Source organism: Thamnophis elegans, chromosome 13, assembly GCF_009769535.1.
Source record: "Thamnophis elegans isolate rThaEle1 chromosome 13, rThaEle1.pri, whole genome shotgun sequence".
Lineage (NCBI taxonomy): Eukaryota > Metazoa > Chordata > Lepidosauria > Squamata > Colubridae > Thamnophis > Thamnophis elegans.
In genome coordinates, this window is record NC_045553.1 from 29,952,385 (window position 1) to 30,096,563 (window position 144,179).

At 40.4% G+C, this 144,179-nt stretch overlaps 2 protein-coding genes across 3 annotated transcripts; both read left to right on the plus strand.

Annotated features, from left to right (window-relative positions):
- Nucleotides 1-8,251: 8,251 nt before the first annotated feature.
- On the plus strand, nt 8,252-86,709 carry PPP2R2A (protein phosphatase 2 regulatory subunit Balpha). 2 transcript variants are annotated; one of them, XM_032229969.1, is made up of 10 exons: nt 8,252-8,550; nt 11,269-11,346; nt 62,282-62,379; nt 73,165-73,330; nt 76,613-76,725; nt 77,154-77,331; nt 79,229-79,393; nt 81,261-81,430; nt 84,119-84,210; nt 85,602-86,709. In XM_032229969.1, the coding sequence occupies exons 1-10, from the start codon at nt 8,544-8,546 to the stop codon at nt 85,879-85,881; spliced, it is 1,347 nt and encodes a 448-aa protein (XP_032085860.1). In that variant the 5' UTR covers nt 8,252-8,543; the 3' UTR covers nt 85,882-86,709. The 2 variants fall into 2 exon arrangements, with proteins under 2 accessions (XP_032085860.1, XP_032085861.1); XM_032229970.1 differs by lacking the exons at nt 8,252-8,550; nt 11,269-11,346 and adding an exon at nt 28,656-28,680.
- Nucleotides 86,710-91,403: 4,694 nt separating this feature from the next.
- Nucleotides 91,404-114,333, plus strand: BNIP3L (BCL2 interacting protein 3 like). The gene is made up of 6 exons (XM_032229418.1): nt 91,404-91,691; nt 103,607-103,793; nt 106,462-106,534; nt 107,536-107,639; nt 109,350-109,499; nt 111,342-114,333. The coding sequence occupies exons 1-6, from the start codon at nt 91,607-91,609 to the stop codon at nt 111,388-111,390; spliced, it is 648 nt and encodes a 215-aa protein (XP_032085309.1). The 5' UTR covers nt 91,404-91,606; the 3' UTR covers nt 111,391-114,333.
- Nucleotides 114,334-144,179: the final 29,846 nt, after the last annotated feature.

A 144,179-nucleotide genomic window follows, 5' to 3' on the forward strand; every position in this document is an offset into this window, starting at 1 on the left:
TCATGGTTTGCTATTCATACAATAGCTGAGATCCCCCAATCTGAAAAGCAAAAATCCAAAGAGGCTATATTAGGATTTGGGAAGCCTAAATGAAGCCACCAGGAAAAAATATTGCACAAGAACATCATTAACTTGCTTATTTTATAAATGTGTGGTGCATGTATATTTGAGAACTCCCTTCTCTGCTGTGCATTGAAGTGCCCTCTCATTTGGCAGGTTCTGCTTTAAAAATCATATAATAATCAACTCTCTAAAGCAGTGATATCATATGTGGGCCTAAAGCCTTCCTCCAAATCTTGTTCAAAGCATGCACAAATATGTAGTTTACCTTGTTTTTCTACTTCTTAACCTTTGGTAATCCTTACACTAGAAAGCTGGTTTATAAGTTGTATCTGTATTTATATTGTTGCAACTATACCCGCAAATGCATTGGCCATCAGACATTCAGTCACAAAGGTTTTCCAATTTTCCATAGATGGCAGCAAAGTACAGTCTTGAAGATAGAACACGAATGGTCTCTGCTAACTGAAGCAGCAAACTCAATGTAATAGAACTGTCTTTAAACCTAGCTTCTTCCTGTAAAAATAAGCAGAATTTCCTATAATCAAGAAGCTTCGTTAGGCTATTTGTAGTCACCTGCGAATTAGTGTCCAGAAAAAATGTACTTTTTTAGATCCTTTAAAATCTCTTACGGTACTTGTCTCTTCTAAAGGTGTCCTTTTAGATCCAATAGCAGGAAAATATAATTTTGGTTCCTATCTGATCTAAAGATGAAGCTGCCATAAATCAGGATTGGTTTAACCATTGTTTAAACTACAATAGAATGCATTGAGCCAAGGTGGCGCAGTGGTTAAATGCAGCACTGCAGGCTACTGCTAGATCAGCAGTTCAGCGGTTCAAATCTCACCGGCTCAGGGTTGACTCAGCCTTCCATCCTTCCGAGTTGGGTAAAATGAGGACCCAGATTGTTGGGGGCAATATGCTGACTCTCTGTAAACCGCTTAGAGAGGGCTGAAAGCCCTATGAAGCGGTATATAAGTCTACTGCTATTGCTATTGCTATTGAGCTGTGATGGCACAGTGGTTAGAATGGAGTACTGCAGGCTACTTTTGCTGATCACCAGCTGCCAGTAGTTTGGCAGATCGAATCTCACCAGGCTCAAGGTTGACTCAGGCTTCCATCCTTCCGAGGTAAGTAAAATGAGGACCCAGATTGTTGGGGGCAAGAGGCTGACTCTGTAAACTGCTTAGAGAGGGCTGTAAAAGCATTGTGAAGTGGTATATAAGTCAAAGTGCTATTGCTATTCACACAATGTATCAAACTACATACCACAATTTGCACATCTTAATAGGTTGAACTAGCTTTTTTAAATGGGCCCCTTCTTTGTGATGGTGTACATCACTAAATGAATGACTGAAGAAAATGAATGAGGTGGTGGTGAATGAGATACAACCTTATACAGGGAATACAGCTGACTTTTTCATTCTATTTTCAGACATTTATCTGTGTTTTTCTTCAGTACAATATAATCCAAAGTTTGTCAATCTTAGCAATGTTAAGATCTGTGGACTTCAAGTCCCAGAATTCCCCAGGCAGGAAAGGAATTCTGGGAGTTACAGGCCACGCCCTTTAAAGATGACAAACTCAAGAAACATGAATCTTTACACTGAATGCTCTACCATCTGGTATCTTACAAGGAGAGAGTCAGTTTCTGTAAGCAGGGGAATAAAGATTAGGCTAGAAACAATTCCAGAAAGTTGTCTTCCTGCCTTCCTTACAGGATTAGCCCTGTAAAGTGGAAAAAACAAAATAAGATTTCTTATTTCTTATTTCTTCTCCGAACTGCTTAGAAAGTTAACAACCAATTTTTCCGAATAGGTGCGAACTGGCCGAATCCCACCACTGCCCTGGTGCTTTCACCACTGCACTAGTGGTGAGATTCAATTTTTTTTACTACCGGTTCTGTGGATGTGGCTTGGTGGGCATGGCTTGGTGGGTGTGGCAGGGGAAGGATACTGCAAAATCCCCATTTCCTCCCAATCAGCTGGGACTCGAGAGGTACAGAATAGATGGGGGCGGGGCCTGTCAGAGGTGGTACTTACCGGATTTCCGAACTACTCAAAATTTCCACTACAGGTTCACCAGAAGTGGTCAGAACCTGCTGAATACCACCTCTGCACTGCACCCAACTGACCCTCAGAAGAAGGCAGAGATGCTTTCAAATGCAATTTTGGATTAAGGATGATTTAACTGAACATTTGTATTACACAATAATCTGCTCATTTCACCTACCAGTGAGCAGATGCACCATTTTGAAGGAGGGGACATGGACTTTGGTTGTTGTTGTTTTTCTTACTTGACAAATAACTTGTAGTAGGTTATTTCCTGCCAATGCATAAACGAAGTGTTTCTTGGAGATTTCTTTTATCTTTTTGGCTCTTCTTGCTTTGAAATTTGCATCATTATTACTCTATGGTCTCAGATCATAATTAAGCTCAATGTCCCAGTCTGTTGTGCACACGGAGCTTGCATCTAATAGCAATAGCACTAAAACTTCTATACAGCTTCACAGTGCTTTGCAGCCCTCTCTAAGCAGTTTACAGAGTCATCATATTACCCCCAACAATCTGAGGGCAATTAACCGACCTTGGGAGAATGGAAGGCTGAATCGGGGAGATTCGAACTGCCAAACTGCAGGCAGCCAGCCGCCATCAGAAGTAGCCTTCAGTACTTGCATTCTAACCAATGTACCACCATGTCTCATGAGGCTGAATCACAACCATTACATCAGGTATATCCAGCAGAAATGTTGGACTAGGGCCTGGAAAGATCTTATTTTTTAAAAATTACAGATTAATCTACACATTTATTCAAAAATATGTGCCATGTGGATTTTAGAGAAACCAGTACAGGTTTAATATTTTTGCAGAGATGGGTTGTAGAATACTTCATCAAGAACCACTTTGGAAAAGCTACTGTCTTCATCATCCCCAACTATTTTTCCTCATATGTTTTATTCCAAATTTTAAAGAAAGCATAGTAACACAAACGAGTGTAGAAGAAAGAGAAGAAAGAAAAAGAAGAAAAAATGTTTGTGCTAAGAGAGAGAAACTTTCAAATATATATCTGTATTTGCACCAAATAAAGTTATGATTACAATTATTTATTTTGTATCCTGTCTTTATTTTCTGAACAAATAACTCTCTATGATTGCAAAAAAGCTCTTTTTTTTTCTAGCATCCTTTTTTTTCTAATTATTGAAACTGTAAGTCATAAGTTTATTTTTTTCTGTTTTGTGCAAAAAAATCTATAAGGGGTTTCCAGTCTGCCCCACCAATCATGGGTCATGCTAATAGAATAGAGGCAATGAACAGGAGGTTTGACGTGTGTTTCTATTTCTCATTATGTATTTACTAGTGCTGTTTGATTACACAATAAATTTCTGAACATTCACGCTGAAAACAATTGCTGTACATATTTTATCTTTAAAAACAAATTATACCTTTCTGGGATATAGGAAACTGTCTCTTTATGAATAAAATCAGGGTGGGACAGGAAAGAATATCACACATTTAATCATTAAGAATTAATCTATATAGTGTAAATCACTGGGAATCTACAGAATTGAGCAAGTGACATGAGAAGCCAATGCAGAGTTAGTATGGACGGTACTCCCATTCTGACTGCACATATGTGGTCAGATATTGAAAATGTTTGTGATCCTGTAGGGCAGAGGTGTCAAACTCAATTTCATTGAGGGCCACATCAGAGGTGTGTTTGATCTCAGAGAGCTGGTGGGTGCCACCAGCGTGAAGTCACTCAGGTCAGGGGCACCTGTGGTCACCAAATGCTAAGGTAGAACTTCCCTCAAATGCTCCCTCCCTTTCATGGTAATCTTCTTCCTTCCTTCCTGTTCTTTTTTCCCTCCCCTCTTCATTCTCCTTTCTTCTTCCTTCCTCTCTTTCCTTCCTTTTCCTTCCTTGCTCTCTTCCCATCTTCCCTTCTTCACAGTATCCCCACAGTCATATGATCAAAATTTGGGTGCTTGGCAACCAGCATGTACTTACGATGACTACGATGGCTGAGCACTGGTGGCGCAGTGGTTAGAGTGCAGTACTGCAGGCTACTTCTGCTGCCTGCAATTTGGCAGTTCAAATCTCACCAGCTCAAGGTTGACTCAGCCTTCCATCCTTCCAAGGTGGGTAAAATGAGGAGCTAGAATGTTAGGGACAATATGCTGACCGCTTAGAGAGTGATGTAAAGCACCGTAAAGTGGTATAAGTGCTATTGCTATTATCGCCATTTGGAACCAGTCAAACTAGCCTCCGATTAGGAAAGTCAATGGAGGAAGTATGATTCACTTAAAGAAAGCACAGTTCACTTAAGAACTGCAGTGGAATTTTAGATATAATGTGATGCTTGAACAATGGGAAAATATGTGGATGAAGGGTTTAAAATTTACATTAAATTGTAATTTAAAAGAGAATTTTTATAAGAGGATGTATAGCTGGTATTTAACATCAGATAAGCTATCTAAGATGTATAGAGGTATGTCAAATGAATGTTGGAAGTGGAAGAATAAAGAAGGGACTTTTTATCCTCTATGGTGGACATGTGATAAAGCAAAAATAAAAATTAAGAGTATGATTCACACTCTAACACAGAAAATCATGAAAATGGAGATAGAAATGAAACCAGAATTTTTCCTTTTGAGATTAATGGAAAAAGAACTGGAGAAAAAAAATGGAACTTTATCATTATCCATGTTGATAGCAGCAAGACTATATGTGCCAAAATGGAAAGACACCTTGATACCTTCCATGGAAGAATGGTTTCAGTTGATGAAGTTGGCTGAAATGGCAGAAGTGCCTCTGATTAAAGAAAAGATCACACCAGTAAGTACTTTTGTTTCCACATGGAAACCACTTCTGAATTTTGTGCTTGATTTGGGAAAAAATGTAACTTTGACTTTGGGTTTTATAGATTAGATTGGTAGATCTTTATAAAAATGATTTGTTCATATTATTATGGAAAAACAAAAAGCTGTGATTTGATGTTAATGTCTTATTCTACTGCAACAGAGAGAGTCAGAAATCAATGCTTCTTTTTCTTTTCTTTTCCCTACCTTTCCTCACCTTCTTCCCCCTTTCCATTCCCTCCTCATTACTTGAATTTTGTATTTTATAATATTGCTATCTATTTATTTGTATGTCTGTCTGTCTATCTATCTATCTAAATTGCTGTGTGTGTGGGGGCATAACTCTGGAACGCCTTGAGCAATTTCAACCATACTTGGTACACAGATGATTTACTCTCTGGAAACAAATATTGTAGGGATAATACATCCTTAACACCCCTTGGTGTGTGTGTTCTGTTAAGATACAGCCTATTGTGCCTTAAAACGGCTTCTACTGTACAGCACAGTGGAGTTGTCATGGTAATGGCTTCACAGTACTCCACAAGGAGGATCTCTCTGGTAAGTGGGAAAATCCAACATTAGAAATTAAAATGTTTGAATTCAAAGGAGATCAAGCAAAAAAAAAGAAAAAAAGAACTGCAGCGGTTCGTTAAGCAACCATGGCTGAAAACGTCATAAAATTGGGCACGACTGACTTAACAGCCCCCTTGTTCAGCAACAGAAACTTCAGTCCCAATTGTGGTTGTTTCCTGCCTGGACTGCCTCTAAGGGCTAACAACGAGACAACATTGTAGAAAACTCACTTTTATACTTCGGTTGTAATTAGCACCTCAACAGAGCAAAACTGGTAGGAAGTTTAATACCACAGAAGCTTATGGAGTATTTTATTCCATTGTTAACCACAGTCGTTCTCAATTAGTGGTACCCATGATCTGTAGGTGGATGTAACACTCATCCAAAATTGGAGAAGAGCCAGAGGGAAGTTCAGCTGGTTTCTAGTTGAGTGCACCAAGACTGTATTAAGATAAGCCACTCTGGCCTAGTGGTTAAGGCACCAGGCTGGAAGCCAGTAGAGTGTGAGTTCTAATCCTGCCTGAGGTATGAAAAGCAGCTGGGTGACTTTGGGCCAATCACTCTGTCTCAGCTCAACTCACCTCTCATCATTGTTGCTTTGGGGAAGAAAGGAGGCGGAAGGAATATTAGTTATTTTCACTGCTTGGAGTTACGTATAAAAATAATAAAGGGTGGGATAAAAATAGATAAATGAAGACAGTCAGCATCTCCTGGTCTGGACTTTAGAACCAAAGGTTGGTTCCCAACTCTAGGGGGTGGTGTTCATCTCCATTTCAAAGCCGAAGAGCCAGCACTGTCTGAAGACATCTCTGTGGTCATGTGGCTGGTATGACTCAACACCGAAAGTGCATCGAATGCTGTTACCTTCCCACCAAAGGTGGTTCCTATTTTTCTACTTGCATTTTTACCTGCTTTCGAACTGCTAGGTTGGCAGAAACTGGGACAAGTAATGGGAGCTCACTCTGTTACACAGTGCTAGGGATTTGAACCGCTGAACTGCCAACCTTTCTGATCGACAAGCTCAGCGTCTTAGCCACTGAGCCACTGCATCCCTAGATCCAAAGCAAAAGAATAAGCTACAGGTAGTTCTTGACTTCGAACCATTCGTTTAGTGACGAAAGTTACAATGGCACAGAAAAAAGTGACTGATGAGCATTTTTCACACTTACAACTGTTGCAGCATCCCCATGGTCATGTGATCAAAATTCAGGTGATTGGCCCCTGGTTCATATTTATGACGGTTGAAGTGTCCCGGGGTCTCGTCATCCCCTTTTGCAACCTTCTGGCAAGCAAAGTCAATGGGGAAGCCAGATTCACTTAACAACCGTGTTACTAATTTAACAACCATGGTGATTCACTTAACAACTGTGGCCAAAAAATGGGGCAAATCTCGCTTAACAACTGCCTTGGTTAGCCACACATTTTGGGCTCAATTGTGATCGTAAGTTGAGGATTACCTCTAATTCAAAATATTACATATCTGGGTTTTTTGGGATAAATTTTGAGTTTAGGGGAAGATTGTTCCTAACAGTGCCTCACCCCAGTCAGTTCCCACTCCTTATTTTACAGTTAGTGCAACAAAAAAATTCCAGTAGTGTGATTACAAAAAAAAAACAACCACCAATGTTCTTTCCACTTACTGTATCCAAGAAAGGTAATACTGTAAGAACAGAATGCCAGTAAGCAGTTAGTTCCTGAAAGAGTGGACGTTTTCTTTCCATCTTGGCTCAGATGCTTTGATCAATAGATGGGTGGGACTCAAAATACCGCATGGAAATTTGAGAAGCAGCGATACAAAGAGGAAGTTTTCAGGAATTTGGCATCTTGGCCAAACAAGGTGCAATAGCAGCTCTGCATTTTCTACTTTTTCCAAAGTCAGAACCATTTTTTTTAAAGGTGAGATGGAAACTACCAAACCTTCAAAGTCTGAAAGGGAAACTGAACTGGGCACTCTGTCTCTTCCTTTATGTTTGTCCATCTCCTTATCAATAAGCAAAGGTCTACGGAAATTCTCAACCATCCAGGTCCTGCTTTGACCCAGAGGTGCTTTTCCAAACATCAACTGGACTGTCTTTTTTCTTTTTGGGAAACATTTCACTTCGAAGAGTTTCTTCAGTTCTTCTTGGAGGAGAAGTGAAACCAAACCAAAGGGGGTGGGGTAGAATCAAGAAAGTCCAATTACCTTTTGGAGAAGCACCTCTGGGACAATAAGCAAAACGTAACTCTTGTGCTGGAGTAGATTCCCGCACGACTTTGCAACTAGCAACGAACTCCAGTGGGAGTCCAACCAAGAGATGGTCAACATCTCCGCCAGTTCATGATGGGGCTTTTTACCTTCCACCCCCAAAAACCCCAGCTAAAGCCTGACCCTGACCTCTCTCGCGGCCTGTTGATTCTCAACAGAAAATCACTAGCATCCCGCTCCGAGGCTCGCGGCGGCCCCGGCGCAGAAGGCAAGCAAGCGGAGCGCCCAAGCGAAAGAGCCGCCGCCTGGGCTGCACTTGCGCAAGTTCACTTGCGCTTTTTTTTTTTTAACCCGCCGCGCCATCCCCACCCGCTCGGGCTTCACCACACCGGAAAGCGGGTTGTGGGAACTCGAGCTCTTCCTCCTCAGGCGGGCGGAACGCTTGTGGTCAAGCGCGGCCGCACACTCCCATCCCCAGCCCAGCAAGCGCGACGCGCGCATTCCCATCTCCAGCCTTTTCCCTTTTGAGGGCCCCGCCCCCTTCCTCTTCCCCTTCGGGCGAGCTGCCTTCCCCCCCCCCGCTCCCCCCGCTGCTTTCCCACCTTCCCCCGCCTCGGCCGCTGACGTCATATTCGGTTCTGCCGGCGCCATTTTGAAAGGAGGAGGGGGGCTGGGTAAGGAGGAGGAGGAGGAAGCGGAGATCGGGGAAGCCCTGGAAGCGAAGCCGGCCTTGCCCTCCCCCCCGCTCCCCGGCGGGCGCGATCCGCTGCCATCCTCCTTCCACGTTCTCTCCCAGACCGGCCCGGCGAGAGGATTGAGAAGCTGAGAGGCCGCTTCCTCCCGACCGCCAACCATTGGGCGCCCAGCATGGCAGGTAAAGGGGCGAGGGAGCCGCGCTCTGCCCGGGGACTGGAGTCTGGCGCCGGCAGGGCGGGCGGGCGGGGAGGAGAAGCACTGCTTCGCTCTTGCAGAGCCCGACTGCCGGCCCTGCGGGGAGCGGCTTCGGCCACTTCCTTTCGCCTCTCTCTCACCCCCGTTGCTTTTCATGGAAAGCCCCGGTCGGCTTTTTTGCCCCCCTTCCCTCCCGCTGCCTCGGAGGGTCTCCTGAAATGCTGGCTCCCCTCCTTGGGCCGGCTCGTCCGCCTTTCCCCACCGCCTCGATCCCCTTGAGGGATGGCCGGGATCGTTCCGACGGAGGTTTTTTTTAAAAAATGCCCCTTTTTGCCTCTGCCCGTCAAGCGGCGCCGCTGCTCCTTGGCGAGGGAGAGGCAGAAGTTGGTGCGGTTTCCAACCGAGGTGTGCGGGGTGTGTGTGTGTCGGGGGGGTTGATCTTTCCCTTTTTCCTGCTGATAAGCCTCAAAAGGCTTTCCCCACCCCACCCCAGCCGGGGATTCGGGGCTGGACCGGCAGGATTGCTTTGCACGCCCCGTGTTTGGGAAGCCGAGGGCAGAGGGCGCGTCGGGAAGGGAAGAGAAGGGGAGGGGGTCCCTTTGCAAAGCCAGCATGCCTCCGATGCAGCCGCTTTCGTGGGAAGGGACGTGCAATCTTGGTGCCAACCCGAGGGGGGGGGATGTGCTGACAGCTTGAGCAGCCTCCATGTGATATTTAAGCCCACATCTCTTCCTGCTCATTGGAGGGCGGGGGGGGGGGGGTTCCCCACCTTGGGGGTGGCTTGAAAATGCAATGGGAGGCCTTCAACATCAGCTCCCTTCTGTTGCTGTTCCCCTGCCTTTTTCTCTTCCTTTTTCCTGGAATTTGTTTCACCCACACCCAGTCTATTTAATTGCTCTAGGTTTGGAAATAGAGCACAAGAGGCCCTATTGAGAACTGCTTTGCAGCCCTGATGTGCCCACAACACCTCTGGCGTCCACCCGCCCCTGGTTCTCCCCCCCCTTTTTCCTTTTCATCAATGGATGCAGAGCTTGGAATGTAGGGAGATACAGCTGGATGGGGGTGGCCTACTTTAGTGTGTATGTTTGTGTGTGTGTGTGTATCAAAGTAGATCTCATTCTACATACATACATACATACATACATACATAGTGTCACAACCCCTGGTATGCCCCAATTATGGGAGAATATATATATTCTCTTTCTCAATAGATAGATAGATAGATAGATAGATAGATAGATAGATAGATAGATAGATGATAGATAGATGATAGATAGATAGATAGATAGATAGATAGATAGATAGATAGATAGATAGAGATAGATAGATAGATAGATAGATAGATAGATAGATAGAATGAGATCTACTTTTACATTTATTTTTTATAGAAGATCTTTAGGATTTCAGGGCAAAGCTCAACTACGGGCCTTGGCTTTTGCTCCTTCAGGATGCATGCGGAATACTGTACATGAATATGGATTTATTCCTATCTCTAAACATCCTTTCCCATTTCCAGATATGGTCAAATGATTCAGGACATTGTAACAGGAGGGAGATTAAAATAGAATACTTTTGTTTCCACTTTTCCTGTGTTCCTCCTGCTGTTCTTGAGCCAGGAAGGAATACATAGTTGCTTCAAACTTTGTTCTCCCTTGTAGAGCTCAGCCTCAAGAAGAAAAGGGAGCGAGAAAGGGGGTGGTGGGAAACTTCGCACTGTGTTTTTTTCCCCCATTTGGTTTGGAGTGGGGGGAGGCATAAAAAGAAAGGGCTCCATTTTGGCAGCCCTTTTTTCAGGAACTAGAAGCTACCAGCTTGTAATTCTTCGCAGTCTCTTTCCTGTATGAACCCAACCCAAATGACTGACTTCAAATGACATGAAGAAGAAATGGGTGGTGTCTGCACTGTGTTTTGTACATGTCTTGGCGGCAAGGTTCAAGTGATTCATTGTCTTCCGCCTAGGCAGAAATGTTCCTGAAATTTTCTCTCCGATCCGTCTTTTACGGTAGTTTGAAACTTACTTGTAACTTTAAAGCAGCCTGACAACCTCCTCAAGCTCTTGAGGTTATACTTCTGCTTTGTATTTTTTTAATCATGCTTTATTTCTTTATTATGCACATAGGAAAGGTTCTTGGCTTAGGTTTCTGTTGTTTTTTTCTTTAGGTGGTGAAGTTTGCTGCTAGAGCTCCTGCTCCTGCTAATGAGGATGTTGATTTATTGTTCTTAAATACAGTGTGGGGAAAAAAATGTAGCCAGGTTAGGGGCGGGAGAGGATTTAATGTAGAAAATGAATTTTGTTTGTTAAGGCAAGGAAGCACTGCATTTTTTCAGAGAATTCTAGAAGACATCCCGAGGTAATTTCTTCCGATTGTGGTGTGATTTTGGGAATGTATTCAGGAATGTAGCTTTGGAAACAGCTAAGAATTAGCTGAGAAATTGCAGTGATTCTGGGCCGGATGGATATATTTGCTCTGGGATAATTCGAACCCAGTGCTTTGGTGGCAGGTGGCGGAGAAGAATGGTTTGCGAGGAGGTTATCTGTGGGCTTCAATCTGTGCTGAGAATATCCTTGTGGGTGTGTAGAGTTTGCCTTTGCAGCGTCATTCGCTGCACTGTTTATCAGAGTGGAATGATAAAACCGTGCAGCCAAATTTCATACGATGGGTGTGGAATTACGTTGATTTAACTTCTGTTCTGTTTCTAGGAGCTGGCGGTGGCGGGAATGACATTCAGTGGTGTTTTTCTCAGGTGAAAGGCGCTGTGGACGATGATGTAGCGGAAGGTAAGAACAAGTTCTGAGCCCCCATTACCATTGCTAATGACAGCACAGTGGAAATGCTGCATTCCTGGGATAGTTAAACCTTTTCCTGCTATTGGGCCTAGAGAGAATATCCTGGAAGTTTACTGAAGTGTCTTGAATCTCGCTTAATGGTTGTTGGGGCACCCATCTTCTTTTGGCTAGGTATTATATGGTTAGAATCAGGGTAGTTTTTGAAGAGATGCTAAACATTGTTCACATGTCTCTTTCCTCTAGTATTGGAATTGCATGCTTTGAAAATACTTTGGAAGATAGGCTTTGGTTTGCACACGGCATAGTACCTCTTCTCCATTCATTAAAGTAGCTCAACTTTTTAAGTTATTTACTGGAGTCTGGAAAAGAGGTGGCTGCTTTAAGAATTGTATTAATTTTCACAAATTAGGAGCAATGCTTTTTAGTATGTTTATAAACATGAAAAAAAGACGTAAATATTTTGATGAATGGCAGATGAGTTTTCTGGTCAACCCAGCACATTGCATGTGTATGTGAATGCATACCTACATGCTTTATAATACACGTTGCATGCAGTGTGTAACATGACCTTTCACTCCTTGAGTTATTGCATTTTAAAGAAATCACCTGTGGCTGTTAAACCTGGACAATTAACTATGCATTGTGCTTTTCTGAATAGATGCCACTATTAGTGTGAGCACGTTGTGTTACTAAACCCTGCATTCTTGCTGTAGAAAAATCTATAGCATGAAAATGGAGAATGATTTCTAGTTTCTTTTTAATGATATATTTCTGGAAGCATAGAACCAACGCAAAAATAGTGACAGTTTCTGTGGGAGGGAAAGCTGTGTTATCTAATCCAGTGGTCCCCAACCCCCGGTCCGCGGACCGGTGCCGGGCCGTGGAGTACCTGGCACCGGGCCGCGCAGCGGCCGGGGGCATCCTCGTTCCTCTACTTCGTCTATGTGGCGCCCGGCATTGGTAAGGGTCGCGCGGCGCGGTTGGAGAAAAAGCGGCTCAGTCGTCTCCGAGTTGCCCAGGGAGGGGCGGCGCGCCCGGGACGGAGACGGCGCTTCCCTGCCCGGCCTTGGCTTGTGAGAAGGAACGGCGGGAGAGGTAGAGAGAGAGAGAGAGAGAGAGAGAACGTCGGGCAGCCGAGGGCAGGGGGGGTCTTTTGAGGGGAGATGGGGGTGCGCGATTTTGGCGCGCGTGCGCCCTCCGCGGGCATGGGTGGGGGGCTGAGAGGAGTCTAACGGTAGCGCAGGAAAGGGGAGGGTATGAGCGCCGCCTGAGGTGGTGAGGGGCAGTCGCCAGATTCAGGCCGCCGCTGCCGCTATTGCAGCACACGGTGGAAAAGCGGCGGTCTTGCCCACCCCTTCCCTGCCTCCCGCCCGCTCCAGTTGCCGCAGCCAGGGGTGGGGGCTCGGTGCCTGAAGTCTCTTGCCTCTCTTCCAAAATTTCGCATTTGAAATGCATTTTGGGCCAAAGCATCCTGGGAAAGTTATGGAATTCATAATTGGATCTGCAAACCAGTGACATCTTCATTAGAACTTATCGTGCCTAATTTTGTTCCAGAGGAGAGAGAAAATGAACTATAAAGAAAGTCATTTAATTGATGATGGAATGAATTAAGGAGGGTAAATAATTTATATGCTGCTTTGATTCAAAGTAAAAATGAGTCTTTGGAGATCTAAATGTGTGGCACCATAACATGCTCACAATTCATATAAAAAGTTTTTGACTTTCCATAGTACTGTTTATTCCTTAAAATCTACATACAAAATGGAAGGTGGGATATGATTCAGGTGTGGAATTGGGAAGGTGGATTTAAAAAGTATGTTTGTATTCCCCCATTTTTTCTTTTACAAAAAAGCATCATGGAAATATTTGCTTGATATATTTTTAGCTCATATTATGGTAGTAATCAAAACAATCTGATATATAAACAATCAATGTGTCGTCGCGAACAACGCCCCCCCACCCCTGCGCGCGCTCAGCGGGCCACGGTAAAATTATCAAAGGCTGACTGGTCCGCGGCGATAAAAAGGTTGGGGACCACTGATCTAATCTTCTTGGGCTTTCTAAGAAGGGAAATTGGGCTTTTTCCTTGAAGGTAGCACACCTAAGTCCAAAGATTTGACTTTCTTTTTTCTTGAGGATGGATAATACTTAGGTGATAAAGGGCCTGCCTTGTATGCAGATGGATCTAGATTTTGTTTCTGGAAGCAAAACCTCTGGGAACGTCAGCCTGCAACTTTCAAAGAGAGACTGTGGTTTGAGTAATATCCCAGAGATAGATAGCGTGTTTTCCTAGCAATGCATGTGTCACCAAAACCTTGCTTGGAATCACACGTTCTACTTAGCTGTACAGCTAGTCCTCGACTTACGACCACAATTGAGCCCAACGTTTCTGTTGTAAAAGTGAGACCTTTGTTAAGTGAGGTTTGCCCCATTTTATGACCTTTCTTGCCACAGTTGGTGCACACATTGGCAGTTGATAATTTAGAAACGTGGTCGTTAAGTGAATCGGGCTTCCTTGTTGAGTCTGGACAAAAGGAGATCACGTGACCTTGGGACACAGCAACAGTCATACGTATGAACCAATTGCAAGCCCCTGAATTTTGATCACATGATCATGGGGATGCTACAGAGGTTGTAAGTGTGGAAAATGGTCACTATTCACTTTTCTTGGTGCCATTGTCACTTTGAAAGTCACTAAATGAACCGTTGTAAGTTGAGGACTACATGTAATACTGTTTTAGTGGAGAAATATGGACCAGTTATTGTGTATTAGTTGACAATGCTGGATCTGTAACTCTTTAGCGCAAGATGCACAAAATAGGGAAAACGTGGTTCAGAATAAACCTTCATATTCTTCTCGTGCTGCTAGACATTTTTTAGGTCAGCAAGAAAAAAAAATCTATGCTGCCAAATAGGAGAAGCTGGTTTCTATCTCCCCTTCTCTTCCCTCCCCTGCTGGCCCATCTGCTTCCTTTCTCTCTCCATCTTCAGTCCCTTCTGAGGTTCCCCTCAATGCCTGATATCTTTGGCCCCTTCCCCTATTCCCTTCCCACAATCCTCCTTGCCTGGTTCAGAACAGCCCGATTTTGCTCTGTTTACGAACCAGAGCAAGCTGTTTTGTGCACACAGTACCTCCCTGTTTCCCCCAGCAAGTCCATTCTATAGCAGATACTGTTGTTAACTAGAGCTGAAAGTATAGCTTGCTAAATATGCATCAGTAAAGCCTACTGACCATCGCTGTATGAATTACTGTGCTATTGATCTGTTGCAGCTGGTGCAAAAGGAACGCCCATTGCTGTGAATGCTGCCTGTATTGAGAACAAGAGCAGGTTGGAATGATCTGGCATCCTTTTTCCCTCTGTGTTACCAGAATCATGCTGGGGAAAAACAGTCAAAATCTGAAACTTAAAGAACGTATTCTAAAGAAAAGAAGAATTAGGGGGCACATGATAATAATATTTCAGTATTTGAGGGGCTGCCACAAAGAAAAGGGAGTCAAATTATTCTCCAAAGCACCAGAGGGCAGGATAAGAAATAATGGTTGGAAACTAATCAAAGAGAAGCAACTTGGAATTGGCAACAGCACTTAGACTTATATACTGCTTTACAGTGCTTTTACAGCCCTCTGTAAGTGATTTACAGAATCAGCGTATTGCCCCCAACAATCTGGGTCCTCATTTTACCCACCTTGGAAGGATGGAAGGCTGAATCAACCTTGAGCCTTTGTTTGATTTGAACTGCCAAACTGCAGCTGACAGTTGGCTGAAGTAGCCTGCAGTGCTGCACTCTAACCACTGCACCACCTTGGTTCTTGAGAAACTTTCTAACACTGAGGACAATTAATCAGTGGAACGACTTGCCTCAAGAAATCGTGAGTGTTCCATCACTGGAGGTTTTTAAAAAGAGCCTAGAAAGTCACTTGTCTGGAATGGTATAGGTTCTCCTGCTTGAATAGGGGGCTTGACTAGAAGACCTCCAAGGTCCCTTCCAGCTCTATTCTATTCATATCCTCAGAGTTAAAAGCATGTTCCTTTTAGGGTGAAGATCGGTGTAGATCAGTGATGGCGAACCTATGACACGCGTGTCAGTGCTGACACGCGTAGCCATTTGGGGTGACACGCACAGGATTTCATGCGATTCATCCTCGGCTCCTGCACGGCCGCCAAGGATGAAAGAATCTGTGCTGGAGGAACGGGGGGGGACGGGACGTGTGATCTCCCCCGCCCACACTCACTTACTGTATCGCCGCCGCCCCTTTCTGAGCGCAGGGGCTGCTGGTAAGGCGTGCGTGCCGTGCGCACACACGTCATCAGCGCGGCGAGGGAGGACCCGCAGGAGAGGAGCGCGGGAACAGTGCGCGCCTCTCTCCAGTCAGGCCGGCACAGAGAGTCTACTCCTGGGACTGTCGTTTACGACCGCACCACAGCAGGGAACAACGGAGTGCCAACGGGAACTGTGAGCGCCATTAGCAGCAACTATTGGGGTGCCATGGACTTGTAATTGCCCACAATAACTGAGATAAGTGAGGGGGAGGTTGTGTTAGCTTGTTAGGCTAGTTAACCCCTAATTGGCTATCTATAATTCTATCTGCTGTCACTGGCCCACTGATGGAGCACCCAAAAAATAAAAAACAAAGGTTAAGTAAAGGGAGTGGTAGTGGCAGTGGCCGATCCTTTCAAGAGACATGGAGCGAGGTGTATGGCATTATAGAAAAAAAATGGCAGATCATTTTGCGTTCTATGTACTGAAACGGTAGTAAGCAGAACGTGGAATATAAATAGACATTTTGAAACTAATCATTCCCAGCTCTTGGAAAAAAGTGAGGATGAAAGGAGGGAATACATTTCCAGGAAGCTACACCTTTATAAGAGCCAATCTAACTCCATCCTTAAATTTATGAAAGGCTCTACAAATTTAAACTCTGCAAGTTTGAGCATTGCTCACTCCATAGCTCAGCATGCAAAAGCGCTTAACGAAGTTACTAAGCAGGTATGTTAAATAATTAGTTTTTGGTTTATTAAATACAATTATATATTGCAATTATACATTTTTGTAGTTTAAACTATAAATTGCGCAAAATTATGTTTTTGTCGAAGTGACACACAACGCGAGTTATGCTCGATTTTTTGCCGATTTTTGACACACCACGCCAAAAAGGTTGCCCATCACTGGTGTAGATGGTTCTCTGCATAGCCTCCTAGAAATTTATTATGGATGAATGAAGAGAAGCAGGCATATAACGGGTTATAAATGTACCAAAGTTGATGAAAATAAGTACACAAAGATAGTCCTTCATTTGCAATCACAATTGGTACAAGAACTTACATGCTAAGCGAGACAGTTGTTCAGTGAGTCAGGCCTGATTTTACGACCAATTTTGGTTGTTAAGCAAATCACCGCAGTTGTTAAATGAATTGTGTGGTTGTTAAGCAAATCTGGCTTCTCCCATTGACTTCGCTTGTTGGAAGTGGCTGGGAAGGTCATTGATGGTGATCACATGGCCTGAAACGGTGCAATCATTGTAAACACATGCCACTCATGTGACCAAGGGGATGCTGTGATAGTTGTAAATGCAAGGACCAATTCTAAGTCACCTTTTTTCAGTACTGATGTAACATTGGACAATTGCTTAACAGATGGCTGTAAGTGGGGAATTACCTGTATTGAGAATATTCATAACAGGATCTAAACCAAGCACATACCTACATGGATGATAGAAAAAGAGAAGGACCAGGGGAGACATGATAGCAGTCTTCCAATATTTGAGGGGCTGCCACAGAGAGGAGGGAGGTCAAGCTATTTTCCAAAGCACTTGAAGGCCAGACAAGGAATAATGGATGTAAACTAAACAGGATGTTGGTACTTACCTGATACGCCTCTTCTCATAGTGGGGGAGGAGTATCCAGGATGGGTTGACCTTATCCTCTTTGATTGGACTGAGTCAGATAAGCTCTTGGTATATGGCCCTGGTCCACCAGGCACCGCCCAGTTATTGGCGAAGAACTCTATCCGACCCATTGTGCCATCCACTCCAGACCTTCGTTAAGGTTTCAAACTTTTAATTGAATTATAACTTGAACATATTAGTGCAACATCCATCATAGCACATGTTACATTACCATGACAGGGAGTGTCTGGATACTCCTCCTCCACTATGAGAAGAGGTGTATCAGGTAAGTACCAACGCCCTTTCTCCGTAGTGAGGGGAGGAGTATCCAGGATGGGATGTACCAAAGCTAACACGTCCCTAGGGAGGGTAACATACTGAGGGCCCATGGCCAAACTATGCCTGGTGGGGTGTGTCCCCCGCCCTATGAACTGGCTGTAATACCCTGCGACCAAACGAAGCCTCCGCAGAGGCAAAGGTATCCAATTTGTAGTTCCTCACGAAAGGTGAGGGGAAAAACCACATGGCTGCCCTACATATCTCTGTCAATGAGGCCTGCGTTGCCCAGGCCGCAGTGGTGGCCGCACTTCATGTGGAGTGTGCTGTGATGGGGCTCGGTGTCTGTAAGCTTTGGGACTGGTAGGCCGTAGCAATGCAGGTTCTCAACCACCTGCCTATGGTGGTGGAGGTCACCTTCTTGCCCAGAGACTCCGGTTGGAATGAGACAAACAGGGCCTCCGCCGGGTTCTTCTGAGGTAAATCCTCAGAGCCCTCCTTACGTCTAGAGTGTGCCACTTCCTCTCTATTGGGCGAGAAGAGTCTAGACAAAAATTGGGCAAAATCAGCTCTTGCGACCTGTGGAAGCATGAGCACACCTTAGGTATGAAGGAAGGATCCAACTGCAACACCACTCTGTCCTGATGAAATATGCAGAGGTCTTCCTTAGCGGACAGGGCCTGCAGCTCCGATATCCATCTGGCGGATGTGATGGCCACTAGAAACACCACCTTAAGGGTTAAAAACTTTAGTGAAACTGTTCGCAATGGCTCAAACGGCCCCCCCCTCAGAGCATCCAACACCCTGTGCAAGTCCCCGGAAGGGCACCTGTGTACCGTGGTTTGAGGTTGGACACCCCCTTCAGGAACTGCTTGACCAAGGGTTGGTGAGTGAGTATCTGGGCTCTACCGCACAGAAGCATGGATGAGATGGCCGAGACTTGTCTCCTAATCGTGTTGGGAGCTAGCCCCCTGTCCAGGCCTGCCTGGAGAAATTCCGGCACTAAAGGAAAGGTGGCTCTCACTGGGTCCTGTCCCCGGGAGTTACACCATGTGGAACAGGCCTGCCAAGTTGTGCCGTAAATGCGCTCCGTGGAGGGTCTTTGGGCGGCCTGGATAGTTTCTATTACCCTGAGGGAGAATTGATGCTCTGCTCAACTGCCAACTGGTCAACTGGAGCCATTGGGGTTCCGGGTGCTCCAGTGACCCCTGCCTGAGGGACATCCTTTCCTCCAAGCTCTGCCCACCGAGAGCGATTGGAGGTCTGCAAACCATGGCCTCCTGGGCCAAAAGGGGGCAATCAGCACCACCTCTGCCCCCTCCCGACTTGCCTTTTGTAGAGCTGCTCCAGCTTCTTGGGCCTTCCCCTTTCATACTTAGATGGCTTGGAAGGCTTGTGATCATCCTCTGCCTCCAGCTCTGCCCTGGGGAAAAGGTGCTTCTTCTTACCTCTAGCCTTTGCTCCCCCCCTCTTCTGGGAAGCCTTTGGGGTGTTCACTAACCTTGGTTGATCCTCTGCCCCTCTGGTGGGGCTGCTGGCTGTTGCTGCAGGTACTTGAGTCCTGCCGGTCTCCTTGTTGCTGCTGGGTGCTGCCATCTTGGAACACGTGGCTCCTCCCAGCTTCAAGATGGCACCCGTGCCAGGAGACAAAGGGCGCCTCTTTTAAATTTCCTGTTCTGGCGGCTTGTGCTGCCGCGCGCCTCTGCCGCTGGTTTTTACTTCTTCTGCCTCCTTCGGGTGCCGCTAGAGGCTTTGCTTTGCCTGTGGACCTCCTCCAGCAAGATGGGCCACGTGGATAATGCCGCGGGTGATCAGTGGCATTTGGGAAGCCACGGTTCGCCGCTCAACCCAGCAGGGAGCAGCGGAGCACTCCGGCACCCGGCAGAGCTCCCGCGGCGAGGCTCACCTTTTGGGCGGGGATCCAGCACCGCACTCGCTTGTCGGTGGCCCAATTTGTGCCCCACAGCCCTTGAGGAAGCCGTGGCTTGCCGCTCGAACCTGTGGGGAGCGGCAGAGTGCTCCGGCGCTGCTGTAGCCTCCGCAGCTGGGCTTGCCTTTGGAAGGCTTGTGCCCTTTGTTTCCTGCTTGCCCAGCAGATTTCCTTTCCTGAGTGATACTTGTCTCACTCAGATGCCTGGGCAGCATGCCGTACCCCAAGGGGGCTTTTGGCAGACTTCCTTGCAGCTCAGGGAGCTGTCCAGCTTGCTTGCGGCTGCTGCTATAGGGAGTTGAATTAATCCTATTTCTTTCTTTAAATTTCTTTCCAAATTATCGGAGATCCAGGATGGCAAACCATCCAGTTGAGGGACTAGGTTGATAACTGGGCGGTGCCTGGTGGACCAGGGGCGTATACCAAGAGCTTATCTGACTCAGTCCAATAAACGAGAGGATAAGGTCAACCCATCCTGGATACTCCTCCCCTTACCGATTGATTAACTCGCTGCGACCGGATGGGTGGAAAATCGCACGAAATGCCCCAAAGAAAACGTGGATATCCCAAGTGGCTCACGATCTTCAACCACTCCATTTTTCGATAACCGATGCCCAACAAGCCGCCCTAAATCGGAATCAATGGCGTGCTGTAATCCGTGACGTCCTGCCCCTGGCCTTCACAATGCAACGGTCACTGCCTTATGGACGTTGACATTTACGAAGATTAAGTCTAAGTAAGTAAGTCTCCTCCCCTCACTATGGAGAAAAGCAGAGATTCAACCTGGAAATAAGAAATTTTCTGAAAGTGAAAACAATCAATGGAACAGAAATTGCCTTCGGAAGGTGTGGTAGCTTCAAGAAGAGATTGGACTGCCATTTGTCAGAAATGGTTTAGGGCCTCCTGCCTCTAATCCTGCGAGTGAGATACATTTGCCAAGAGGTTTGAGAGAGTTATCTGAGGACCTTTGGTTTATCTAAGCTGGGAAGACAACTTAATAGACACCTAGGATGATAGAGACTGAAATACAGTTTGCATATCTGTGGTTGAATAATCAATAGCAGGCTACTCTTGACACATGAACGCATACATGAAGGCTTATGAATGTTAGTGAGTAACTTCATATAGCATTCTGAGTTGAAGCCTATGGCTTTCAACTCAACCACTCAATGGCTTATTGAGATGTGTGATATTTGTTGCAATGTGAAAATAAATATTGTAAGAATAAGGATCCTGAGACCATCTGTTATTGCTAAATTGTAACTTTTAGCCTCTCACAATTTCCTTATATTGTCTGAGATTGCTCGGAATTATAACACTAATATTATAACACTAATGTTCATAAGCCTTCATTTAGGGGTTCATGGGTTCAGACTAGTATATACTGGTATATCTCTTCTAGGACTGCTGATATTACCTAGTTTGGTAATGAAAACAACCAAGCTTAAAGCATCAAGGACTCCACAATTCAGGCATTTTCTGTAGACTACACTTATTTTCCTGAAATTTAGCATCTTTTTTTCCCAGGAAAACTTTCTCCATTCATAGAATAACAGAGTTGGAAGGAACCTTGGAAGTCTTATAGTCCAACCCACTGCTTAGGCAGGAAACCCTATACCACTTCAGACAAGTGAACATCCAACATCTTCTTAAAAACTTCCAGTGTTGGAGCATTCACAACTTCTGGAGGCAAGTCATTTCATGGATTAATTGTTGTAACAATTAATGGTCAGAAAATGTCTTCTTAGTTCTAAGTTGCTTCTCTCCTTGATTAGTTTCCATCCATTGCTTCTTGTCCTGTCTTCAGGTGCTTTGGAGAATACTTTGACTGCCTCTTCTTTGTGGCAGCTGCTAAGATATTGGAACAATGCTATCATATCTCCCCTAGTCCTTCTTTTTGTTAAACTAGACATATCCAGTTCCCGCAACCGTTGTTTTAGCCTCCAGCCCACTAATCATCTTTGTTATTCTTCTCTGCACTCTTTCTAGAGTCTCCACATCTTTTTCTTTTCCTTGAACTGATTTTTCCCAGTCATTCATTTGTTCTACCTCAAAATCAGCATATTCAATCAGGGTATTCAATCCTGTTTAATTTTGGTGCTATTACATGAGAGCTATACAACTCTTTACCATGCCTGACTTTTCAGAGGTGGTTGGGTAGCTTCCAAGAATGAACCTTCAGGATGCATGGATGATTTAGTTACAGACTTCCTGATATTGTGGAATACTAAGAATAGACTAAATGCTTCTTCTTTTCCTTTGAATTTGCAAGCAGTCCTCCCTTAACAATGATAATTAGTCCTAGGATTTATGTCACTAAACGATGTAGTCATAAAGCATGACATCATGTGGCCACATCACTTAGCAGCGGCAGTTTCAGCAATCCCTGGTTATTGATGTTAAGCAAAGCACCGTCAGTTATTAAATGACCATCTCATAGAATCATTCCAATTTCCTGTCGGCTTTGCCATTGACTTTGCATTGTTGGAAGAAAGATCCATCTGGGTTTAGTTCCAAGTGGATTCATGGAAGTTGCTTGGAAAGAAGGTTTATTGATGGTGGACAGGACCACATGGTTTGAGGTCCTGGGGAAAAAAAGGGGTCACATGCCTTGAAGATCTTGAAGCAAAAAGGGCAAAGTGTCTCTGAATTTTATACCCACTCTTTGGCCCCACCTTGGAGCTTCCTGTTCCTGTGTAAGGAATGTATTTTGATTGGTGGCCAGACTGCCGGGGGGGGGGGGCGGGCTTAGCTAACTTTGTATGCTGCCTGTCTTTTGAGTCCCAAGCTCAAGGTCACAAATTGTATTGTGTGAATGCAACTCTAGTGGTCAAAACTCAAGCTGGTTGTTGAGCACTCAAATCGGAATCACGTGACAGCACGACTCTGAGATGGCTGGAAGTTTGAGAACTGCTCATGATTATCATTTGTTTGGTGTTGCAGCACGTTTGAATGGTCAGTGAACAAGTGGTCGTTAAATGAGGAGCTCCTGTCCTTTTAATGCTTTGAAAGTAGCTGTGTAATTAGTTGTTTCCTTGTGGTATTGTTCGAAATCATAGAGAAGTTCTTTGGGAACCATCTCATCTCCACATCTTCTGTTTACTACAGGCATTTTTCGACTTATGGCCATTATTGAGCCCAAAATGTCCATTGCTGAGTGAGACATTTGTTTGGATTTTTCCCTATTTTATGACCTTTCGTGCCACGGTTGTTAAGTGAATCATTGCAGTTGTTAAATTCGTAAGATGATTAAGTGAATCTGGCTTCTCCATTGACTTTGTTTGTCAGAAGGTCACAAAAGGGGAATCACATGACCCTGAGGCCCTGCCACCGTCATAAATATGAGTCAGTTACTAAGTGTCTGAGATACTGCAACAGTTGTAAGTGTGAAAAGAGGTCGTAAGTCACATTTTTCAGTGCTGTTGTAACTTGGAATGGTCACTAAGTGAACTGTTGTAAATCAAGGGCTACCTGTAATGAAGCTTTAGCACAGATCCATTATTTTATGGCATGTCTAGCGTATATTTCCTTCTTATTTGTATCTTAAGAAGCTACTCTATGGATAATCTTCAGTATTCAGGGAAAGTTGTGCATTAGTGAAGGAATGAACCACAATCTTAATTCTTATGCTAAGATACCCAGTTATGATGACAAGATAATCTGAGTTGCTGCTTTTAAAAAGGACTGGAACTATCTAATTTGTAGGCACTGCTTCTGTCTTGGCAGGGGATCTGTGACTCTACCTGGGTTTCAGATAGGTGCTTTTTTAATCTAAGATGATTGGAGTTGTCAGAGACCAAGACATTTGACTTACGGCCTCAAATTTCAATCAGAATTTAGATTGCTAAACAAGGCAGGTGGTAAGTGAATCACACTCAGTTTTGCAACCTTTTTGTTGCCACGGTTGTTAAGCAGATCATTGCAGTTGTTAAGCGGATCATGTGGTTGTTAAGCAAATAGTTGCATGACCCCAGGATGATGAAACAGTTGTTAATTACATTGCTGGTTGCCAAGTGCCTGGATTTCGATCCCTTGGTCATGGGGATGCTGCAGCTTTGTGACAACTGTTCATAAGTCACTTTTTTCACTGGTTCTGTGACTTCAAACAGGTGCTAAACAAATGGTTGCAAGTTGAGATCAACTTCTAAAACATATCATTATCCATGCTAGAGAGACATGCAAATAGTATGCGATCAGAGGTCGGTTGCTCCCATTTCAGGCGAACCGGTAGTGGCGGTGGCGGAAGTCTCTGCCCACCCGCCCAGAAGCTTCTGCGCATGCACAGAAGCTAATGTGCATGCGCAGAAGTGTCACACCCGCAAGAGAGCGAACACGCGTGGGGAACCGGTAGTGACGGGATTTGCAACCCACCTCTGTATGTGATGCATGTAGAAGCTACACTGTTTTCGAGCAAAAGTTGGCCAGAAGCTAAGAATGCAACTGTTAAAAAGTTTCTAGGTGAAGGTTCACTTGTGTAACAGACCACAGTTAAAAGTAGACAACATCTTCTAACCATGTTCCTGCACCAAGTACAAAATATTTCGTCATTGCCAATCAGGGATGCAAGATACCAATAAATATAATAGCAATAACAGTAGACTTATATACCGCTTCATAGGGCTTTCAGCCCTCTCTAAGCGGTTTACAGAGTCAGCATATTGCCCCCAACAACAATCTGGGTCCTCATTTTACCCACCTCGGAAGGATGGAAGGCTGAGTCAACCCTGAGCCGGTGAGATTTGAACCGCTGAACTGCTGATCTAGCAGTCAGCCTGCAGTGCTGCATTTAACCACTGCGCCAAATATATTGTTGATTGTGGCAACGAACGGGTGGAGAGTGATAAAGATAAACTGGCTTCCTCAGCTAAGTGCTTGTTGGCTCCATTGGGTTGCCTCTGGGGAGTTACAGTGTATCACATCTTAAAGTAGGAGGGCTGGGAAGTCCCTTTCTGCAGACTTTTGGATAAAAGAAACTCTCCAGAATGTATGTATATGTGTACAATTGTGGGTTGGGCCAAACTGGCTTTGGAAAGCTTTACAGGGCAGATGTGATTTGAATTCAGTTTCTTTTCCCCTTTCAGGTCACCGTCCTTGTCCAAAGATATTATTCTGTTGTAGCAGGAAGCTCTCTGCACCCAAAGCTCTCATCCACTCTGGTTTGGCAGATTTCTTGTTATGAGAACTGACAATAAATGAGGATGTGTGTAGCTAAGGGTTGAAATAAGGGGCTCCTTGGTGCTCTCTGAGCATGGTTGTTTTCTTGTAGATATTTTATTACCCAAACTAGGTCACATCACCAGTGCTAGTCTAGAATTGATGAAGCTACCTAGCACTGCTAATGTTATGTAGTTTGGGTAATGAAACATCTGCAAGAAAACAACCAAGCTCAGAGAGCACCAAGGACTGTGCAATGCTTGGAAAGAAGAAGTTGGGAAAGGCATGCAGTTCACCTGTTCTACAGTTCCCAAAGCCAAGCCCATTTTTTTCTGATTCATGCTAGAGCTATGCAGTTCTGGGAACAGACACAGTTGCTTCAAGGCGATAAGGAGAGGTCCTCAGGAATGTCTTCATGCTGTTTTCTTTGAATCCAAAGGGCTATATGGCACTACTGGTATTTGCTGTCCCCTATAGACTGTGCTATCTAGACAATTGTTAGGAATCCACCCTTATTTTCTCCAATCCAGAAGTGTTGTCCCCCAGCTAATTCAGATAGATATCATCACAATTATATTAGCTCCACTTTAATTATAAGGATACAGAATCTTGCAAGTCCATCCCTTTCTCTTCCAAAAAGTAAAGCCTCTCCCAAAAATTAAGGACGGTCCCTTCTGAGATGCTTTCACTCTCCCTTTTGGACTCAAATTTCATTTATCAGACTGTTGTCTATGCAGTGTGGGTCTTCTAAGGTCATTCTCCCATTCCATTTTAAGAGTTTGAAAACTTTGTAACACTGTGAAACTAGAAAATGTTTTGGGTGACCTGCCTCTCCCCACAATTGGATTGTCATAATGTGCTCTGACAGGGTCTCCACTCTTCCTTGGTGAGTTGTTGACAGAGTCCAGCAGGTAGAGGATAATCTCCCAATGTTGTCATGTTGTCCCTATGCTACAAGTAAAAGAGCCAAGATGATGGTGATGATGAAGATGGTGTTAATGATTTATCAAACTTGATCTCCTCTTCCTCCAAGAAGAACCACCCCCTGAGAAAGATGAGACAATACTAAAGTACTTTGATCTTTGGTGGGACATCATGGTTTTCAGATTGGGTCTGTTGTGGAAGCTGTTACTATAAGGGCAAAGGCTGTCAGAAGAAAAACAGACCTTGGATCCTGGGCTCAGCCTGTATCCAGGCAAAGGGTAAATGAGTGTAACCCCCCCCCCCAATTAGTTTCCTTTGGCTAGGGAAAGGAGAAATCCAAGAATTTCTCAAGGATGCAATTCCTCTCCTTGGTGACAGCCCTGTTACTAGGATCTCCCTATGAGAAGCATTTTCTCTCCCAGAACATTTCTATCTTGTCTCCTTGGGTGTTTCCATGCCTTTTAAAAGTTACAGTAAAAAAGGGGGGGTGTTTTTTTCCCCATGTTGCAAATATCTGTTTTGTTTCTTAAAGCACAATCAGATGTCCTGACACTATCAATACTGTGGGACTGCCTAGCATCCTTCTTTAGGATTCTCTGAATTTTATGCAGACATGAAAATCATTTGTCTGGATTGTGGGTCAAACCCTAATCAACTTTCACAGTATTGGTTTGTAGCAGAGGCTGCATCTTACTAGAGGTGGTTGTTATTTGTGAAATTTATTTGCCACCAGTCTCACTGCGGGGCTACTCTAGGCGGCTCACAAAAATAAAAAGGAAGAAATGAAAAGAGGGTGAACAGAAGTAAGATAATAGAACAAAATGAAAAATGAAAAAGAACACAAGTTAAAAAAGGTAAAGGTTTCCTCTGTCCAGTTGTGTCCAACTCTAGGGGGACAGTGTTGATCTCCGTTTCTTGGCTGAGGGAGCCAATGTTGTCGGAAGACATTTTCTGTGGTCATGTGGCCAGCATTGATTCTAAGGCAAAGGGACATGGAACACTGTTACCTTCCCGCCGAAGTGGTATCTATTTATTTACCGTAATTTTCTGAGTATAAGACGCACCTTTTTCCCCTCAAAAAAGAGGCTGAAAATCTGAGTGCATCTTATACACTGAATACAGCATTTTTTGCTTCCCGAAACTCTGCCCCTTCACCAAAATGGCCGTGCATAGCCTCTAGGAAGCTTTTAGAGAGCTCCTGCGGGCTGGGGAGGGCAGAAATGAGCAAAAAATGGCCTGTTTTTTTGCAAACCTTTACCCCCAAGAGCACTCTATAAGCATCCTAAAGCCTATGCCCCCCCTTTTTTTTTTACAAAAAACGGGCCCGTTTTTGCAAAAATCAGGCCATTTTTTGCTCATTTTTGGCCCCCCACATTCCCAGGAGCACTCTGCAAACTCCCTAAAGGCTATTAATGTTTTGTTGGGGGGGGGGGAACGGGCCAGTTTTCGCAAGAGTGCAAAAACTTTTTTTAAAATTTTCCTCTTCAAAACCTTGCTGCGTCTTATACTCCGAAAAATATGGTCCTTGCATTTGCATGCTTTCGAACTGCTAGATGGAGCAAGTAATGGGAGCTCACCCTGTCATGCAGTGCTCGGGTCTCCAACTCAGGCTGCCAACTTTCCAGCTGACTAGGTCACGGCTTTAACTATCGAGCCACCACACCCCCTCAACCCAAAATATAAGTATATGATGACCAAAAAATAAAGATGGACAGGTGAAGAGCAGAGAACACGTATGGCTCTGCCATCAATCCAACCACCACCCCATTTGGTCCCCAGGCCAATCAGCAGAGTCAGGTCTTAATCCACTTGCAGAAGGCTAGGAGGGTGGGGGAAGGTCTTACCATAGAGGGTAACCTGCTTTCACCAAAGAGAAAGCTTGGGCTCAATTCTTGGCCCCTGGGGGCAGCATTGTTAGGTTGGTTGTATTGACATGGGTGTTTTCTGGTTTCTCTGTCTCCTTGAATAGCCTTTTTAGCAACATCCAAAAAGGGAACTGAACTGAGAATAATGTTAATGTTTACTCGTGAGTGCAGAGTGCCAAATACTTTGGCAAATCCCCATTTGTTTTCCTCCCCTTCAGTTTCCACCAGCATCTCAATGTTTTATGCTTTGATTATTTCCATGCCTATTTTTTTTCAAACAGAAAAGCAGGGCTTCACTGTTCTTGGGTTTTATGGGCTGCTAATCAGAGGAGGGGTTTGGGGGCTAAAATAAACAGGCTAAAGTATGCCATTTCCTTCCCACGGATGACCACAGCATCATTTTCAGAGAGGAAAGGAACTCTGCTGGCTGTTTGCTCCCACAGCGAAGGTTCATGAGATGTCTTCCGATTGCCATTGATTTGCACAATGTGTCACTTTTCCTCTGATTGTGTTTTTCCTTTTTTTCAAGTGTCAAGGTCCCTTGATAGATTAACTTGGCCTTCCTCCTTATTTTGAAAAGGTCCTGGCATTTTGGCTTTAGTTCAGCCGAAAATGAAGGAATTGGGCAAGCCTTGATGAATTCTAAGAGGCCCAAAGACAAGAAAGTGGTTTCACATATTAATCCTTCAGCTGCAAATGTGAGTTTGCCTTGAGCTCTGCCCAAGGACATCTTGAAGAGGAGAAATTTTTGGTGGAACAGCACATTCTCTGATGTGTAACACAACATTAGATTTTTGCACTTTGATCTTATTGAGAAATGTACACTGAGATAGAAAGAAGGCATCTGTCCGAAACAGTATTAAGAGCCTGTTATATATAATATTTAGAATATTCAAAATTGTACGTTTTTTTTCATGGACTCTATTCTTCAGAATTGCTTCAGCATTTGGTTTACATAGAAGACGGTGATGGATTGTATTTGTTAGCCTCTCTTGCTTTTAGTGTGCAAAATAAGGAGCACTGAACAGGTGAGAATAGCTTTTTGGCAAGTAAGTTTGTTTGCTCTCTTTTGTTTTGGCTTGCTGGCAGGATTTAACCTTTGATGTTTGTGGCAGACTGTGTGTTGTTATGTCTTGTTGATTCTTTTGTGTAGAATAGAACCCTGGACAGTGACTTCATTGACAATTGGAATAATAGAAGTCTTTGAACTGTGGATTTACGAAAACATGACTTAACACGTCATGGGTTGAATATAAAATATAAGACAATCCTTCAAAGCATGGACAAAGGTAGGGAAATTGTGAAGAAGAGGAAATGGCACTCTCCATTGTTGCTATTATTATTATTGTTATTATTTATAGTATTAAAGTAGTATTTATTAAACTCATGTAATAAATGTGTGCAGGTTCATGAATAATCTGAAATTTCATCTTCTAGAGTTTATAAGATGCAAAGTTTGAGGACTCTACTGTATATTTTTGCACAAGATTTGGGAAAATGACAGATGTCATTATTTTTGAAAGTGATAAAAAAAAACAAGTAGCATCACTAGTCACCAAATTCCAGTAGCAGATGGCATTAGAAGAAGCAGCATCATGCTTACTGCTTATGAGTAGAAGCTTTTATGAGATAAGGGAATGTCCTTCTTGACTGGACAAAAGGCATGTGCATCTGTCTGTTGTCTGTCTGTGTGTACCTACCTACCTACCTACCTACCTACCTACCTACCTACCTACCTACCTACCTACCTACCTACCTATCTATCTATCTATCTATCTATCTATCTATCTATCTATCTCATCTTCCAGCAGTTCCATGTCATGAAGTGGCCGGTGAGATATTAGATGCACAAGAATTCTCAAGCACATTTCTGAGCTTGGAATGTTCCATTCCAATCTTAAAATGTTCATTCCAAGAACTTTCCCTTGTTCTCAGAATTAAGCTCAGCCACTTCAAGCGGCAGGCATCCTTTTCGATCTCGGCTGTTCCAATTCCTGCAATAGGAATGTTGTGGCAGCATATCAATGTGCAATCCCCCCCCCTCCAGCAACAGAAACAGCTGCATCCTTGCTTCAGTTGGCTTATCCTGGGTGAGATGGGGTAGCAGTGAAGGGCTGAGAGAAAAGAAGTGGTAAAAACACAGGGTCAAAGAGAAGTAAGGCAGGAGAAAGTGGTTTGCTATTTGCAGCCTGCTTGGTAAGTTATTATTTGTTTTGGTTTGTTTATTTTCATGCCTTGTTACAAGGTAATTCCTGGAGGGGTTTGTTGTGTTGTGTAAGAGGTAGCCTTACCTGTAGAATAAAACTGGTAAATGCAATTGAAATATATTAGTAGATGAATACAAAAATACATTTATGCGTATGCTGTAAGCTGTTGTATGTATCCCAAGCAGCCATCAATGGGTCAATCTTTCTGAATTCTGAAAGGCTGAGGTTATTTCCCTAGCTTAGAGACTGGATGAGTTTTGTCTAGAGCAACCTTTTCCAGTTTTTCTTCAGCAGAAGAGAGCAAACCACCTCTTTTCCACAAAAAAAAATCTGTATTGTTTTGGCTTGGCCCTACCCTTTGAGAAAAAGCTGACAGTTTCTCAAAGACTTTCTATCATGTACACTTTGCAACAAGTTGAGTGTTGACTCAAGTTCATTCTTACTAAAAAATTGGGAAACTTGGGGTCCAAATCTCCATGGTCAACTTCTGTAAACTCTGAGTCAAATTTGCAAGAAGAAAGAAGAGTTGGACTTTTCTTAATCCTGTGTCATTCTTCCTCAGTTTCATTCTTTCTCATCCTTTATTATCTTAAGTATTTACTATGGTTTTCTCTGTGTGTGTGTGTGTGTGTGTGTGTGTGTGTGAGAGAGAGAGAGAGAGAGAGAGAGAGAGAGATAGAGAGAGAGATAGATAGATAGATAGATAGATATGTCAAAACACCTGGTATGCCCAAATATGGGATGGAGCATACTGCTTTGCTTTTGCCTTTCAGCTCCACCCTAGGATCCTTCTAGGCAGGAAACCAATTTTTTGTGTTGCATTTTGTGCTGATAAATAAATAAAGGGAGACTAGTATAGATCTATTTCAAGCTATTTAGCTCTCATCAGCTAGCCCTTACTGGCATTTGAACCTGGGCTGTTTTTACATGTTAGGCAGTTATTGTGGCTTAGTAGATTAAATCCCAGTAAGGGTATGGCTAGCTGATGAGAGCTAAATAGCTTGAAATAGATCTATACTAGTCTCCCTTTATTTATCAGCACAAAATGCAACACAAATATGTGTGTGTGTGTGTGTGTGTGTGTGTGCGCATGTATAAAACAATTATGTTATAAATCTATCAAACACTGAATTTATTATTGGGGATAGAATTAGCTATTGTGGTGGCGCAGTGGTTAGAATACAGGATTGCAGACAAACTCTGCCCACAGCCAGGAATTCAATCCTGACCAGTTCAAGGTTGACTCAGCTTTCCATCCTTCCAAGGTTGGTAAAATGAGGACCCAGATTGTTTGGGGCAATAGGCTGACTCTAAACCACTTAGAGAGGGCTGTAAAGCACTATGGAGCAGTGTGTAAGTCCATATGCTATTGCTGTTATTTTTCTATTTATGTGATGTACAAGCAATATTCTTTCTCTCCCTTGCCTTGCCATCAATCTCCATGAAGCACAAAAGCAGACAAAATGCTTAGTTCTACACAGGCAAGGCTCAAGTCAAAGTATAGCTCCAGGCTGAAAAACATTGCCTGCGTTTGCCTTACAAGAATGGGAAAAAAATGCCTTTCAAAAAAAAAGAGGGAGAAAAGAGAGAGAATGAAGAGCAAAGATACAAAACACAATAAGATTGTAAAAGATGTCAACCCTTCAGTGCTTATGCATGATTCTACTTTCTGCTACCAATAAAATTGGAAGGGAGGGGAATTGCATTCCTAAGTGGAATCTCTTTCTTTGTTTGGGAGTTCACGGCAGCCTAGATAGTGTTCTTTTCCTCCCTTTTCACCACAACAACCTTGCAGGTTGGATTGGAAAGGAAGACTATCCACAAATCACGTGAAGTATTGATACCGCTTTATAAATCTTTAGTAAGACCACACCTGGGATACTGTGTCCAGTTTTGGTCATCACGTTATAAAAAAAACCATGTTGAGATTTTGGTAAAAAGTGCAAAGGAGACGATTCCTAATCCAGAGAAAAATAGGACTGGTGGTTACATGTTTCAACATTTAAGGGGCTGCACAAAGAAGAGGGATTTGACTTGTTTTCCAAAGCATCAGAAGGCAGGGCAAGAAGCAATGGATGGAAAGTAATCAAGGAGAGAAGCAACCTGGAATTAAGGAGAAACTTCCCAAAAGTGGAGACAATTAACCATTGGCAAAACTTGCCTTCAGAGGTTGTGGGTGGTTCATCACTGGAGTTTCTAAGACTGGACAGCCACCTGTCTGAAATGGTATAGGGTTGTGATGGCGAACCTATGGCACACAGAGCCATATTTGGTGGCATGCCAGCCATCAGCTCCAGCGCGAGAGCGAAAAACTGCCCCAACGGTCCAACTGGAAGTTCAGAACTAACTTCCAGTTGGCCCTTTGGGGCCGTTTTTCACCTTCCCCAGGCTCTGGAGACTTTCCTGAAGCCTGGGGAGGGCCAACCAGAAGTTTGGAAATTATCCATTTCCGGGGGGGTCATGGGAGGCCATTTTCACTCTCCCCATACTTCAGGAAAGCCTCTGGAGCCTGGGAAAGGAGCACACACGCATGCATGGTAGAGTTGCGTGCGCATATGCAGGTGGGTGGGGAGATTGGGTGTGTACGCATGCCTGTGCAATGTGCAATTTTGCCACGCTATAAGAAAAAGGTTCGCCATCACTGATATAGGGTCTCCTTGAGCAGGGGTTGGCTAGAAGACCTCCAAGGTCCTTTCCAGCTCTTATTTTGATTGAAATCATTTTATACTATGTGAAATTTGAAGAGTGAGGTCCAAGAAGTGGACCTGTTGGGAAGCCCCAAGACCAAGGGGTTTTAGTGCCAGCAACTGAAGGACAAGCCTTCTTAGTAATGGCCCCTCTTCTCTGGAGCAACCTATCCTGGCAAGAAGGATGGGCTCACACTGATTGGTATTTCAGAAGGTTATAAAGACTTGGCTCTTCATTATTCTCTTGTCAGAATACTACCTGGAGATGAGTGGGTGAGATTATTATCTTGTTTGTTTGTCTAAGGTTTATTGTTGGTCAACCTCTCAGTTAACCAACCTGAATGGCAGAGAAGTGGGAAGGAAGGGAGGGTCACTTGCTTGGTGGGTTTATGTACTGTATGCTCTTAATTGGATTAATAGTTGGACATTATTTCTTTAGAAAATAAACAAAAGGAGATATAAATAAAATTGAAGAACAAAGAAACAAAGAACAAACTATAAAAGTGCAAATAGATAGACAAAGAATCTAAACTTTTATAAAGGCTATCATCTTCCAATTACTTATGGTGTTATACTGTAATATATATCATTAAAAAAAATAAACCAAAAAGCTCCATTGAGTTTTAATCTAAAGATTCCTGTGAATGCAGTACAAATCACTTTCTAAATCAACAAACCACAATAGCCACTATTTAATTTAAAAGTATGTAAAAGGAAGCAATGGTTTTTATGCATTGCATGCAAAACTGAATGGATCCTGTGTATGCATGCGCACATAGGTGTCAACTCTGCCTAAAATTATTGTCAACTTTATGAAGTTCTCTGTTATACACGTACAAATCTTTGAAGTGATGCTTTCCATTGAGGAAGGTTTGTGTGATGTTTCTCTTTCCAGCAGCATGTGTATATATATATTTGTGTGCAAAAATATACATTGGGGATATAGATTGTCTAGGCCTAGAATAGACACATGGCCTATTTCCTTTGAAGGCATGAGATGTAATTTAAGATTTTTGTAAACAACTAATGGTGTGCAAATAAAATGCAGACAGCTTTGAACTTAAAGAGGAAAGCAAACAAATGAATTTTCTTGAAATTAGACCATATGACTAATAGATATGGGTAGTCCTTAACTTGCGGCAATTTGTTTAGTGACAACTTGAAATGGCAAAGAAAAAAGTGACTTATGACTGATCTTCTTTCTTATGACTGTTGCAGCGTCATGACAATCACCTGGTCAAAATTTGGCAGCTTGGCAATTGGCATCTTTGAGCCGTGGTGGCACAGTGGTTAGAGTGCAGTACTGCAGGGTATTTCTGCAGACTGCCAGCTGCCTGCAATTTGGCAGTTCAAATCTCACCAGGCTCAAGGTTGACTTCCATCCTTCTGAGATGGGTAAAATGAGGACCCAGATTGTTGGGGGCAAGAGGCTGACTCTGTAAACCACTTAAAGAGGGTTGTAAAGCACTGTGAAGTGCTATTAGTGCTATTGCCATTGCTATCTATTGACAACAATATATGATTGCCATTTGCAGCCTTTCCAGATGGCTTCCAATGAACAAAGTCAATGGGGAAGCCAAATTTGTTTAACAATGACATGATTCACTGAACAACTTTGGTAATTCAGAATAACAGATTTGGAAGGGACCTTGGAGGTCTTCTAGTCCAACCTGTTCATTTCAGAAAGTAGCTGTCCAGTCTCTTCTTAAAACCTTCCAGTGTTGGAGCACCCACAATTTCTAGAGACAAGTCATTCCACTGATTAATTGTTCTCACTGTTATCAATACTGCTATCATGTTACCCCTAGTCCTTCTTTTTGTTAAACTAAACATACCGTATTTTTTGGAGTATAAGGCGCACTCTTTTTCCTCAAAAAAGAGGCTGAAAATCTCGGTGCGTCTTATACATCGAATACAGCATTTTTTTGCCTCCTGAAGCCCGCCCCCCCTTCACCAAAATGGCCGTGCATAGCCTTATGAAGGCTTTCAGAGAGCACCTGGGGGGTAGGGAGGGCAGAAATAAGCAAAAAATGAGCCGTTTTTTGCCCCCCCCAGTCCCCAGCAGCACTCGATAAGCCTCCATAAGGCTATGCATGTAGGTTTTTTTGACAGAAAGCGGGCGCGTTCTCCAGCAATCTGAAATGCCAGCTTATGAAAGCTTTAAACTCTGCCAAGACACTGTTTAATGATATATAAGCTAAGGTCACTGTACAGAGTCTTTGTTTGTTTGTGTTTGCAACTGGTTGCACCAAGTCTTTACAGATCATTAAAGGGAACTGACATAATATGATTGTCCTCTGGACCTTAAAGGCCGAGAATCCCTTTGACTAGAATTATGCAACAGCAGGGTGACTGTTTTCCAATTCCAACAGCAAATTAGCATCCTTTAAGCTCCCCACCCCATCTGCATTTTGCATCTTTTGATGGGGAAACACATTGTGTGGTCTCTTAGACTCCCTCTTCTTATTTCTTTAAGAAACCATATTTCCGTATTGACATATTTCCATATTGTGTACTGTGGCATAGTCTAGTCTAGTGAGATGCGAACAGAATTACATAAGTTCAGTTACTAATAAAGGAGAATATTTGCAGCTCAGGGTTGAGCTGAGGGGGTCCTCGGTGCTCTCTGTGCTTGGTTGCTTTCTTAACCAAGCTAGGTAACTTCATTAGTGCTAGACAGTCTAGTACTGATGATGTTACCTAGTTTGAGTAATGAAATATCTGCAAGAAAACAACTCAGAAGCTCAGAATGAACCAAGAATTCCTTAGTTCAGTTATTTTTTTGACATGCTGTAGTGTTTCAAAGACAAGTTCAAAATTAGGATCGATTCTCCCCACATATCTGGAGCTCACTGAATGATTCTGAGCCAGTGATACTCAGCTGAAATTATTATAAGGCAGGGAGGAAGGGAGCTCTATATATACCACCATGAATTCCAGGTTGCAGTAAATAAATAAAGCCATTCTCTCGGTCTAATCATTTATTTATTTACTTATTTATTTAATACATTTACATAGCCATCAATCTTCTAACTAACTTGGAAGCTCCCCCTGAACATTTATGCTCTGGCTGATTTCATATGTCACCCTAAACCAAACAGATCTGTGATTTAGTGTGGTGGTGCCTCCTGACCTTCCTGTCATCTTGTACAGGTAGTCCTCTACTTACAACCACAGTTGAGCTCAACATTTCTGTTGATAAGCGAGACAGGTGGATTTTATCCCATTTAATTACCTTTCTTGCCACAGTTGTTAAGCGAATCTGGCTTCCCTGTAGACTTTGCTTGGCAGAAGGTCGCAAAAGAGGGAAATTACATGACCCCAGCACACTGCCACTATCATAACTATGAGTCAATTGCCAGGTCACTTTTTTCAGTGCCCTTATAACTTCAGACTGTGGCTAAAGTAACTGATGTAAGTCAAGGAAACGTCCTTGTAGGATGGATGGATTTTTTCCCTTCCTTTCAATCATTTCTGATTCTCAGAGACTGCCTACACAAGTCCCTGCAGTTTTCTTGGCAAGGTTTCCCCCCACCCCCCAACAATTGGGTTTTCTATTGCCTCCTTCCTGGAGCTGAGAGAAAGTGATTGGCTCAAGGTCACCTAACTGGCTTTGTTTCTAAAGTAAAACTCTGGATTCAAACTTGCGGTGCCCCAATTTCTAGCCTGATGCTTACACCAAAGTGGCTCTCTGGATGGCTTGATACTTGTTGACATTTCAAAACACTGACCTTATTGAAGGTTGTTTCAGGGAAGAGGAAGTAACTGACGGCTTTATTTTTGTATCTGGAATACTTCTAGGAACAGGAGGAGCCCTATGATCTTCAGCGCCCGGCATGCAGCTTTCGGCTGCAGTACTGGAAAGCAATGAGTGTACTGGGCCTGCTTAGCAATTAAGATGTGCTTGTATGCGGGAACTGCTGGTGCTGCTTGATTATGAATACAGGCTGCTGTCAACTCTGACCTTTATGGGCTTGGAGAAATTGCTTTTGCCTCTGTTACTGTTGGAAAGATTTGGAGGAGGGTTTTCGGGCCCTAGAGTTTAAAAGATACAGGGAGGGTCAAAGCTGTCACTTGTCTTGCTTGCTATTTGATGCCCTTTGCAAATTGCAGCATCTGTAGCCAGATTTACCATATTTTTCAGAGTATAAGACGCACCTTAGTTTTTGAGGAGGAAAATAAGAAAAAACATTCTTCCTACCAGGTATTCATCTGGCTAGTGTCCTTAGCCTGGTCATCTTCAGAACATTAGTTCACTGGTTGTGAGCGGGTGCTCACACGCGCTTTGTTGGGGCTGATACGCCGCTTGAAAAGCACAGCTGATCATCACAGGGAGATCCAGTAAGTAAAGGAAGCGAAGCGCGAAAGTGGTAAGACAAGGCAGCAGTTGTTCCAGGTTGCCATTTGGGGCTCCGGGCCTCACGTTTTCAGCCCCCAAACATTTAAGGCTGTGGGGATTGCCAAAACACATCGCCACTGATCACCGCCCAAAAACATGAAATGCAGATGCAAAAAATGGGATGTGCGAAGGGCAAAAATGGGATGCATGGAGGTGGTGATTGGCGGCGATGTGCTCTGGTAATCCCCGCAGTCTGGAACGGGTCTCAAACGGAGCATTTAGAGGCTGAAAATGTGAGGCGCAGAGGCTAAAAATGCCAGCCACGGAGGGGGTGATGGTCTGTGGCAATCCCTGCAGCTTGGAACAGGTCTAAAATACAACAAGCAGAGACCGAAGGGTGGGGACCGGCAGGTGGGCGGGGCTACATTCAGAGTATAAGACGCAACCAAATTTTCACCCTCTTAGGGGGGGGGGAAGGTGCATCTTATACTCCAAAAAATACGGTAATCATTTTGTTTGGTGAGATTCTCTGCTTTAGAGTGGGCCAAGGATTCTTGGGAGATGGTGGGACCAAAGGAGTGTTTCCATATTTCACATCCTCATATCTAACTGGGTTGACATGACTCAAGTATTCAGTTACAGATATAAGACATACTCAAGCGACCTTAAAGGGTATTTTAGGATTTTATGGACTCCATCCAATGTTGAGGCCATGATTGTTGCAGTGTTGGAAGCTACATAGTATCTATAACTTTTCTAGGAATTGGAAAAGAGTTGGAGAAACCTTCACCATTAAACTCGGGAAATTTAAAGATATTTTTTTTCCAACTCTCCTAAAGGTTGGCATGGATACTATGTGGATTTGCCATCTGTAACAAACAGCTCTTTGTAATGTTTTTGAAACCTTTGAACTTTCCTTTCTTTCCTTTATGAAATCTGAATTAATGACCTGGTTTTCCACTTCAGTTGAGCCTTGATGGTGAATCTAGACCAGGGGTCGCCAACCTTTCGGACCTCAGAGACCACTAAATTCATAATTTTAAATCCTGCGGCCCACTAATATGATTTTTTTTAAAAAAAGATAAATAGTATTTAGTGCAATATAAAAATGCAAATTTTTTTTTTAAACAAAGATATGTTACGTATATTGAAATGGAATTATAAATACCATCAACACAAAATGGAGCTTGCTCAGAAGTTGAAACACACCAAGTGAATGAGAGGAAGAGTGGGAAGCAGAGGAGAGAAGAAAGGCAGGAAGAGAGGGATAGAAGAGAGGGCAGTGGGGGAAGATGAGGAGAATAAGGAGGAGTGGAAAGGGGAGAGAGGAGAAGGAGAAAGGAAGGGGAAATAGAGTAGAAAAGGATGATGGAGGGTAGAAAGGAGGTAGGGAGGGGGAGGAGAGAGGGAGAATAAAGTGTTGGATAAAGCACAAATATGGTGTATGGAGAGCAGAAGAGCCAATAATTGGTGTTTTTTTTTCCGGGAGCTGATGGTAAGATGAATTGATGTAAATATTTAATAACACAACATGATATTGGCTATGTAACAGTATGCATGTGATTATATGTTATGAAAATGGAAAATAAAAAGTTTTCATAAAAAAAAATTCAAATAATTGTTCTGCGGACCACTAAAATTTTCTCACGGACCACTGGTTGGTGACTGCTGATCTTGACCATGGTTTAACATGGTATTAAAGGATGCTTTAACATTAACCTGTATTGTAGTGTCTTCACTGATCTCAGATCATATTTCATCATCATCATGGACAACAGAGGACCAACCATGTATAGTGATCTATACATTGCAATCTATCTCTTTTGTTTCAAACATTTAAAGGACAGAGTAGTGCTTTTAGGATGGCTATGACATCGAAATCAGTTGGCAAGCAATGTCATCAGCCACTCTGCTGTTCCCCAGTTAGTGCCAAACATGGCTTAACATGTCTTGGGAATACATCCTCTGACTGGGCTCACAATACAACATAGAATCATAGGATAGGAACAGAGAGTCTATATCATTGAGGGTGAACCTTTTTGGCACCAAGTGCCCAAACTGGAGTGTGCATGCATTTTCACGCATGCCCGTTGGCCAGTTGGTCTTCGAGTTTCGGCATGCACATGGGCGCTGGCCAGCTGGTCTTTGTGCATGCCAAAGCACCAGAAACCTGAATACCAGCTGGCCGGCATGTGCATGCCTGTTTTTTGGCTGTTTTTCGGGCCATTTTCGGGCTGGTTTTGGTCCGAAAAATGGCTGGAAAGCATCCTGTGTTTTGGGCATTTTTCAGGCTGTTTTCTGGTGTTGGCCAGTGTGCAAGCTGGCAATGGCGCACCTACCCACAGAGAGGGCTCCCCTTGCCACCTCCTGGCTTGCGTGCCATAGGTTCACCATCACATGTCTATATCAATCCGAAAAATGACTGTCCAATCTCTTCTTGAAAACCTCCAGAGATGGAGCATCCACGACTTCTGATGGCAAGTGATTTCAGTGACTAATTGCCCTCACTTTCAGCATATTTCTTGATTCCAAATTGGATTGCTCATTAATGATCTTCCACCTGTTACTACTTGTCCTACCCTCAGGTGCTTTGGAGAATAACTTGACCCCTTTGTCTCTGTGACAGCCCCTCAAATACTAGAAGACTGCTGTCAGATCATCCCTAACCTTTATCTTAAAGAATCACAGAAGAAGTCAGCGGACAGCTACTACTGTATTAAAGCCAAGAAAACTGCCTGGCTCTGTCCATGTAGCCATGCACTGTTGAGCCTGAAAGACTTAATCTTACCAGAATTGCCTTGTACATTATGTCAGATTGTTTACTGGGCAAAAAGCGAAGCAACTAGTAGCATGTATTTGGTATGTGCTGAGTACTTTGCCTTCATCTTTCTGAAATACCGTATTTTTCAGAGTATAAGACACACCTTTTTTCCCTCAAAAAAGAGGCTGAAAATCTGGGTGTGTCTTATACACTAAATACAGCATTTTTGCCTCCCCTTCACCAAAATGGCCATGCATAGCTTGTAGGGGGCTTTCAGAGAGCTCCTGAAGGCTGGGGAGGGCAGAAATGCTCCTGGGGATATGGGGGGGGGGGGAAATTGAGCAAAAAATGCCCCATTTTTTGCTCAATTCCCCCCCCCCCATATCCCCAGGAGCACTCTACAAGCCTCCTAAGGGCTATCCATGCCCTTTTTTGGGAAAAAAATGAGCCCGTTGTCACAAAAAACCAACATTTTTGGGAGGTTTGCAGAGTGCAAAACTTCTTTAAAAATTTGCCGCTGTAAAGCCTTGGTGCGTCTTATATTCTGAAAAATACTGTAGGTTCTGACGACTGCTATTGAGTGAGAGAGATGGAGACATTGTGGAACATTAAAGGAGATAGCCGAAGACAGAGGCAGTTTCTGAGTTAATTAGGATCAAATGAGATTATCATAATGAAAAAATGCTTTTCCCTGTAAGTAAGGGAAAGCCCAACCAAACCAGTTCCTCATATTGTCCTAAGCTCAAATGTGACTTGTGTGGTTTTGGTTCAGCATGTTCATTAAGAAGATCCTGATGTTAAGGAAACAGTGGCTTAGTACAGTGTGGTTGACAAACCACAATGGCTGGGTTTATACATCCCACTAAGCCAGAACAAAAGAAACTTCATTATAATGACTGTTTCTGGGTTGCTATTCCATGTGTACAGTGAATGACTGGTGAAGTAAAGACTTGGATATTTCTTCAGAAAGAATTTATTTGGTCCTTGAAACCCTTTTCTGTTTGAAGCCCTTAAATGAAAGGCATACATTAAACCAGGAGTCTCCAACTGTGGCAACTTCTAAGACGTGTGGACTTCAACAAAGTTGGCTGAGGAATTCTGGGAGCTGAAGTCCACATGTCTTAAAATGGCCAAGATTGGAGACCCCTGCATTAAACAATTGAGATTTGCTTGCCTCCATCTCTTGAGAATCTTCCAAACAAAATGGTTTTCTGGTCTTGAAAGTGTGGCTAGCCTTTCACCACCCTATTTCTCTCTCCCTGTTTTATGTGGTTGGGATGGGTTTGGTCTAATGTTAATGTAAGGCCTGTTCATGAAGAAAACATTAGCTCCTCCTTTGCTGTCTTCCAGCTCAACAAGAGGTTCTTGTGAGGGCCAGAAACTGCCTTGCTGTGTGCGAACTCTTGCATGAGTGAGGCATCTCAGTGTTGGCCAAGAACAGGTCACAAGTTTGCCTGGAAACTCAGTCCTGAAGTGGCGAATATTTTTAATTATCCTTGCCTTTGCTCAGCAGTCTCTCCTCAAAAGCTCTTACTGTTCCTCTCTCCCTCTTACAGAAACAACCACCAACCACTCCGCTAAAGTTCGTTTGCAGAGTGCAGTCAAACAACAGACTTATTGTTGGCCTTCTTGGCCGTGTGAAGCTCTTTCATTGTTCCTAAACCTCTGGTATCCATGCACAGATTACCATTTATGGCGCTCATCCTTTCTTCCAGGCTGATCTTATTGTTTCTCTCCTATTAAGGGAAGATTGTCTAATTCTGACAGAAAAGTCCTTGCTGACTTATCTGTATTTTTATGCCATGCCAGCATTTTCTCTTGTGTCTTTTCTAACCATTCTCCTTCGATCTGATGGATTTCCAGGAGGGGAGAAAAATTTGGAGATGCTCATGGGTGGGATATGGTTTATATCAGCAGTCTTGCTTATAGCTAGCATAACAGTGTCCTGTTTTTCATTCTCCAGGGATGCTTTCTTGTATGCCCCCTACCCCAAACAATTTCTGTATTATCACCTATTGGATAAGTCAGCAGGCATCCAATAACTGCAACTTTTTAAAGAATGCTCTCTAGCCAAATTAAAACAATAAAAAGGAGTAATATGAGAATTGTTATATCTTCTGCTTACCTTGAAATCCCTTTCTCACAAATCACAATAACCACCGTGTACAATTTCAGTATGCTTGCTGCAGTTTAATTGTATTGGGAAACAATTCTATATTTTTTAAAAAAAACACTGTGTTTGGAATAATGCAAAAGCTTTTCCGTTATTGCAATTTGCCAAACTGTTAATAAATAAGCCATTTAGATCACAGCAGTGTTGGCAGTAACTGCAAGAGCTGGATATGAGCAGGTTCTATAACTTCTTATTTTTTTGTACAATAAAGCAGTTGTTGTGGGGCGAGCTGGAGGTTTACACTTACTAATTATAGCAAAACTTAAAATCTGAAAGATATACAGGTAGTCCTCAATTTATAACAATTTGTTTACTGACCGTTCAAAGTTACAACAGCACTGAAAAAAGTAACTTAATGGCTGTTTTTCACATGATCATTGCAGCATCCCCATAATCACATGATCAACATTCAGATGCTTGGCAACTGATTCATATTTATGACGGTTGCAGTGTCTTGGAGTCATGTGATCAGAGTTTTGTGACCTTCTGACAAGCAAACTCAATGGGGAAGCCAGATTCACTTAACAACCATGTTACTAACTGAACAATTTGCAATGATTGTTAACAGTGCAATGAATATAACAACAGTGCCAAGAAAAGCCATAAAACGGGACAAACTCACTTAACAAATGTTTCACTTGGCAACATAAAGTTTGGGCTCAATTGTGGTTGGAAGTTGAAAACTACCTGTACTTCATTGGACAGGAAGAATAATTCTTGGCCAATACTACACATTGTTGGCAATGGCTAGGGCTTTGGACTATTTACAAGAAGTTAGAAATCCTTGTTGCCCCATGGCAGCTGGTCAAGGATTGGACATTTAAGGGTCCGGTAGGAATTTTGCTCTCCTTATTGTGTTCTAAATTGTGGCTCTTCCACACAACATGAAAGGAAATGATTTCAGATTATTTGGTAGGTTAGATATTAGACTGCTGTTGGAAGAAATAGCCACAGTTATAGATTACAGAATAAGGATTGGAAGGGATCTTGGAGGTCCTTTAGTCCATCTCCTTGCTCAAGCAGTAAACGCTATATAATTCTGGACAAATAGCTACCCAGTTTCTTCTGGAAAACCTCCAGTAATGGAGCACCCACAACTACTAGAGCTAAGCCATTTTACAGATTAATTGTTCTCACTGTCAGGAAGTTGTTCCTTAGTTCTATGTTGGATTTCCCTCTAATGACCTTTGTCCGCTACTTCTCATTCTGCCTTCTTATATTTGGAGAATAGATTGATCCCCTATTCTCTGTGACAAACCCTCATGTACTGGAAGAGTACTATTACATCACCCCTTAGTCTTTCTCTTCATTAGTCTGGATCAGCAGCCCCTTTTTGGGCACCAGGGACTGGTTCCATGGATAAATTTTTTTCCAGGGACTGGAGGGGGCATGGTTTTGCATGCTGCCTGCATCCTACACGGACCAGTTGCTGGCATGCCAAAGACTTGTGCCCGTCCATGGACCAGGGGTTGGGGAGCCCTGGTCTAGACCTATCTACCAAGAGCAACCAAGATAATTAAGGTTCTGGAGGCTAAAACATAGAATGAACAGCTGCAAGTACTGAGCATGGCTAGTCTAGTGAAGAGAAGGACCAGGGGAGACATGATAGCAATAGCAGTGTTCCAATATTTGAGCGGCTGCCACAGGGAGGAGGGGGTCAACCTGTTTTCCAAGGCACTTGGAAGTCCAGACAAGGAATAAGGGATGGAAACTGATCATGGAGAGATTCAACCTAGAAATAAGGAAAAATTTTCAGACAGTGAGAGCAATCAACCCATGGAACAGAAGTTGCCTTCAGAAGTTGTGGGAGCTTCCAACTCTGTTTAATCTGTTGTTATTATTATTAGTTCCCTCAATTGTTCATTATATGGTTAGCGTCCAGATACTTATCCCAAGGTGCATGACTCAGTAGCAAAGTACCGTAGATTTAAAGGCTGAATGGAAGACAATCTGAATGCTGTGCTTTTTCAGTTGTATTAATCAAAAGACTAATGCAACTGGAATAAACCACAGTACAAATGTACTGTATTTTAATTTCATAAAAGCAGTGGGAACAAAATGGAATATAGGAGTGAGCTATGTTTGTCTTTAGTAATTTAGACCAATAGGCTGTAACCTTTCATGGGATCTGACACAAAACATTAGATGCCTGAGCACCATAAATCAGCAGTGAAGTTCACGCTCAGTACTAGTCTTAACTATTTTTTTTTCCTGAAGCTTGCATACTGTAAAGCACCAAGGGAATAGGATATGAAACACCAAGAGAATAGGATATGGAAAAAAGCAAATACTGCTTTTTATTGTAAACAACTTAGATATTTTGCTTTGTTTGTTTGTTTAGTTTAAATAGAAGGAAGGCAACCCACACTGGATTCACATGGAATAATTTCTTGGGAAATACCAGTATTTTTAAGACTTGGTTAACTGATTCTGCCTGCTGTAAAGTGAGCCTTGTAGAAGAACAAGCAGAGATGGGGTGGAGACAAGAGAGGAATCAGCCTGGAGTTGTTAAATTCCCACAAACAGTCTTAAGTCCAATCCCTCTTGATTCCCTTAACTCTTACCTAGTTAGTGCTGTTAATTGACTAGATTCTTGTGTGTAGAGGCATGAGCAATAAATCAGTTTAACTGGAACTTTTAGTGTGGTCCTGATTCTTTGCGCCCGAAAGCCTTGGTTTTATATGAGCATATCTCAACATGGTTTATCATTGCTTTCTTTCAGGACATTTTGGGCGGCAGGCTTGCTTCTCATTCTACAGACTTGGTCATCGCTTCTTGTGTTATCCAAATGCTAAAAAGTTGTAACCCTCATTTACTTTTCTGAAATCAGTTGAAGATCACTAAACTATTCCCACTAGTTATTATTTAAGTGTACTGACCAAGTAAATTAAGATTTTCAAGCAGGTATGAAATGTACTGTACATATTTCTGAGAAGGTATATGTGAGGTTTCCTTAATCCTCTTGATTGCAAATTAAACTTGATAGTGTCTTCTGGCGTCTTAAAGACTAACAGATACAGATACATTTTTGGAATAGAATTTCACTGGCACCAGTGGTGGGATACAACCGGTACACCCTGGTACGGGCATACCAGTGCCTTCTGGGAGCCCCAGGTACCTTTCCAGTACGGTGCTCCGGAGGGCCCACCCACCAGCTGTCTTTACCTATATTTGAGCCAATTGGGGCTTCCACACACGGAGCATACGGTGCCTGTACGATGCTCCGCCGAGCAGCTGGAGCGTTGCGGGCGGTAAGTATGCATGTATGTGCTGCGTGCGTGCATGTGGTGGATGCCCGGCCCCGTTGCACCGTACCAGTTGCAATGGGATCTGGAACCCACCACTGACTGGTACTTATTTCCTCTGATCTTTGAAGTTGCTGTCGGCAAAGGATCAGGCTTTTGTTGTGTTTTTTATGAAAGGTTAGGCTCCCTTAAATTTTATTATGCCACCCATCTTTCTATCCAAAATGATACTCCAAAGTGATTCTGGGTGGTTAAATTGGAATCTAACATCTCTGTTGTCCACTTTTCAAGGTGCCATAAGACTGCTTTCATACAAAATATGAGCATGAATGCTCCCCTGAAAGTTATAATTTTGAGCTATGGCTACATATTGTTCAATCAACCATGATTCTTTAAATTCTTCCTAAATTTTATATCTGTATTTGAAATGTCAAGATTAGACTGATTGCATCAGATGATGTAGCGTTCATCCCTGATGTGACGTACTCAATTTACTATTAATTTCATACTTTTACGTTGAAGTACGTAACAGCTTGCCAAGCGATACCAGAAATGGATTTATGAATGGATTGGTATTAGTCATTTTTGTATTGTCATCAGATACAGCTAATGTGAAAAATGATGGATTTTCCTGAAATCCAGCAAATGTTAAATTGGGAAAAAAAAAACCAGTCAGCTGAAGAGAGAAAGCATGCAAACATTGGCTTTTGAAATAATGGTTTATTGAATAAATTACTGTTGCTTTCGTTTGCCCATCATTGATAAATCATAAGCTATGGCCTACAAGGCACAGTACAGCAAGCTGCCTCAACCCCAAACAAATCACTTTATTATATATTGATTAACTCAGACCAAAGAGTTATTATTCTGAGCTGTTTGAAACTCAACAGTAATGATTATACAGGTGATGAAACCATGAGCAAAAAATTCCAAGGAGGCAAAAACCGTGAAGAAAAAGTCTTTTTCAGGAATTTTATTTAGTTTTTGATTAAGAATTTGGTCAAAATAATAGCATAGGTTAGGGTCTTTATTTTTCTTTTAGTAAAGAGTGAGGTAATCAATTAAAGGTACTTGTTAACTTTGCATAAGGTTACAAAAGGGGATCACATGACATCACATCACTGCACCTATCATAAATGTGAGTTGTCAAACTCACATTTGTCAAGCCGGATCTCATGCGACCATGGGGATGCTGCAAAGGTCATAGCTGTGATCATAAGCCACTTTTTTCAGTGCTGTTTTGACTTCAAAAGGTCACTAAGTGAACTGTTGTAAGTCAGGGACTACCTATATTTACATTTCTGGAAAATTCAACAACAACTTTAAGCTGACCAGCATGCTGTCAGAACTACTGATGCATGAAGCTAAGGAGTGGTGGGTTTCAACATTTTTTAGACCCTCTTCTGTAGGTGTGGCCTGTTTTGTGGGAGTGGCTTGCTGGCCATGTGACGGGGTGGGAGTGACTTGCTGGCTGTGTGGGAGCGTCTTGGCAGTCATGTGACTGGGTCGACATGGCCAACTTGTAAAATGTGGTGAAACTCACTTAACAACGCTCTTGCTTAGGAACCAAAATGTTGGCTCAGAAACTGTGGCATTTGAAGCACGCAAGTCTTAAAATTGTCAAGTTACAAGACCCTTGCACCCCTAACCCTTTAGAAAAAAAACCCCAGGGGTGCGAACGGGCAGGGGGAAGGAGCTGGAACCAGTTCTAAATGACATGGTAGATTTGTGGAACCTCTTCTATAGAAGAGGTTAGAACTGGCAGGAACCCACCCCTGACGCCAAGTCTGCAGTTCAGTTGTCATGTCCCAGGTACAGTTCTTGAAACAGTCACTGACTGGCTGCATGAATTCACCTAAGGGGTTCAAGCCTCAGCTAAATCCACTGATGCAATACAACAATAGATAGATGCAAGCCACAATAGCATCTTACACACCAGATCATGCAAATGACATTCATTCAGTCATGTTATGCTATTAATGATGCCATCCCTCTGCTACTGCCAATTATTATTAGCATTTCTTTGTTTAAAAAGACTCATGAATACATAGCAAAGCATTTATGTAAGCGGACTTGTAACAATGAGAGATATTTTTCAAGTTTACAATGTATTGATGTAGTTGAAGAAGACACATAGCTGTGGTAGTATGGCCTGCGGTTGCTCATTGTGGGAGAAGAGACATAGCTGGTATAGCCTGCGGTTCCTTCTGTTCACAGCTACATTACTAAACCTGTATCTGCATTTCCTTCAAATAGTTCCTGTGTCGCTACCCATTTTAGCCTTGCAGTCATCCTGTCAAATGTGGTTAAGGTCATTCACGCTTCCTAGCCATTCCGTTAATCATGTTGAACAGAGATTTGAACCCAGGCTTCCTGTGTCTACATATGTTAATCCCACTGGTTGCACTGGCAGAGTTGACATGCCTGTCCTGATATCTGAGAAATTTCCCATCAGTGAGATCAGTGGTATGGCTTCCCTCCAGAAGTTGTGGGTGCCCCATCACTAGAGATTTTGCAGAGGAGACTGGATAACCGTCTGTTCAGAATGTTATAGGATCTCCTGTTTGAGCAGGAGGTTGGTTTAAAAAAAAAACCAAGGTTCCTCCCAATCCTGCCATTCTTTGTTCTGTTATTGGCCAATGCTTGTATCAATCCAGTCTCTGAATCTAAGAGCTGAACTTATTTCTCCATCTTTTTTAAACCTTGATTTATCAAGAAGCTGCATATTGAGGTTGAGTTTATGTTATATACCTGTGCATTCCATAATGTTTTCAAAAATCATTCTGTAATAATCATTCTATTCTGTAAATAGAAAATACAATCTTGTATACCGTATTTTTCGGAGTATAAGACACACCTTTTTCCCTCAAAAAAGAGGCTGAAAATCTGGGTGCATCTTATACACCGAATACAGCATTTTTGGTCTCCCGAAACCCTGCCCCCTTTGCAAAAATGGCCATGCATAGCTTGTAGGAGGCTTTCAGAGAGCTCCTGGGAGCTGGGGAGGGCAGAAATGAGTGAAAAACTGCCAATTTTTTGCCCCATCCAGTCCCCAGCAGCACTCTACAAGCCTCCTAAGGGCTGTTCATGCCCTTTTTTGGACAAAAAAATGGGCCTGTTTTTGCAAAAAACGGGCCGTTTTGGGGAGGTTTGCAGAGTGCAAAAACTTTTTTTAAAAAATTTCCTCTTCAAAACCTTGGTGCATCTTATACTCTGGTGCATCTTATACTCCGAAAAATATGGTATTTATAATTTTAAAAATAATGTCCCCCAGACCCACCTATTTTGTTCTAAAGAATTGCAGAGTTTAGAAGTATAAATATATTTTCAGACATATTTATTTATAAGGAGGTTTTCAGAATCCACAATTTATTATTTAAATGCATTATTTAAATTCCTGACTAATTCATTATTGCATTTTATTATTTGAATTTATTATTTAAATGGATTATTTAAATTTATTATTTAAATGGATTATTTAAATTTATTATTTAAATGTATTATTTAAATTTATTATTTAAATGTATTATTTAAATTTATTGATTGTGCAGCTCCATCAATATTTTATGCCCTCAAACAAACATTTACTTATGCCTATAAATAGAGGCAATTGTTAGGATTGAATATGGTAATATACCTAAAAATGTGGAGTGGATATGAGTAAAACATTTCCTTCAGTTTTTTTCCTTCAACAGCAACTATGTGTTAATTTTGTTAATAGCAAGAAGTCCATTACCATTCCAACTAGTGCTGTTTCCCATACTTTTTAATTCCATTATTCCAAAGAAAAATGTAAGGCAGGTCGGTTTGAGGGGAGCGGGTTGCTGTATAAATTTGGCAGATAATAAAACCAAAAACAATGGTATATTGCTCATGGGGGAGGGGGAATTGACAATAAAGCCATACTAGAATTAATTAAAAGAAGTCTGTTCTCCCTCCCACCCCCCATTCATTTTCAGCCAAAGTACCTAAATATTGCCACCATAGAGGTCAGTGTTGTTTCAGTTAGAAGACAACTTCAAAAGCATTTAGATCAGGGGTATCCAAACTGGCTGGGGAATTCTGGGAGTTGAAGTCCACAAGTCTTAAAGTTCCCAAGTTTGGACACCCCTGATTTAGATAAACTCTGACTAACATTACAGGTTGAAGGAGAGTGTACTACTGACAATATTACTCTTACAATCAATCCCACGCTGACTTCTGAGAATTGATTTAAAGGGACTGTCACATTAGCTTGTGTTATCCGTTTGTGTTAATCTTGACACAAGAGAGGGAGAGACACCTACACGCCAAGCTTACGTTGAAACTGAGGGTCACATTTCTGTATTTGGTAGGAGGGTTGAGGTGGTCCTACGCAATTGCACTGATTCTTGACTTCATTGGCATTCTGGTTTGAACTTCAGAGCTGTTTGGCGAATGGATGACTTCAAAGCATGACTTCAGGTTGTCCTCATGCTACAACAGTAATGGAGGCTACCCATCATGGTTGTAACTCCTAACAGCTGTAAATCGGGTCACCCACATGACCGACCTCTTATCACCTTTTTTGTGGTGGTCATAAAACAAATGCAATGGTTGTTAAGTGAACCTATGGTTTGCTATGGACCGGTCTTGACAAAAACTGGAAGTAAAGAAAGAAAGCTAGAAGTACATCTGAAATCTCTCCCACTCTCTCTCTCTGTGTGTATATATGTGTGAATAATTAAAGAAATATCTCTGACAGGATAACCAGACTGTTTTGGGGTTGCCTACTAGAAATATACTGACAGGATGTTTCTATCGCTGCAGCTCCCTGTTAATACCCTGCTTATCTTGACTCTGAACGCCAGTGCAACCAGACAAGGACCTTCTCAAGATGAAGTCACCTGTCAGAGAGCCAAAAGACTGGAACCTTGAGTTCTAAAAGTCAAAACTAGCAGCTGTGAATCTTCTGATCAATACCATTTGACCATCCCTCTCAAGAGTTTCATTCTCTGCTGTTAGGTGTGTCTTTAGTGTAGAAAAGTGAGATTTTTATACCCCATGAGTTTAAAGTTTGAGTGAAATTGGATCTTTTCGTACTTAGATGAGAAGATGGGCACTATTTTTAACTGATCAGAAGAGCTGGAAGAGTGTGTTATGCAGACATGCAAAAGGGCTGTGATGGCTATCCTTACAACTAGAGTCTTCTACTCTTCCAAGAAGCTTTCTCTGCCATCCCTGGTTAGTGTTGCTCTTATTTATCCAGGCAAGACACATTCAAACAAACCTCTGAGTCATATTTTAATTTACTCTATTAAAGAGCCAGTGTAGGATCTAGCCACGTTCCTGAAATGAAATTGATGTTTTGGGGTGGAACTCTGAAGCATTCTAGTGTAACATTTTATTTTGATTTTTTTTTAAATTTAAGGGAAAAAAATTAGAGATAACAGTTGGGTAGGGCAGATTTTAGGAGAGTACCAATGGAAGGCCTAGGTAGGGAGATTAATATTTACAACTTTGTTGTTGTTGCCCACTGCTTTAGGACATGGCTTGAACCGATAAGCTTCATTTGAGTTCCTTCCCTTTATTAGTTTTCAGTGATGACTTTTTGGCAGTTCGGATTCTGCTGTTCTACTGTTTTAAAGGTTCCACACTACAGAAGCCCTGACTTTGATTTATAGCGGCTGCATGGAATAGCTGAATTCACTTCCTTCAAGCAGTGGTTTATTTTTGGAAAGGAGTTATCGAAGGATGACAGAGTAAATGGTAAAGCATACCTCTCTCCTTTCCCCCCTCTCTCACACATAATAAAAAGGGATAGCAGAATTAGGTTGCAAAAAGAAATAGACCTCCTCCAGATATGGTAATATTCTACAGCAGAGGTGCAAGATTTTTTTTAATCTCCTTAGATTCCCAAGCTTACATATGTTATATATGCTTTTAAGACACTATGTAAGAGGAAGGAAGGAAAGGAAAGGAAAGGAAGTCTTTTCTTAAAAATCAGAAGAATAACATGCTTCTTTGGTATGATTTCAGCAGGTTTTTTCCATTGAAATTACCTTATTTTCTCCAATCTGTATGTGGGAGTGGTTTCGATCTAAAGGAGAACACACTTAAGTATTGGACACTGCACAACAAACTCCAGGTGCATTGATCCTCTGTCCTCTCTCCTCCCTCTTCTTCCTTCCCTTGTAGTGAAGGACAACTGCTCAGACTAGCAAGCACAGATGTGAGTTATGTTAAGGGGCTGCAACCCCCATATAACAGACGGTAGCCCCCACCCCAATAGCATGGCTGAAGGAGAGGCAAGGCACGATGAATTGAAGGCAGCTTCTGGATTCTCCCTTGCCCGCTGCAGCACTTGAAGGACAAAAATAACCTCTGCTATCATTGACACTGAAATACCAGTTACCCCTTCCAAGGAGTGGCTTGCATTTGTTTGGCTTGGCAGCCAGGGTGTTAACACAGATGAAAATATCCAAGCAAATCAGTGCCCTGCGGAAGATGAAATGCTTCCGGTGTCAGTTCTCACACGCAATTAAATCTGCCCCGTTGAACATCAGTGCCTTGATGGCTGCTGGTTGCTTTGACCAAGGTATGAGAATGCACTATTTTTAACGGTGAGTTCTTTGCTTTCGCACGCTGGCCTTACCTACTGCTTCTGGCTGCTGATTTTATGCATTGGCTGCATTGAGTAAGTTGTCATACATTTATTAAATGACTAACTGATATTTTTCAAATGGAAGGACGCATGAGTTATTTTCTCTGTTGCGATAAATCACTTGAAGCTTTGTCTGTAGATGGGGTAAATCTGAATTTAAAATTGCTTGTATTTCGGGAACTAGGTTCTAATGGTTTGGTAACGTTTAGTTGTGACATTGCATACAAGTTTGTCTTTTATTTTTTGTACAATTCATTATTTGGTGGGTACTAGTCTGACCTGGAGAAATCAAATAGAAGGAAAAAGTTAAAGCAACCATTCAAGATGCCTGCTAGGTTTAGTTGGAGAACATAGTGAGAATGCATTTTTGAATGATTGCCAAATTTGTTGATGAAAAAGGTAATTGACCTCTTAAATGTCCTCCGAAATTCCTCAAGTTGCTAAATAGTAAATGGCTGCATGCTATTGCTAGACATCACATGGATCTATAGCAAGGGTCACCAACCTTTTGGATCTCAGGGACCACTAAAGTCATAATTTTAAACTCTGCGGACTACTAATATGAATTTTTAAAAAGATAAATAGTATTTAGTGCAATATAAAAATGCAAATAATTTTTCTGCAGGCCACCAAAATTTTCTCATGGACCACTGGTTGGTGACCACTGATAGATATATAGGACATATATTTGTTCCATGAGTGATGAAATGTGATATGAACAATAGACACTTTATCTAAACTGGGGAGAAATGAGCCTTTCTTAAAAACACAGGTAGTCCTTGACTTAAAACAGTTCATTTAGTGACCATTCAAAGTTACAACACCACTGAAAAAAGTCAACTTCTCACTGTTTTTCAGTTACGACCTTTCCAGCATCCCTTTGATTGAGTGATCACAACTTGGATGCTTGTCAATGGGTTCATATTTATGACGGTTGCTGTGTCTCAAAGGGGACATGGGATCCTATTTTGTGACCTTCTGACAAGCAAAGTCAATGGGGAAGCCAGATTCACTTAACAGCCGGGTTATGAACTTATCAACTACAGTGGCTCACTTGACAACTAAGGCAAGAAAGGTCATAAAATGGGACAAAATTCATTTAACAAACGTCTCATCTAACAACTGAAATTTTAAACTCGGTTGTGGTCGTAAGTTGAGGGATACCTGTATTCAAGACCAATTGTAATTCCAACAAATTTTAACCTAGCAAGCCCCCAGGAACAGAAACTTTCATATTCACTTGAGATTTCCAGGAACTGTTAAAAGCAACCACGGATGTTAAACCATGACTGGGGGGGGGGGGGGAATCGATAGCTATGCAATAATTTTATTAAGAATAGCTAAAGTAGCATAAACCAATAAAAGCTTTTGAGTATACAGCCGGCGTTTTAAATTATTTAAAAGTTTTCACTCACATACCATTTGGGCTGTTCCTAATGAAGCGGCCCTGCAATTATAGATGTGTGTGTCATTATGATTATCCAAGAATATTCTTTGTATTCTGTTTCTGGCTTTCTTTCAAAAGCATGTATTCTCCTGGCTCCCTGCTTGCTGCATTGCTCAGTTGATGTCTTCAAGGTCATCTTGAATTAATTAAACAATTTGGTAGTCTTCAATCATTCTTCAGCTGTCAATAAGTTGGCTTTAATAGCATTATGCATCTATATTAAGATTGAATGACAACTACGGGCATTGAAGTTTGCTTACGCGCATGCACACATTACACATATATACACATACTCTATTTTATCAATTGCTCAGGCTTCATTTTCCCCACTGGCTTAACTGAACTTATTTTACTGTTTCACCAAAAAATGCTTTTGCAAATCAGTTTATTAAGAGAAGTAAATAGAAGCCTAAAAAATTAAACCAGAGTTGCCAACATTCTTTGACCATTTAAAAAGGGAAGCATTATTTTTTTTGACACAGCAAAGGGTGAAACTCATGTTTGCATCCCCTTATACTGTTGCTTGTGAAAATATGCAGCCCTCACTCTTGGGGGTTGAGGGGGAGCAGTTGATGTGATAGAGGGGGAAAACTGACATATTTGGGTCAGTGAGAAAGAAGGAAGCAGAGCTTTCATTTGGTTGCCCAAGAAAACATTAAGATGGGGCTTAGAAAAGCCCCCTCCCTCCATATTTGATCAACCAGGCAAGTAGCAAAAAAGGTGATGGAGGTATTTGAGCCTCGCAGTCCTAACTCAAAGATATTCACTCGAAATAGGTGGAGTTGCTCACTGAAAAATGAAAATCGATGCCGCGTGGTTTACGTTCAAAGGTAATTGAAATGAAATGGGGTGAATGTGCTTGCTTTCTGATTGTGTCTTTAATCGGGTCTCCCCTTTGCCATTTGGAAGCAACTTGTGTTTTGACGTATGGTCCCAGAGCTACAAGCTATGAAGCTCATAAGTAGAGAGGGGGGGAAGAGATAAAGGGAGGGAGGGAGTGGGGGAGATAGCACTAGCAGACCAGGGAGCAGGGTGGAGAAAGTCTTGATAGTTTCTATCAGGTTGGAACTAGAAATATTAGCCTTTTTATGTAAATCATATATAGGTAGTCCCAGAAAATGGCCATAAAATGGGTCATCAAATAAACAGATCAAATTTTACCACTGCCAGATCCCGGTCGTGATACTGCCATTTATATGGAGGGAGTGGGGGAGCATGGGGGATAAGCTATATCTTATAACCTTTTTCCTGGTGCCTAAGCGCCCTGCAATAGTCTCACCTTTTGAGAATGGAATAAGGAGGGAGGGTCACGTGAATTTTGTCAGTTGGTTGAAAGCGGGAGAAGATCCATGGGAACCGATCCTTGTCTGGCTCTCAGGATGGCGGTTACAATAAACATCTTCACACCTGTGGATTGGCTGAAATCCACATTCGAACTGGAGGGATGGATTCTAGAACGCCATTTCTAACTGTGCAGTTTGGGAGAGGTTTTAGAGCAGACCCATGTTGGCTGGAGAATTCTGGGAGTTGGAGTCCACAAGTCTTGAAGTCGCCAAGTTTGGGGACTCCTGTTTTAGAGTCTGTTTCACCTGCTCTGCTATCACTTCTTCTCAATAAAAGGTTCCTTTTGAAATACCGCGTTCCAAAAGTCTAGACTTTGTTGGGAAAGGAGGAGAGGCAGATCCTTGCAACCACCTTTTTTTGTATCAGCCATTAAGCTATGGTGCAAGTGGCTGTAATTACTGATCCTTAACTAGGAACCCAGGACATGATCGTGTTACCCTAAGAGAGTGGGGGGGGGGGCTTTGGAATCTTGCGCTTAAGTAGCCCCGGGGAGGTCTGTTGCAACTCGTGGCACGACAAAACCGCGCTCGTCAAAATAGCGGTGATAAAATCACTAAAGCCGCGACATCATCACTGCGCGTCATCACCGCCGCGACAATAGCGCGGCAACAGAAGGGCGCTTTAAAACGGCGCCGCGGCAGAAAGCCGATTTCAATTAAGGTAAGGGTTAGGATTAGGTTTAGGGGTTTGTTTTAGGGTTAGGTTTAGGGTACTGAGTGCTTGGGAATGCACAGATTGACTACCTGTATTTTATTTCTAGATTCATTTCTCCCTTCTTTGTGGGTAATAAATAGGTCCTTTATGACTCTGGTCATGTTCTGAGACTTAGAAATCTTGTACCTTCTGGCAATTTGGCTTTGAAAGTTTACAAAATGTGTGTTGAGAAAGGAAAAAAGTAGTTGTTTTTGCTCTTTCCTCCTCCTCTTCCTGTGCACATTATTGTTCACCAGCAAATAAACTGCCTAGGACCTTCTATCTCTTTATTCTGGGGAATAAGCAACCGTTTTGAGTTTTATGCTTCTTTTCTACACTTCTTCCTCATTGGCTGCAGGATTGTGAAGAACAGAAATGTGACGGTGTGTGATAGAAAAGGACGGTGCCCATTTTGTACCTCTGGTTCCTGAAGTATGAATTGGAAGTCACCAAAGCGATGTTTGAGCAGTTGCTACATGTTGTTGAACTGTTTTACTTTGTGATTTTTCCCTTCTTTCCTTAAACCATTGTGTGATTGTAAAAACTCTTGAGTTTCTTCCAAAGAAAACATGCTTTGAAAAGGAAGTAGGATAAGGAAGTGAGCAATTCATAATTTGCACCTATCAAACTCTCCCACACAAGTGTTTTCAATATATTTACACCTCCGCTTTTCCACTAAAAATAATGCCAAACCATAAACTAGGTATGTACTGACATAGCTTGCACATATCAAAACTCGAGGATGCTTAAAAAAAATTACTACCCCAATAAAACCAGTTTGGATTATTAAAATTTATAGAGATGTCAGCGATTGTGGCCCCTTCCTTAGCTGCCAATGGTTTTTCCTGCCAGCTTTTTAGCTAAAGAAAGCAGGAGAAGAAACTTTTGAGATAGGCATAAATACCCACTTCCAAATTGAAGCTCAAGTTGGCCATGGAATAGGCTAGGGCAGTGATGGTGAACCTTTTTCACCTTGGGTACCAAAAGCATGCGTGCACACATGTTATCGTGTATCCACCCTCATAATTTAATGTCCCCATGCTGTGCCCCCTGCACATGCATGCATAAGACACACACTCGCTACCCTGCACATGCACGTATGGCTTTCATGGAGCCTAGGGAGGGTGAAAAGAGCTCCTCCAGGGGCCCTCCGGAGGACAGAAATGGCCCGCTTTCCGACTCCCGTTTTTTTGCCCTCCCCAGACTTCAGAGGCTTTCTGGGAGCCTGGGCAGGGCGACAAACGGCCCAACACGCAAACCGGAAGTTCGGGGACGGACTTTCAGGTTGCCCATTCGGCTGTTTTTCTCCTTCTGGAGGACAAAAAACAACCCAACGCGCAAACTGGAAGTCCGTTCCTGAAGTTTGCACCTTGAGCTGTTTTTCGCCCTTCAGAAGCTTCACAAGGCTTCCCTGAAGCCTCCAGAGGGCAAAAAAATGACCGAAAATCAAGGGCAAAAATCAACTGGCCAGCACGCACATGCACGCTGGAGCTGACAGGATGTCTCGTGTGCCCTCAGAAATGACTCCGCATGCCACTTGTGGCATGCATGCCATTGGTTCGCCATCCCGGAGCTAGGGGATTCTTTGCTGGGAATTCTGCAGGTACCACAGGACTTCTAGAGACAAGTTTGGGATGTGTCATTGGGAGTTGCAAGTAGCATTTAAGATCCTGTCGGTATTTTGATGACAACTGATGATGTTTCGTAGGAAGGGCAGCTTCCTCCCCCTTTTCCTAAATTTATTTCCCAGCCATGGCTCTGTTTGAGTTGTAAGCAGGGGTGTGGAAGGGTGCTATACTTGGAATCAAATCATGTTTGGGGACTTGGTTACTCTCACAATTTGTACATTGCTGGCTAGGTGTAAAACCCGGATCTGCCCACAGGATGGGAAGGAGAGCAAACTTTATATCATTACAACAGTTTGCAGAGATAGAATCTTAAAAATCAGCCGTTTGCAGCATGGAAGCAGCTGCCAGAATATCAATCAATCAATTCAGTTCATTGTGGTCAGGGACCATTACAAGCAGAGTGCTCTTATGAATGAACAAACAGATGAATGATTTATCTTAATAGATGTAGATGATGAAATCAAGTTTAAGCCAGAAGTTGGAATACATTTATAAAATAACTTTATTTTATTTATTAAATTTATTCACTGCCCATCTTGCTGTCCTGCAACTCTGGGTGGCTTACAATAAAACAATATTATAAAAGATTAAAACTCTAAGATAAATACCAGGAAGTAGTTAAGATAGTGTGGTGGAATACAATAGAGTAGATTATAGGTTCAACCATTATTATACTGTAAAAACTAAAATTATATTAAATGCGAATACATCTAAAATGGCAAAGTAATAATATTTAAACTTTAAATGAATTACAGTTACACGGAATACATAGTGGAAGACTGGCCCATCAGGATCAGTCTTCCACTAGGATTAGGCAAAAAATCAGAATAACTGTCAGGATAGCTAAATTTGACTAAGGCCATGCATCCCCCAGGGTGGCTCAGTGGCCAAGATGCTGAGCTTGTTGATTAGAAAGGTTGGCAGTTCAGCGGTTCGAATCCCTAGTACTGCATAATGGAGTGAGCTCCTGTTACTTGTCCCAGCTTCTGCCAACCTAGCAGTTCGAAAGCATGTCAAATGCAAGTAGAAAAATAGGGACCACCTTTGGTGGGTAGGTAACAGCACTCCAGGGCCTTCAGCGTTTAGTCATGTTTGCCACATGACCATGGAGACATCTTTGGACAACGATGGCTCAGTGCCTAAGACGTTGAGCTTGTCGATCAGAAAGTGAGTTCCGTTACCTGTCCCAGCTTCTACAGCTCGAAACCATGTAAAAAATGAAAGTAGAAAAATAGGAAATACCTTTGGTAGGAAAGTAACAATGTTCTGTGTGCCTTTGGCATTTAGTCATGCCGGCCACATGACCATGGAGACATCTTCAGATAGCACTGGCTCTTCGGTTTTGAAATGGAGATGAGCACCACCCTCTAGAGTTGGGAACAACTAGCACATATGTGCGAGGGGAACTTTTACTTTTTACCTTTACATGCATCCCCCACATGAGTTATTTGGAGCAGGGTGGATTTGATTTAGATCAAGTTGATTTAAATCACTAATAAAAAGGCTTGATACAAATCAGCTTGATTTAAATCATAATTTTTAAAGAGCAGCTGTCCTCTCTGTCCTGCAGAGGCTCCTTCTCTGACCTGCTGTTGACTCACTGACAGTCCCAATATTGCAGGATTAAATAGCCTCATGCTACATAGCTAAGCTCCATTTCAAGTTGAATAAACTAATTTATTAATGTATTTTAAATAGATAACCAACTTTAGATAGATTTTTACTCCAAAAGCATTTTATTAAAAGAAATTTGGTAAAAATAAAAAAAAATCTGATTTAAATTTTTTAAAAATCTGATTTTTTAAAAAAAAAACTCGTCCATTTTTAGCCACCCTGATTTAGAGGTTGTATTCAATGTTCCCTCTAAGCTGCGCAGTTGCGCAGCTGCGCACATGGCAACAAAACACCACACAGCAGTAATATTATTCATTGAATAGTATTCAACAGTGAATATCAGTTATCAAAAATGTAGGTAGAAAATTAAGCAGGTAATAGGCAATTACAAAAAGGGAAGCCAACTTTCTGAATTCTGTTTCTTTGCACTTAGTAACTTATAAATAGTAGTCTAATGTTCTGAAAACCTGACCTAAATTACTACATATTTTAAATAGCTGTAAAGCTATGCTGAAAAAGTTCTCAAGGTATTGTGATAAATTCAATGAAAAGGGAATTCTTCATGAACTTAAGGAGAAATGAGAGTATTGATAGTAAATGGACAAATAAAATTACCAATCAAAGAGAATATTTGCACCTCAGGGGTGAAATGAGATGTTCTATCTTTCCTCTTCCTCTCTTCTCTCTGTCTCTCTCATCCTCTTTCTCTTTGTCTCTCTTCTCTGTCTCCTTCTTTTCCATTCTTCTGTCACTTTCTCTCTCCTTCTCCCTTCTCTCTCTTTGTCTCTTTCTGTCTCTCTTACACTTTTTCTCTTTGTCTCTCTTTCTCTCTCCTTCTTTCCCACTCTTCTGTCAATTTGTCTCTTTCTGTCTCTCTTCCCTCTTTTTTCTTCCTCTCTTCTTCTCTCCCACTCTTTTATCACTTTCTCTCTCTCTCCCCCTTCCCCTCTACCGCCCAACCTGTCCCCATACTTATCTTCAACTGATCATGTTTGCAATAATTTACCTTCTTTTCTAAATAGGCGCAGTTCCCTTACCGGATCCCTCGCTCACTCAAACACACAGACGCACAAAACCATTTTTCTCCATTCCAATTTGGATCCTATAAATCAATTGCTCTGTGAAACATCTGTGAAAAAAATTCAGGTGCTCAGCGATGAAAATGTGCCGCTCAAAAACTATACTTTTCCGCACACACTGAAAAAATTAGAGGGAACATTGGCTGTATTGTGAATGGTCTTTGAAATGTCCACTGAGAAGACCTGCCTGTGTGTGAACGCAGCTGCCGTGCAATGCAGTGCTTACTAGACTATCATCCTGCCTAGCTCCCACTTGCTTTGTTCTTTTTCTGCTGACATCCTTCCAAATAAAGATTTTTGCAAAAATGTCAGTAGGATTCTTGGATATAAAGAGGAGGCTAGAGCTTTTTTCCTTGCCAGCTTCCCTTTTTAAAATAGTTACTTGGAAGAGATGGTTAGGCACCTTGACACTAAGCCATAAACCATTGATCGGTTTTGACTTAGCATGTTTTGGGAAAAGCAATTTATTTGCAAACCGCATTTAAATAAATGTGGTTTAAGAAAGGGGAAGAACGCAGCTACTGTGTTCAGTTGACTATGTTGGATTAATGTCAGGGCGCAAAGTGTTCCTCATACCCATGGATAGTAACAAGGATTTTAGTGAACTTAAATTATTATTATACAATTGTATAATAATATAATAAAAATATATATAATATAATAAAAAAACAAATTATTATTATACAATTGTATCACAGCGGCCAGTTGTTTTGCTGGATTTGGCATTGGTTACTAGTCGGGCCCCACCCAGGGGCCTAGGACGTCGTAACGTATTTTCGTAATATGCGTGCAGATCCAAGCAGTGCGGCTTTTTGCATTTGACTGATGTTGATTTTGTCAATTTTTAACTGTTTTAAATGTAATTCCAGTGCTTTTGGAATAGCACCCAGTGTGCCAATTACCACTGGAATTACCATTGCTGGTTTGTGCCATAGTCATTGAATTTCGATTTTTAAGTCCTGGTATTTTGCAATTTTTTTCATGTTCCTTCTCGGCGACCCTGCTATCACCTGGTATTGCGATGTCTATGATTGTGACCTTATTTTTCTCAACCAGTGTGATGTCTGGTGTATTATGCGCCAGTATTTTGTCTGTTTGTATACGGAAATCCCACAAGATCTTGACCATCTGATTTTCGGTGACTTTTTCAGGCTGATGTTCCACCAGTTTGTTGCTGTTTTAATATTATAATTTTTGCACAAATTCCAATGGATCATTTGTGCTACTGAATTGTGCTGCAATTTATAATCAATCTGCGTGATTTTTTTACAGCAGCTGAGTATGTGATCAACAGTTTCATTAGCTTCTTTGCAAAGTCTGCATTTGGCATCATCAGAGGATTTTTCGATTTTGGCCTTAATGGCATTTGTGCGGATAGCTTGTTCTTAAGCAGCCAGGATTAGTGACTGTTTCTTTCTTTAATGTACCTGTTGTTAACCATAACCAAGTTTGTTCACTGTCCACTTTATCTTTTATTTTTTCCAGAAATTGGCCATGCAGTGCTTTGTTCTGCCAACTCTCCAAAGCACTGCATGGTCAATTTGGAGTTGTTGTTGTTATTATTGTTGTTGTTATTATTGTTGTTGTTGTTGTTGTTGTTGTGCCGGTGCTAACTACAACCTAATCATTCCTCTTTGACTTACCCCTCAAAGCAGAAATCTTTATTTCCATATTCTGCCAGAATGAGGGCTTCTTCTTGTTGTGAACATTTATACATAAGGATACCTAAACCAAGATTTGCTTTAGATATAGGAATCTTGCCGCGGAAGGGATGTAAAAGAAATACTAGTTAGATGACATGTCTAATTGCATAGGTGACAGTAACCAAAAACAGGAACAACCAGGATACAGGCACATTCGTTCCTAGAACCTTACCATTCTCTGCTCAGCCATAGTGCTTATTTGGACTGATTATGTGCCATCAAGTCAACTCTCAACCATCATATAGATCTGTGATGGCGAACCTATTGCATGCATGCGGGAAGTGGCACGCAGAACCATTTCTCTGGGCATGCCAGCCATTGCTCTTCCAGGTTCCGGCACGCACATGGGCCGGCCAGCTGGTTTTCTTGTGCACAGGAGCACCAGAAACTGAAAGAGCAGTTCCCTGATGCTCATGCACATGCCGGGAAGCAGAGCTTCCATTTTCCGGTGCTTACACGGGCACCAGCCAGTTGGTCTTCACACACGCATGCGTGCCAGAAACGAGAAAATCAGGTGATCAGCATGCATGTGCATGTTGGAAACTGGACGCTCAGCTTCCCAGTGCACGCATGCATGCCAGGGAATTGCTCTTCTGGTTTCTGGTGCTCTTGCACGTGTGCGCTGGGGAGCTGCTCTTCGGTTTTCAGCGCTCCCCCTTGCACATGCTTGCACTTTGGCACTTGGTCCCAAAAAGGTTCGGCAACACTGATATAGATCAATAATGTGTGATGATCCTCTCCTAACTGTAGGTTAGGTACCTGTAGTCTGAGCTTGTGTGTGTGTCAAATTTGGAATGTCTATTCCCCTATAAGAGTCCTTAATTCCAGTCCTGGTTGAAGTCCATTGATCTATCTGGCATAAATTTGCCTTCACCATTAGTAGTTCAGATTCTTGTGTATAGGTAGCATGAAATAAACTTGTAGTACTTTTCCTAATTCCTGGTTTCTAATTTTTTGCGCCTAACAGTAATCCGGTCTTCCAGATCTTCCAATGGTGCATCCACCATGACTACTGTAACTGAGTCTATCTACCTTCCTGCTGGATGTCTTCTTCTCTTTCCTCCCACCTTTCACAACATCAGAGCCTTCTCGAGAGAGCCAGATCTTTGCATGATGTGTCCAAAGTAGAATATTCTACTTTGTTGATTTGTGTCTGGAGTGAGATCTCTGGGTTGATTTGTTCAGTGATTCCATTGGTTTGTCACAGTATTCTTAGAAATCCTAACACCATAGTTCAGAAGCATCAATATTCTTCCCATCCGACTTCTTCCAAGTCCACAATGTTAATACCAGAATTGAATGTTCACTAAAAATTGTAACCTGTGTCTTTTTGCTCTTTATTGTACAGCTGACATAATATCTACAGTAGAGTTTAATCATTCTGGAGAATTGCTAGCGACGGGAGACAAAGGCGGTAGAGTTGTCATATTTCAACAAGAGCAAGAGGTAAGGTTTTCATTTTCTCCTTTTTTTGTAGTTGCTCAAAAGTAGAATTGATTTAGTCATAAAAGTGCCACTTGCCCTATTTGATATGATTGAGTACAAAAAAAATGGTCAAAAGTTTCTCCTTACATTACAAATGCAGTTGTCCCTGTTTATATAGTAATTCCATTGCATTCACTTGGATTGTGGCTAGACCTGCATAGGTAGAATTACAGGAAATAGTGACAAACATGATTATAGAATCACATACTCTGCTTGCTTGCTTGTTTTAAGCCAAAAGAAAGACCAATGTGATCTGACAATTGGAAATGAATGAGTCTTGGGAACCTTTATGTTTAATATTAAAAAGTATGAGTTGTCTTTGACTATTATCTTAATGGAACCTGGAATTTCTGGCATATATGATGACAGTTGATAGTTGAGGCACCCATGCGACCAACCTGATTTTATGACTTTCTATGCAGCAGTTATTAAGCAAATCCATTGTTAGTGGGTTAGTGTGTCTCTGAAGTGGGCCGTGGGAGGAGTCACAGCTGGGTATTGTCATGGCCCATCTGCCCGGAGACTGAGGTAAATCTTGAGGCCATACCTACCCCTCCTCTGAATCTCCAGATTAACCTCAGTCTTCGGCCCAGAAGGAGCTAAATACCTGGCTCTCCTTGGAGTGAGATTTTTTCTCTTTTTTGTGTTTTTACCTTCAAAGATTTTTTTCCTTTGGATTGACATCCTCTGTTGCGCTCCGCAATCGGCCTGAGCCAATATTGAATCCTTCTTGAAATAATGATGACCCTTGTAGTATATTGAAGTACCTGCTGTCTGAAATACCATACTCTTCCTCCTCCCCCTCCCCCCATGCAGCTGGTTATGACTTCGTTGGTGTTCTGGGAAGCCTTTAAACATGGCTGTTCCCCAGGCATGATGGTTAGAAGATTAATGAAGCCCATGAAAAGATTGCTGTTATTTGATTGTTGTTGATGGCTGCTACTATAGGTATATTTACTGTTTTTGCTATTGATTGCTTTGTTGAGTTTAAGTTCGTTATGTCAGATGTGAAAGACCTGGTCCACACAAATAAAGGTCCAATTAAACTGATTTATTACCACTCATGCCTATGCACAAGAATCTTCTCAACTAAACAGTTAGCATTTGCTTGAAGTTAGATGAGGGTCAACATACCATATTTTTGGAGTATTAAGATGCACCTTGTTCCCACACAAAAAGAGGGTGAAAATCTGGGTGCATCTTATACACTGAATACAGTATTTTTGGCCCCCAAAACCCTGTCCCCTTCAGAAAAATGGCCGTGCATAGCAGTGGTGGGTTTCAAAAATTGTTGGAACCTACTCTGTGGGTGTGGTCTCCTTTGTGGGAGTGGCTTGCCACCCATGTGACCGGATATGAAATTATGAATTAGTACTTAGGTTGGTCCAAGTAGCTAATCAGAAACTCTGGCATTGAAGCATGGAAGTCTTAAAGCTGTCAAGTTACAAGATCCTTGCCAGTGGTGGGTTTCAAAATTTTTTGGAACCTCTTCTGTAGGTGTGGCCTGCTTTCCGGGTCCACTGATGGAACCTCTTCTAACCAGTTCGGTAGATTTGACAAACCGGTTCTACCGAATAGGTGCGAACTGGTAGGAACCCACCTCTGGTGCATAGCCTTTAGAAGGTCTACAAAGTGCTCCTGGAGGCTGGGGAGGGCAAAAAATGGGCTGTTTGTTGCTCGTTTTTGCCCCCCCCCTCCCAAGCTCTCAGAAGCACTCTACAAGCTTCCTGAAGGCTAAGCATGCCCTTTTTTGGCAAAAATGGACCTGTTTTGTGAGAAACAGGGCATTTTTTGCTCATTTTTGCCCCCTCCCTCAGCCCCCAGGAGCACTTTGTAGGCCCCTCAAACTCTCTGCATGCCCTATTTTTCACAAAAAATGAGGTGTGCAGAGGGTTTGGGAGATCTGCAGAGTGCAAAACCTTTTTTTTTAATTTACCTCTTCAAAATCTTGATGCGTCTTATACTCCGAAAAATACGGTAATTCAAAGGAGATTGGTCTGCTTGTAGCTACATAAGGATTCTCCCTCTTTTAAACTCCATCCTAGGTTCTGCCACCTAGGTTCTGCCACTCCTTCTTCTACAGCAGTGATGGCGAACCTTTTAGGCACTGAGTGCCCAAAGTGCGTACGTGTATGCACGTGCCCAAACTGTAAGGTGCACAGGTGCATGCACACAGGCACCCTGTGCATGCAAATGCGCCCCCTCCGTGCCTGCGCAGAAGGGACCCAAAAACCAGCTGGCTGGTGGGAGGTGCACGTGTACGATGGACAACTATGTCAATCGATTAAATAAATCCATAGCCAACCCTTCTCTCAAAAGCTGACACAGCCATTGTGTTTGGCAAGTCATGGTTTCTGCTGCTGCCGCCTGATCCAAATAATTGTGGCTTATACAGCAAACTTTAGTTAAAAGAAATTAGGATAACAGTGAGTCAAGCTGAGGCATCCAATGCCTTTTGGGATCAGGGCAGTGTAACTGCTGAAGGGATATAGCTGAGTGTGGAACCATGCCTCTCACAGGACCAGCTCTCTATTCAATTCTTTCGGAAGCTCTTGGGGAATGGACCAAATGAAACTTTGAAATGTACCTTCCGTTGCTCCCAAAGCAGAATTCTTGAGTGATGCTGTCCAACTTCCATAACCCTCAGCATGGTCGAGCATTCTGGATGATGGATAACTCCTGAAGACCCCTGGCTAGGAGAATCCCATGCTGCCTAAACCAATCCTCTGATTTTGTAGGAAGCATTTTCTGTGCTGTTGACTTTGCAATCTGTCACATATATGTCTTTTTCATCACATCACGGTCATCTAGATCCAGGCCATTACTCACAGCCTATTAAAACAAAGCCTTTTTTTTTTTTTTTGCTTGTGGATGATGCTCAAGTTGCAACATAATGTTCTTTTGTTCTGGTAACATCCTTCTCCAGACTCTTATTTGTGCCCATAATAGAATGCCCTACTTTGGCTTCCTCCCACAGTAAGGAGCACTCATATAGTACCCAGGAGATGAGGAGGCACTGAAGACATGTGGGCATGGAAGAGATTTCTCTCTTGGATAGCAAGTGTTCTCCCAGGTTTTTATTAAGCAGCTTTGAAAGAGTCTGACAAAAGGTGGCCTTCAGAAGTCGTGAGTCTTTAGCTACTCTTCCATTGTTGCATAGAAGGCTCCAACAATTATTAGTGTGTCTGTGTGCAACTCTGAAAGTGAAAGCTTTTTCAATAGGATGTTATAACTGTTCGCAGTGCAAAGAGACAATCCTAAAATATGCATAAAGGTAAAGGTTCCCCTTGTGCTAGTCATTTCCGACTTTAGGGGGCGGTCGTCATCTCCGTTTCAAAGCCGAAGAGCCAGTGCTCTGCGAAGACCAAAGGTCTTCGTGGTCATGTGGCCAGTATGACTAAATGCATGGAAGGTACACGGAATGCTGTTATCTTCCCACTAAAGGTAGTTCCTATTTTTTCTTCATGCATTTTTACGTGCTTTCGAACTGCTAGGTTGGTAGAAGCTGGGACAAGTAACGGGAGCTCACTCCGTTATGTGGCACTAGGGATTCGAACCGCTGAACTGCTGACCTTTCTGATCGACAAGCTCAACGTCTTAGCCACCTGAGCCACTGTGTCCCTCTAAGATATGCATGCAAACCTCTTAATAAATATTTTTATTTTCATTCTTCATAGTGCTCATCTGAAAATATTTGAATTAAAATGCATCTTTTTCATTAGAATCCCTCCGTTTTCAGATTTAGTCTAAAATCTCTAGCTTCCCGGATGCGTCAGGAACGAAAAGTCCTTGAATTAGTTGAATTTTAATCTGGGTTGCAGAGATAGGTGTCACTTTGCAACCATTCTTTTAGCAACTATTCAAATTAAAATGGCACTGAAAAAAGTGACTTATGACCAGTTCTCATACTTATAACCATCACAGCATCCCTACAGTCAGGTGATCAAAATTCCGGTGCTATTTATGATAGTTGCAGCATCCTGCGTTATATTCAACCTTCCCAGCTAGCTTCCAACAAGCAAAGGCAACGGAGGAAGCCAGCTTCATGAATCACTGATCATCGGCAGTGATTTGCTTAACGACCATTGCAAAAAAAGAACATAAAATTGAGAGCATCTCGCTTAACAATCGCCTTGCGTAGCAGTGGAAATTCTGCTCCCAATTGTGGATGTAAGTTGAGGACTGTCTGTACTACTTAAGGTTACAAAGTAAGTAGAACCAGGAAGAACTAGCTGCCTTCTCCTGGAAAACTTTCCCATCCAGAAGATAGATTGGCTAGATTATAGAAGCTCTTTGCCTATGCAGAGAGCTTCTTGTTGACATCCTTCCCCTGAGGTTCAAGTGGTAGAGCTTAGGGAAGGACTTGCTACTCAGTGATATCCAGAGAGGTCAGATGATTTGCATGTCCTCTTCTGGGGTAGAAGAAGAGCACAACTGGAGGGTGGAGTTAAAGATGTCATCAGCTTAGAGTCCTTACGTTACTACAAATGATCCAAGTCCACCCTTTCTTGAATCCGTTGACCCTTATCTAGTGCCAATTCAGTGCTGACCATTGTACCATTCTTGTGTATAGGTTTGAATAAATATTCCGTGCTGCAACTTAACCTAAGGTCCTGACCCTTTGCATTTGACATTAATCTTGTTTAACTTTGCCCCCAGCCTGCTCTTCTCTTACATCTGGTTCTTAAATTCTCTGGGTATCTCAGTGAAGTCTTACATTCCAGGTTGTACTTTGGGAAATGCTAAGCTTAATACTGTTACTATAGTGGACATTCTCCATGGAGACCCAGATAATGCAGTAGGATAGGAAACTGGTTCTGATCCAGGAGTTAGATCTATCTTTCATCTGCTTTAGGAGGCCACAGTGACGTTGGGCGTGGAACTTAATGAAGGCAGTCCCCTTCCTGCATACCACTCATGTCTCACCTATTAAGCCAAAAACTATTCAATGCATTTGCTCTCTTGTTAGAAGGAAGATATGAACCATTCATACTTTTGATTTTCCAGGTACAATACCTGGGGATAATTTGCTTGCGTTCTTTCAGGAAAACGTAAATAGCTGAACAATAGATCTTGTAACAGAGAGGATTTAATATTGTTAGATTGTTTGTGTGTGTGTATAAGGAAACAATACATAACAATTCTGTTGTTTATAGATTTAATTTAAAAATATTCAATTTGAAATTATATCAGGTCTCTCTGTTTATTAATTGATACATTCTTCTGAAAGAAATACTGGGAAGTATTTTATTTTATGTGCTGTATAGACTTCTTAGGAGTGGGGAAGAATTATTGGGTCTGTCATCTGTATCTCTATAACTGTCTGGTTTGCCTCTGCAACCAAACAAGACAGACACAGACTTCAACGTATAATTAGAACTGCCTTCCATTGAAGACATGTATACTGCACGAGTCAAAAAGAGGACTGTGAAAATATCTTCAGATCCCTCACATAACCCTGGGCATAAATTGTTTCAACTCCTACCCTCAAAACGATAGAGCACTGCACACCAGAACAAATAGACACAAGGACAGCCCCCCCCCCAATGCCATCACTCTGCTTAACAACTAATTCCCACAACACTGTCAATAATTTACTAAGAATGTATTACTATTATTATTATTCGCTTCCTTCCTAGTATCTATCTCTCCCCACTTATGACTATAACCATGTTGCTTGTATCTTTCAATTTATATTGTTTTTATTGTGTCCTAGTACGATTTGATAGCTTATTAGTAACCTTGACTAGCATTAAGTGTTGTATCTTTTTATTCTTGATGGATGTATTTTTATTTTCCTTATGTACACTGAGAGCATATGCACCAAAGACAAATTCCTTGTGTGTCAAATCACACTTGGTCAATAAAGAATTCTATTCTATTCTATTCTATTCTATTCTATTCTATTGAATGTATCTTGTCTTTTTATATGCATTGAGAGCATATGCACCAAAGACAAATTCCTTGTGTCCAATCACACTTGGCCAATAAAGAATTCTATTCTATTATGAGTTTGTCCTTCACATAGACTTAAAGTAATCTTCTAGTGCCACCTCGTGGTCACAGTGCTGGGGACAAGTCACTCAATATAATTAGCCTACCCCATATTTCTCTTTTAACCTGTAAAATGACAAAAAGAATATTAGTTATTATGCTGGTTCTGGCCTCGGGGCATCCAGGATATCTGGATATATCCCAAGACACCAAGGATCAATCCTTAACCGAGTTACTGGAAACACTTTTCAGGTTCAGATGCAACACGAGCTTCAGCTGTTTCTTGAATGCTAATTGAGATTTCATACATGAATTGTAATGTGGATACCAATAAAGGAGAATATTTGTAGCTCAGGGGTTGAAATGAAGAATCCTTGATGCTCTCTGAGCTTGGTTGTTTTCTTGAAGACATTTCATTATCCAAACTAGGTAACATCATCATCAATGTGAATTTTGTTGAATATGCTGAGGATTGCAGATAGGTAAGGCAGTGATAGTGGTCAGTTGGGAATAGAGGGGCACCCATCTTAAAACCTAATTTGAGTTTCTGTCTCCATATTAAAGCAAATACATTTAACAAAGGGGATAATCTTGGATGCTTGCAGCAGATGTACCCATATTGTAAGGATGTTCAAACAAGATTATCCATAAAAGCATCCGTACTTGGAATATATAGACTACAGATGTTTGTTAGTTTGGACAAGCCAAATTTTCCCATTTATGGAGTGCAGATAATACCCCTGAGGACTAAACTTTTGCCTTCACCCTTTCTCCTTGTGGTTATTTGAAGTGATGATAAGTTCACTTATTAATAAATACTGCAATAAAAATCTAAGTATCTTCTGGCATTGACCTTAGCCTATGGAGAGCATAGTCTTTCACCAATCTCTTCAGTCTTCCCAAATCTATGGAGGACTAGTTATCACCTTTGCTCTTCCTGACTTTCACAACTGAGATGCTACCTGGATTTGTCACTAATCTTGATTTAAATTTTATCTTCTGTTCCTTGAGCACAGAATGTGTGAAAATCCTTCAAAGCTATCATTGTCTTCAGATAAAGCAATGCCAACAATAGGATTCCTATTTCACAGGGGTGTGAGTGCCCAATTGAGACTTAGCTCAAGAATTTACACTTACTTTTAATTTTTATACATGTTGTCTGAAATGGTATAGGATTCCTGCTTGAGCAGGGGGTTGGACTAGAAGATTTCCAAGATAACTTCCAACTCTGTTATTCTGTTTCCTTATTTATTAAATAAATGTCAATTTGCCACCCAATTCTGGTGATGGCTTAAAAATTTAGAATTTCACAAGGGAAGAACCCATAAAGCCCCATCTCCCCCCCCCCCCCCACCAGCAACCACACAATATATCAAGCACTTGATTGGCACCAACCACTTGACTGGCTTTGTATCAACCAGGTGCCCCCAAGCTGGCCTGCTAACAGAATCATGTCTTCAGAGCTTTCCAGAAAAATATCAGGGCCACTTTTGCTGACTTTTTTCTTGTTTTAAGGATGATGTCAGAGGGGAGGTCTTTTGTTATACAAAGCCTATTCATGCCCTTCACTTTGTTGTAAATTTTTCACTGTCTCCCTTTGTACCATTCACGGTAATTTAAACCCTCTTAATAGGGTGAGGGAGGGGAAGGAATTTCTACCAGAACTTCCTTCCACGATTTAACATATTGCTTCCTTTGTTCTTGGCAATTCTTTATTTAAACCATCTACTTGTTGGTTAAATTATAATAAAATGCTTTATTAATAGAATTATTCAGCATTTTTATTTAGTGTTTCTTTCTTAGACATTTACATTGCTACTTGTGTTATATTAATTAACATTCCTGTTGCTGTAAGTTATGATCTATCATTAATACTGTAAATATTTTCTGATTTTGATTCTAAAATGGTACCTTGTGAGCTTTCCTTAGATTAGCTAGTCAGAACTGTTCAGTGAAATTCAGCAGTGGAATTTCTTGCTTTTTAAGAAAAATAAGAGCTATGACAATGGTACAGTGTCAAACTTAGCAACCATTTTTTGGTCTCTAAATAATATTTGAAATACACCCAAAGGCAGAAAAGTTGAAGCTTATGATCCCTAAATTCCTCAACTACTTTTTTCCCCCTTTCCTTCCTGTGCCTAAATAATCACTGAAAATCCACTGATTTCTGGGAAGGCATTTACCCTTGAAAAATAAACACCCTGTTTAGGTGTAAGTGAGTGATTTATACACCCTGAATCAGGATAATAGGGAAGAGGTAGATATTTAATTCTCCAGGGCTTATTTTGATCTATGATCGTAAATAAATAAAGAGCTATGCTAAATCTGACCATGATTTATGTTGCTTGCCAGAAGTGTTTCCTTCTAGTTTCTGGGACAAAAATTCCCATTGAGTACAATGGGTTTGCTTAATGTCTGCGGTGTTTGCTTAATGCCTATTACAAAAATGGTCATCAAATTGGACACAGTCGCATGGTGACTCACTTAATGACCACCACAATTTACCACTTGTAATTTTGGACTCAAGTCTGGTCATAGGTTGAGAATTACCTATGCCGCCTTTCAGCACATACGACATCCAAGACAGTTGAGGACCATTTGCAAAGCTGCTCCAGATGCCACCAGACCTGTAATGGCATTGGCCACTGAGCTTGCTTGGGTTAGAACGTGGCAAGGCTACGTGACCTACTAGGCAGGAAATGACTGATCACTGATCATGTCAGTGAGATTCATGCCAATAAAATGTTAACTAGTCTGGCTGGGAATTCAGCTTAGCATGCCAACACGGATGGTGTCCTCTAGCTTAGAAAAGAGGCTCAGAAGATGATCATCTTCATCTTGTCTTATAAGTTATGCCTGAATCTAGATCAGGGGTGTCAAACTCATTTTCATTGAAGGCCACATCAGGGTTGTGTTTGACCTGAGGGGGCCTGGGTAGGCATGGCGAGGGTGGGTAGGCGTGGCCAGAGTGGATGTGGCCAGCTCAATGTCACTTATCGGGGGTGCCTGTGGTGGCCCGAGTGCTCTGCCAGCAAAAACAGGCTCCCGAGCTCCACTTTCGACTGCCAGGGTCTCCTGCAACCCTCTGCTAGTGAAAACGGAGCTTGAGCTGGCAGAAGCACCATGGGCTGGTCCTTCACTGTTTCCAAGGCAGTTCTATGGGCCAGATCTAAGTAATCCATGGGCCGGATATGGCCCCTGGGCTTTGAGCTTGACACCCCTGATCTAGATGGCCACCACCATAGTAGACTTGGCAAGTAAGTGCCAAGATGTTTCATTGGGGGTGGGGGGGTGGAGAAACACTAATGAATAATGCAAGCCATTTGATACAATACAACAGGGATGCCACAACTCAGATTTTGCTAGCCTAACCTTTTTTAATTTGGCATCTTTCCGATGATTTGAGACTTAAATACTGATCATTTGAATCTGGTATGGCTTCTAAGAACATCTGGGCTGATATTAACATCTTCCAAGATATGAAGTGTTTCCTCTTTCAGCCTGTTATTAAACACTTGGAAGTAATTATGTTGTTGTTGTTCAAAAGCCCTTCTAATAAAAAGGGTGACTAATCTTTAATAATGATTGGTTGCTCATGCTTAATAAATCTCATTTAAGGGAAGTCCTGCTCAACGAGGCAAAGAGAGGAGTGGTGGTGTGGCACTTTGACCCCCTGTCTGGCACTTCTTGTAGCTTACAAAAAGAAGTGGAAGAGGCACACAAACAGAAGGCCATTCTAATTACTGGAACTTTGCTTTGAGAAGCAACCATGAAACCTGTGAAATGCAGCATCTCTTCAATCCTTGTGCACCCATGTTATAGATGCATCGGCAACTGGGACTTTTGCAGATTTTCAGTTTTAAATTCACACAGGGTTTTACAAGCAGTGGGTCACACTGAAGCCTGAGTGGGTTTGCCCACCTGTTTGCGCCTCTGTTATTTTCCCTCATGTCTGAGATATCGAACGTCCTGTATAGGGTGGTGTATTCAATCTATGCTTATTTTTGTATAGTTATATCTCTTTCTATGCCTGCTTATAACATTCGGATAAGGGTGCAATTAACCCAAAATCAATCCTTTCTTAGGCATATGATTTTGAGCTAGTCCACCCTCTGTCTAACGCATTTCACAAAAGGTGAGAGGAATGGGTGGACAGTAGGTCAAAATTTCTCAAAGGTAGCAATCAATATTTCTTCGAATTTGTAAAGTGGTAACTAAGGTTTTGACCCACCCCCGTCCTTCCTTCTTTTTAAAAATAACCTGGCATAACAAAGAAAAGATAATTATTTAAAGAACTTTGCCCTGAACATTTAGTCTTTGATGCTCCAGGAGAGCACCACACCCCCACCCCAGTTATGGGATATTCATCAGGCAGAGTTAAATTACAATGTTTATCCAGCTGATTAGACAAATTACAATCATTAGTTAAGTGCTTTAAAGTGTCTTTTCTCCCCAGAGACATTGGATTCATATGCTAATAACTTCAAATTTTATCAAAAGGCTTGTTCAGTTGATCAACTAAATGTTTGGCAGCCCCTTAAATGATTCATGTTTGAGTTGATTCTATTTCCCTTGAATTCTCATCATTCTCAACTCAATAATGGACACAGGCAGAACCTTAGTCCACATCCCATGTAGTACATGGTGCGTTTTAGTTATGCTGAGCTATGTAGCCCCTATTACACAATAGAAAGAGTGAACTACAGTAGTTGTTCATTGAATTTTTCTCATCTTTTTTTAATTGTCTTTCAGAACAAACTACAGTCTCACACCAGAGGTGAATACAATGTTTACAGTACCTTCCAAAGTCACGAGCCAGAGTTTGATTACTTGAAAAGCTTAGAAATTGAAGAAAAGATCAACAAAATTAGGTGGTTACCCCAGAAAAACGCTGCTCAATTTTTATTGTCTACGAATGGTAAGACTTTCTTTGATAACTCTTGATGATTGACTTTTATTAAACCAAGTTTCCCAAGGCTATCTTTGTCCTAGAACAGGAAATGGGCAATTATGGCCCCTTCAACTCCCAGAATTTCAGAGCCAACTTGCTCTGGGGTACCCAGCATTCTCTGGAATACTCAGCGTCCTGGCTCAGGAATTCTAGGGGTTGAAATCCACAGCTCATAAAGGGACCATAGTTGCCCACCCCATCCCTAAAAACCTATCTTGCAAATTATCATTCCTGACACTGATGTGACAAGATTTTTCAAGTGGCTTCCTGGAACCATGTGGTAGAACTGCCTCTATATAGAACAGGGGTCAGCAATCTTTCGGATCTCCGGGACCACTAAATTTGAAATTTTAAATCCTGCGGACCACTAATATGATCTGCCTAATGACTGACTGGGTGGGCGTGGCTAGGTAATTATGGGACTGGGTGGGTGTGGCCAACTCAATGTCACTCACATCAAGGGGCACCTTGCTGGCCTCTACTTGCCCTTCCCCAGCCGCCACTCCTCATCTGCCTGCCCAGGCTCCTTAGGGTCCCAACAGGAAGCAGTTGTTGGGGCTAAGCAGCCACCATGAGAAAGAGTTGACAAAATGGCTAGCTCAGTTCAAATTGGATCTGACTGAGAAGAAGGCTCAGCAGAAGCACCTCACTGAGGACTAGGAGCATAGGCTTTCCAAGCAGAAGGAAGACATGCGGGAGTCCAAGGCCAGGTACTGGCGCCTGGAGGCTCAGCAGGCTGATATGGTCAGCCAGTTCCAGCCCATGATGCGGTCCCACTGGAACAAGGCCTTCTGGCTCTTTCCCTCCAGCTTTTGCCCAAAGCCCCACACCAGCAGGCTGAAGCAGACCCCAAGTCGGAATTTATGCCCCCCTCCAACCCACACAAGAAGACCCTTTTGGGGGGGAGACTCTGCAGCAACACAAATGTTCATTAAATGTATCTGGCCCAGGGGCCGTAGTTTGAATATTGCACTAATTTAGTACAATATAAAAATGCAAATAATTTTTCTGCGGACCACCAAAATTTTCTCACAGACCACCAGTTGGTGACCGCTGATATAGAGTACTATTATTATTTTGAAAGTTATAGAGTTTGAATTCTGTGTTGTTGTTGTTTTGATGTTCTCAGAGCTTACAGGATAGGAATAATATAAAAATTATAACCAATCAATCAGATAAGGTTCTTGCTGTATTCTTACTACTGCTGTAACATTTTTTGTTCTTCTTTGCACTTTCTGACCTGTTCTCATTGCCTCTCTTTCATCCTTGATTCCTGAGAATTGGAGCAGCCTTTGAAAAGATGTGAATAGTATTAGTCCTTTTCCTTCCAAGCAATCCTGCCTCGAAGCAAATCTAAAAGTGTAACTGTATTGTGCATTTATATTTTGAATTAGAAAAACTAGAATACTTTTTGTTCATCTCTCTAACCCAAATTCATCTATTATTTTGCATTCCTTCACGACTGCTACTTTTTAAACCAGGATATCCCTGTGACTATTGTCCTTTGGTTCTTGGTTTATTCCTCACAACACATCCAAGTCACCCCTTCTTAAGTTCCTCTTCTATGAACTTTCTTTGAACATTCAAAAAGGGTTTTGCTATATGGACAGAAATCAGCTTTTCTTGTCGTGCTTCTGCAGGATGCTTTAAGTAATGTGTGCAAACAAGAGTACACTTGTTTAGGTATCAGCTCAAGCTCTTCTGTAAAGCTTTCAGCATAAACTTTATAATCCCCTTTAACTAACTATTAGATGCCTTTCACCTAGTACTTTCCTGATGGGATGGATTTTGATTTCCAGATTCCCTAGCTGGAGATCATGGGAGTTGAAGTCCATTTCATCTAGAAGGCTCCAAGATTAAGGGAAGGTGCCCCAATGAGCCTAGAGCATGGTTGAGTTGGCACAATTTATTCAGTTAAATTAAAATAGGATTAAGTACTTGGTGATTCCAAAAATGATCCGAAATCCAGTTTATTTGTTTGGGTATAGAATATTACAAAAACATAATAGCTACTGTATATTTTCTTAACATAGGGCAGTGTTGGCAAACCTTTTTGGCACTGAGTGCCGAAACAGGAGTGCGGGCGCATCGGAGACCTGAAAAGCAGCTCCCCGGCATGCACATGTGGGAGCACTGGAAACCAGAAGAGCAATTCCCTGATGCACACATGGGTGCCAGTCACCTGGTCTGGTGGTTTCTGGCTCGCATGTGTGGACGAAGACCAACTGGCCAGGGCATATGCGCATGCCAGAAACCAGCCCTCGAGCAACGGCTGACGTGCCCAGAGAGATGGCTCTGCTTGCCACTTCCGGCACAAGTGCCATCATGGGCATAGGATTAGAGTTTGGGTAGTTCTTGACTAACAACCAAAATTGGGGCCGGAATTACTGTTCTTAAGGTTGTTAAGGGAATCATACCTAATATTACAAACTTTTTTTCCCCATAGCTGTTGAGTGAATTACTGCAATTGTTAACCACATAGTTGTTAAGCAAATCCAGCTTCCCCATTGGCTTGCATTTGTCAGAAGACATCTCATATGACTTTGGGATGCTGCAACTCTTGCAAATACATGCCACTTACTAAGCATGCAAATTTTGATCACACCACCATAGGGATGTTGTGATACTCCCGGGACGACTAGTTCCTTTTTTTTTTCAGTGCAACTTTGAATAGTTGCTAAGCAAATGGTCACAATTTGAGAACTACCTGTAACATAAATAACCTCCTGGTTTGCTCTGCCTCCACAGAGTTGACATTTATGTTCCAAGCACCAAAAATCAGGGGTTTTGATCTCTTGCATTTTGCAAAGCTCTTGAATGGTTGATGCCTTTTGTCCTGGCAATCCTTTTCAAATCCCAGGGGCCATGTTGAAACTGAGAATTTTCTAATGTGCAGAAGCCATTTCTAATATTGCTGAAATCCCACCTGAGAACTTGGGGCTTTTGTTTCATTTCATTTGGAGACCTGGAGGCATCTCTTGAAATGGCACTGCCAAGGCAAGTTAGAAGTGCAAATTATCCAACATCTGCATGTATGTCTGGAATTAACAGTCACAGAAAAGGCTCTGAACTGCCACTGGGGTGATAAGTTCCAAAAAAGCAACCCTGTTATCGGTAGTTATTTCTAACCACACCAAATATCCACCATGGTTCTTATAAGGCATGAATCGTATTATATATTCTGTGATCAGTTCTGCTGGCAAAAAGCTGGAGCTTCTCAACAGCCCACGTTACCTTAATGTGTTTCAGACAAAACAATAAAACTATGGAAAATCAGTGAAAGAGATAAACGGCCGGAAGGCTACAACTTAAAAGAAGAAGATGGCCGGTATAGAGACCCCACAACAGTCACTACTTTACGGGTGAGTAACACAGGGCTGGGCATCATAGTATGGATGGGTTGTATTCCCTGCTTTTGCCTGGTTTTTATGCCCCAACCCATTCTGATGTTTCCATATAGGGAGATCCTGATTTCCCCCCTTTTAATTTGTTGATACTGAACTGATATCAGGTACAAAGGATAAGGAGTGTGCATTAAGTTGCAATTCAGAAGGATTTAATAGTCAAGCATATCCACAAGAATCTTGTCAACTAAAATTCAATCTGAATCGGCCCCAGCTAAGGGTTAACAGAATTCAAAGGGAGGGAGGGGGCTGGGCTTTGATTGCTTTTGTCAATATAATGATTCTAAACTGATGACATGTTTAACTTCGCCCCCAGTTTTGCCTGCTCTTCCCCGACAGATTTTTCTATAATTGCTCACATTTTTTCCCAATCCTTTGGTTTACAGGTGCCAGTATTTAGACCCATGGATCTCATGGTGGAAGCCAGCCCTCGAAGAATATTTGCCAATGCTCACACGTATCACATCAATTCTATCTCCATTAATAGTGATTATGAAACATACTTGTCTGCGGATGACTTGAGGATTAATTTGTGGCATCTAGAAATCACAGACAGAAGTTTTAGTATCTTTTTATTCTGTGTGTGTGTGTGTGTGTGTGTGTGTGTGTGTGTGTGTGTGTGTGTGTTCAACTCGGCTGAAGATCAGAATGTGCAGGACTTGAGTATACATTTTCCTACTCCTCAGTCTTTATCATCACAAGTGATAGGTTCCATGCATCTTGAAATTCATTCATTCATTCAATCTTGGAAAATCTGAGGAGACTACAAATATATTCTGGAAATTGGACACTTCAGTTTTATTGATTTCAACATAGATACAATGAATTTATTTTATTTATGCCACCCATCTCCCCTACAAGGTAACTCTGAAAGTCCAATGAATGAAAACAGTTTTAATTAAATGCAATTTATAAATTCACTTCTGATATCTTTAACAGCTTTTCCAAAATGTCAAGTTGAGAGCAATTTTTCAACAGTCATGGGGACCCTATAGGTCCATAACGGCGAATCTATTCCACGGGTGGCACGCAGAGCCATATCTGCTGGCATGTGAGCCATCAGCCCCAGCACGCATGCGTGTGCCAATCAGCTGATTTTCAGTGTTTAGGAGGGCCAAGGAGGCTGTTTTTGCCCTCCCCAGGCTTCAGGCAAGCCCCCGGAGCCTGGGGGAGGGTGAAAACAGCCTCCCCCGGCCCCCCCAGAGCCCCACAGAAGCTAGAAATGGATTATGTCTGAACTTCCGGTTCGCCTGTTGTGCCCGTTTTTTGCCCTCCCCAGCCTCCGGAGGCTTTCCGGAAGCCCGGGGAGAGTGAAAACGGCTTCCCCTGGCCCCCTGGAGGAAATACCAAGCTTAGCTTGGAGCCTAGTGCAGTGCGTGGAAGGGGAGCATGTGTGGGTATTGTGCGTGCATGCGCATGTAGAGACACACTTCACATTATGGATGCCAGCACGCATGTGTGCTATTGCGTGCATGCCCTTGCATTTTTGGCAGCCAGCAACAAAAGGTTAGCCATCACTGCCCTAGGTGATGGTAGAAGTTATCCCTTTAGCTATGCTTCAATTATTTTATAACATAACCCATGTTTCTTATATGTGTACTGCGTAAACAGAGTTTTAGAATCCAGATCCCCGCTAGGTGCAATAAAGTAGCATAAATCTATATTGTTTGCATGTAAAGAATAATTAATTACAATTCCGTAATTACTCTCTGGTTTACAGTGCATGGTAGCACCTAGTCAACTTTGGCTGATACTGTAAAAGCTGGGCAGGTCAGGCCTGAATAGTCCTTGGATGGGAAACCACTAGAAGATCCTTAGGCTGCAGACAAGATAGGGAAAGGTATCGGCATAAACTATAAGGATGATGAAGAGAACATTGGAAAATCGCTATAAAACTGCAGCCAAGAAAATATGGCTGTGTGAATATATGCACTGAAGTCTTACCTTTTACCTTTCTTCCTCTATGTAAAAATGGGTGAGATAGTCCTTTTCCCAAAAGGTAAAATTGATGGAATTGAGTTTTACACCCTCAAAGAACCCAGTTCCAACAGTCTATGTAGTCTAATAACTAGTTTTACCCAATCTCTTGCCCCAAAGAGTGATGCTTTCTAGCAATTTGTTTTGTCCCCAGTATGGGTTAGAATAGGGTGGCATGATGGCTCAGCAGTTAAGATGCTGGTCTTTTTGGCTGGAAAGCCAGCAGCCCGGGTTCAAGGCCCAAGTGCCACACAATGGGGTGAACTCCCGTCCTCTCCCCAGCTCCCACCAACCTAGCCGTTTGAAAGCATGCAAATGCAAGTAGATAAACACTACCAATTTAATGGGAAGGTAACAGAAGGAAGTGTCTTGAAACTGAGACGAGCACTTTGCCATAGAGTCAGCAACAACTAGCAGAGTAAAATTTGCAGGGACTCCTTTTATGTGTTAAAATGCAAGATTCCTTAATGCCAACAATTTCTAGATATCGTAGATATTAAGCCTGCCAACATGGAAGAGCTGACGGAGGTAATAACAGCAGCCGAATTCCACCCAAACAGCTGCAATACTTTTGTGTACAGCAGTAGCAAGGGAACTATTCGCCTGTGTGACATGCGTGCGTCGGCTCTCTGTGACAGGCATTCGAAATGTGAGTAGCTTTTTCTCTTCGAATTGAGTTTTACCGCCAGAGCAAATTGGTGTGAAGTAACACACTGGAAAGTCCATTTAACTTCGTATCCCCAATTGTAAAATGAAAACAAAGCAGTATAAAATATCTTTGACTCAAGTACTTCCACATCAGGATAGCAAACAAATGATGATAACTAAGAAGGATGGAAGTGAATTTTAAAATTACTCTAACTCTCCAGATACAGGAAGCACACAATCGGACAACAGAAGGAGGAAAATGGTTAATCCATAAGCTTTGGGGTGGATATGAAGATAAAAAATAGAAAATGTCAATGTGGATCTATTTGGGGGTGGGGGTGAGGTGCAGGTGCATATTCCAGGATTTAGCAACTGTTTTAGGCAGAAATACCAGCTGTGCAACGGGGCAAACTCTTGTCTTGAGGATCTCACAAAATCACTATAAAGATTTGCAGGGTTTTGGCACCTTCTTAAATGTTATGTAGGAGGTACTCATTTTTAAGTGTGTGCCTCTCTGTTTGCTACAAGCACAATTTTTGGATTCCATTAGTATCTTTTAGGAGATGATGCTACATTACTATCCACTCCCACAAGCCTGTATGCCCATCTTAAACCAAGCTTCTGCTCCTTCTTGTTGGCAGAACATACACAGGAAAACACATCACATCAGCAGTGTGCTTATATATTTCTATCAAAAATAGGGGTCACCAACCTTTCAGATCTCAGGGACCACTAAATTCATAATTTGAAACTCGCGGACCACTAATATGATCTGCCTAATGACCCGCTGGGTGGGTGTGGCCAACTCAATGTCACTCACATTAAGGGGCGCCTTGCCAGCCTGTACTCTCCCTTCCCAGCCACTCCTTGCCTACCCACCAGGGCTCCTTAGGGCCCCAACAGGAAGCAGTTGTTGGAACTAAGCAGCCACCATGAGAACGAGTTGGCAAAATAGCTCAGTTCTTATTGGATCTGACCTAGAAGGAGGCTCAGCAGAAGCACCTCACTGAGGACTAGGAGCATAGGCTTTCCAAGCAGAGGGAAGACCTGTAGGAGTGCAAGGCCAGGTACTGGCGCCTGGAGGCTCAGCAGGCTGAGATGGTCAGCCAGTTCCAGACTATGATGCTGTCATACTGGAACAAGGTCCTTGGGCTCTTCACCACCAGCGGCACTTCCCTCCACCCTTCGCCCAAAGCTCCATACCAGGAGGCTGAAGCAGACCCCAAGACAGAATTTCTGGACCCCTCCAACCCATACAAAAAGACCCCAAAGGGGGAAACTCTGTGCAGCAACACAAGCATTCATATCCCACCCAGGAGCCATAGTTTGAGGACCCCTGATTTAGTGCAATATAAAAATTTAGTGCAAATAATTTTTCTGCGGACCGCCAAAATTTTCTCACGGGCCACCAGTGGTCCACAGATCACCATTTGGTGACCGCTGATCTAAAAGATGATTTATCCATTGGTTGGGCTTCAGTCTCTTTTGGAATGTCTTTTGGAATACTTTTGCTGCTGATAATTAGAAAACCTAATTGCTTCACTGGATTTCTGGACTGCAGAAAGTCAAAAATTATGAGTTACCTGGCTATGGATAATAATTTATAAATCTATAATATATCAAGGTCTGCTTCTATCAGTCTTTGGGAATGGAAATGGGAATGGGAATAAGGAAAATTGAGCTCAAATTACTTCTGACCCCAGAATCGTTGTTTATTTGGACCTCTGGTGGGTAATTTTTCATCTCAGAAGGATTTGGCTTCCAAGGATTAATGTTTTAGGTTTTCTGTGTTAATGTGCATAAAAAGGGAAATATTCATGTCATTAAGCTGAGTTTGGGAGATGAATGTTCTTATATTTCACTTGCAGTGTTTGAGGAGCCAGAAGATCCAAGCAGCCGGTCCTTTTTTTCAGAAATCATCTCCTCCATCTCCGATGTCAAATTTAGCCATAGTGGTCGATATATGATGACTAGAGATTATCTGTCTGTGAAAATTTGGGATTTAAATATGGAGAACCGACCTGTGGAAACGTACCAGGTATGGTACGACAGAACCGACAGTTTGGGGGAATCAACTTGCAATTAATAAAAAATTAAGTCAAGATTTGGTAGAATAGTGAATATAGATGCTATAGAGCACACCCTTATCTCCACAAAGTATTTTTTTGTTTATTGATTTAAACAAGAAATAAATAATTCAGAATCTCCTGTGGAACTTCTCTCAAAGGTTCTGATGAAGTTGTAGGTTTTTAAGGTATGTGTGTGTGTGAAACAGGTGAAACTCGAAAAATTAGAATATCGTGTAAAATTCATTTATTTCAGTAATGCAACTTTAAAGGTGAAACTAATATATGAGATAGACTCATTACATACAAAGCAAGATAGGTCAAGCCGTGATTTGTCATAATTGTGATGATTATGGCTTACAGCTCATGAAAACCCCAAATCCACAATCTCAGAAACTTAGAATATTACATGCAATAATGAAAACAAGGATTGTATATAGAACAATATCGGACCTCTGAAAAGTCTAAGCATGCATATGTACTCAGTACTTGGTTTGGGCCCCTTTTGCAGCAATTACTGTCTCAATGTGGCGTGGCATGGAAGCTATCAGCCTGTGGCACTGCTGAGGTGTTATGGAAGACCAGGATGCTTCAATAGCAGCCTTCAGCTCTTCTGCATTGTTCGGTCTCATTCTCTCATCTTTCTCTTGGCAATGCCCCATAGATTCTCTATGGGGTTCAGGTTAGGCGAGTTTGCTGGCCAATCAAGCACAGTAATCCCACGGTCATTGAACCAGGTTTTGGTGCTTTTGGCAGTGTGGGCAGGTGCTAAGTCCTGCTGGAAAATGAAGTCAGCATCCCCATAAAGCTCGTCTGCAGAAGGAAGCATGAAGTGCTCCAAAATATCCTGGTAGACGGCTGTGTTGACCCTGGACTTAATGAAGCACAGTGGACCAACACCAGCAGATGACATGGCTCCCCAAATCAACACAGACTGTGGAAACTTCACACTGGACTTCAAGCATCTTGCAGTGTGTGCCTCTCCATTCTTCCTCCATACTCTGGGTCCTTGGTTTCCAAATGAGATGCAAAAGTTGCTCTCATCAGAAAAGATGACTTTGGACCACTGAGCAACAGACCAGGTCTATTTTTCTTTAGCCCAGGTAAGACGCTTCTGATGTTGTTTGTTCTTCAGGAGCGGCTTGACAAAAGGAATATGACATTTGATGCCCATGTCCAGGATCCGTCTGGTGGCTCTTGATGCACTGACTCCAACCTCAGTCCTTGTGAAAGTCCCCAACACTTTTGAATGGCCTTTTCCTGATAATCTCTCAAGGCTGCGGTCATCCTTGCTGCTTGTGCACCTTTTTCTTCCACACTTTTCCCTTCCACATAACTTTCTATTAATGTGCTTTGATACAGCACTTTGGGAACATCCAACTTCTTTTGCAATTACCTTTTGAGGCTTTCCCTCCTTATGGAGGGTGTCAGTGATGGTTTTCTGCACAACTGTCAGGTCAGCAGCCTTTCCTATGATTGTGATTCCTACTGAACCAGACAGAGACCATTTAAAGGCTCAGAAACCTTTTGCAAGTGTTATGGCTTAATTAGCTGATTAGAGTGGGACACTTTGAGCCTAGAATATTGCACCTTTTCACAATATTCTAATTTTCTGAGATTGTGGATTTGGGGTTTTCATGACCTGTAAGCCACAATCATCACAATTATGACAAATCACAACTTGAACTACCTTGCTTTGCATGTAATGAGTCTATCTCATATATTAGTTTCACCTTTTAAGTTGCATTACTGAAATAAATGAACTTCTGCATGATATTCTAATTTTTCGAGTTTCACCTGTGTGTGTGTGTGTGTTTATACATACATACACGCACATACACACACATACATACATATGTTTTCATAGATTTTCACGGGTGTAAGTATGCTGGTCTTGTTGGTATTTGGGTCTTTTCCCGTGTAAGATTGTTTTTAACAATCTTACACGGGAAAAGACCTAAATACAAGACCAGCATATAATACTGTAATGGGCCCTATTCTTGCAAAGGTGGGTGATCCTAGCTTCAGATATGATTTATGGATGATTTTTTTACGTGAACTGATAAAACTATTTGAGAATGCATTTGTTCAACTAGCAATGTTAATTCTTACATTTATGTTTCTTTTAAACAATTTTAATTTTTGCATTGTTTATCATCCTGAATCCTGAAATTTGTAGAAAAACACATCCTGAAGTATCTATGCTGGAAGAATGAAATGTAATTTCATACACTGTATGTCTGTATGAATTTATACTTTTGGTCATGATTTTAGATCTAGGGTATGCAGTTGAGATTATCAGATTTTTTTTCTTTCTTTGAACTCCTTAAAAAGTTCCTTAAAAATGGTCAGACAGGTTCAGAGATCTCCTAAAATGATCTAATAGAGTCTGAATAACTGAAGGTGTGGTATGAAGTTATGAGGCTGCTATCCAATTTAATGAAAAACTTTTATGAAGCATGATACATTTTGCTTGAATAAGAATAGCAATTTAGAAATTAAAGCTATTTTATTATTAGATGATGTAAACTTTCATATTCACACAATTATTTGCAATCTTAAGTGATAGCCTCTTCCTGAGAAAGGCAACTCAAAACAGTTAATAACTGTTAATCTGTTATATTATTTCTTCTTAAAACTAGTCTGTTTTTTATTTCCAGGTACATGAATACCTCAGAAGTAAACTTTGTTCGCTCTATGAAAATGACTGCATTTTTGACAAATTTGAGTGCTGCTGGAATGGGTCGGATAGGCAAGTTTCAACTTTTTCTTCTTCTTTTAACATTTTTGTACTAATTGACAGTTAAAACTTTTTTTCAACTGAATGTCTCGGAAGTTTGGTTGCATGCTTGCACTGTGTTTGGAAATGATTTCTAGAAAAGAAAAGAGGATAGCCAAATAAAAGAATTAGCTGAATTATTTTTGTTATTATTTTGGTAGCCAGTGAAGCATCTAATGGGTTGGTTTATGTTTTATGTTTAAAGCTATGCAATAATCTATTGTTTGTTGGTGACGGACTGGGTTTTTTTCTTTCTTTTTGCTATGTTTATTTAATCTTTATTTACCTACTAACATATGGAAAGAGCAGGGAGAGCTGCTCGAAGTTTGGCTTGGAGCCTCTGATGCTTTGTGAATTCCAGATGAAATTGTATTAACCAATCCCAATCTTAGGTTATCCAGGCAGAATGGAATGCAATTATATAACCTTAACCCAAGGTCAGATCATTGGTTCATTTAGTCTAGTATTACATGCTGTATGAAGCAATTGATGCTGCCTGGTCTTATGAACTGGGGATCTTCCTGCAAATACAGTTTACACTCTCCTAATATACATCAATTTTCTTCCTACAATAAAGAATTACTGCATTGGTTGTAATTGATGTTCTTTATACTGCTTAGACTAACCTTGATAAAGCAGTGTATAACTTTAAAAACAAACCGTAACAGAACTTAATATACAAATTGCTAATATTTCTGCCTTAGTTAGATCAGCAGTGTCTAAATTTATTTATTTATTAATTACACATACACACCCAGTATATATATATAAAATATATATTTAAGCATTGCCGATCTCACTATCGAAATTTGCAGCTTACAGAAAAAAAGTCAAAATTATATAAAAGATACAGTTAACACAGAATAAAAATCAGTTGGCAGATTTTTAAAATTATATTTTACTATCCATTTGCTTTTTAGTTAGCTGCCTGCAAGAACCTCAGTCTAAAGAAATTGGGAACTGAAGGGGAAAAATGTAATCATTATGCCCCCATTTTCCTGATTAAAAACTGCTTGATGAAATTGTCAGTAGTCAAAATCTCTTAAATCTCGGATTCCAGTTCTGAAGAATTTCAATATATAAAGTGACAACTCTGGGCCTGTTTTTTTTCCCCCAAAAGAGATTTTATATTTGCAACAAAAATATCTAAAATACTCCATGTACGTCATAATTAATAATGTATTACAAATGTTTTAAATCAAACAGACTGGATAAATTAAAGAAGTCCCATTAGTGTAACATTTCTAGTAGCTTCCTCACATCCACCATCTGTCAAATCAAGTACCACCAGGTTAAAAGCCAAATGATCGGAAGGTTTCGAGGATCAGAAACACAACATCTCTTTTTCTCCTCTTTGTCTACAGCGTCGTCATGACTGGCTCCTACAACAACTTCTTCCGAATGTTCGATAGAAACACCAAGCGGGATGTTACATTAGAAGCCTCTCGGGAAAACAATAAGCCTCGTACGGTTTTGAAACCCCGTAAAGTCTGTGCGAGCGGCAAACGGAAGAAGGACGAGATAAGCGTTGATAGTTTAGACTTCAACAAGAAGATCCTCCACACAGCCTGGCACCCCAAGGAAAACATAATTGCTGTAGCCACTACAAACAACTTGTATATATTTCAAGATAAAGGGATTTAGGGTAGTGGTCTGATCAGAAGAGTTCACTTCCTGTCTAGCTCAGATAGGTGAACTTAGCATTTGTAAACAATATAGGGGAAGAAATGGAGCCAGAGAGAGAGAAGTTCGTTGCGGTGCACCTTCCCCAGTGTTTAAACAATGTGCCATAGTGACAACCCATTTTTTCTAGATAGCTACATGGATGGTCTCTCTCTCTCTCCCTCCCTCCCTCTCTTTGTCTCTCTCTGTCTTTCTCTGTCTCTCCCTCCCTCTCTCTCTTTTTCTGTCTTTGCTGGGCAGTTCTCCACTAGCCATTTAGGTGGGGGGTAGGGCACTTTTTAACATAAAATGACTACTTGCACCATCTCACCAAATGGACTAGAGATTGGATCGTTGTCAACATTGGGTTCCTCCAATTTTTTATGCCTTTCATTGTGATGACGTCAGCCACAGAGCAAAGCCTTCAAGTAATGCTGTGGGATTTCATTGTGTAACCTCATTACTGTATTATTTGTGCCCCCTCCCCCCTTTTTTAATTAAATACCAGCTTGTTCTTGCTGTGGCTTGTAGCATTCCTCTTATGTCTCCTGGACTCCTTCTCCCTTTTACAATCCCTTTCTCCAGCCCTATGGTGGCGGCAGTGGTATCTAGAGAAGAAGAAGAAGAAAAATGAAAAGCACATTAAACGGATCAGTGGTCAAAGTGGGGGGGGAAGAATCTCTTGCAAAGAGTAAAATGTTTTAATGAAATGTTGACTGCAATCACTCCTTGACATGTCTGGCGCTAAAAATGAAAAAGGAAAAAAACCTAAGGGGGGGGAAATATACTGAATAAAAATGTCGAATAATGGTGAATTGTTTTTTTCTTTTCAATCTACCTCTTTATATTAAAATTGTTTTTTTTAAGTTAGATACATGATAAAAATGGTTTGATAATGATTTTAACCAGTATTAATTTTCATGAGGAAAGGGAGAAGGTTTTTTTTTAATGACATATATGAAATTGTTAAAGACACCTTAATATTTATCTGCAGTTTCCATTAAAAAAACTTTTTGGAACACTCTTGGATTCTGCCATAAGCTTGAATAGTAATTGTCTTATTTGTCTTATGTCACCTCCAGTTTGAGCCTTCTCCCTTTCTTCTTTATTAACAGAATTTTGTCAGAATTGGGGAGGGTCTGAATTTTGTAGAATAGCGTTAAAGTTTTATGGGGCTAAACTTTTTCATGTGTTAATCCCTTTGTCCTAATTTCAGTGAATGCCTTGTTTCAGATTCAGACTCGCACAATAGTGCTTTCCTTTCCTTTCTGGAAAAAAAAGAATTAAAGTTTCTTGTTTTTAAAAAGTATGTCGTACAAAATTTAATACGAAGTGATTTGATTAGATAAAAACCATTGCATGCCTGACAACCCCAATACTTATGTATTTTTATTGCTACTAGGAACTTGAATGGAATTGTAGTTTGACCTTACAAACATTCCTCTTGTAGTTTTTTTTTAAAAAACACTTGCTATTACAGGATTTAGAAAAAAAGTTACAGAGATAAAAAAAATGATTCAGGTCTCCAGTAGATCCAATAGTAGATGTTTCCATACCATTTAAAATATTTATGCACCATTTTTAGCTCTCATATATTCTCCATGTTTAGGTAAATTTCCCAAACTTTCCATAATCTCTATTGTATTCCCAATCTAAAGACAGCACCACTCAAAGCTACTAGCCTTCCTTTTAGCAATAGCAGTAAGACTTATATACCACTTCATAGTGCTTTACAGCCCTCTCTAAGCAATTTACACAGCCAGCATATGGCTCCCAATAATCTGGGTCCTCATTTTACCGAACTTGGAAGGATGAAAGGCTGGGCCAACCTTGAGCCATTCAGGATTGAACTGCTGGTTGTGGGCAGAGCCTGCCTGCAATACTCCATTCTAACCACTGCGCCACCACAGCTCTTCTATATATTTTTAACAATATAATCCTGGCCATTAGTTTTCAAATGAGGACTGTATATTTATTAGTTTCAGGAGCTATAGGCTTGAGTGCAAGGCTGGTGGTGATATTATGAAGTCCCTTTAATGGGCTGGAACAATTTCACGTTTTTATTTTGAGGAATAACTTCGATTGTTTTACTACTTGGTACAACATGCCTGGTTGAAGGCTTAGCTGGATGCTTTTTATATTCCTTGATTTATTTCTGGAAACTAATAGAAAATCACACTAGCTAATATTGTGTGGTCATTCTTATCATTTTCTCTTTTGAATTAAAGATACCAGGAATTCGTTCTAGGACCTTTTGTATGTCAGATAGGTCCTCTGCCATTAAGATTGCCCCACCACTGAGGAAAAGAGTGCTAGCCTACAATGTGTGGTTTCTAATCTCATACACAAAACAGGTATGTGAGCACAGCAAAATCTGAATGATTATCCCCACTCCAGAATGAATCATTTTGGATGGTTCCCAGACCCTTTTGGCTCCATCTGAAATGACCATTGGAACACATTCCCAAAATCTATTTGCAATGCAAAGTGGGTGAGAAGGGACCACTTTGTCCAAAAGATTTTCAGAAATTTAACAAAGTACTTGTGCAAGCCTTTCAGGGAAAAAAAGCCAGACACACAAATGTTGTAGAGAACTATACAACTGACTCATTCCACGTTCTGCCTACTATACAGCTCGAAACCACTCCTGGGGAAAACACTTATTAGCCTGAGGGATCTGTAGGCATGACCCGTGGGGAGGAATCATTCTGATCACCTGAGATGAGATCATCATCATTCCTCAAACATGTATGAAAGTAGCAAAACAACACCTGGTTTACAATCTTAAAAAATAAAAAGAGGGCATGTGGAATTTTGTATATGCTTGGAGTTGAAATAAAATGAAAGAAACAGCCTTATGTACTGTTTTATATGTTCAACAGGTACAGTTCTATTTTCAGTAGTGCTGAATACCAGTTCCAGTAAGTTGCTGCATACATACTCATGAGCTGGCTAAGCAAGGTTTAATTATCTATGCAAGGAACAAATTTTGTGCCCACATGTGCTGTCCATTTGTTCTTGGTTCAATCAAGAATCATGACTGTCTTATTTGGAACAACTCAGGATGTTCAATTTTAAACTATTTTAATAGTCAAACCTTTTTTCCGAAATTGGTAGATATAGGAATTACGGTTATTTGGAAATTATTGACTGGGCTCATGCCAACATGAAGAAAAAAGAATAAGTGTGGGGGGAAAGACTTGTTAATATTTTGGACTGTTGAGATAAAATACCAGTGTGATCAATAACCCATTCTAAAATAATTGCCTAACCAAATTTGCATCCTTTATTTTAAGTAGAAAGTGCTTTCAAAAAAGGGTTGGTAATGTAAAAGTGGAAAAACCAGAACAGTGTGTACATATGAACAAATTAAGGAAAATGATATAGAGGTGGGGGGAACTGCAAAACTGATGGGTCAATTATTTAAAATAACAACACAGTAATGATTTCCAGGGTAATAGAAATGTGCAGCTTTATGCACTTTGTTCCTTTTCTATGTTCAGATGTTGTTTTGTATGGAGGGACATTTAGTGGGTAGAAGACATCAGATTTCTCTCCAGAACATACATACACTGTCTAAATATTTGTATGTTATTTAATTTATTAAACAAATTCATATGGACACCCAACTTTCACAGTTATAGAAGTACTTTGAGGTGAAGATGCTGATATATGTAGCAGATAAGCTAGTCTGATCAAGATGTTTAATAGTTTGATTTATACTGCACATCTGAATTGTTTCAGGAGTGCTTTGCATTCAGCGCTCAGAAATCTAGAAAGCAACTGGATTTCCAGGAACATCCACAGACTAGGAATGTGTGTGCCCATGTCCGCTTCCTGCTTTCAGCTTTATTTTCTGGTGACGGCCTGAATGGGAAGGCTCTGTTTCCCACTTTTTCATATAGGGTAGTGGAAGGATTCATTCAGATGGACAGCTCTTGTTGGTTAAAGGATATTGTATATTCCTCTCTTTCCTCCCAGAGATCTCTAAATGAAATCTTTGGGGGGCATTGAGCTATATTGTGCAATGAGACAAATTGCATAATAAAAGCCTTGGATGCAAGCATCTGTCTACTGAGAAACATACCCACACAAATAACCAATGAAAGAAAGTACAGTAGCCATGTTGTGGTTAGCCTGTTATGTGTCCTCTGAAGCAGAAAGGCTTGAATTTTGGAAAAATGCAGAAGATGGCAACCAAACTGATCAAGGATAAAGAACTGAGTAACTATCAGGAAAAGTTAATAGCTTTGGGATTAGTTCAAAACAAAAGAAACTGAAGGAAGATATGTTCAAGGTGTATAAAATCAGGTAAAGAGGCTACCCCTCAATATAATAGGAACAGGTTCTTCCAATTAGCTGGAAAAGTTACAAGGGAGACAAAAAATACTTCAGGCAGCTTGGAATTGCTTATGGAGTTCTTTATCGTGAGGCATAATGCTGTTTCAAGGGAGAATCGAGGAAAGCTGTGCTATCAAGTACTCTTACTATTGAAAGAAGTTTTACCCCCAGATGCCAATTGTAGAGGGGACTATGGAAGGGAAAAAGGAATGCATCATGTCAATCTGATTGTGAAAAACAATTGGCAAGGAGAAACAAGATGTCTCAACCTTGGCAGCTTTAAGATGTGTAGAGTTCTATTTCCAGAATTGTACTTGATTAAGATCGATCTTGGTTTGATCCTGAATGGCTATTCTTTCCAGTTTTGATTTTTACTTTGCATTTTAAGCATGCACAATACTTAATTATCCATTTCTTGATAAAGATTTTTAGGCTGGATCTGGATGGGGAGGAACTCTTAACACTAAATTGATGGACGTATGCCGAAACAGTCTGTCCCTAAGCTTCAAGAAAAGTTTAAAGTATGTACACTTCTTCCTCTCCCTCTGTTCTAAGTAATGTTGAAGTGTGCAGTTCCTGATATTTATGAAATTTCAAGAAATACTATCAAAGTCGAGAAAGCCGAAAATATATTTTGTGCATCAGTTTTTATCTTTAGAGGATCAGTTCCCTCTTTGTTTTAAACAAAGAAAGGAGGGGAGGACAACCTTCCTGGATATCTTGTTATTTTCTAGGTAATTATTTGTAGCACTTGTAAAACAGTTCGTATCCGTTACCACTTCTGCACATTTTCCAGATCCCCGTTTGGTTACAATCATGGATTTCCTAGTGGTCCCCTATCCAAGTTGGAGCCAGGCACCACCCTACTTAGCTTTTTAAACCATCCCAAGTTGCTGTACCCCGATTTCAATACGAATCCCAAGCTATACTTTCCCCAGTTCGGCGCATGCGCAGCAAAAGAAAAAAAATAGACCACCAGGCGGAGGGGGTGTTGAGGAAAGCTGCGTGCGAGGATCGAGGATAAGCATGCGCATTCCCGCCTGGGAAAGACTACACCGCCCTCTCTGGCTCCGAATGGCCTACGTGAGGAGCGTCAGGGAGGAAAGGCTCCATCTGCGTGGGTGGGCGGGGCCTCTGCCCCGGCTAGGCGCCAGGCTTCCACGGCGCGTGCGCAAAAGCTCGGCGGAGGCGGGGTCGCTGGGGCTGGCGTCGGGGAGCGTACAGATAGCCACTCGCGATCCCAGCTGTGCTGCTGTTATCGCCGCCGCCACCGCTGCCGGTCTTGTCCTCGGGAGCTGCCTCCGCTCCTCCACAAGCTGCCTCGGACGGACCAGCTCCGCGCTCGCCGTCACCCCGGTTCGCCGCCATGTCGTCCCCTCAGGACTTGTCTCACCACAACAATAACAACAACCTGCCGCCCGAGGGGACGCCCACCGAGCCAGGCCTCAACAGTGAGTGGGCTGTGGGCGGGGCGGGCGGCTGCGGCGGCTCTCCTCATCTCTCCTCATCTCTCCTCTCATCCTCCCCTCCTCAACCTTCCCCGCTCCCCCGCGAGAAGAAGTGGGTCCCCCCCCCTCAAGTGGCGACTAGCCCCCCATACACCAATGGGCCGTTGCTTGGCAGGGATTGGCTGGTCCCCAGGCCGCACGAGCGCCTGTGGACCAATGAGAGAAAGGGTGGGTGGCAGGCGGAGGGAGGGGGGGGGGGGGGGGCGAAGGGACACCTGAGCGGATGGTTCAACTTTCCCAACCTGGAGTCTTCTGGAGCTTTGGACTATAACCCCCATAATACCTTCGCGTCAGCCTGGGAGTTGGTGGGGGAAATGAGAGCGGTTGATATTATTAAACTGTTTTGAACATCATTCTTTGGGCAGCCTCAGATGGGGCACATTGCCTTCCTCTCCCTCCGTTTCATCCCTACACAACAGCCCTCGGAGGTCGGTTGAGCTAAGCGAGGGTGATCGGCTTAGAGCATCGGCCTGATTTTGAGTCAGCTGGGGATGGGAGTCTGGATCTTCTCTGCTTTTTCCTGAGCCTTTCAGGCCCCTGGTTCAAAAATGGGAGGGAGGGCAGAAGGAGATAAATAGGAAGGGGATGAGCTGCCCTTCGATGGGAAGTAGCCCCATTGAAATGAGAAGAGCAGCTGAGAAGGTATTTTCCTCAACCTGGAATCTCCAGTCTCTGGAAGTTAATAGGGATATTTTACCACCCATCAGAATAGAACAGAACAGAATAGTATTCCATTAGAACAGAATAGTATTCCATTAAAACAGAATAGTATTCTATTAGAATAGAATAGAATAGAAACATTTTCAAAGAAAACAAAGAAAAAGTTCAGTTGCCTTTTGGAAAAAAAGCACCTTCGGCATGTTCCGCCAACATTGTCTCCTGATGGCATCTCAGCATTCGCTTATACTTAAAAAAAAATTTCAAGATTTAAAGTTTATTACCCATTTTATTTTCTTAGCTTTAAAAAGTCAGTCCTTTTTTCCTCCCTGACAGCTATCAAGGATGATATACTGCCCATTTAAAAATAACTGAAAAATAACTCTGAAACTTTTAAAGGCATTAGGATAAAAGTGTGTACGGAACAGTCTTAAGTGTTTTGTTCTGTACTGTTTTTATTCTTCGTATTCAGAATAATGATGAGTCTACTTTTCTGATGTTTGTTATGTCATGGTATTTGTCTTTTAGTGCTGATGCTTGAAGAAACTTGTTTTTCCTCCTCACTCCTCCCCCCCCCCCCAATATGCCACAGGGAATGTAGTTATTGCACTGGATTAAGTTTACTACTCAGGTTGAAAAGTGGCTGTCCTTGTATGGTAGATTGCTGCCAGGTTAAAAAGGAGAGAAATATGTATGATTGCTGTGGAACAGTCATCCAAAAGGAGAGTCATTCCTGTTAACAGTGGGAGGTTTATGGACAGAGTTGATGAGGTGAAGTGATGGCATGTGACTGGCCTCCGGGTATTATAAGGCAGAATGGAATGGAGCTTTGTAAAAGAAGTACAAATTAGTGATACTTTTTTTCAGGATAGAAGGAACTGAGAGTTTGAATCCAGTTTTTAGAACCCTTTTCAACATTTTGTTGAAGGAAAACTTGCATAAATGGGCTTTGGTTGCTGGGTTGTAAAAAGGATTTCACAAACAATTGTGAGGGGTAAATACCTCTATAAGTTATGGAATAAGTGAATTGTGAAGGGATGCTTCAGTGGAGTAATTTGTTTGCTAGTGACCTTAGAAAAGGAGCTAGAGATGATGGCCAGGGTGGAAACTGGAGTGTTCAGAATGTATTTATTTAGCTGCCAAATCCTGTGTATATAGTATTATTTTCTTGTATCCAGGTCAGTCAGGTCCTCTATTGTAAATTTTAGTTCAACTTCTGGGAGATAGCTTTGAGTTTTACTACGTATCTTTTGGATAAGTACTGTATATAATGTTTTTGTTGTATGAGTTTTTGGTCTTTAACCAGGATTCTATGATTTGTGTTTAATGTTTTGTTATTGTTAATGTTTTGTTAATTTATTTTGAACTCTTGCACAAAAAAACCCTTTTGTTTGGATTTTTTGGTGGGAGGGGGTAAATTAGTATAATTAATACAATTGCATTAATTTATTGCATTGATATTATGCCACAATCAGATATTATTTTCAGTTGCATTTTTAGGAAATATTTGAACCTGGTGTAAATATTTCTTATTTATTTATTTATTAATTAGACTTATATACCGCTTCATAGGGCTTTCAGCCCTCTCTAAGCGGTTTACAGATTTTTAGCAAATTGAGTCAGCAAATTGCCCCCACAGTCTGAGTCCTCATTTCACCCACCTCGGAAGGATGGAAGGCTGAGTCAACCTTGAGCCGGTGAGATTTGAACCGCTGAACTGCAGATAACAGTCAGCTGAAGTGGCCTGCAGTACTGCACCCTAACCACTGCACCACCTCGGCTCTTGACCTGCATTGTGTTCTTAGCCTTCTTAAAGAAAATGTGGTTCCCTAATAGTTTCAAAGGAAATGCATAGAAATCATTCATATTCAGACAAGCCTTAGTGAAAATTTTATGGGTACCCATTGTTCTTTTATTGCTGATACTTTAATGTTGTGTTTCCGTTTTTTAATTGCTTTTACTTCGTTGTAAACTGTCCACAATCTGCTAGGAATAGGGCAAGTTACAAACGTTATTAAATAATTATAAAACAGGACAGGACTGCTAGGAGATACTTTAACTTCAGTCATATGATTAGACTATAGACACATAAAGAGAGGGAATGTGTATATTTACAGAGAGGTAAACCGTATTAAAATGCCTCTGTTATTTCATCAGGTTATTGCTACATTACCTCCTTGTTAGAATATTTTATGTATATAACCTCCAAGCATAGAAGCAAATAATATCCACATGACAATAAACCATGCGGCTAAATAGTTATATAAATATCAAACAGTTATGAATTTACTGTGGAATTGTAGATGTGATATAAAATAGCTGCACACAGAGGAACAGGAGTGGGTAGAAGACATAGTATGCTTGGATTTACATGTAGATTTTTTAAAAAGTAATTTGTAAAAGATGGGTGGGATTTTTTGACTGCCAATTGCTTAGTAGTAGTGACATAATTTCTTCACCTAAATTCTGTTGTTGAAATGAAGAAAACTAGAGGTAATAAATATAATAAAAAATAGATTTTTATTTCAAAGGAGTCTTAGTTTAATTTTCTTAATAATTAACATTCTTTTAATTTCAAATGTACTGTTTTAAGTTTTGGGATTTTGCTATAATTATTGGATTATTTTTAATGCATTTTAAAGCAAGTTAATGCCAAATGATTTGATTTTGCAGTTGATTTATGATTTTATTTTGTTACATTTATAATATGGATTCTGTTTATAGGTTTAAAACATCATACATAATACTGCTATACCCTTCTCCCTTTCCTCCACAATAATAACTATTTAGAGAGGTTAGGTTGAAAGAGGGTTGGCTCAAAGTCATTGAACTTCCAAGGTTGAGGATGGACTAGAACTTGACTCTTTTCCTTTAAAAACGTCGCATCGGCTTTTGACTTGTCTGCCTGTCTAATGATTATTAGTAACAGTTAAATTCCATTTTCAGTTAATAAGATCATATATACAATAAAAGAATTCTATCCAAGCATGGACACAGATTTGCCATGACAGATTTGTAGTCCTTGACTTACAGCAGTTCATTTAGTGATTGTTCAAAGTTAAGACACTAAAAAAGTGACTTATAACCATTTTTCACACTTATAACTCTTGTAACATCCGCATGGTCATGTGATTTACATTTGAATGCTTGACAACGGACATTTATGACGGTTACAGTGTCCCAGAGTCATGCGATCCCTTTTTGTGACCTCCTGACAAGCAAAGTCAGTGGGGAAACTAGATTCATTTAAGAACTGTGTTACTAATTCAAGAATTGCAATGATTCACTTAACAAATGTGGCAAGAAAAGGCAGAATATATACATCTGGCTAGGAAAGCTTGCTAGTAGTCTTAATACATTTACTGTGTAGACCAGGGCTGTCAAACCTGCAGCCCACAGGCCAGATCTGTCACATGCTGGCCATGCCCATGCCTGGTTTAGCAAAGGGGGGGAGTCGTGATATATCACATGATGCTGTCGTGATGATGCGAGTTCTATACCAGGGATGCGACATTCCTGGTATAGACCCTTAAAATGTTTGCAGTATAATATAAAATGCTTGAATTTACTACTCCTGAGCCAAAAGGGCAAGTATGTTCTCATAGGGAAGCTTTCCAACAGAGCAAATGGAAAAACATTCAATCAAGCCTGGTACAATATTGTGTAATATTTAAGCAATTTCAAAGTGAAATGATGTTTGGTTGGAAATGCTGTTTGAGTCCTAAATTCCGGAGCAAAACTATTAGGAGCTGAATTCAGTTGATTTTGCCATTCTTGGGCAGATTACATTTTTTTAAAAGAATCATGGCACACACTGCAATTTAACTAATGGGATCTGCTTCTAGCCTAAATGGAATTTGTCAGAGATTATTACAGTAATCAGGTCTATTAGATAAAAGTTCAGTTTTAACCAAAAATTAAAAATTGTCACCCTAGCATGAATCTCTCTACCTTTAGTAGAGAGCCAGTTTGGTGTACTGATGCTGTGCTAGAAACCAAGAGAGTATGAGTTCTAGTCCTGCTTTCTGCATGAAAAACTGGCTGGGTGACTTTGAGCTAGTCATATTTTCTCAGCCCAATCTACCTCACAGGGTTATTGTTGTGGGGGAAGTAGGAGGAAGGAGTGTTGTGCATGTTTGTTGCCTTGAGTTACTTATAAAAGAATAAAGGTAGAATTTCCTTTAAAAAATCTAATAAAGTAAATTAGCCTCCAGCTGAAGGATGGCATTTGGAGCCCATTGGGATCTGAAGTATATTTGCTCAGTGATATTCCCTTGGATGTTCCAATTTTTTGATCCAGAGTTTTGGAGGAAGAAAAATAGACCTTTGTGCTGTATAATCAGAAGATTACAGTGTTAAATTAGATTCTGTAATGTTTTTCTGAGAGCAACCGGTATCTTTGATAAGATCATCTCTATAAAGTCACTGAACCTTTGCTGGCCACTAGAGAGATGAGAGTCCAGTTCTTACAAGTCTGTAAACTAGAGGTAGAAAAGGAGAGCAGCTAATTAAAAAGCTCTGCCAAATCCGGGTCAAGTTACTTACTATCTGTAAGATGCCCCAAAGGGTCCATCTTACTTGCAGGCCTGTGTATATCTTCTGTGGCTTCTAAATTAGTAGTAGGCATAGTTGGAGACATAAAATTTACCTCACAAGATTTTCTCTTCAGATGGAATCAAAGGTACTCTCAAAATCCAAGTGCAACATAAAGTGGTAGGTTTACTTAAGTATCTTTCACCCATATGTTGTAAGACTTAAACGTTCCTGTTCTAAAGCCTATTGCTCCTTGGACAGAATATTCTGTACCAGCCAGCCCTGAAGTTGCATACATAATTTCTTGGCATATAGATTAATTATGCTCAAGAGGTTTATAGGGTAATTAGCCAGAGCAGCTTTACTGAGTTTCTTAAACCTAGGAATGATCACTTCCAGTATGCAGGTGCTAGATGTGAGGACAATGGTTAATAGTGTATTTTCAATGTGTGTGCTTTTTATTGCAAATTGTGAATTTTCTTTTTTTTAATTGAAATTTAAAAAAAAAAAACCTTTTACAAATGTTTACTTCCCTCCCCTCCCCTCCTCACCCAAACCCCACCCCTCCCAACCTTCCCTCCCCCGATTTCCCAGAACCAATACAGGGTATAAATCTTTAACAAAAATATTCTAAAGTAAACTTAAAAGTAAAAAAATTAATATCCTCTATCATTTGAGCTTTAACTCCTCTTTGTTAGGCTAACTCTAAACAGATTATGTCATTCCTTGTTGCCTCAGTCATAAGCTATCTGGAATTTCTTAGTCCCATATTTATTTTGAGTATAGTCAATCCATCTTCTCCACTCCAGTTTATATCTCTCATTTGAATGGTCCTTGAGATATGCTGATATTTTAGCCATCTCTGCTAGGTTTGTTACTTTTAATGTCCATTCTTGAATAGTAGGTAAATCTTCCTTCTTCCAGTATTGCACCACCAAAAGTCTTGCTGCAGTTATTAAATGCAAAATCAAGTTAGTCTCTATAACTGTACAATCAGTAATTATACCTAACAAAAATAACTGAGGGGTAAACTTTATCCTTTTTAAAGAACATTTTGCATAATCCACTATATTTTTATCCAAAATGCATTAACCTTTTTACAAGTCCACCATATATGATAGTATGTAGCATCAGCGCAATCACATCTCCAGCATTTAGGTTGTAAATTCGGATACATAGAGGCCAGTTTTTTAGGATCTAAATGCCATCTATAAAACATCTTATAAAAGTTTTTTCTCAAATTTTGGGCTTGTGTAAATTTTACATTTCTTACCCAAATCTTTTCCCATGTATCCAACATTATTGGTTCTTCAAAATTTTGTGCCCATTTTATCATACAGTCTTTAACTAATTCTGTTTCCGAATCCATTTCTATTAATACATTATATAGTCTCTTTATATGCATTGGACTTTGATCTCTAATATGTTTTAATAAATTATCCTCGTCTTGCATAAAACCAATTTTTTGAACTTTTTTCCATCTGGCCTGTAACTGCCCATACTGAAACCATGTTTGAATTGCCTTTTCCTCTTTTAGTACATTCAAGGGTTTTAATTGTAATACACCTCTTTCTAAGGTAAGAAGCTGTCTGTATGTAATTACATCTTGTTTTTGTACTATATTTATGTTTTCTATTGCTTGTCTAGGAATTGCCCACATAGGTATCTTATCCTTTAGTTTATATTGATATTTTTTCCAGACCCGCAGTAGAGCATTCCTTAAAATATGACTTTTAAAGTTCTTGTCTACCTTTTTGTCATATAGCAAATAAGCATGCCAACCATATACCAAATCATGCCCTTCAATATTAAGTATTCTATCATCTGTTAAATTAATCCAATCACTAATTAGTGATAAAACTACTGCCTCATAATATAGTTTTAAATTTGGTAATTTCAAACCTCCTCTCTCACCCACATCTTGCATTATTTTTAGTTTAATTCTTGACTTCTTCCCTGCCCATACAAATTTATTAATGCCCTTCTGCCATTCTGGCAAATTTGCATCTTTTTAAAGTATTGGTATCATTTGAAAAAGAAATAAAAATTTAGGTAAAACATTCATTTTCACTGCTGCTATTCTTCCCATCAAAGATAATTGTAATTTTTCCCAATTTTTCATCTCTGTCTGTATGCTGCGCCATAGTGGCTCATAATTATACTTATATAGTTTCCCATTTGAAGTTGAGATATAGACTCCTAAATATTTAACCCTTTTAACTATTTCACACCCTGTCATTCCTTCTAATTCTTCCCTTTGTTTAGTGTTCATATTTTTAACTAGCATCTTTGTTTTCCCTAAATTTATTTTAAATCCGGACACTTGGCCATATTGATTAATCATATTCATTAAAACCTTACTAGATTCCTGTGGTTGGGTTAATGTTATAATCAAATCATCCGTGAAAGCGCATACTCTATATTCTTGATGCCTAATCTTGATTCCCTGTAAATCATCTGATCCCCGTATTTTGTTCAACAATAATTCCAGAGTTATAATAAACAGTAATGGGGATAAGAGGACAACCCTGCCTTGTACCTTTAAGCTTCCATTGACTATGATTTGAGCTGTTTGTTCCTGATATATTGCTTTAATTGATTGTAAAAAATGCTCTCCTATTTGCATTTTTTGCGTTATTTTCAATAAAAATTGCCAATTCACTCGATCAAAGGCTTTCTCGGCATCTAGAAATATAAGTGTAGCAGGGATTTGGTTATTCTTTCCCAAATATTCCAGTATATTAATAATTTGTCTTACATTACTTCTCATTTGTCTCCCTTGTATAAAACCTGTTTGATCATTATGAATCAATTACTGAATAACCAACATTAACCTATTCGCTAGTATTTTAGTAAAAATTTTATAATCTACATTGAGTAATGATATAGGTCTGTAATTTTTTGGTTGAGTAAGATCTTGATCCTCTTTTGGTATCAGGGATATAAAGGCTGTTTTCCAAGGTGGGGGTACCTTCCCTTCCATTTGGATCTTATTAAATAGTTCCTTAAAAGGTTCTACCATTTCTAATTATAAATTTTTGTAATAAGCCGATGTCAGCCCGTTTGTACCCGGTGCTTTCCCTACCTTTAGCTGTTTAATTATCTGGAGAATTTCCCCCAAAGTTATTGGTTTATTCAGTCTCTCCCTCTGCTCGTCTTTAACTATGGGTATTTTTTCTTTATCCAGGTATCTATCTATATCTAAACCTTGTATTTTGTCATTCATGTACAGTCCTGTGAAAAATTCACGAAAAACCTTTTGAATCTCATCCTGTTGATACACTTCCTTCCCTTTATAATGTAATTTCGATATATTGCGAGATTTCTGCTTCTTCCTAATCAAATATGCTAGCCATCAACCAGATTTATTGGTGTACAAAAAGTGTTATGTTTTGCGTATAACAAATTAGTGGCCACCTGGTCTAACATCAGCATATTAAATTGCTCTCTTAATAAAGTAATTGCTTCTTTAAATTTCTTATCTCCTGGTTTTAATATTAACTCTTATTCTCTCTTCTTGATTTCTTCCTCTAGTTCGATTCTTTTCCCCTTGTTTATGTCTATGTAACTTATTTAAATTTATTAGAACTCCTCGCATATACATTTTACTTGCATCCCAAACCATTTCCATAGATGTACCCTTATTCATATTAAAAACAAAATATTCTCTTAACAATTTTTTATATTCATTAATATTTTTCTCATATCTAAATAAGTTTTCATTCAATCTCCAAGTCCTTCTTGCTTGCACCCCAAATTCCAACTCCATCCAAACCGGATTATGATCTGATAAAGCTCTGGAACATATCTTTGTCTTCTTTACCTAGAAAGCAAATCATTGGTTATTAGTATAAAGTCAATCCTAGAAAAGGATTGATGTCTATCGGAAAAAAATGTAAAGTCATGTTCTTCTAGGTTCCTTTCTCGCCAGATGTCTCTCAGCTCGAAATCATCCATCATATCAAAAAAGGGCTTGGGTAATTTCCCTCACATTTGGATATTTTGCCGAAGACCCTTCTTGTCTTTCTTGGTATCCATAACACCATTCCAGTCACCCAATAATATGCAAGATCTATAGTCCCAATGTACTAACTTTGTATGGAGCATTTTATAAAATTTATCTTGTTGTTGATTGGGAGCATATATTCCCATTAGAAGTATTTTTTCCCTTCTAATACCAGTTCTATTGCAATATATCTTCCTTGAGAGTCTGCTTCAATTAATTCGGCTTTCATGTCCTTTCTTAAGTAAATAACTATACCATTTTTCTTCTCAGGAGCAGAAGCTACAAAGTGTTGTCCAAGTCTTGTATTAATCAAATATTTCTGATCAGTTGATCTAATATGAGTCTCTTGCAAGCAAATTATATCATTCTTAAATTGTTTCAGATAATGATTTATTTTCTTCCTTTTCTGTGGGGAGTTTAAACCGTTGACGTTCCAGGTTAAGAACTTAGTTGTCATCTTTAGCTCCCTGAAGCTTTTTAAGACCCATCTGGAAATCCTGTAAGTTGGCTTTCGGCTTGGCTCCACGCACTGCTTCTGACCTACAACCTGTGAATTCTTGGACGGTAGCATGTGTTTGTTGTAAAGCTTGTTGCTTTTTTAACTCTTGTTCCATTCGCCTGGTAATCACGCGGGGTTTGTCTTTGCTCCTTCGCCCCTTCTAGTTCTAAGAGAGGAAGTTGGTCCAGCCTTGGTGGTCCTTGAGTAACTTGCTGTCTATTCTGTCCTTCTTGTTCTCTTTCTCTAGGTCCGGGGGGGGGGGATGTCCAGCCTTCAGTATATTATTGTAAAAATCTCGAGCCTTCCATACTGAGTTGAGACGATATCTTTGCCCCTGATAGGTAACTGCAAGTCCGGCTGGGGCCTCCCATCCGAACTGTAGCTGACGATTTTTGAGCTCATCAACTAAGAAGGCATAGTCTTTCCTCGATCTCAACATTTTAGGTGGTATTTCCTTCAAAACAGTCATCTCCTGACCCCCAATTTGAAGCTTGGTTTTGTAAGACTCTTGCAATATCAAATTCCTCATATCTCTCGTAGCAAAGTACACCACAATATCTCTTGGGAGTTGCTTTTGTCTGGTGAGCCAGGAATTAACACGATATATCTTGTCAATTTGTCAGTCAAAATTCCCTCCTGACCTTCCCATCAATTGATCAAAGGCTTTTGAGAAAATCTGCTTCAAATTTTCTTGATTTTTCTCATTGAGGCCTCTTATCCTTAAGGCAAATTCCATCTGTCTATACTGCAACATTATAATTTCATTTTCTGCATCACCAACCTTTTGTTGAATCACATCCATTTTCGTTACCAAATTAATATTAGAATCATTAAGATCTTCCAATCTGTCTTCAATTCCACAGACATAACCAGATAGGCACTTAAAAGCCTCAAGAATATCGTCTCTAATTTGCTGGTTCCAAGTCTGAACCGAGTCCATAAGCTCTTCTGACAATTCTTTATGAGCAGCAGATATCTCCTCCTTTATTTTAATTTCCATTGCAACTGCATGATTTTTTAAAGCCTCGGCTAAGGCCACTCTTTTTGCAGTATTTCTCTGGTCAAAGGGTCTCCTGCACAGGTAGGAAGAGTTGGGGGGGGGAGTAGTGACTGTAATTTAGACTCAGGAGCCAGAGAATTACCAGCGCTTTTTGACACATTGGGGGGGGGGCAAGTTTCTCCTGCTTAGAAGCCATTCCAGATTTAATCTTCTCCACCCAGTTACTAAATCCAGGCAAGCCGCTTGTCCAGAAATTACTATTTAGCTTGGTAATAAATCACTTCTATTTTATTGATCTTTAAATGTTCTGAGCTCCATAGAAATCTATGTCTTCAGAGCCTGACCCCCTCCTACAAAGCTGTTCGGCGCCATTTTCTCTGTATTTCTAGCAAGTAAATTGTCAAAAGGAATTCTTTAAAAAATGGAGTTAAAGACTTATACATACAATTAGAAGTTCACCAGTATCAGTTCTGCCTGTTTTGAAATCAGTAATAAATCAATCTTTGAGCTGAGGGTGGACATGTACCTTCATTCTGCAAAAAAGACAGAAGAGGTCCTTGACGCGGAGAATCTAGTATGTTACTGGGCGGCTCCATCTTCCCATCCCAGATTTATGTTCTAGGGGGTTAAATGGAGCACTGCCCACACATAGCTCTCACCTTCTCCTTTGCCCGGAGAAGAGGTAATCAAACTGTCAAACAGTTGATGGATACTGTTTAGATAGCTTAACGCAGCCAAGGATCCGGAGCTGTTAAAAGGATCCGGAGCTGTTAAAAACAACAACCCCCTCAGGCCCCCGCCCAAACCGGAAGTCCGCAAATTGTGAATTTTCTATAGAGAGATAATTTCAGTTATTTTTTTTTAATCCTTATCATGATTTCTTATCTAGAATTCCAGAAATAACAATTCTATTTACTTTACAAAATTAAAACACTTTCTTAATAATGCCTAATTTCTATAATTACTAATTAGAAACATAGAAAGTTGTTTGCATATACGCTTTACAAGAATAGATCAAAATAGTTGGGAATAAATAAAACATTATTTTCTTTTTTTCCCAGTTGTCAAAATTTGATATGACTGCACATTTCTGCATGTAAGTGTTAAATGCTGTATTTGGACTTGGCCTATAATTTCTGATGAGATATTTGTCTATTCAATAGGTTCCTGGGTAGAACTGCAGATGAATGGGAACGGGAATGACAATGACAACAGCAATGCAAAAAATGGGGGTCTAGAACATGTTCCTTCTTCATCTTCCATCCACAATGGAGATATGGAGAAGATACTTCTTGATGCTCAGCATGAGTCTGGACAAAACAGTTCAAGGGGTAGTTCTCATTGTGACAGGTAAGCATTTATTGTTTACATTTAAAAAATATTTTGGAATGAGTTATTTTTTGGAACTGTCACTAGTATTTCATTTTTTAGAATGCAGTTTTAGCTGGACTTATGCCTCGTATTAAGTCAGAGGTTTTTGTGTGTGTGTGTGTGTGTGTGTGTACATTTTATATATGTATGTATATAGATTAGATAGATAGATAGATAGATAGATAGATAGATAGATAGATAGACAGACAGACAGACAGACAGACAGACAGACAGACAGACAGAGAAAGAGACAGAGAAAGAGAGTTGCTATATAAATATGTAAATTGCTTTTTGTGGACTTTGAGCTTTTTCAATTTTATTAAAGTTTTTTGTATTATATATGGGAGGCTAGAAGGAAATTCTGAAGGAAAAATATTTTGCAGTTGGGTAACTGCCCCGGATAATCAATAGTTGTTTAAATCTACTGTTTATTTTTGAAGAACCTTTGCATTAGATACTTAGTATTTATGGAATAGGTTGGGGCAGAAACCTGTTTCTTTACTAAAAATAATTATGTGGACAAGAATCCATTATGTTTATATTGTATTCTGTTAAAGTGGTGATAAACGTAACAAGGCACTAATACCATGGAATTAAAAAGTCAGTCCTTCATTAGTACACTAGGTCTGTGATGTGTTATATTACATCTGTGCCCTCAAATTGACTGCTTCTGTTAAAGATGATATATTCACTGCTTAAAAGTTTGAAGCCTCTTTTAATGAAATGTTCTTTGTGGCCTTGTTTTTCAATGTGTTATGAAGCAGATTTTCATCAAATCACTGAAGTTGCATGTGTTAGGAATTCATGCTAGTTCTCTGTGCGGTTATTTTACATAAGAAATTATCTACTTATTATTGGAAGTCACAAAGATAATAAAACTAAAAGCACAACACTAGCTTTTAAAGTATTATAAAAATGTATTTTTTCCTATAGTCAAATTATAGAAATAGAAGCATGCCCTGCTAGTAATCGTTCATCTCTTATGCATCTGATGATTAATTCTCTTAATCAGATTAAAGATGTCTTAAACATCAATTTAAGTCTGATGCTGGTATGTTGCTTACCAAGGAAGAGAGCTCATTCAGGAATGAGATACTCAATGATTTAGTGGAGGTGGGTGTGACTGTATTTCCTCCCAGAAAACAACAGAGGAGGAGTTCAACTCCTATAAAGAGGAACTCCTTAATAAAGGAAGGAGCAAGTGAAAGGCACATAAGCAGAGACAAAGAAAGTTTTCCAGTAGATATATGTGAAAGTTAATTATCAAATAGATAGGGTAAACAACCTGATCCTAATCAACCATTATCAAAACAAACAAACAAAAAATGAATTTCCTGTCACAAAAAGAATAGCTTTATATAGAGTAGATGGAAGAAAAAGTCTCAAGCAAAGTGAATGTTGATTATTTTAAATATAACTCACATTTAATATCTAGCAGTTGCTAAAAAAATCCCTCTTCATAATTTTTCTGCAATAAATTACTGATCAGAAATTACTGTATTCCTATGTGCCTAGTTAAGTTATTTCAGATCCACTTGCCAAGGACAGTCTTAGCAGCTAATGCTGTTATCAATTTTGAACATAAATGTTTAACTGTCTTTGCAGTCCTCTGAGAAAGCACCAGATAAAAAACTGTTTGAATTGAATTTTCTAATTTAGAGAAGGCCAGCCATAGCCATAACCAACACATTAATGTACAATCATTTGTTTTATACTGCAGATATATCAATATTGGCTTTTTCCTCAATTAAAATTATAAAGTAGTTTCATGCGCATTTATTCAATTTTGGCCCTGCCTGTTTCCTCAGAAAAGAATTAAGAGAAACACCAGTATTCCTCCCGATAGACAAGAATTACCTGTGAGGAAATAAGTCTGATTTGGAGATCCTTCTGGACTCATGTTTCCTCCTCAAGCAGGTAGAAGCTGTGGCAAAGAGAACTTTTGCTCAACTTCAGATGGGGCACTAATTGCAGTCTTAATTCTGCAGAAGGACCTGATTGCAATAACTCTTGCCCTCATTATCACTTAGTTTGATAAGCACAATGAATTTTGCAAGGTAATTATCAGTACTTTAAAGGCTACTTGGAAACTATGAGCTGGTTTCCAGGTGCAATTTAAAGTTTTGAGTTTTAAATCTGTGAAATCTTTTTTGGCTTGATACCAGATAATTGCAGGACTGCCTACTCCCAACTTGAATAGATCCAATCTACTAGATCTCTTATTGAGAAATTCCTTGTAGTCCTTCACTTCTGACAGGAAAGGAAAGTCAAGGAAAGGAAAGGAATATCCTACGGGTGTAGAAATCAGGTTATCCCTTTCTTTGATAGCTTTCAGGAAGAAACTTTAGGAAGCTAGTCTTTAGAGAGTTCTAATGATACAACATACTGTATTGTCTTTTTATTTATATTGTATTGATCTTATTCCTGTTGTATCTAAAGGTTTTATGGTTTAGTGATTAAGTTGCAGTTTTAAAGTACCACAGATATTTCATTATCTGAGCCACTAAAAACTGTCAGATATTAATAGGATAGAAAAACATTAAATGCATATATATTTTGTAATAGATGTAAATGAAAACAAGCGTAACAATGCTTTGTAATCACATTCTATAGAAAAATAACAATGATATCTTTCTTTTCTTTTCAGTCCTTCTCCTCAAGAAGATGGACAGATAATGTTTGATGTGGAAATGCACACAAGTAAAGACAATAGTTCTCAGGTATTTTCGTTCTGTTTACCTACAATCCTGTTTGTGAAGGATTAAGGTAGCACAATTTAAAAACTCTATTCTAGCAGTGAGTTTTTATTCACTATCTAATCCTGATAAATGATCTGATTGCTGTATATTTTTTTCCAGTGGAGAGGTACTCTCTTTATTTAAAATGAAGTTTTTGTGCTCTTACAGGCATTTTAACTTGTATTGTTATGGCAAGAAATCTTTGATAACATACTTGTGTACCTTTGTGCCTCCCAGAAATTATCAGTCAGCAGCTGGTTATTTAAGACAGCTTAAGATAATATATTAATTTTTGTGGCAGGGTAACTAAAATTACCCTGAACAAACTTTTTGGATATTAATTAAGAATATTGCTCTCACTCATAAATACTGTAAGTCATATTTTTAGAAGTTGTTCTGTAGTAAATTGTCTGCAACTTTTAGATGTTTGTTTAATCTCATGGATACTTAAATCAATACAGTTACACTTAACTGCTATCTAGGACTTCAGGATCTGTAAAGTTTAGGTCCATTGTAAACTGAATCAAAAAAGTCAAAGCAATAAGAATATTATTAAATATAGAAAGAGAAGATGACCGGGCAAAGAGATACATTACTTTTAGATAACTATGTACCAAACAGATTATTTGTTCAGTTTTTGTCAAACTAAGTTATTTTCCCAGCTGTATTTTAAGTCTTTTCATTTCAGACCAACTTAATGGCTTATGTTTATTCTTTGTATTATGATAATTACTTTTTGAAATAAAAGAATGCATTTGATAAAGGCATGCTGTGGGTTATATAAGCAAAGCACAGTTTCTTATAAATGGCATAAAACTGGTTAAAATGAAATCTTTTAGTTGTTGTTCCTGAATGGAATTTTTATAAAATTCTCAGAATTGCCAGCATAGTCTGCCTATCTCCTGATTAATGCTCTGTAGGAAATACCAAGAGGAACAATTGAACTAAACGAGTTACAGAATTTATTCATTATGTATTTTCAGTCTGAAGAGGAAACAGTAGAAGGCGAAAAGGATGTGGACGTTTTGAAGAAAAGTGCTGACTGGGTATCAGATTGGTCAAGTAGACCAGAAAACATTCCTCCCAAGTGAGTTGAAATCCTTTGTAATAAATATACTTTTGTTGAGAAGAAATGTTGATTGCAACAGAATATTAAAATAATTATTTTAATTATAAGTTTCAGTAAGCTAAGAGTAAACAACAACCCAATCAAACAGCCACCAAGACCATTCCCACCAACACTAACTGGGCAAGCCATAAAATGAGAGCAAACCCCACTCCCTTGTTGCACGGATGAGGTTACCTAGTTTGGTAATGATATATCTGAAAGAAAACAACCAAGCTCAAAGAGCACCTAAGACCCTGTAAAATAATTTTAAAAAGTAAGCTCAGATTCTGAATTTCATGTTTGTAAGGATATAAAAATCCTATCACAATTTCCATCCATCCTTATTAGAGTGCTTCTGTTGAAGAGTAGCTACTCATAGGAGTCAAAGAAAACAACATCCTTTTATAGTATTTCTAGATAAGAAAGATAGAAATAAGGATGAAAACACTAATTACTCTTTCCCTGGCTTTGCATCAGCCTCAGAGTCCTAGTTACAATATGCTCAAAATTAAAAACGTGTTTTCCTATCACACCACTGTGGTTCCATAGGTTTCAGCTAAATCATTTCAGGTTGACCAAGGTTTGACAGAAACAAAACCCAGAATGTTTCTATTCCATATTTTGGGCAAACCCAAAGAGATTTTACAGTGATTTTATGGGTCATGTAGCCAATACATCTGTGTGTAGATCCCTCTTTCCTTCTCTCCCCTCAGGACCTACCAGAGCAGCATAGTCTACTATCCAATCCTACCCTTACTGATATTTTAGTATAGGATATCCCACCAACCTGTCCAAAAAATTACCTTTCAAATGAACCACCCAAAACCAGCTGTTTGGAAGTATTTTGCACATTCTGGGTCCCTTTCAACGGAGCTGCCAAATTTTAGCTTTGCAATTTTGGGGCAAGAAATCCACGAAAGCTGTTGATCATAATTTAGATGTAGCAGTTCTTTATCACCTCTACCTTAATAAAAGCAGAAAAAAGGAAAATGCCCCTCCATGACGTAATTTTTGAATGTCGTCTTACTACTTTTACAGCAGAGCCATTAAAATGTTACTCACTGCTGCGTTCCTGGGGATTAACCATCAATTTGCTTATTTTTGTTGCCTTGCTTGTTAACACAAATACCCTGGGTTTGTTTTCTAGAAAAGAATCAAACCTAACTGGAGTTCCTCTTGATATAAATTGCCTATTTTTATAAGAGTGAAAAGGGTGCTTTGTTCACCAGCAGCATGAGAACATAACAGTTTCTGCTCCTGTGGCCCTCTATAGTCTGATCTTATTACGTATTCACCATGGAAGCAAAATTGTTCCGTGCTTGAAAATATCGAAGAAGTAATTTAGCAAGACTTAATAGTTTAATCATGGCTCACTAATTTGAATTTGTTCATTTCCTTATTTCTGCTAAGACTGGTCTGATATTTCTTGGATACACAAGAATGCTGTTCTGGTTTAAGATTCTTAAATTTGAAGAAATATCTATAACAAAATGCAAATAAAGTTTGACATGCAGATTTCCTGTTATGTAAAATTGGGATGATTCTGTTAGAGATTTCTCAGCTATTAGTCCATGTTTTCATGTCTGAAAGAGGGCTTTCCATTACCGTTCTTAACTCTTGCTTTATTGTTGTTTTCAATATATTCTATACAATATATTCTATCCTTCTCCCCTCCCCCCGCTCTTTCAGGGAGTTTCACTTCAGACATCCTAAACGAGCAGTGTCTTTAAGTATGAGAAAAAGTGGAGCTATGAAAAAAGGTGGCATTTTCTCAGCTGAATTTCTTAAGGTTTTCATTCCGTCTCTGTTCATATCTCATGTTTTGGCTTTGGGACTAGGGTAAGTATGACTACATACATTGAGTGATCGGAATGACAGGATTATTTTCAATGGTTCTTAAGCTTTGAATTCCAGAATTGTTCCCAGCAACTTCCAAGAATAGTGCTGGTGAGAGTGCCAGTGTTTTTGAAAAGAGAAGAAAATAAGCATATCCATGGCTAGAGCAATATTGTATAGCAGAGTTAGTGTAGGATTGCCTGGAATGAGAGGGACATTATAAAATCAGCTGCAGAATGGTGGGAAGAAAAACCCTAAAATATTTTCCCATCATTCTACTATAGAGAGAAAATTAATTCCTGCTATTGCTTTTCCGAAAGCTCCTCCTGGGTTTCTTTGGATCTCTGTGAGTAGGTTCTTCCTTAGTCAGAATGGACGTTAAATAGGAAGTGTTACTTTAACAACAGAATCCAGAGCTAAACTGCAAGAAGTATTTGGTTAAAGGATGGATGTACATTATAGATGTCATGAAAGCTTTTCTTAATAACAATTGGAGTTACCCTGATGAAAAAAACTGGGGACCTTTTGGTCGTAATGAATGGAAGATACATCGAATTCTTCTTAGCTGCCATGTATATAATATCCCATCTTGAGGGATTTGTTTTTCCTTTGAGCTTTTATTAAGCAGCCAGTTTAGGAATAAGCAGTGGAAACAATTATAAGTGTGTTTGTTACTTTAGACTTCTTGTATCCATCATTGATAAACAACAAGAACAATCCCTACACTTTGTTAAGGAACAGTTGTCAGTTTTTAAAAGCTATATATGTAATTTCCATGTTTCCTGATAATGTTACAATTACTTACCCTTTACCTTAAAAGACTAATTTGAATGGTCCCAACAATGCCTTTATGTAGTTTTTGCCTGGGGAGGAGAACATTGTAAGTGAGGAATAATACTTGTGGGATCTACTTGGTTATGTTTTGATTTAGATCCATGTAGAAAACCAGAGATAATGATTTTAGCTCTGGAGTTAATTTTCTATATCAACACCAAGGAGCTTGTAGTATTTCCATGCAAACAATTACTATTGATCTGTTACATTAATAATAATCTGTCAATGGTTATATATTCTAGAGCAGGGGAGTCAAACTGGCAGCCCGCGGCACTGGGACAAAAAAATCACAAATGTCACATGAGGCAACATAATGCCGCAAGTTTGACTCCTGTGCTCTAAATAATGTAATATATTTTATATTTGTCCAGATTTAATATAAATAAATAGCAAAGAATACTTCAGGAATGCAGGAGAAAAGTGTGCACAGTACCATGTGCTTTTTCAGATACCAGGCAACTACTTCTAATTAAAGAAATGGAAGTAGAGATAGCAATACCATTTAGGCTTATGTACCACTTCATAGTGCTTTACAGCACACTCTAAGTGGTTTACAGAGTCAGCATATTACCCCCAACAATTTGGATCCTCATTTTACCAATCTTGGAAGGATGAAAGGCTGAGTCAACCTTGAGCCGGTGAGAATCAAACTACTGGCAGTCATCAGAATTAGCTTGCAGTACTGCATTCTAAACATTATGCCACCACCACTCAGTTCCCTGCCCATCTACACAAAATTAACCATAGAGTTGCACCGTTTTACTTTCTTTGCCAACTGCAGGTGCTAATGATCATTTTCTTCATGAAGCATGTTAGCTGCACATCATGTTTGCATGCTTTGTATTAAAAAAATGGTACAAAGAAGTACCAATATTTCCTTAATACATTTTTATTTTCTTGATGGATGTTAGAATTGCAGCATAGTTTGGAAGAATAAAGTAAGCTGAAAATATCTTTGGGACAGGAAGCAGATATAAGCACCAATGTACTTTGCTTTGCATTTCATTGCAGTATCTACATTGGAAAGCGACTGACCACACCTTCAGCTAGCACTTACTGAAAGAAGCAGTGCACAAATCCTGGAAATCTTGTGATGATCTGTGAAGGAATTAATGTCCTACTAGTACCATTGGAACTTGAGACAATTCTAAGCATGATCTTCCTCCCCCGCCCCAACCTTCACCTTTTTATACATATCCCGGTTCCACTAACTCTTGGAATTCAGTATTGTGTTGGAACCCTGTGGAGGTGTTTCACTAGTTGTCTTTTCCCGACCACCTTCCGTATCCTGCAGGACACATCAGAGTTGCCTAACCGAGTTTACAGTTGCCTACATGTCACAAGGGCTTCTTTCAGTGCAAAAATGCCACCAGCAAATTATAATCATTATCAGTGATGCCTCTGCCATCTCTATTACAATACCAAATAATCTGCCCAGTGCTTAAATGAAATCTTCAGTATGACAACTCCCATTTTTAAAAGAGACTGATAATTAACTGCTTATAAATCAAAAATAATTAGCAGGCTTATTTTCACTCTGCAATTTATTTTGCAGTTGTCTTGGGTTAATTTTTTTTTTTAATTTCAGGAGGCAAAAAACTTCACAGACATCAAAAAAGAATTAGAATTTGATTCCTCGGCAAGTTTGAATACCAAGTATCTGTCATTAGGTTGTATTTCCATGAAGTAGTGAATTTATTTCTAATAGCATTGGCCAACATTTAGGTTTTTAAAAACTATTTCATTATTTGCATGCGAAGAAATTTCTAGTATTCTTCAACAGTTTACTTAATGGAAGTCTTCCTTTCAGAGTAGTTTGACTTGAAGTATCTTTGAAGTATTTAGACTCTGTGTAAAAAGAGATACCTGTATATTACTTGGGAACAGTCTTGCAGTTCTGATTTTTTTTTTAAAATCACAATATTTTGAGCTGTCTTCTGTGGTTGAATTCCACTTTTTCCATATTCATGGTTTGAATCATTTGCAATTGCTGAAATCCTAAGGATTTTGGTGTCAAATCTTCGTTACAGTCATAAATAGCATAAAAGATTTTGGGTAAGTACTTAGAAATCTCACTAATGGGAATATTTTACATTGTTTTGCTTCAGATATGCTTTTCCCCTTAATTCAGATTTTTAAATTTTATATAGACCAATATTGCTAAATAGATTTTTTTAATGTTTAAGCTTTATAGCGTCATTTTGAAAGCTTTCCTTCAAATTGAGCTCTCCTCTGTATTTCATGGAGAAACTCCTATAGTTTGCTTAGGCGAATATAGAAATAGCTTGTCTTCTTCCAAAGAAGTTTTTTGACTTCATCATTCGACTGTGGTTCCCCCACACAGAAGTACTGACTTTGCCCATTTAGTATTGGATGCCAGACTAGGTTATCCAGGTGCTGTTATATGTGTGTATGTATATGTGTTTGTGGTACCTGCTGAGATTTTTTCTTCCTGCTCATGCATGTGCTCTGCATGTTAATCATAGCAGGAGGTAGCACCTAGATGACTGGGCCTAGGCTTGGAAGGTAAGCAAAGTTGCGTCTGATGAGTATTTAGAGGGGAAACCACATAGCAATGCAAAGATTGCATACTAGACTTAGGGACTCAATAAAAACTGGAAGAGGTTACTGATAGGTTAGTATTTGTTGCCAAGAAAGCAACAGGAGCTATCGAGGATGTCCATCAGTAAGTAAGCTTAATTTAAAGAAGGCTTCAAATGCTACATATTGAGGTAAGCATCGCTGGTTTTAAAACTGGCAGAAATCAGTAGATTCTGTGACTTTATTAGACTGACAATAAAGCTTATTCAAAATCTTAAGAGTTGATAGACCTCTGAAAACTTAATAGTGGAAGAACAATAGTTAGTACCACTGAAATAAGTGAAGTGTGTGAAGTGAAGAGGATTTTAATGATATCCATTCCTAAAAAAGCTTTGTTTCAGCCTTGTTTCTTTATAATTTACTGGAAATCTCAATCTTTCTCTCTCTCTCTCCCCTCTCCCTTCCATCCAGTAAGTTATGCATATTTTTGAAAACCCATGAGAGGTTGGGGTTTTTTGCCCTTTCAGCTTTGAATAGTAGCACTTGTATTACTTGCAACTATGTATTTATTTCCTGTGTGGATTTTGGAATAATTTTGAGGTGATTTAATAGAATAAAGATTGTTTAAAGCAACAATTAAAAACCAAGTATAGAAGTCCAGAGTACTTTTCAAAACCAGTTATCTTATTGCATTTTGTTATAATTGGACCATGACATATGTATAAAATTTGGACCATTTTTATTAAAAAGTGGGGGGGATTCAGTCCTGTCTAAAATACATTATGATTAATCTGCAGGATACTATTTGATAAGCTAGAAGGCTTATATGCTTGTGAATCAATACCTTCAATATTATTTAGGCATCTGTGAGATTAAAATTGATGGGAAAATGTCATTGGCATTTATGTACCTGATTACTGTTGAGCTGGTTGCCACTGCAGTGTTCCAAAGCAGTATTTATTACTAACTGATTAGAAGCTTGAAATATCCTAATTTTTTATATTACAAAATGGACCAGTTTGTTAAAATTTGAAAGAGATATCAGTTGTAATGCTTTGTTTAAGTTAAACATTATTAAGTAGCTTTATACTTGTTTACAGTTTGAGGGAAAACAGTGAATGAAAAATGGGATGCGATATTTTTACATAGGATCAAGCAGAAATGCATAAGCTCGCACATTAGAAAAAGCAGCAGGCTGAACTGCAACACTAAACAAAGCAAACAAATTCAACCATTTACTACTTTTAAAAATGAAATCCGAAAACTAAGAAATCACTTTAAAAAATAATAACAACAACAACAAAAGACCTATTGCTGAAATTATTGGAGTTAAATGAGCCAAAGTGATTATGCATTCTTCATCTTTAGTTAGCACTTTGTAACATGATAATATACAGTTTACAGTACATGTATAAGGTGTAGCTATAAAATTTTGTGCCATTAAAGCTGTCACAAAACTGAATTTGGTGGTTGCTTTTTGTCAGTGTTTTACCCAATGTTTAGATGATAGATTTCTGTGGCTGCCCTGACACATTGCCAGAATGTTTTCATAAGGATCATGTTTAGATGTACCGGATATACCAAGTATTTTTTTTAAAGAACACTATTAAGGTTTTTGTAACACACGTGAATTCTGTGCAGTTACAGATATATACCACAAATGTGTAAAGACTTGAAGTTGGTTGTTAAATGTCCCATGTAACTGCAAATACATGTGTATTGCTCCTTCAAGAAAAACAAGCTTATTCTATTGAATTAAACATCGAACAAACTAGTATTTTACCATGTGTCTATGGAGATTCTCAATCATCCATTTCATGGTTGTCCCAAAGGTGCTTTTCCAAAAAGTAACTGGATTTTTTTGCTTTTTTTCCTTAAAAATATTTTGCTTCTCATCCAAGAAGCTTCTTCAGTTCTAATATTTTACCACATGCACTTGGAACTTAATCCTATTACATGTCCTGTCTTTATATTGCTTTATCCACTTGGCAAGGATGCTATCAAATCTCCAAAATACATTTGCAGTTTTCAGGCTATGTGCGAACTGGGATTCAAAGTTGTAGTTTGATGGTTATGCTTCCGATTTGACTTTTTCTTTAATTACCTATTTATTTGTTTAGCATATGGCACACAATGTCAGGGAACTCTACAAATGCAGTCCTGGCAGCCTGGATTACCTATTCCTACATTTTGCAGACTGTCCATGGGTTAGCTGTTAATGTCAAAGAAAGGGGTAGGTGAAACTCCTATTTGGAAAGTATCAGTGGTGGGATTCAGCCAGTTCGCACCTATTCGGGAGAACCGGTTCTTAACTTTCTAAGAGGTTCAGAGAACTGATTGTTGGAAAAATCTTCTTTTGATTTTTCCCCGCTTTATAGGGCTAATCCTGTAAGGAAGGCAGGAAGTAAACATTCTGGTGTTGATTCGAGCTTAATCTTTATTGCCATGCTTACAGAAACTGCCTCTCCAGTTAACCCTTATTACATTGTAACAGCTAAGGCAAAGTGCCCATCAACCTGAGTAATGTTGAGTTGGCCACACCCACACCATCAAATGACAACTGAGCCCTGCCTACCCAACTGGCCATTAGGACAGAGAACCGGTTGTTAAAATTATTTGAATCACACCACTGGAAAGTATGCTCCCAATCTTCCCACCTTCTATATTTATAAAATCATGACCAAGGAGGTTCTTGTTGGAAAGTGAATGGCATGTTATTATGAGATTAACTTTTAGAGAATGGCTGTAGGAGAAGAACAAGGAGGACAGATTGAGTTACAGGAATGTGTGTTGGAGTTGGAAAGTGGCAACCTGTTCATAAGAGCTTCTCATACAATTAATCTCAGATGAGTTTATGGAACCTTTTAAAGCTTTTGGGGGGGGGTGTTACGAACCAACACCTGTGATTGGAGCTAAAAGAGGCAGCTAATAAAATATAATAATAATGAATTTGAATCTTGAGGTATATATTTGGCCTTCAATTCAATTAATGGAACTATGTGGAAGAAAAATCGAGCCTGGAATGTAAAATGGTGTAGGGGAGGACGAACCTCAAATAAGCAATATATCTAAGCATAGTGGAGTTACCATTTAAGGAATGTTTGTTCATTAATAATTAGGAACACCACTACAGTGGTTACCTCGGTACATGTCATTGGTTTCAGGAAGTGCAACTACTATTAAAAAGGACGAGTCCCAAACAAACCACATGACTTACTGCATGACCCTTTGTTTCAGCTGGGAATAACTTCATCCCTTTTCCTATATCAGCAACTTTCCCAGCATGGCTGACTTCCTGTCCATTCTCTATGGCCACCCTCCTCTTTTTACAGAGACCTCCTCAGCATGGTTGCCTTCCTGTCCATTCCCTGCAACTGTCCCCCTCTTCCTATTGCAGTGTGTCAAGTTTGAGTACTAAACAAATCGCAAGCACTGGGACAACATTTTCGCATCAAAATGCATCAAGTATCAAATTCGATGAGTTTTGAAACAGTTGAGTACTAAGGTAGTAGCACTGTAATAGGTTATACTCTTCTATTTTGATAGAATATTTGCATCATGGACGCTAACAGTTGATGAATGATACCGCCTCTACAAAGTAATATAGGCTCATTCAAACAAAGGGCAGAAATTTCCCTTGAGTTAGGTATATGTCTTAGTATTTGCAGAGTAAGATGGATGCAAGCATGGGCTTGAAACTTTCTCCCAAACTTGTTCTTCACTTCAATGAACATCTTACAGTACATAATTTTGATATGTGCGTATGACATCCTAGTTTTCTTCTATTGTGACTAAATAAAGTTGGTTATATGTGGTAGAATATAATCAGATTTTGTTTTGTTTTGTTTTTGCTTTTATTAAAAAGTAGTTAACACTGTCAAATGTTGTCAAGTAACTGACACAAATTCATAATACTTTTCACAAACCTTGTCTTCCTTGGATGTATTCAAAGCTTTTGATCCTTTGGAACTACAATTTGAGGCTGACTTTTGCAAGATGACTGATCACATATATGCATGACTGTAATTATTAATTGAGTGATTCGACTGACCAGACTTTATTTCTTTTTGTTGATTATCTCATAAACTCTTCGAATTTGACCTTTCTTAAAAAAAAAAACTTATGGAATATTACCAAATACCATATCAATGATTCCTTTTACCTAATTAGGTATAGATAATCTTGTTCAGTTTTGTAGTCATTATGTGAAAAAGCTGTTATGATGATGTTTTAATATGTTACAAATACTGAAGACAAAGCCAAGAAGAATAACAACTTCTGACACACAAGTCTGGTCTAAAGTCATAGTGGACGTCAAATATAAGACATAAGTATTCCAACTCTTGAAGTCAATAGCAACCAACCAAAGCCATATACTTTGGGAATGTTCTAGACGTTTCTGGATGTTTCTGAATGTGAAATGATTCACATCAGGTTTGTCTGTATTATGGTTATCCAAATGTCCCAAATACAGTACATTCCTCAACGCTGAATTAAAATATAGCTGTCCAAATTTAAAAGCAAGTTTATTTTAAAAATTCCACAGAGGCAGATGTTAGAATGAATCAATGAATGAACCGAAGAAATATGAGTCAAATGAATAACAAAAAAAAAAGGTACAGGTAGTCCTTGATTTAAGGCCACAATTGGGACCAGAATTTATGTTGCTAAACAAGATAGTTAAGTGAGTCACACCCATTTTTATGGCTTTTTGTCCACAATTGTTAGGCAAATCACTGCAGGTATTAAGCGAATCGTGTCATTAAGTGAATCCAGTTTTCCCCATTGGCTGCCTATCCGAAGCTGGCTGGAAGATTGCAAATGGTGATCCATGTTACTCTGGGATGCTGCATTCATTCTAAATACCACTAGATTGCCAAGTGTCCAATATTTTGATCAGGTGACTGTGGGAAAGCTGCAGAATTGTAAGGACCAGTCATAGGTCACTTTTTTCAATGCCTATGTAACATCAAACAGTCATTAAATAAATGATTGTTAGTTGAGGACTACCAGAATTGCAAATCAAACAGAATAAATGAATTAAACTTCCGTTCCTTGCATAATAGGGAGATTGGAACAGGCATTTTAGAATTGATTCGGTAATTTATATAAACAGTCTAGATTGAAATTCCTCATCGATGATCCTTAGTAGACTTGAGAGGTAGAAGAATTTTGGGTGTGTGTGTGTAAAGCTGGCTTTTCTTGTTAATGTGAGAGAGATGAACAAGCAGCACTACTTTTAGCTGACATCATGCAAGACTTGAAATATGCATTCAACGTGCCTTAAAGGCATTGGGTTAATCATCCACGGGAGAAGCATGTCACAGAGGCTGCTTGGATCCTTGAGCATAGAGAATTATTTGTATTCCAGCACAGGGTGGAGAACATGACTGTAACAGGGCTGAGAAGGGAGGTCCTTCCATGTAAAATATCTCAGAATTTCCTGGCGTGAGGGTTTCCATCATCAAGGAAATCTCCACAATTGGCTGGGATATCAGTGGCCTGATGGATGCATGCAAGCCTGGCTTATTCTCCATATGTTTCAAAGCTGAGCTGCTGTTGAAAGAGAAGCAAGGGCTTTGATGCTTTAGTGAATCTGTCTGCTCGTGTCTGAGCTCCAGAGAGACTGCTGTGCTGAGACCAGGGACCACTTAAAGGCTTGCCAAAGCCCAATAGGGGTAATATTCAGTCTGAATTTTGATTATGCTGCAGCGGGATTCCTGGTTTGATCACCCAGCTGCTCTTACAAAGTCTGGAAATGATTTTCAGTTCTTCATTCTCAATCCCAAAAAATACTACAGCCCTATTGAACACCTGCCTCTGGATTTATTTCTTGCTTAAGACAGGGCTCTGTATGTATATGTATACGTGTGTGTCTGTATATGTGTATATATGTGTATATACACACACGTATTATTTACAATGTTATGTACAGTTCATCCTTTGTTTAAGAATGTTAGAATTGATAATGATGGGAGTTTTTTGCTGCCAAAACTGGCTCATAGATTTAAAATGTATACATTCATTCACATGAACATGGGGCCTGTGTATTGGAAACAAGCTTCTTTATTCTCTCTTCATCACACATGGAAGATTAGAAAGACAAAAAACAGCCTAACTTCATTAACATAGTTCCCAACAATTCTACCTTGCCTTAAAGATTAATGGTAGGAAAGCCAGTTCTTTTTTCTGGTACCGGTAATTGCAGTGTGAAGGAATGAATGTATGTATCTGTTGAGAGTCTTAATTCTAATCAGACTGAGACTTATATTTGGGTGGTGTTAATCAGAAGTTAAGTACCTTGGTGTAAGGGAGTTTAGGGTAGCAATAGTTGAACTTGAAACCAATGTGAATGGGTAGCTTGAATTTCTCCAAGGTCACTTCTGCTAAGATTGGAAGGGAATGAATGAAATTCATTCATTACAGGAGAGAGGAGAATTGTGGCTTGAGATAAAATAATCCAACTAGGACAAGGAACCCCAGAATCAAATTCAGAAAGTGGCAGAGGCAAACCAGTCTAACAGCCAAGAGATTAGTTTGGGTATCAGATGATGGCATCTTCAGATCAGGTGAAGCTACTGATGAAGTATATTACCATATTTTTCAGAGTATAAGACGCACCGGAGTATAAGACGCACAAGGTTTTGAAGAGGCATTTTTAAAAAAAAAGTAGGTAGGGTAGATAGAGGGATAGAGAAGGAGAGAGAAATATAGTAGGTAGGTAGGGAGAGAGAGAGAGTAGGTAGGTAGGTAGGTAGGGAGATAAAGGAGAGAGAGAGAGATACAGTAGGTAGGGGAAGAGAGAGAAATAGAGATAGAGAGAAATACAATAGATAGGTAGGTGTTTCTGCTGGCACAGCACTTGATCAATGTAATTCTCATCAATCAGTTAAAGAGCTTTCCAAAAGGAAAAAAAAGTTTTTGCACTCTGCAAACCTCCCCAAAATGGCCCATTTTTTATGAAAATGGGCCCGTTTTTTTAAAAGGCATTAATAGCTTTGGAGTGTTTGGGGGGGGGGGGGGAATGAGCAAGAAACGGCTGTTTTCCACGAAAACAGGTCCATTTTTTGTCAAAAATTTGCATGCATAGCCTTGTGGAGGCTTATACAGTGCTGTGGGGGGGGGGGATAAAACAGCCCATTTTTGCTCATTTCTGCCCTCCCAGCCCCCAGGAGCTGTCTGAAAGCCTCCATAAGGGTATGCACCGCCATTTGGGTGAAGGGACGGGGCTTCAGGAGGCAAAAATTGCTGTATTCGATGTATAAGAGACACCCAGATTTTCAGCCTCTTTTTTTGGGGGGGGGAAGGTGCGTCTTATACTCCAAAAAATACTGTAGTCTTCATATGCAGCTCTGGAGTTGATAAAATAGTTAAACTACATGGATGTTATTCACTGATCCTGCCAGTCCTAAAAGAGGAGTGCTTTATTTTATGAAAGCACATATGGTTAGAACTTGGAATGTGAGAAGCAAACCCAAGAAAAGCTGAAATGCTAAAAAGACAAATTACATTACTAAATTGAATATTTCAAGAATAGTTGCATGCAGAAGTACCAGAATGGGCTCCTGTAAATTACATTCAGGCCATGAGATCATACAAAGGATTGGAATGGTGATGTTGCAAAGTATGTTCCTGGTTATCATGCATAAATGACATAAAAAAATGTCTAGTGGCACATTTCCAGCTAATCAATGCTATTGAAAGGCATAAGATTTTCTTCATACAGTGATTACAGTGATGTAGGATTTGACATGAACTAGGAAGGTAGAAAAGGCATAGGGAGGTAGGCTTGTTAGGCAGTTACAGTTTACATGTGAAATAGATTACATACAAATAGATCATATCTATGAGAATTAGTGACTCTTGAGGTAATATTGATGTTATGCTAGTCTGTACTAAGCACAAATATGATGATGGAAGACACTGAGGAATTCTGTGACAAATTGCACAAGTTACTAAATGTGACTTCTATCATGGCTACTAATAGATAGTTAGAACACAAGCTTTGGAGAAGTTGACAAATTTAGAATTACAGGAAGCTTTGGAAAATCTTGGAATTACAGGAAGTTTTGGACAAATACAGTTGTGCATTAATAGAATTTTGCAAAGAATTCTTCATTGTCAACACATGCTCCAAATAACATAAACACAAATTCTACAACTAGAAAACTTTGGAAGTAAATCTACTACACAATAGAAAACAGATAATGAAAAAGAGCAATGCCCTAACCAGATGATTCTAAGTGCAGGTTATTCTAATCAATAACCGTTGATTATTTGTGTCAGCTATGGGCTAAACTTAAAAATCAAAGCGAAAAGGTCTTCCACCAAGAATTGACCTAAAAGACATACAGTCAGAATATCACATCAATATAAAGAATAGGTTGAGTTTTCATAAGAGAGCTTGAGTTGCTATAGGAAATGATAAGTAACATTGTGAAACCATTCTGTTTTCTATTTGAAACATCTTAACAGAGGACAGTATAGAGCAAGTCAATGCAAACATTCAACTTGGACTAGGGAGGAGCTGAAGCTAACTGGCAGAGAGCGCATATTTCATATGCAGAAGGTCATAAATTGAATTTCTTCCCATCTCTAGGGAAGTCTACAAAAAATTCTGTCTGCAGTCCAGAAGACTGACTCTGAGATCATACTTGCTAGATATGTGACCTGTACCTTACAAGAGAGATTCCTATACCTTACAGAGATTCCATCTGGTCTGATTGTATTCTGATTATAGAAATTCCTGATAATAAATTACAGAGGTAAAGAGGCCAACAAAATTATATGGCAGCAGGAATAATGATTTGCTTCCTTTTACATCCCACAGCTGGATGCAACCTAAACATCACACTATCAAACAGAACAAGGTTTGAATGTCTGGTTCTCCCAGATTAAGCAGATTTAATGGCAAGGGATGCAGTAGCTTAGCTTGTTGATCAGAAAGGTTGGCAGTTTGGTGGTTCGAATTCCTAGTGCTGCATAATGGAGTGAGCTCCTGTTACTTATCCCAGCTTCTGCCAACCTAGCAGTTCTAAAACAAGTACAAATGCAAATAAACACTTCAGTCTTGAGTCATGCCGGCCACATGACCATGGAGACGTCCTCAGACAGCGCTGGCTCTTTGGCTTTGAAACAGAGATGAGCACTGCCCCCTAGAGTCAGGAAAGGCTAGCACACATATGTGAGAGGAACCTTTACCTAATGGCATGTCATTTCTCTATGCCCAAATGATGGATTTTGTTTTGCAATGAATGCTACCTCACAATTTAACTTTTACTTTCCCAAAATATTTAATTCTTCACTTGTACAAGGTGCCTGAGAATTGCTTTCTGAATTTCACTGGTAATGTTTCTGATATGATTTTGTTCTTGGAGATCCTTTCCATCACCCCCAAACCTCCTTAGCTGTTCTAACTTCCTAATAAATCTTAGGGTCCTGTTGGGATTGTATTAAAGCAGAGGAAGGCAGAATGGCTGCATGGAATAAAGAGACACACACTGTTTAAATAGACTCCTTGTATCTAAATCATAATAATAAAAATGCTGTTATTTTTTAAAAAGCATATAGCTGTATGAGCTTCAGTTAAGGATTCATTGAAACATGATTGGACATCCATGGATGTCTAAACTTTGGAGCACAACTGTTCTCTCTGATGTAGTCAAAATAATGACTCAAAGAAAAAGAAGCAAAATACAGGCATTGCTTCTTGCTGCCACAATAACAAGAAACTGGATAAAATGTTTTGAGATATAGGAATCATCCCAAATAGTATAATTTGGATAACTAATTAATGGGTAATTATTGGGGTAATTAGTGACTCTAAATAGAAAGGAAAGGACAATGCAGGCCTCTGAAAGGGCTCAAGTCTGTGTTTCCATTTTTGAAAATTTCATCATCTGTATTTATTTTAAACAAATTCTACTTCATCAAACTGTTAACAGAGGAAAATGCAGCAGAAAGGTTAGGTGGGCATTGATTGTTTTGAGAGACGCAGCTAGAGGCTTCCTCCTTTGAGGATTTCCATCTCAAAGATTGAATATTCAAATATCTGGACCAAATCATGCTCTAAGGCTGCAGCTGACACGCCAAGATTAGTATCTAATATTATTTAGTAGTCTAATATTTTCTAAAACTACTTTTGTTAGTTTTTCAATATGAAGGTCTCCAAGTATTGAAAAAAAGGAAGATGTTTGGGAAAGAGAGAGATTACAATGCAATGGCTCCTCATTTAAACCAAGATGTCTATGGTGTTCTTAAGGGAGGGTAATTACTGGCAGTGTGCTTGACCTCTGGTGACAATGAAAACATAGTGGCTAGGCCACACAAACCTAATATTTAATGCAGGAGGGCAGCAAGCCAAGAACCTTAATGATGGTCCTTTGGGGCACATTCTGTGAGATGAGAAAGCTGCGTAATGGAATAATTCATGCTTCTTGGGGGGGAGCAAAGTTTCATAGAGTGTTTTAACATCCTCTCTCATGAATCAAAACTATAAAGAGAAGTTCCCACGCTCTTAGTGCGGGTGAGAAATTGAATAATAATAGCCTTGTGTGAAGTGGCACCACTCCTTCTCAAGGCCCCTTTACATTCTGAACTGTTGGAGTGTCCCATCAAGGAATCATCTCAATTTGGAAAGTCTGTCATTATGCCCTGAACTGATAGCAGTTTGAAGCCACCTTAATTTTCAGTCTTGAACAAAGGAGCACCTGCATGCTTATCTATAGATTTACTATGACTGAGTCCTTGTGAATTTTGCTTTGATTCCGCGGGCAACTTATTTGTTTTTTTAAAAAAAAATAAAGTTCCTTTCAAGTTCTAAACAGGTTCGGTGGTAATGCTTGTGATTGGGTGCACATGTTGGGCTAGGACACAGGGTAGCCTCGTGGCTTCATGTGTTACGTACATCTAAATTCTGTGGTTTAAACTGTGGCTTATGATTTAATACAGTATATTTAAACAGCTGATAGTTGCTCATTCAAGACATGGTTGTTAAAGATTATTCAAAAGCTGTTTTTTAAAAACCATCAGGACTCAGTTAATCCTGACAAATTCAAGATGTGTTTCAGCAATTGGTACAGAATGAGGTTCCAAAATATTTTTCAGTAGGGAAGAGAATTTCAGAACCTCCATTAAAACTGTACAATGTGAAAACTTTGAAATTTTTAAGGTGCTCAGCACCTTGTCCCTGTTGGGTCATGTAATAAAAAAGATGCTTTGTCTTGGAATGTTGACAACTAACTTTTAACTTTTTATTTTGTTGCTGGTTTGTTTTACTTTATAATGGGTATTCTTTTTATAAAATAAGTGATTGTATGAGATAAGTGAAGTATTTTTATATGGGGAACTTCTTTCTGAAAGAAGAGATTGTGGCAGAGTCAGAGATAACTTTGTAACAAGTTAGGAGATGGGGATGGAAGAAATAAATGTAATTTATAGAGATTCAGAGAAAGAAAATGACCTAATCCTCAACTTATGACCCTTGGTTTAATGACCATATCAAAGTTACGACTGTGCTAAAAAACTAACTTGCAACCAGTCCTTACACTTAGTGACCTTTGCAGGATCCCCATGGTCAGGTGATCAAAATTCAGTTGGCAACTGAGACATATATTTATGACAGTTGCCATATGATGTCCATGAGTATAACCTTCCCAGGTAGCTTTCATCAATGTCAGTGGAGGAAGCAGGATTTCCTTAAAGACCATCTAATTCGCTTAATGACTGTGGTGACTTGCTTAACCACTGCAGAAAATAAAAAGGTCACAGAATCAGATTCAATGTTCATATCTCTTAGTGATGAAGTTCAGTCTCAATTGTGTTATTAAATTGAACACTATCTGCAAAGGAAAACCTGGTCTAACAACTTTAAATGCTGGTGATCATCAGGCATTGTAAACAGTAAGGATGATGACTTTGACAGAGTCAAAGTTGTCGTCTACGCAAAAGGGTCTGAAACGTCGCTGAAGTCTAAAACATCCAGATAACAACTATAAGGAGGAAGACCAACAATGGGATTCACATAAGTTTACCACTGGTTCACAATGTGAGCTCATGTCACACACAGGCCTTTTGTATGTGTTTTGCTCATGTATGTAGCATTCACACATGCATGTGGTGTCAAAAATGAGGCTACATAGGATGTTTCAGAGCCTGGGCAGGTGGGTCCACCAGCAGGTTGCCACTACCGGCTCGGGTGAACCGGTCTGAACCGTCTGAATACCACCTCTGAGGAAGACATACAGCAGAACCAGACATGAGAGATTATGTTCTCGCCAATCTCAACAAGAGTAGTTTTAGCTTCCTTGTGGAAGTGTCTATCAGGCAGAGCTGGCTGACAAGCATCTTCCAAGGATCACAAAAATCACAGCCTGGGAGGAAGCACTGCCAATGTGCAGAGGCCTCTGATCCTACCCTGTCATTCCTTGCTGTCACTTTCTATTCATAAACCCAACTCCAAGTTGGCAAAACCTGGATAGGAACAGCGAGAAAAGAAAAACTACTTTTGTCTGTCTCTGTGTGTGGGGGAGAAAATCCAGAAGCTGTTATGAGAAACGTCTTTTTAATGAGAATGTCTCAAAAAGGCAAAGCCAGATCTATTCAAGATGAGATGCCAGAATGGAAGCTGCCCTTCCCATTTCTTATTGCTGTGTAGAGATTAAAGTATGCATTTCTAGGAGGAAAAAAATGGTTCAAGTTTATCCTTGGATCCAGACAGATGACAATGATTTGAGTCGCTCCCTGTCTCCTAGCTCATACTAGATCTGTGGCAGAAATATAATACTTGACATAATAACAGAATAACCAACTAAGAAGGGACCTTGGAGGACTTCTAGTCCAACTCACTGTTCAAGCAGGAAACCTTATTCCATTTCAGACAAATGGCTGTCCAATCTCTTCTTAAAAACCTCCAGTGTTGGACCAATCACAACTTCTGGAGGCAAATCATTCCGTTGGTTTATGGTTCTCACTCCTAAACTTAAACTGAACAAATGAATGAATGATATTTATAGTATTTACTATTTTAAAAAAAACCTTAAACAGCAAGCTAAAGTAATTGATGGATTCCTAAACATAAGTTTAAAACTTGCAAGGCAGGAAAATGCAGTAAAGCTACTAATTTTTTGCCTTCAGCATCATAAACCAGGCCAACAATTATTCTTAATATATCATCAGTTATTAGGCAATGATAGCCTTACTGGCTGAACATGATATCGTACCAGCTGGCTAGACACAATAAAAAAATGACACCGGGATAACTACGGTGGATTTGAAGGGGGCATTTCGAGACAGAGAGGCATGGAGAGTGTCAATCCATGGAGTGGCCAAGGGTCGAACACGACTGAATGGCTGATGATTACCAGGATAGGTTCACTCTGTACTGCATACTAGTAGCCATTAGAAACTGTTCAGCCTCTCCAGGCAAAACAAATAAGAAATATTTAAGGAGAAGTCTGTGCTAGCAGCATTACGCATAAAGGTAATCCTTGACTTTACTACTGGGAACCAGAATTTCCATTGTTAAGCATGAAAAATGACTGGTGACTTTGAGCCAGTCACTCATTCTCAGCACAAACCACCTCACTCGTGTGTAACCAGAGGAAGGTATGTTGGCAGATGTGGTATTTAGCTGGTTTGGACCAGTTCGCCCCAACCGGTAGCAGAAATCGTGGGTGAACGCACCCACCCCGCTCTGGCTCTATGCCGTCCTATTCAGGCATGTTTTTGAGGCCGGGTGCATACACGGAAAAGCGCATGCATGGAAGGCGCTATAAGAGAAGGAGTTGCCAACCTGCTGCTGATATGCACTTAAAGCTGTTGTACGCCATCTTTCTTTGGCCCTTATAAATTATGCTCAGGTTTCCTAAACGGCCAAATCTGGAAAGCCCTCCATTTTTTCCCTCAGCTTTCTGTCTGGCACAGAAACCTTTCTTCACTATGGAGAAAAGAACAAAAGGAATTCTGATTTTGACAAGAGCGCAATGCCCCCCCCCCCCGGTTTGATGATTGGTAACCAAGGCAACTGGGCTTTCCTTGAAATAATTGCTTACTGCACCGACAACACCCACCTGCCCCCTCCGTTTTTTGCAGAACACTGTCCAAACATTGTGTAAAAAACAAAGGCAAGAAAAGGAGCTGGCAGTTCCACCACCGCTGAACAAGGACACAAGTCTGGCCCTTTTAGCAAACTGTTGAACAAAAGATTAGAAATGGCTACATCCATCTTGCTCATCCTTGCAGGCTCATTCAGGAATTCCCCCTTTATCTCAGATTCTGCTAAAGACGTTGGGAGGGGGAGGTGTTTCCTTGCTATTAGCTTGGGCTTCTCAATTTTGGCAAATATTTGACTGATGGATTAGTTTTCTGCTCCCATCTGCATTCCTCTTCTCCAGAGAAGCTTCTAAAAGTTGATAAATTGAAGGGGGAAATGTTACAGTGCAGATCATATAAAATGAGTCTGGGGTCTTTACATAGGATCTCTGAATAAGCTATTGTGTGTGTCTTTGTTTTATTCTGCAATGGGTGTTGATATAACACACACGCAGCCCAATTTTAGGCCACATCATCAAGTGCCAATTGAAACTGTGTTTCAATGTATTTTTGAGATAAATGTTACTGAAACCTTCTTATAAAGGGGATACTATATGGAGAGAGGGGTGCAGTAGCTCAGCGGCTAAAATGATGAGCTTGTCAATCGGAAAGGTCAGCGGTTCGAATCCCTAGCACCGTATAATGGAGTGAGCTCACGTTACTTATCCTAAGCTTCTTACAACCTAGCAGTTTGAAAGCATGTAAAAATGCAAGTAGAACAATAGGTGGGAAGATAACAGTGTTTCCGTGCGCCTTCGGCACTTAGTCCTGCCAGCCATATGACCATGGAGACGTCTTCTGACAGGGCTGGCTCTTCAGCTTTGAAACAGAGATGAGCACCACCTCTAGAGTCGGGAACGATTAGCACATATGTGTGAGGAAAACCTTTACCTTTACCTTAATGTATAATTACTTGTAAAGTATTGTATGGTTCTGATTTGAAAGTATATTTTTTTCTTAATCTTTTTTAAAAATGGACCTACATATGACTGTTTAAACATTCCTTTCTCTTTTCTATATTTCTTTCAAGACCCTCAACTCAAAATTCAACCTCGTGTTCTGAATATCAAAATGCCTGTATCTTGTGCTTTTTCTCAGCTCAGCTGTTTCAGTTGACTGGAAAAGATGAGGCCAAGGACCACGGGTGGGCCTGAGTGAGTAGTTAGTGACAGGGAAATGGCTAGAGGCGAATCTCTAAACCAGGAGACCTTGTCTTTAGAATCTGAAGACCCTCCAATGCAACTGTCAAAACCTAATCCTTCCTGCTATCCTGAGCTTTCAGAATAAATTTGAATGTGAATTATAAATGAGTTTAATATAGCTTTTTTAAAACGTATCTACGTACAAATTTGTATGCTGCCTATCTCACTGCTGGCGTGATTCTGGATGACTTAATGCATAATTAAAAACACCTCCAAAATTCATCTAGTATTAACCATCCCAACCCAACATGCACCCTGGTGTATTTCTCATCTGTGCTAACTAATCCATCTAGATCAGAATTCCCCCACTTCCCCCGATATTTTTTTTAAAAGAATAATTTGGTGCATCCATGGTTCATTTATTTGTCACCTAATAATCCTTGATCAAGGCTGCCCTTCAAACTACAGCAATATCTCTGAATGCAGATTACGCTTTAGCATCTCATTGTAAATTGCATTGCACATCTGGATTTTTCCAGCAGGGTCCCAGTTTAGAACTCTATTAAGAATTAAAAGCCAGGAACCGTTTAACACATTCAGGCTGTGAGGTTATGTGTGCAGGTCTTAGAAGAAACCCAATGAAACACAAAAGGAATTATTTTTGGGCAGAACCAGAAATATATAAGGCTCCCTTATTAGAGTAACACCACAAGCTCCTTGAGGCTCCTCCTTGGAAAAATTGCTAGAGCAACTTCCTGAGCTTCTTGATTCCTGTGAATGGCAGTGGTGTCTCTGTGCCCCTGCATTCAGTTCCTGTTCCACGAAACTTGCTTAGGGGGGAAATTTTTCTTTTTAGTCATTTAGAGAGCAAATGCTTTGAGGAAAGAACCTATGCTTGCATGTCACAATTTGGAGAGAGAGGAACGGTTTGAAAAAACTGCAGACAACCAGCTACAAATGAGTGGTCATTGATGGATTTTCACGGAGATAAAGAATTAATTTATTTGGATTCATATCCATACTGATCTGAACTCTATATAATATAGATTATTGGATCAAAGGTGATGATTAAGGCTCCTAGGTTCTCATCCTGCTTTCGGCTTGTAATTCTTGTTAAAGAGAAATTCTTGTCATGCTATCTGTATTAATCAGCTTCCTAGTTCAAGAAACTGTGTAATTGTTTTTCCAATGGCATTTATTTAAAAAGATTGGGAAATGAGAAAACACGGCAGAATTTGTCAACAGAGACCTGCATTCGTATATGGCTAGGAAAGCTACATGGAAGTGTCCCATGAAGAAGACTTGCTCTGACAGTCAAAAGAGTAATGATTACTTTCTGCCCCTTCTATATTTGGTTTTCCTCTAGTGTCAGTCTTTATTATTCCACTGTCCATACATGTGTTTATGGACATGTATGTCTGTGTATTCCTATCTCAACCTAATACTAGGGGTCATAATATTAAGAGGATTCTATGGTATATTGACTTGGTTAATCTTTAAGGTGCAAAAATACTTTTGGTATTCTGGAACATGTTACAATTCGGTGTGCTAATTAAGACCAATGCTTGATTTCAGTGTGGGGAGGCAAATGATGGGGAGCACATTGCAACAGCAGGATGCCCTGTAAGATTAGAGCTTGCATTGTGATGTCATCATGGACCTTTCATTTTAATGGAATTCTTAGTTTGCTATCGACATCTCTGACTGGGAATATCACCCGTTGGAGGGATCAGTTTCTTTCCCAGCAATGCAATCACTGTGCATCTGGTCCCCCCCCCACACCCATTGCATAAAACTGACAGGAATGAGTAATTAAACAAGTTACAAAAACAACCATTATTAATTGAAGCAATTTTTGTGTTGAGCTATTCACTGTTAAAGCCTTCTAAACTGATTCAGGCACATTAAGCATTTCAAAGGAACAAATAGCTCACCCTCGTATCAGTCAGTTGCAGTAAATAAAGATGTTTCAAAACAGTTCCTTTCATAAACATAATTATAATCAGTAGGGTAGCACAATAACCCAAAGTAACGTTATGTATATTCATTTGCTCTGTTGCGAAATAGCATCAACTGAGCATTGGAAAACCCAATAGAAAATGCAATGGAACAGCGAACATGCTATACAAGTGCTTATAGCCTTTTCCATACACAGGATGGAGACATTTATAGTTTTCTTTAAAGTGCTGGTTGAAGGGAAGCAGTGGCAAGAAAAAATTTCACAAATGTAGAGAGTAAGGAAGATGACCTTGATAGAAGCTTCTAGGAACCATTATCTAACCAAAAGTGGTTGAAGCATTTATCATGTTCGTAACAAAGAAGTAGCATTTGGAAGTTGTCCAGGCAGAAAAGTTTACTGAACTGTAAGGAGAAAGAGGCACAATATAATCAGACTTACACAATTTTGTCTTAATAAATGTAACTTTAGTCTTCCTGTGGAATTGTCTTCCTGGTCTGGTCTACTTAGTAGAACTGACACCAAATGGCCCAAAGTAACTAAGTAGGCTCAAGTGAGTCATAATAAATGCTGATTTTTAGGAAAAAAGAGAGGATGAATGGAAAAAGCACATATAATATAGAAAATATACAGTATTGTCGATCTTACTGTGTCCTATTTGCCACCATGTTGATGAATACAGAGGAGTTAAACAATATATTTCAAAACTGTAAATTCTATGATCATCTCACCCCACTAATGTGGTTATAAGTAGATATATTGGATGAGATTGGTTGTTTTCATCCATGTATCCAAGGATATCTATAGAAAATGGTAAAAATGTCAAGAGTCCAGCCATTTTTATGCATGTCACATTTAAAGTGTCACTCATAAAAAGACAAACAGCAAACAATTAGGAAAGTTATTTTTATCTGTACGCATTTATCTGTCTGTTACCTACTAGTGAATACCTACCAGACTCCAGATATTTCTAAGTTATTTCATTACAATAAACCAGTAACCGAGATCAATGCAACTTCATAAACCAAATACTATAATGATGTCCATGCAGCTAAAAACATGTATCCAGGTACAATATCTGTCACAGGTAGTGGCAATTATTTTGGTTGCTCTCGAAAAGTAGAGTGGAACCTTTCTACTGCTATGGAAATTCACTAGGAAAATCAATTGTAAATTAAATTGAATGTAAAAAAAACTTACCTGCATTAAAAAGAAATGGCCAGGAGTTCCTACAGTCTGATTGTGAAATGATTATACAATGAAATGCACAACACTCACATATCCAGAACTTGACCCTTACTCTCCTTACTCTTACTCTGTCCTTACTCTCTTAACAGTAAGGTAAGTGAAGAACTTCATGTAGTCCCTGTGTTGATTTTCCTGTTGTCTTTTCCTTTAAACATCTTGCAAAAACTTGACAAAAAGTTCAAAAAGCACAAAAGAACTCAAATAACACCTTTGTAGAAAAGTAATGGTAATACAGTAATATAATTAGAAGCACAGTTCTGCAATTTTGTGTCTCGTATTTTAACACCAGTAAAAATGTAAGATTTGATCCTTTAAATTTGAAGACCTTTATTGGTGCAAATTCCCCCATTTTTGTGTGAAATTTTGTGATATGCATTGATTGTGAATTACATCCAAATTCCAAAAGTGCCTAGACAAAAATAAACCCACTGAATCCATTGGAACTTGCTCCCCTGTTACAATTGAGGTAAGACTCATTATAATTCGATGCCTTATCTGAGCAGCATCTGTTAAACCTACCTTAGCAACACCACTGTCCTACCTCACCAGGGCTTATTTTGCCAGATTCATCTCTATTCTTAGCAGCTACTCTTGGTGAGTATAATTATATAAAATGCATTCCTCCTTATTCTTCATAAGATAGTTCAAAATATGAGACTGTGGACAATAGTGACTTGCCCTATAGCATGCATTTGTTGGATTCAAAATGTGACAAATCAGATGCATTTGGTGATCTTTTCTACTCTTTGGGTTAAATAGTACTTTGCCTCAAGTGAAATAAGACTAAAGAAGATGGGATTCAATTGTCAACTTGAATATACTTAGTCTCATCAGTACAGCCATTCACTGGACATGACTGATGGCACAGTTGAGTTGAATCCCAAAAGGAAAAAGGGAGCAAAAATATTTGGATATAAGAGACACAGTCTTATAGAATAAAGATCTACTTAAAAGTACTTTGATAGTTCAGATGGCTTGCAGTCACATCAGTCTTAATGAGCACCAGTGAGTAATGGAGGAGTAGCTACAGCCTATACTATAAAGCTCTCTGTTTGAAAGAAGCCTTTTTTGAAGCCATATTTGTTGCTTGTGAGCCCATATGATTTGCTGCCACGATATTTTGAACTGTGAGTACTAACGTTCTAGCTATTATTTCTTAAGTTTTTATAACTGCCTTTCACTATCAGTTTTGCTCTCTTATATTACATCTGACATGGGTTGATTTTCTTCTGGAGTAAGTCCACATTACTCTTCTGTGAATCCCTTTCACTCTGAATATTCTGTTTTAAAATTAATGTTTAATTATACAATTATAATACAACTTTCCCTGGTCTTATGTTGACTCTGTGTAGAGTATCCTTGGCATCACTGCTTCTAGCCAAGCTTTGTCTCTGGTGATTTATGAAAGTTATTCTGTACTTTGCAAAAAATGTTATTTTCAACACTTCTTTTGAAATCTCCATTGGCGGCTTCTACTGACTACTTATCCAGAGTAGTGCTATTAATATTTATAAGCTTTCAATAATGCAGACTTTTGTGTATTTTGTAGACCATATGCTGCCCTCTGTCTTCTCAAAACAGCTGAACCAACAGAACTCTCCATTACACCATGGTGCTATTTTTTTTGAAGTGTGGAAAAAAAAAGGGTAAACAACTTTCACCCCCACATGCATTCCTCTTCATTAATCCCCAAAGCACATGCATGAACACCCCCCAACTCAAATTATTTTTTTCAAAAGTCACGTTTGTCTTAAAATAGTAAGTTTTTTCCCCTGTCTACCATTATTTTAATATATACATTGTGCCCCATTATAAAAGCAAGGGTTTGGATTTTCTTTTGTTTTTTTTTTTAAATATCTACCTTATGCGGTGATGAGGCTGAGAAAGTGGTAGGGAGAGACAGGCTGAAAATTTTAATTCATGAATCTCAAATAATGAATAATGCATAGCAATAAGTGGCTTGGAGAAATCCATTTGGATAACACAATGTAGGTTAAAAGTAATAATATGTCTGAGCAGCATTCTGAATTACCTTATGTGAAGGGCGTGTCCAGAGCTTCATGCTAATTTATCCTGGAGATTTCAGAAAATCTGTGCCTACACATCTATTTAAGTATATGTTCCATTTTTATGGCAATCCACAAAGGTTCATTAATTGGAATTCTAATATAGGAAAGTTCTAAATCTCCATGCCAGTAATAGAAAATCAATGGAGACAAATGATTGTGAAATGACCTCTTCATGCAGAGAAAATGGAGGATCGATTCTCTCATTGTGTATATTTTCTAAGATAACCATCGTCATAGCTATGGTTAACTAACTTTTCATAGCTAACCAAGAGCCAGTTTGGGCTAATGGTTAAGGCACCAGGCTAGAAAGGGGGAGACCAGGGGTTTGAGTCCCACCTTAGTTATGAAAGCAGGTTGGTTGACCGGTACAATTACAGTATCTCACCCAACTCGCTTTATAATTGGCTGTTTTGGGGAAAATGGGAGGAGGAAGGTGTGCTGGATACGTTCACCGCCTTGAGTTAACTTATAAAATAATAAAGGCAGAATACAAATTTTAAAAACTCTTTCAGTGCTCACTTCCGAAAAAAGCGTTTTCCCTTTCCGCGTGGTGCTGAAGGGACAGCGACAGTGACGGGCCCCAAATGGGAAGAGTTCGACTTGTCCACCAATAGCTATGATGTTTAGGCAACGTTTGAATAAGGCTCTATTCACAAATGAGTGCAAGGCAGGGTAATTTTATTCCCAGTTCTCAATATGGAAACGCAGCCCTGTTCTGCCTACAGAAGAAGGGATTAAAATTCTGTTTTAGGACAATCGTTTTCTTGGCTCTGCTCAGATGTCGCAAACTCCCGTTCAAGCTTTTGAGTTCTGCAGAGTTCCTCCTCAAGGGGATGGGAAAGACTACAAGAGAGAGGGGGCAGAGGGAGATAGGGAGAGAGAACATGATTTTGAAATCCTAGCGTTGGCCGTTAATTCCACTGTTAAAATAAAATTCAGTACTACAGAGCATGTGTTTTGCACATAAGCAATACTGCATTTAGGGGTGAAGGGTTTTAGGTAGCAACTGGGTTGGAAATAATACACCCCTAAGAGTTTAAAAAGCTGTCTAGAAAAACAGATTTGTCTTCCTTGACCAGGAGTTTTCAGGCAAGTTTGATGGGTCATGTTGGGTGGTGAAATAGTAGGGGAGTCTCTTCCAACCGATCTAAAGGGCGCCTGGTTGGGGGAAGGCAGGAGATACCGTAGATCAAGGTGACTATAGGAAAACATGCACGTTCAATATACTTTCCAGCAGCTGATTTATCTAGCACACAAAAGAGACCCACTTGCCAGCCTTGTCAAGGTCAAATCTTTGTATTCTGAAAATTGACTCTCCCCTCCTCACCGCCCCAGCCAAGAAATTCTCTTCCCTTGCTTTGTCAGTGGTTTTTCTTCCCATGGCCAGCAACAAGGGGTGGGGGAAGGAATATTTTAAGCCACTGCAGTGGCAGGCACCCCATCTTTTTGACTCGGCAGTTCCACCCCTCTCTCCCGCACCGATCCCTCTGCCCAAATCGGGTCCTTCTTCCACCCGTTCCTGGAAAAAGACAGTCTGCGAAAGGAGGCTTCTCCCAACAAAGGGGCGTGGGCTCCGAGGTTTCCCACGCCCGTTTTTCCCTGAGTTGGGTGTGGCTGAATTAGGGAAGACTTCTGCCTTCCAGAAAAGGGGGCGCATGGGCTTCTGCGACACCTCCGCACACGCCCCCTCCTCTTCCCACCACTTGTAGTCCAGTCCAATTCCGATTGTCACCTCATTTCCGGATCAATCCTTAATTTCTGCTGCAGAGTGAGTGGGGCTTTCTCGCCCTTTCCCTCCCTCGCCCTCCGCTCCTTTCCTGCCCACTCCCCCCGCCCCTTCCTCCTCATCTGGTTGCTGGGAACTTGAACCCAGCCCTCCCGCCGGCTGCGCTGCGCCGACCATCTTCGTCCGCCCCTCCACGCCTTTCCCCGGCGCTCAGCCTGCCAACTTCACGTCTCCGGGCTCCCAACCGACCCTTGCCTGGGATCTACCAAGGCGGGGAGAGGTAATACAAAAGGCTCGCTTCTCGCTCCTGCCCATCCCCGCTTCTAGCAAGGGCCGGAGGCTCGGTGTCTGGAGGCTGCCGGCTGGCCTGTTGTCCGCCGCTTTCTGTCGCCTCCCGAGGATCAAAGCGAGCCGGGCGAGAGGAGACGTACCCCGGGGCGAGCCATGGCCGAGAAGAAGCAAGCGGCCAAGCCCGGCGGCGAGGAGGAGGAGGAAGTGCCAGCCTTCTTCAAGAACCTGGGCTCCGGCAGCCCCAAGCCCCGGCAGAAATTCTGTGGCATGTTCTGCCCGGTGGAAGGCTCCTTGGAGAACAAGACCATCGATTTCGACTCCCTCTCCAGCGGACGCGGCTCTCCCACCGGCAAGATCGTGGCCAAGCAGCGGGACGTGGCTCACCTCGGACCCGACGCTCCCTCCGTCTCCTCGTGGCCAGGCAGGAAGGTGGAGATCCGGAGAACGGCCGGCAAAGAGGCTTTGCAGAACCTGAACGACAAGGTGAGTCGGAGGCCCGGGAAGGGGGTGGGGAAAGGGCTTCCCTCCCCAGCCCGCCCCGCGCCCAGATCCAAGGCTTGAAGGCGTTGCCGAGGCTGACTGAGCAGGTTTAAAAGATCACCGAGGTGGCGTCTTTGGGAGACAGGCAGAAAAAGCAAAAGACCCAGCGACGCCCCCGCCCCCACTCTTTCTTTCTCGCTAAGGGGAGATCGGAGCTCTGAGCTGCCAGCTGAGCTAGAAGGAAGCCCCACCCACCTGATGCAGCGTCCAGAGCGGCAGCTAGCAATTGCTAGACAAAGATGCTGAGTGGTAAACCAAAGAGAAATAATGGCATGATCAAATCAGTCACTCACATGATTGAAGGTCCTTTGGCCCTTTGCCTTCTGAGACCCTGGGACTCCTTTCTGCTGCCCACCCATTTAGGAGAGAACTATAAAAAGTTCTGAGCCCTAAGGACCATGTCTAATCATTGGCAACAAATTATCCCTTGTCTAATCATGGGCAACAAATAAGAGCCACTATTGATTGTGCATTGTGCCCAACATTCCATTGCAGAAGTTCTGTAGAAGATCTTTCTAACTTGGAGCCGATGCTGGTTTGTCCAGCCAGGTTTGTAGCTCACCAAAGTCTGGTTTTGTGTTCTGGAGATGCACAGAATAGGTTGTTCGTTTCTCCCAGTTACATGTGTGTCTTAATTCACTGAGTTGAGGGGATTTGTAGTCCAAAACAATAAGGATGTCCAAGCTGATAAAGGCTGGCCTAAAGGCATGAAGGAACCCCCATGCCCAAATAGCAAAAACCTTAGTGTATTGCTAACCTTAGTGCAAATGGGTAAGAAATTTGCTCAGGTCATGGTGACAACTGCAGTAGGAGATCAAACCAAATATTCTTTAACATGGGGAAAGAGATGCTGCCAGATGCCACTATGAAAAACCCTGCAAATAGCTTGGTCCAGAAATGATGTGCACTGGAATGGGGGTCAGCAGATCTTTCAATAAATAGTTTTATAGGTGCTGAATTAATCTCACATTTTATATGTTGGAGAGAACGTTTCCTCAATACACAAGTTCTTGCCTCAACACTAGGCATCTTCAGGCACAGTGGGTATATTTTAAAGATCCTTGAGATTGGCTCAAGTTCTGATGGCAACATAAAGATATCTGTATTATATTCTTAGTAACAATGTGGAAATGGCTTCCCATTACCTTCTTCAAGAATCTTGTTGGCTTCTAAGACTAGTTTACAAGATTTAGGTTTCCTGATGGCTTCCTATCCAAGAACTAGGAGATCCATGTTCTCCTGCTCACCATTTGTTTTAGATCAGTTAAGGTGGCCTGGATGCTGCCATCTGCTGCTGAAACCAAATAAAGAAGCAGGCTGGCTATATTCACAAAGCAGACCTAACAAGGTCACACTCCAGGCTCTATAATACCCAGAAGTGTGAAATTTCTTTGTATTGGTCCAATAAGTCAGTATTGTCTTAATAGAGTCATAGCAACACTTGATTTCAGAGTTTCAAACAGGACTCTTTCACATGCTAATCTGGAAATTCCTTAATCAGGGACTTTTTATATATAAAGGATGAGCTTTGTTGGTTTTGCTTTTCATATAGGTTGTAAGCCGCCCTGAGTCCCCTCAGGGAAAAGGGTGGCCTATAAATAAAAGCAATCAATCAATTTTAAACACCCAATTTCTCTTTGTCCATCTTTGCTGAACTTATGACTCATCTTAAAAGATGTTCAAAATGGACCCATTAACTTCTATGGAGTTTTGAATTTATATTATGACAGCACCATGGCTGAATTTAAAGAAGCCATGAATGTTAAAGGTTTGCACATTAGCAAATCCCAGAAATGAGATGACTAGATAGAGACATTCCATCTTCTTAAAGGGAAAGATACTGGGACAGCTTCAGTTCATACAAACCATAGAAATTGATATCAAACATTTTTTTCCAGCAAAACTTGGTATCTTTTTTGTGAAGTGTTCACTGTATTGATCTATGAATAATGTTGCTCAGATGGCAAGCTGCATTCATTGCACAATGACCAAGCAACTCTACCTCCAGCCCTACCATAGGCAGAGGGAAGTAATTATCTCAGAAAGCTGCTTCTGGTTGCCATTGATGGGGCAGTAGATTGTGAGTCAGGTGCTTTATTATAGATTTACTCCCAGGAAAAGGAAGTTGCCTTATGCAAAACAACTTGGCCAGCTACAATTATTCTGCATGCACTCTTCCATGCAAAGCATCAATAACGTTCATAGTCTGGCCTTGGGGAAGAGAGAAAAGGGAGGGGGACTTCTATGCTTCATTTGCCAAGAGAACTAAAAAAAAATCAAATGAAATCCACAGGATGTACCGTACGAATTGACAAACAAAAGTTGCATCTACACATTCGGCTTGTTCCTGTTCAAGGTTCACATGGATGATGTATACTGAGAATGAGGAGATCTGACAGAAATTCAATTCTAGGGCTTCTAGACTTGGGCTACAATGAAATATTTTCCATCTCATTTGTGGCTCAAGTATTTGTTCTGATCTGGAAAAAAAACCAAGAAAAAAATGGCCTCTGCTGATTTGCATCTCTGTCTCACCTTTTGTGATTCTAATTAGGAAAGCTACTCAATTCCCAAAACGTTGACCAGTAATATTCTCCTGCAGCCTCCTGCATCAGTGTTTCTCAGGAGCAAACTAGTTATTGGCCATAGAGATGGAAACATTCATTTTAAAAGTAACATATTTCTATACTGCAATTACTGGGAAAGGCAGAGTTTTAAAAGGATAGTATCTGCTTCCATCTCTTTGATGCATGGACTTCCTGGAGGCATCTGATGGGCAAAGAATGTTAGGTCCAATGGTATTTTTTTGGAGCAAGCTGTGCATGCTTCCAAAATAATTCAGTTTTTTCTAGTCATCTCTACAAGACCTAGCTGCTTTAAGACCTGTGATGACTTTAACAAGTAGACTAAAACTCCTTTCTCAACATTGGCAGCTTTAGGTATGCTGGGAAAATCAGCTCCCAGAATTTCCCCATTGTTCTCAGTGTTGAGAAACTTTAGCTTAAAACAGGGGTACGTAGATCTAGCCCATGGGGCTGGCCTGGAAATAGTGATGGACCGGCCCATGGTGCCTCTGCCAGCGAAAATGGAGCTCGGGAGGGTCGTGTGTAACCCTCCTGAGCTCTGTTTTCACAGGCAGAGCACTCATGCCACCACAGGTGCCCCCGACACAAATGATGTCGAGCTGGCCATGCCCACCCTGGCCAAGCCTCTTCAGCCCCCCTCCCCCAAGATCAAACACAACCATGATGCGGCCCTCCATGAAATTGAGTTTGACACCCCTGCCTTAAAGTAATCGTGTAGACATTGTTTTCTCAAGTATACATTAAACAATGTAATTAGGTATGAGAGTTAATCTAAGTAGACTTTATTCATGTAATTAGCAATTGTGTGAATTGTTTTTAAAATGCAAGCATGAGTCTCCTACCTCACATCAATGGAGACCTTTACCTTTTTCCCATCCTGCTGAAGTACAAATCCTGGATTAAATCTTATATAAATCAGAATATTTCTTCTAGTGCAAAAGAGGAAGAGGAAGGAGGTATAGTTTTACTGCACCTGTTAGAAACTTGTTCTGATCTAGGCTTCCCAAGATCATAAAGCCAATACCTCATCCCAATAAAACCTTTTATTTAGGTTAAAGGGAATTTCTTTCCAGCAAAGTCCCGGCCAATAGTCTTTCATGAGATTTCACAACTACAGACCTTTATCAGGCTTGGAGAGTTGCCAGGCCGATATCTTCCAAACACCACGCTGTTGCAGCAATTACTTGGCGAGAAGTCAGGAACAGATTTTCACCCTAATGAATTGAACTAATAGTCTCCTGCAAACTCTCCTCCCCTTTCTCTCCTCTTTATTCCCAATGGGAGGGGCCATTCACCATCTACCGGTGTGCTTTTACTCTCCAGTCAGCCCTTGTTCCTTAGTTGTTCCCTTCTCCTGTCAGCTTTGCCCATGTGCACATCAGGAATAGGCTCCAGCTGTTCTTCTGCCCCATTGATATCCGACTCCGAAAGCTAATAACTGTTGGATGGCCCTTGCCCCATCTCTGCCTCCAACGCAGAGCCCTCATCAGAGCCTTTCCCAGACTCCAGGACTGGCCCATGTTCCTCCCCAACCTCCTCACTATCTGAGTCTGCCACCAGCTCCACTGGCCACTGGCAGGCCACAACAAAACTGTAGAGCAGTGATGAAATTCATTTTTTTTACTACCGGTTCTGTGGGCGTGGTTTGGGAAGGATACTGCAAAATCTCCATTCCCACTCCGCTCTGGGGCCAGTCAGAGGTGATATTTGCTGGTTCTCCAAACTACTTAAATTTTCCATTACTGGTTCTCCAGAACCTGTCAGAACCTGCTGAATTTCACCCCTGTTGTAGAGGATGGGTAATTGAGGAGTACACACCCTAAAAATTAGCCAACAGCTGACATGAATTTGTGAAGCATTTAAAGATTCCTTAATTTTTGTAGATTGAGCTGATTCAATCTGAGAATTCAATAAAAGTGTGCAAAGGTCCACGAAACCTATGGATGGATTTGAACACACAGTTTTGATTACGTCTCTAAAGTGAAGTTTCCCACAAGTGTATTGATAATCTCCAAATGAATCTGCAATTGGTTATTGAGGTGTTTCATATTTTATTTATTCTTAAAGCCAAAATAAACTAGGTATCCACTTGATTATTGTTTGGTCGTACCATATCTAACTTTGTCTTTTGTGGAAATTGTTACTAGAATATACATGCATATACCTTTGCCAGAGAGTTGCCTAGCTCTGTCAAAAGACTGAAAGAGATCCAGGTTTGATATTCCTGAAGCCTGATGTTATGCAAACCAATTTACTGAATACTGTGGTCCAGACCTACCATTGAATTTATGCTAGCAAAGCCTATGGGTCAATCATAATGGAACTTTGTAACATGAAAACCTGGTTGCTGAGTTGGATCATTGTTTCTCTATGACTATTGTTGTGATGAATTGGATGCACCTTTCCAGAATGATGTGGTGGCCTAGAGATAGAGCCCTCATCTCACAATCAGGAGGCGGTGAGTTCGATTCTAGATAGAGTCAGATATTTCTCTCTTTGGGCATGATGAGAATATATCTGCTGAAAAAACAACAACTCTGCATTGGTGACAGGAAGGGCATGTGGCCATTAAAACACTTTGCTACCTCCATTCAGTTGCCCAGACTCCACCCTGCAAGGGATTATGGGGTAGTTAAAAGAAGATGATGATGATTGGATGCACCTCGCCAGAATTTCTGGCAATTAAATCCACCCTCACCCCCAGTGGATTGACCCGGGATCTTCTTCTACATGTGATGGAGATGTTCTATTCAGAGAGTTCTTGGTAATGTTCAAAATGGTCTGAACCCTTGTCTGAATCATATGAACTCTTGAACCATATCTGGGCTGAAATGATTACTTATTTATACTGGAATAATATTTAGCTAACTTCAACTATTTTGTACTTCCTTTGGCAACCGCATAGCTGCACTTGTTTCTAAGCCTTGCTCTGAATCTTTGCTCCCATGTAAAAATTCCAGCTGTCTGCTGCATTGCACTTAATGGCCTGTGTAATTGGCACAGTTGTACAGATGCATAAAACTTACAGGTGCCCTACAAAAATATAAACAATAAAATCTGCCGCAAGCAGTTCACTATTAAAGCAACCTTGGACTCTCCAGATATCAACTTTGACTTCCAGGATTTCTGTCCATTCTCTCCGTTGCAAATTCTTGAAATACTTCAGATTTTCAAATACTTGAAAATCTGGATTTACTGTAGATATATTACATTTAAATAGAAAGAAGAATGGAAGAAGATGATATATCAGGTTGATGATTGCAGCTGTGTGATTGTAGCTCCACCCCTTTTATATATGTTACGATGCATGTAAAAAAGGAGAGGGGTTTCCATCAAGCAGTTGCCATCGCTATCTTTTTTTTCAACTACCCCCAGCAGACATGCCTAGATGGAAATATGTATGACTTCTTTCACTTGCTTTAAATAGGCTTATACAAAGCAGGGGCAGCATGTGGTTATGTGATAACTATTTCAGAAACTTCAAAATATGAGATGCAGATTTTTGGCAAATGAGAAAGATTTTTTTAAAAATTATTCTGGGTTTCTGCTCCAAAGTGCCACTGATAACTGACACAAGGCAATTGGTGTGGCTCCTGGATTCAGTGACTGGCTTCACACTTTGAAATAAACCAGTTTCCTGAACTAGGATTTATGGAATAAGTCATAAGAGGTTGGGCCCATGTGACGTGTTAGGCCACAAATCAAGGTTTACAGCTCACGATAGTCCAGATTCCTAGCAAGAAAAGAATACATTCCAGAGGAGCAAGAGACAACTCAGACCAAATACTTTGTGTAACAAAAAGAGGGTGAATATAGTAACTCCGTAATAGTTCCCAGAATGTATGCTTTATGGGGCCAGCAATCTGCTTTAGTCTGGCAAGATTCTGTCTATAAGGAACAAAAATAAATCAGCCTGGAGGAATCATCACATCTTTCTTGAGTTTTGGAGTCTGACAATTCATTAGCAACGTTTTGGTCTTTCCAAGGAGGTATGGTGAACTGATGACATTCTTTGCAAAGCCAATGACCCAGGCAAAGACCAAGGAATTGGTGAGTAGACCAGTTCTTGGAACCTCTCTGGATAAGGACAAGATAGGAGGTCACTCATATGTGCTCCAGACGGCTGCTCCCTTTGAGTAGATTGCAGGACAGTGGATTTCATCTTGCATGCAACTGTGGCAAAACTTTTTGAAGGATGCTGGGTTCGCTAACCCCATTTTCTAATCACTGCCTATTAACTATTTTAAGTTATTGGAGATGTTCAGAATTTCAAGTTCAAGAAGTCTATATCAACTTTGCCTTCAACTATGAATGAAACAAAAATTAATTATATGCTTAAGTACTTAATTTCAAATGAACAGCAAAAGGCTAAATAAGATTTTGATCTAAGAACGTTGTAAACAGATTAAAGATCCAGATAAATTTAGAAAATTGAGTTATTATAAGATTTTGGAATTAACTATTAACTAAATAGCTTTTTTGTAGGTAACAGATTTAATTTGGCTCTTTCGGATATTCTAGATCATAACAAAGATAAGTGATGATTTTAGAAACTGGATAACAGATGGAACTAAAGAGTCTAACCAAATGAAAAACAAAATACAAAAACAAAAAAGAAAGATGATAAAACATAAGATCAACTTAATAACTCAAAAAGAATTAGCACAGAAAATTAAAGCAGCCAGACAAAATTACTTTGAACAAGCCAACAAACCTGGACGATGGCTGGTATACAGATTGAAGAATGAAAGAGGAAAAAGGATGATATACCAATTAAAAGATGATGAGGGAAGAATTCAATAGAAAGCGGAAGAAAAGAAGCATATTATTCATAAATACTTCGCAAAACTATATGCGCAAGGTAGTATGGAGGAAATCAAGATAAAACAATATTTAAACACAGAAAAGATAACACCAATCTCAAAAGAACAAAGGGAGGCAATAAACAACCCAATAACATTTGCCAAAGTGGAATTAGTTTTGAAAAACCAGAAAAATAATAAAACCCCAGGACCAGATGGAATACCGGTGGAACTATACAAATATAATAAAATAATATTGGAAGAACTAGGAATGGAAATGTTTAACGAAGTTTTAGGAAAAGCCAAGAATCATGGACAGAAGCAATAATATCGCTAAACCCGAAAGAAGAAACCAACCTACAAGAAATCAAAAACTACAGACCAATTTCATTACTAAATTCTGATTATAAAATATTTGCAGCAATTTTGACAGGAAGAATTAAACAGGTTTTAAATGAACAAATACATCCGGACCAAAATGAATTTTTACCTCACAGACACATTAAAAATAATACGAGAGTCATCCTAAACATAATAGAATATTACAAGGTGCATCCAGAAAAACAAATGGTACTGGTTTTCCTTGATGCACAAAAAGCATTTGACAATGTAATTTGGAAACTTATAATAACACTATTAGACAGGATGAAATTTGGAGAAAAATTTACAAAAATGATAGAAAAACTTTATAACAATCAGACAGCCAAAGTTCCTATGAACGGAGAACTAACAGAGAAGATTGAAATTCAAAAGGGAGTCAGACAAGGATGCCTCCTCTCCTTTGCTGTTTATATTAACTTTGGAAATTTTATTAAATGAAATTAGGAAGGACCAGGGAATAAAAGGTTTGAGACTCA

Bases quoted from the DNA above. Each gene is read 5' to 3' on its own strand.
- PPP2R2A (XM_032229969.1), top strand. The intron at 79,394-81,260 runs GTGAGTAGCTTT...TTTCACTTGCAG, and splicing joins CTGTGACAGGCATTCGAAAT to TGTTTGAGGAGCCAGAAGAT. The intron at 81,431-84,118 runs GTATGGTACGAC...TTTTATTTCCAG, and splicing joins GACCTGTGGAAACGTACCAG to GTACATGAATACCTCAGAAG.
- BNIP3L (XM_032229418.1), top strand. From the start codon at position 91,607: ATGTCGTCCCCTCAGGACTTGTCTCACCACAACAATAACAACAACCTG. The intron at 103,794-106,461 runs GTAAGCATTTAT...TTTTCTTTTCAG, and splicing joins GGTAGTTCTCATTGTGACAG to TCCTTCTCCTCAAGAAGATG. The intron at 106,535-107,535 runs GTATTTTCGTTC...ATGTATTTTCAG, and splicing joins GTAAAGACAATAGTTCTCAG to TCTGAAGAGGAAACAGTAGA.